Source organism: Sciurus vulgaris, assembly GCF_902686455.1.
Source record: "Sciurus vulgaris genome assembly, chromosome: 7".
Classification (NCBI taxonomy): Eukaryota; Metazoa; Chordata; class Mammalia; order Rodentia; family Sciuridae; genus Sciurus; species Sciurus vulgaris.
The window spans coordinates 48,607,609-48,751,787 of NC_136467.1; the positions used below are offsets into that span (position 1 = coordinate 48,607,609).

At 37.4% G+C, this 144,179-nt stretch overlaps 2 protein-coding genes and 1 pseudogene across 6 annotated transcripts; 1 reads left to right on the top strand and 2 right to left on the bottom strand.

Moving 5' to 3' along the window:
* Positions 1-3,723: 3,723 nt before the first annotated feature.
* On the bottom strand, positions 3,724-8,488 carry CALHM6 (calcium homeostasis modulator family member 6). The gene is made up of 2 exons (XM_079148640.1): positions 7,787-8,488; positions 3,724-7,031 (listed from the first exon to the last, which is right to left on the bottom strand). Exons 1-2 carry the CDS (start codon positions 8,312-8,314, stop codon positions 6,609-6,611), a joined length of 951 nt encoding a protein of 316 aa, XP_079004766.1. The 5' UTR covers positions 8,315-8,488; the 3' UTR covers positions 3,724-6,608.
* Positions 8,489-29,354: 20,866 nt separating this feature from the next.
* Positions 29,355-105,626, bottom strand: DSE (dermatan sulfate epimerase). 4 transcript variants are annotated; one of them, XM_079146275.1, is made up of 6 exons: positions 105,499-105,621; positions 75,151-75,619; positions 46,147-46,400; positions 43,334-43,573; positions 34,078-34,285; positions 29,355-31,969 (listed from the first exon to the last, which is right to left on the bottom strand). In XM_079146275.1, the coding sequence occupies exons 1-6, from the start codon at positions 105,512-105,514 to the stop codon at positions 30,208-30,210; spliced, it is 2,949 nt and encodes a 982-aa protein (XP_079002401.1). In that variant the 5' UTR covers positions 105,515-105,621; the 3' UTR covers positions 29,355-30,207. The 4 variants fall into 4 exon arrangements, with proteins under 4 accessions (XP_079002401.1, XP_079002402.1, XP_079002403.1 ...); XM_079146276.1 differs by lacking the exon at positions 105,499-105,621 and adding an exon at positions 101,350-101,941; XM_079146278.1 differs by having other exon boundaries at positions 31,849-31,969; positions 34,044-34,285; positions 105,499-105,626.
* On the top strand, positions 56,816-67,992 carry LOC306666904 (coilin-like; annotated as a pseudogene). Its single transcript has 4 exons — positions 56,816-56,927; positions 57,236-57,487; positions 60,022-61,016; positions 62,124-67,992. The product of its transcript is annotated as a coilin-like (transcript).
* Positions 105,627-144,179: the final 38,553 nt, after the last annotated feature.

The window sequence follows — 144,179 nt, forward strand, 5'->3', positions numbered from 1 at the left end:
CTTACTTATTTCCTGCATATTGAGCATTTTCTAGGCAATATTTCATTCAATCTCACAACAATCATGAAAATAAGTAATAAGACTATTCCATATTTTATATATGCTGACATTAATACTTGGAGAAGTGTTTAAAGTCTCATCTGTAGAACATGAGCCAAGAGTGCTGAGTTTTCTGCCCCAGTGACTGAGCTTTTAATCATGGGATTATAAAGACTACCCCATATAGTAGGTATTCTCAATGTATATTTGGATGTCTCTTGAATGACTAAAAATGGATGTATAAAGGAGTGGGTTCTGAATATGGAGGCATAGTTTAATGGAGCCCAAACTACACAAGGAGAATCCCTGAAAAGTGGTTGCAGAGTTTTAAAAGCGAAATGTGAACACCGAATACACAAGTTCACTTTTCACCATTGTCAATATCTTTGTCAAACCAGTTTTCTTATGTTCTCCTAGCAAAACAAACTCTGAAAAATGTACTAAAGATATCATAAGAAAACTGATGCACAAAATACAAATACCCACACTTCCCATCTGACTTTAATCCCACAGTAACATATTCCACTAGATTGGAGACGTCGTTTCCTACTCCAGAACTATGGTCACCCTACTTTAAAGGGCCAAATCACTTGTTTATCAGCATGGTCTTGTCTTCTGTTGATTATCCCAGAGTTTCAATCATCAGATAGCAGACATTGTAGGGAATTTGTGAGGTGGTAATTCATTCCTTTCAGACTAAAAACCAAAGTCCTTACAGTAGCCCAAAAAGGCCTTATATGATCTCCCTCCTCCTTACCTCTCTGGCCTTATGGTCTGCCTTCATATCCTGACTCACTTTTCAATAAGGGCAATAGCTATCCTACCACCAGCATTTCTAATGTTTTTGAGTGCTCTCCTTTTACTTTTGTTTTCTTTTTTGTCACAGTATTTTTCTTCTCTTTATATCTCCAATTATTTACCTATTTACTATCTCTCTCCCCCATCTAGAATGTAAGCTCCACAGGACAGAGCCTTTGCCATTGGTTCACCGATGTATCCCAAGTACCAAGGTTATGCACGGAGCATAGTAGGCACTCAATAAATACTCGTTGGTTTAGTTAATAAAATAATGATGAAATATGATGAATCAATAGGAAAAAGATATACAACTCAAATGTAAAAGTAAACCAAAGTCTTGAATAGGCATTTCATAAAAAGGAATGTCAAAATGATTAGTAAATATATGAAAAGATACCCAAAGCTTTTAATAATTAGGGAAATACCAATTAAAATTATGAGAGCTTTATTATATATTCATCAGAGTGACAAAAAATGAATAGTTGGGAATACCAAATGTTGTAGAGGTTAAAATAAAAACAGTGGAAACTCTCATAGTAGTATAAATTAATAAACCATTAGGGCAAACATTGGACATTACCTGGCAAACTGAGACATGTGCATACTCTTATGCTACCATCTGTTCCTTGGAACAAATCCTGAAAAAACACACATGTACACCAGAATACAGATCCATGAATGTTCACTCTGGCATTGCTGATAAGAGCCAGAAACGGAATAGCTTAATGATTGAATTGTGATATCTCCACACAATGAAATAGTACAAGGCAAATAAAAAAATGCTGTTCTAGACATAATATGGATGAACATCACAAAACAATTCTTAGAGGATGATTCCATTCTCATAAAGTTCAAAAACTAAACATGAATAGTCTGCCTAATGAGCAATAAATTCATCCCAATGTTAGTTTGGTAATACACAGAGTTTCTAAAATAGTAAATAAAAGTAAAGAAACGATCACCTCCCACTTCTGGGTGAAAAGAGCTAGAATTGTGCAGACACGTGGGGCAGGGATTTGGGGGATGCTGGAAATGTATTATTTCTTTCCCTTTGGTGGCGATTGCATTGTAATTGTTTTTGAAATTTCACATAAATGTTTCATACACCATTCTAGTTTTGATATCTCAATATTTTCGAAATTGAAATAATTTGTCTGATATTAGAGACTTTTTCTGTCTTTGGAACTTCTTCATGTTCTTTTTTTTTTTTTTTTTTTTTTTTTTTTTTTGGTGGTGCTGGGGATCAAACTCAGGGACTTATGCTTGCAGAGCAAGCACTCTCCCGACTGAACTATCTCCCCAGCCCTCATGTTCTGGTTCTTGTGGCAAAAGATTTTGACAGCATGTATTCTTTTTTTGATTCAGATCTCTTTCATTGAATAAAAATATAATATTATCAATTACATAGTCTTCACACTGCAATTCAAAAGAGATATTCCATAGGTAGGCAATGAAGAGGAAGAGATAAAATTAGGTCAAATAGAGCCTTACTTTTCAGGGCAGGCTAGGGTTTGGCACACAATAGGCAATAAAAGTAGCATGTGGGAGTTTGCTAGTGACAAAATAGGCAATGGTTGCTGTACTGACTCATGGAGTACTTCTCCATCTTTTGTCTTAGGGAGAGTTATTTACCATAGGCCACAAGGTAGATAACATTCTGGTAGATAAGGTATTGTCAAAATTAGGAGTTCCAAGATGTTTTCACTCAGAGACATTTGGGTGAATGGTTAATTCTGTTTGGGGATGCTTCCCTTGGGAATTTCATCTTTAATCAGCTCGTAGAGTATTGCTATTTCTGGCCATGACTTTGAATGAAGCAAAGAGATCATGCTTAACTTTACACCCTGTGGACTGTATGATCATGCCAGCACCCAGCAAAATGTGGAATCATCTCTTACATGTTTATTTTTCAGCAATATTAACAGCAGATGCTGTATCTGAATCTCTCCTAAGATTAAGGTTTCAGGTCAGCATACAGCTGGGAATGATTCTGAAGAATTCTTTGGTAGGCCAGCAAATAAATATACTCCAAGTGGAGAAATGCTTCTTGAGCCCATGGTGTGGCCTATTTGAGGCCAGGCCCAGAGGATTGGTGTGTCATGCCAAACAGCAGTGACCAAGTTCCCACCATGAAATAATCCCACTGTATCTTGGTCCCTCTATGTTTATTGAAAGCAGTCTTAGCTATCAACAGTTGCCAAGTTTCAAAATGAAATGTAAAGTATTAGGGTTTGCTGGGAATATCCGTATCTCTTCTGCTTACACTTGTGCAAAGAAGGGAGAAATCTGACCTAGGAATAAAAACAATAATGTAGCCACATTGCACCACAGGATTAGTTCCCTAGTTCTGGTTTTGCATTTGTTGACCACACAACCTGACACTAGTAATGTAACCTCTCTTAACTTTTGATTCCTCATACCTAAATGCAGGCGATGTGTTTAATGGATAACCAATAAACTCATGAAAATGAAATGAGGTGAAAGATGCAAAACTTGTTAACTACAAGTTCCTCTAGTAAGGGCTCTTTTAAATCTTTTCTAATTATGCAAGTTGGTATTTATTATTCATTAACCAAAAAAAAAAAAAAAAAAAAAAAAGATCCAAAGATCACAAGTGTTTGAGGTTTAAAAAAAAAGTCCCTGCACCAATCTTAAACTCCAGGAGTGACCATATTTGACAATTTGGGACAATTTGGTGCTTATCTTTATACATTTTATGATTCTGTGTGTTGACAAAAAAGGATAATACCCTACTAATCTGAAGAATACTGTGCAGTAATTTTTAATGAGGCAAATTGCTGTATACTGACATAGAATAATAATATTCTATGTGAAAAGTTACAGAACAACATTTTTAGTATAATCTTTTTTCTTTTTTTTTCACAGACAGAATATGTAACTACCACAGGAAAGCGAATATTGAAAATTACAAACAAACGAGTTAATTTTACTTTTAATCTTACACATTTTTCTACTATTATAATTTTATGTTAACATATTTTTATCTTAAATATATTTTCACAATACTTTCTAAAAACGTTAAGACAAAGCGGAACATATACCCACAAAATGGACACAATATGGTACTACCAAGATGTAAGTATAAATGCTAGACCAGATCAAAGAAGTTATGAAAGGAAAGAATACACACACACACACACACACACACACACACACACACATACACAAATTAGAACCAGGCACAGATGCACACAACTGTAATTCCAACTGCTTGGGAGGTTAAGGCAGGAGGAGCACAAGTTCAAAGTCATCCTAGCAATTTTCTGAAACCCTCAGCAATTATGCAAGACCCTGTCTCAAAATAAAGAATAAAAAGGACTAGGGATATAGTTCAACAGTAAAATGGCTCTGGATTTCATCCCCAATAAATGGAAAAAAATAGAAAACACTGGAAAATGAAATAAAAGAAGCAAAAATGAAAGTAGGCATGATGTGACTTTTCAAAATATTTTTTTAGGAAGTGGAAAAAAAATGATCACGTAGTTTCACTGCCAGCTTTCTTGTTAAACATGACTCTCAACAACAGGATATTCAGCCCTTCTGACTAGTTCCTTTTAATGGCCCTGTACAAACAAGGGCAAAATAGAACCCAGTACAGGGGTCTGCCAAGAGAGCAAGGGCTAAATATGACCAGTAGTCAATTGCCTTACAGTTTAAAGTCTCCATATTCCATTTCCTAAAATGTAGAAATCAGTCATAAACTTGAGGAATGGACAGGAATGACAAGCTAATGGAAGACAAGTTTCCCTGACAAGTCCTGGCATTACCAAGTAACAGAATTTACAATAATAACCACAGATGTCATTGCTCTCACTAAATCCATACATCCTATTCCATCAACCAATCCTGTCATGTACACGTACAAAATTCATTTTTACCATTTTGATTACTGCTCATCCAATTCATATTCGCTCCTGCCTATTTCTACTGCAGTGACCTCCTCTTAGTCTCTTCACCTCCACCCTAGTTCTTCCTCTTTTCTCTGCCATACTTTCTCCTCAAAAAAAGACCAATCTCCCTAAAATGCTGAGAATGAAAACCCATACTTTAGTATGGTTTCAAGGTTCTGTACCATTTGTCCTTCCTTATTTTTCCAGTTGCCTTTATGCCTCCAATTGTACTAAGATCTGTCACAACTCAGAGCCTTTGCACATCCTTTCTCTTCTGCCTGAAATGCTCTGCTCCCTACTCTACAGATTTAAGTTTCTTACAACTTTCTCCAAGTTCCTCCTTCCCTACTCTGAATCAAATCATAATTTCCTTTTTTTCAGTAATTATTTGTATGGCAAGGGTTCTATTTGCCTTTCCTACTCTGCTGAAGCTGCTTTAATGATTGTATGGAGGTTCATAATACTACCCTCTCTACTACTACATATTTTATTTTATTTATTTATTTATTGGGGGGGGGGTGCCCAGGATGGAACTCAGGAGTACTCAGCCACTGAACCATATCCCCAACCCTATTTTGTATTTTATTTAGAGACAGGTTCTCACTGAGTTGCTTAGTGCCTTGCTTTTGCAGAGGCTAACTTTGAACTCACGATCCTCCTACCTCAGCCTTTGGAGTCACTGGGATTATAGGTATGTGCCACCCTGCCCTGCTGTTGTACATGCTTGAAATTTACCATAACAAATAGCTTGGAATGTTTCTTCTGATCTTACAAACTAAAAGCAATGGTTATTGCCTGCAGTTATCCAAAAATATTTTTCAAAATTTATGTTTCTAAAAATTTTTCCCTTTCATCATTAATTTTTTATAGTAACCATATTTGAGCCATAAAATGCTATAATGGTTGAAATACCATAGCAGATTTGGTTAGGAGTCCAGTATGCTATCCACTATGGTATGCTGCAACCTGCATGGCTAAACCCTAGAGACCGGCAAGGGAGGATGAGGGATTAAGAAAGACACACAAACATTTACAAAGAGAAAGCTGGGACCAGGTAGGACACCGACCTCTGATGGAGGAACAGTGACTCAGACCTAGCACAGCATGTTTATTATATATGTTTTATCATCAAATGATTTTCTGTGGGAAAGTTTCTGCAAAGCAGGCAGGCTTGAATGTCATAGCACTTGCAAGCAATTATAATTATCTTGTTATGCTCAGAATTCGCTATCCCTGGCAGATGGTGTCTGAGCTCAAGGTCAAGACTGATATAATTCTGTGCCTTTGCACAGAACTTCCTCAGGCAGGGCATCGCCATAGAAATTGGGCAATCTTGTCCTGTACCTTTAAACAGAAAGCTCCCAGAGCAAAATGCAGCCACAGCTCCAAGCCAGTCAAAGACCATGATCCAAGCCACCACTCTCCATATGTACAAGCAGATTAGAATACCATAATTTTTAGGTTCCTAATGAGCTGCTGTTACAAGAAAGTGAACTTGAAATTAACATCAGATAACCTAACAAAGGTCTGAAGTTAAATTGTTTCATATGTCTCACTACTGATGTCTTTTATTTGAAAGTAGTGGTGTAAAAGATCTGAGTCTTTTATTTGAAAAGCACCCTAGATAGTATATAAGACTTCTAATGTAGTCCCCGTTTGTCATTTTGGGTGAATCATTTTCCCTCAGTTGTTTGTTTAGTAATTAATATAATAAGGAGATTAATATTTCAATTTCAGATCTAAAACCCCACAATTTAGAAAGGGGGAAAGCAATCATAACTAACACCAATTTTTATTTTTTTAAATGAAGCAATAATTTAATATCTCAAAAGAAATTTTTTTCTCTTTTCATTTATAAGGTCATAACTCAGAATTGCTGGTTATACCAGAAGAATCTACAAAGCCCAGAACAGGAATCACTACATCTCCTTCAGAAGATCTGATACTGTTACTCTTCTCTTTTCTGTTTACATATTTGTGCAGGGTGCTGTAGTACGGGTTCTTTGGATTAAAAGTATACAGTGTTGAAATTTGCTGCCAGTCTTTAATGCTTGGGGTGTTGCATTCTTTTGGACTGGAGGACTCAAAGAAACATTTAATATTCTCTTTTGCCAATTCAGTGGCATGTTCCTTGGCTTGACTTTTAAAGATCTCCTGCTCCTTTTCCAAATAAATTTTCCAAAATTTCAGCTGCAGAAAACTAACTGGAGACAGGCACCGTGAAATAGATGTAAAAATCAGAACGAAGATAATAACAGTTGCTATGAGGATCCAGCCCAGTACCTTAAGAAAACACAACAACATAGCAATTTTTAGTCACTCTTTAAAAACAAAACCAAACTCATATATCCTCAGATAAAGTTTAAACTTCTCACCAGCTAGGATTGTGAACAAGCAAGAGTTTTAAGTCTTAACCCCTTAAGAGTAAGGAGTGGCGGAAACTTCCCCAACTCTTCAGTACAATTGCTTGCTTGGAAAGTCACAGTCCAAGTCATGTCAAGGACCCAGGAGGAGCCCATATGTCGATCACTCTCCCTAGAACTCAAAACGTGAATTTCCAACAAATCTAGCAAAAGGAAGACTCTACAGAACCTCTGAACTTTATAAGCCCGAGGCAGCTGGCTGGTGGCTTTAGGTCAGGCAGACCCATTTTATTTGTACAGACCTATTTTATTGTGATAATTCTGCTGCCTTCTCCTGCACAGAGAACTTAAGGTAGATTCTTAGTTTTCGCTCTTCGCTCTACGGAGGAGGTAATAATACCCCTGCAGGGCTATAAGAATAATTAAGAGGCAAAGGTCCAGCGCAGCGGGGACGTGCCTACTCTCACTCTCCACCTTTCACTCACAGTGCCTCATACTATATGAGTGCCTTTTCTCCTTTTTATTCGTTTTATTTAAATATTCGCCTATGGTTTCATTAGAAACAGGCGCCACTCCAGCTTCTCTTTGTCACCGATTTGGAGAAAAGTCATCGATTTCTCCTCCAGGACGTCGCCCCCCTGTTTTTCCCAACCGCGTCCAGCGCCAGCGCCTGACCTGCGACTGAGCCTTGAGTTCCTTCAGGAGGTCCTGGAGATCGGACTTCTGGTCCTTGCTGCAGGGGACCCGGGGCAGCTGGTCCGCGCAGCCGGGGTAGCGGTCGCTGCACAGGTACTGCGCCAGGACCTTGCTCCCACTGGCCGCGCACTCATAGAACGAGCCCCCCAGCAACGCCACGGCCACCCAGGTGAGGGGTGCGAGCGCCGCGGCCACGCTGATCTGCGCGAACACCAAGGTGCCCCGCAGCCCCGAGCTACACTTCGCACGGGCGCGGTGAGCGCAGCAGCCGGTCAGTAGGCGCCACGTGCGTGCGCTCAGTACATAGCCCAGGAGGAAGAGCGCGAGCGCCGGCACCAAGAGGAAGACCAGGCCGTAGGGCAGGTTCCAGGTGGGGCTACACGGGCACTGGAACACCGCAGTGGAGAAGATGCGCTCCCCGCTCGCCGTCAACAGTGTCACCAGGCCGTAACCCACAGCGCTGGGGGGCTTGATGTGCAGGTCCAGCACTGTCTTAAACTTTTCCATGGCTTCTCCTAACCCAAGGGAGCCGTGGACAGGCCCAGAAGTTTCTGTCTCATCGCTGCCGTGTTTGTCAGATGAATTGGGTGGATTGAGTCTGGGGCTTTCCAACTTCTGCTGAGAAGCAGCTTTCAAAAAGGGAAGAGGGCTGTTCAGGCCTTTTGAGGTTTCACTTTCTTATTTCAACCAAACCAACTCTGGCTGATAAAGAGACGCAGTTATATACCCCTGTTGACTTTGATCTCCCCAGTACCCAGCCCTTTCCAAAGGGAGAGACACTGCTTAGCTTTTCCCCCAATCTATCCATTAGGTTTGTTGTGTAACCCTGTTCAGCTGGTCGTTCTCTTTGTTTCCTTCAGTCTGACAGCAAACAAGGGCACGTTCATTGCCCTTTCTGATTCAGAGCAGTCACTTGAGAGAAAGGGAAAAAAACACCAGAATTTCCTCTATTGCAGTCACCCCAGTTCCCAAGTCAACTCCCAATTACAAAAATGCTGATCATTTACAGGTAACATTTAAAGACAAACTTTTTCTTTCATAAACTAAATCACACCACAGCCCAGAACAAAGTCAAGTTCTAGTAATTCCATGGTGCTCTGACCCTCCTCCTAAACAGAACCATAGCCTTAGTTCATACGGACTCTTCTCTCCTAATCTCCCCCATGGCATTAGACTGAATATATTGCATTGATCTACTCAAAGACCACCAAGTTGATAGTACTGAAGGGGGTACTTGGTTGTTCAAAGATCATTAGTTGAACCCCCCAAAATTCAAACTGCAGCTACATCTAACCTGTTGTTTCCTCTGCCCTCAATTTTCTCAAGGCAGCTTTGCTTTGATACAAACTGTAACCACTTCTGTGACACTGAGCCTTACTTTGGCTTCAGAATAAGGTGAGTTACTTAAAAGAACATGGACCTGAAGTCAAGTGCATTGGATCTGTGTGTAACTTTATGTGTTCAACAAGTTAGCTTCTCTAAAACCTTCAGCATCCTCATCTGTCATAGAAGGATAATAGTGCCACTTCTTAAGATTGTTGAAATGAGTAAATTGAGTAACATATCTAAATTCCCTTACATAAAGAGTCTGTCATTAAATTAATGCTCAATGGGAGGGATTACCTCTTAAACTGCACCTTTGGGAGTAGAAAACAAATAACTGTACAATAACAAAAATCCTAATGCATGCTCAGTTTCAGATGGAGGATTGCATGTAGTTACTTGCTGACTATCTACTGTTTTAAAGAATAGGTGTATCTCTTAGTTAAGTCTCCCTAACTACAAGGAGTGTATTCAGATGTAAAATTCAATTGGACAGTTTTCAATGAATCGGTTGCTGTTGGCATCTATCCATTAGGTTTGTTGATTCTATCAGAAAAAAAAGTAAATAGTTTATGGAACTAAGTGATTTGTTAAAGAAGGGGCAAGAAACATACTATTCTTTACTTACTCTTACTTGCCTTCTTAACTACTTCCTCCCACCACCCCCATCAAGGTCTAGCATAGTACCTAGCACTCCTGGTGTGACAAATAGCTATTTTTTTTTTTTTTTTCTGTGTATTTAGAAGTCAACTTCAGATCAGGATCTTCATTTTCCTGCAGGAATGTTGGGGCCCTGTTCTCTGAGATGAGACCAGGTACTGACACACATTGTGTAAACTGGCAGCAAGGTTGCATGTTTGAGGAAAATCACTTCTGCTATGACTTATCTCTGTGATCCTCCATTTTCAAAAGCCCTTCCTTCCTTTCCTTGTGCCTTAGGTAACTCTCCTCTTACTGATAGACACTTCTTTGCCCCTTCTCACTCCCCTAAGATGTTTTCTCTTTCCTCCACACTTCCCATGTACTCCAACAGGAACAAATCTCAATGTATCCACAACCTTTATGCAGAGAACTGTAGTTTATACTCTTGCAAGCCTCAAGTCACTCAACACCATCTCTTCCTCCACCTCACCCCTACCATCTGTCATTTCTTCATTTAAGATTTTAATTAAGGTGACAAACTTCTGCTATTTTTAGTCAAGGATTTTGTTTCATATGTGTTTAGCTACAGAAACTTTTATCTGTTAGCCCCTTCCCTCAACTAAATTAATTCATTTGTTAACCAAACAGGTACCCTGTTCTCCTTGAGCTTATAGCACAAAGGCAGGGAGAGTTCTAAAGATTATTCAGGGAATGTCATAGTGTCAAGGAAAACCTCTGTGAGGAGATGACATCTAATATGAATGACAAAGAGCTTGAAATACAATGAACTTTGTCTGGAAGGTCAGCATGGTGTGGGCATCGAGGGTGAGAGGCCAGGGGACATGTCAAGAGGACAGAGCTGCAAACAGGTCAGGTTTAGGGGCTTCATAGACCAGTTATGTAATTTTTAATTCTGCTCCAGAAATTCATCACAGAATGAATTGCATCCTGACATACTGTCCTGTCAGCTTGTGTCTAAACAACACCTTCTGGATTTCCTATTTCTGTGCCTCCCCAATAACATATCTCTCAGATACTGATGATCATTCTATACTCATAATATAGGTTTTTTCAACTGTTAAGAGTTCAGGTTCTGCATGTCAGCCTGAATTTTTTCTTAGCACCTGCCATCGACTCTAGCTCCCTGCCACCCACTCACAATATCTCCAGATCAGTGGATAATTCCAGTTCTGGTTCTATTAAAGATCGCCCAGTCCTTCAGGTTTAGTTGTGTGCTAAGAGGACATTGTTCAGAAGTTCAACTCTCAGTGAAAACAGGCTAACATACTAATGGTGTTCGGAGGATTCAAGAATTACCCTTTGAGAGTAGACTAAATGTTTAAAATAATAATGTTTAAAGAACTTTTGAAAATATGATTCTGACACTATTTTTCTTTAGCTTTTAAGTGAGTGGGAGAGTCTCATGTTAAGCACACCGGAAAACCAATGTTTATGGGTTTTGTTTCATTTCCTTTATGGTACTTTGTTTTTCAACATTATTATTAGCAGTGTCAGGAATGGTGACAGAAACCACAAACAATTTCTCAGAAAAGAAATTAAGAGAAACCCTTGAAAGGGAATAGACAGCACTCTGTGATTTGGAAAGTTCTTACATTTATCTTTTAGGGAGCTGGTTCCCAATCCTTATTCTCTGTAGCTCTGAGAACTCACAACCATATCCCCCTGCTTGTGTGACTACAATGTCGATTCTAACCATAAAGAGAGTATCTTTCTGCATGTTTTTCTTTGTTTGTTTGTTTGTTTTTTAAGTGTGTGTGTGTTGTTTTCTTGTGGTGCTTGGAATTGAACTCAGGGCCTCATGCTTGCTAGGCAAGTGCTCTGTTGCTGAGCTACATCCCTACCTTTTTCCTTCATGCTTAAAGTGTGGATGTTGTTCATGTTAAGCAATGTATTTGAAAGTCTGGAATATACTATTATCTTAAGGTTTTTCTTAACTAGCCTTATTGAGACATAATCCATGAATCATTCAATTCATCCATTTAAAGTATATAATCCAATAATTTTAGTATGTTTACAAAATTGAGCATACTAAACCATCACCACATGCAACTATCACCATAATAAATTTTAGAACATTTTTATCACATAAAAAAGAAACTCCATGACAATTAATAGTCATTCCCATTTCTCTCCTCTCCCCCACCTATTATCCTCCCCTAACCCCCTGGGGCCCTGACAAATACTAATCTATTTTTGTCTCAATATATTTGTCTATGCTGGACAATTCTTTTTTTTAAATGTTCCTCTTAACTATAATTATATATCTTTTGACCAACATCTCTCTGTTTCCCCACTCCCCCTCACCATTCCTGCCTCTGATAACCACTATTCTGCTTTCTACTTCTAGGACATCAGTATCAACACAATGAGGTCTCTCTTGACTCAACATTTTTTCACATAAATTAGTCTCTTCCTGGGATATTCTGTTAGTTCCTCTTTATGAATTAAGTTTTGGTTTAAATATCTCAATGAATTTTTCTCTGTTGGATGGGTTAGGCTATGCTATGCTATAACCAGCCCCAATCTTGGTAGCTTAATACAATTCATTTAATTTCACACTTCCAAAACATATTCCAGTGCACCTGTTCTTTATGCTACTTTGAATATATAGTACCTCCATCTCAACCCAATGCTTTCTTATTCTCTAGTCAGTGGTCTCTGGAAGAATAGAACATACATTCTAATAGTATGTATGAGTTTGTTATATTGATTTATATGATCAGAGGCTGAATAGCCCCGCAATGGGATCTGCGAACTAGAACGCCAGGGAAACCTGAAGCTCCTCCCTCGATGGAGCTGGAAGCCTCAGAACAAGAAAGACCAATCCTGTAGCCCTAGTCAGTGGCCACAGGCCTAAAAGCACCCTGAGAATTCTATTGCAAGTACTTGTGCAAAGTCTGAAGACTCTGGAGTCAGATGTCCCCAGATCATAGTAGCAGCAAAAATACACCAGTTGAAGAAGGGTTGAGCAAGTTAGCATTTCCCCTTCTTCCACTTTTTGGTTTCATTTGGGCCCCCAGCCTATTGGATGGTGCCTCCATGTTCAAGGCAGGTCTTCCCCACTCAATTTGTTGGCTCACATGCCTAACTTCTCTAGAAACACCCTCTCAGACACATCCAGAAGTATGTTTTACCAATTTTCTAGACATTTCTCAATCCAGTCAAACTGAAAACCAAAATTAACTGTCACATTCTCCATGACTGTCACATCAGGAAGAGTACTGGTGGGTCTCCTGGCAGTCATTAATATTTCAGCACAGTTTGTTCATGGGGACAAGGACAAGTAATCTGCCCATTGGCCAGAAAAAGTGGAGCGATCACTACTGTCTGTTGTAGCATCTATCTTTTGTTTCAGTCTTCATCCCTCACACAGACCCACTAAATTCCTTCTGCAAAGACCAAAATCCAAACTGGTCATAGTGGGAAGTTCACTATGTGTGGTATTCTGTACATTAGGTCTTTATGTGGTCCTCTTGGTTGACAGACCTATGAACTATTAATGATAAGATTACTCCATCCCCTGAAGAAAATGCATAGTGGAGGATCAAGGCCAGAGCAACCATGAGAAATATTCCATTCTGAAAGGGAAAAGTGGAAGGCAGTGGCAGGCACTAACCTGATACTCTTCTGAAATGACCCCCCAGCAAAAGCCATAAAGATCCCTACTCTTGGGGTACAAAATGTTTCTTGCTTATAAATCTTCCACTTTCTGAAGTATATCCTTCTGTTATGTTCCTTGGCTACATGTATCTGCCCTTTTTGGTTTGAGCTTTTTTTTTTTTTGGTCCATGTCCTTTTTCTGTAATGTTCAAAGACTGTGAGTGGTATTAGGGGCTGATGATTCCTTTGGTGTTAAATCTCAACTGAAATTTAGTAAGGAAATTTAGTAATTCCTTTGATTCTGGTGAACTACACTTGCCAACATTCCATAGTCCTTTTGGAAATGTGCTTCTCAGATCTACTACATTCTTTTGTGGTTTTGACCCATTCTCTCCCCTCCCCCAAAACCATCTCTATATCTTTTGCCTGTACAGGTACCCTGAGTCTACATGAATCAATGATTTTCTGTGGAAAAACTACATCCTAATTGGATCTTTGCCTGAATATGTATCCAATTGAATACCTTAACGTTATCTGTCCTAACAGTCTTATGTAGAGGCATTACCAGTAAATGCAGAAGCCACACTGTTAATTTGATCTCTCCACGGTTTTATTTTAATGGACTTTGTCTTTCAAGGCTTTATCAATTTCTAAGTGTTTGGAGCCTTAAGTCCTGTCTGAATTTCCAATTTTGCAAGGCCCAAATTTCTTAAATTTCTCTTTTTCATTTATGTTTATAAGTCAGCTAATTCTTTTTGAGCTTATAAATCCTTATCAGAACATAGCCCATAGATAGCATACACTAGAAACACACACTAGAGACATTGTGTTCCTTTTTCCCCTAGAGTCACATTTTCTTTACCTACATCATGTTTTTCAATTTCATACAGAAGGTAGTTTTACTAAACATCACACAAGAATAAGTTTCATCTATCTAGCTTTCATTATCAATTTCCATGCTGTCAACCACTGGTTGCCAAATTCCTCACCCTTATTATGGAAGCACACTGCTTCAAATACCATTTTCTGGTCAGAACTAGCCCCAAGACTCCAGCAACCTGTGAGAAAGTACTGTTCTTTCTTATGCCTTAACTGCAAAGGGTACTGGATGGGGTGAGCACGGGAGTCTCCAGTACATGTTCCAGGACCAGTCTTTCTTCACCGCTCCTCACCTTGAACTTCTCTGCCATGTATTTGTTTCCTTATACATGCGACTGTTTTATAATCTTTTATTTCCTGCCTACTACTTCCTACTTTTTGTTTATCTTCCCGTTTAAATTTAAAGTTCCATGAGGGCAAGAATCATTCCTGACTTTTGTCTACTTAGGTCCTATCATAGCACCTAGGATATTATAAATGTTTAATGAATATTTGTAGAAATGAGTGAGTGAAACAATTGCATGATTGAATAAGTGAATGAGTGAAAAAAAGACTTGAATTTTTATCTTCTCTTTCTACAGTTAGCATTATGCCTGTTTCATTCAGCTCAGAACTTGAGCCCTTTTGCAGCTATCTTGCCTGTCTGAGCATGTCAGAGCTCAGAACAATAGGCATCTTGAATTGCCAACCTTGTGTTAAGCAGCCATCGGCCTATCCAGAGTGGGTCAGGGCAACACCAGGATGAAGACAGCTGTGGGGAAGGTTCTAGGTGCAGCTGAAGAGCCTTGTAGACACCCACTCCCTCCCACTTTCATCAGAGTCAACTAGACATGAGGTATGGTGGAGCTGCAGGCATGGGTAGAGCAGGGAATCTCCCACGACTTCCTCCTGCCCAAGTCAGCTGCTTCTGTCTGGTTGACTTAGCACAGTTGTCTTCCCCACCACCTCCCCTATTTCTCCATCTTCCCAAACCCACACATAATTGAATTACTTAACGGAGGGATATTTATTTTTATTTTAGCTGTAGGAAGCAACCAAAGAGCAATAACTATTTTCCCATATTTTATTTTTGGATTCCTTAAGAGGTTTCACTTCCTTTCTTGAAAGCATGGAACCAAGACTGAGTAAGTTTTGTTCACAGATAGACCCAGAGCTTTACTCTTGTGACTTTACTTTGGCACTCTACCTGACTTCTGCCAGAGTCCCAGGCACCTGCAGTACTTACCTTATTAAGTTAATCCAAATTTGACACTTGTGGCTCTCCTTGTAACTCTGTGACTACTCATCCATTCTCCTTTCCAGGTTGTCCCACTTCCTTCCAATCATTAATATTACTACTCACAACAATTTAGTCCTTTCCAAATACACTCCCTGAATGATCTCCTCTTGGCTGCACCACTAACTAGACATGTGAACTTGGGCAAGTGAATTATCTCTCTGTGCCTCAATTCTCTCATCTGTAAAATGAAAATAATATCTGCCTCACTGGCTTGTTGGTAAGACTAAACAAGTTGATAGATGTAACATTCTCATAATAGTGCCAGGCACACAGTAAATGTTCAAAAGGTGTTGGCAATTTATGGTTATTCCTTTCCCATGGCTTTGACAACCAACTGGATGTTAACATTCTCAAATCTTCATCTCTAGTCATCCCCTTCCTAAGTTGTACATGGATGCTTTTAGGTGCAGCTAAAGATTGACTGGTGGATATATTCAATTAGAGGTCCATCAACCACTTCAAACTCAAAAGCAAACTCATTTTACCCTAATACTAATTTTTTTCTCCGTAATCTTAAGGTAGGTTAAAGATATTAGTCTGTTAAGTTAGGAAACTCAGGGTCACTGGTGGCAGGCACTCCATTTCTCTGAAATGTAACTCTGCTCCAGGACTGCCCCTCAGTTTGGATCTCTCCTCTCCACAAGTGGACCAAGTCCTAATTACCTCACCCCACTGAAGTTTATGCCATACAGTCCTATCAGAATTAACTTTTTTAGAAACTCAGATAAGTCAGTGCTGTTGGAAATGCAAAGTAGTCACTTTGGAAGACAGTTTGGTAATTCTTACAAAACTAAAACACTCTTACCTTATGACTCAGTAATCTCACTCTTTAGTACCTACTCAAAATAGTCAAAAACTTATATTCACATGAAAATTGCATATGGATGTTTACAGTAGCTTTATTCATTCCTGCTGGAACTTGGAAGCAGATGAGATATTCCTCAGCAAGTAAAAGATAAATAGGTGTGTACTACATCTAGACAATGGAATATTATTCAACTCTAAAAAGAAATGTTCTCTCCAGCCATGGAAATACATGAGAATACATGTATTCATACATGGAAATACAAATTATATGCATATTACTAAGTCAAAGAAACCAATCTGAAATGACTACATACTATATGATTCCAACTATATGACATTCTGGAAAGCTCTGGGGATGGTAAATGGTGATTGCTAAAGAGGGAAGGAAGAATGAATAGGTACAGCACAGAAAAAACTTTAAGGCAGTGAAACTGGTCTGGATGATAGGGAGTGCAGGTGTAGTTCAGTGGTAGAGTGTGAAGGAAGATTCTAGATATATTACAATGGCAGATGCCTATCATTATACATTTATAAAAACCCATGTCAATGTGGGTCCATCGATTGTAACAAATGTACTAATCTGGTGGGGATGTTGCTATAAAGGAGGCTGTGCATGTAGGGCACAGGGAACACAGGGGCAAATTCTGTACCTTCCTCTGAATTTTGCCATGAACTTTAAAGTGCGCTAAAATGATAAAAGTCTCTTTATAAAAGGGAGTCTGAGTATACTCTAGGGTCCGTGTCAACGAGATACAGAGTACAAAAGTTTGTAGCAGTATTATTCATAATATCTGGAAAAAATGGTAAAAAAAAAAAAAGACTGGTAAAACATAAGAACTGGTAAAGAAATGCAAGAACAGATATCTAACAACAGCCTACAAGTTAGGCTGCAAAATAGTCAAGAAAGAGAATGTTATACAGGAAGGTAAATAAATTAAAATTACTATAGCAACAATCAGCTGCAAGGATGAATCTTTAAAATATAATGTCAAGAAATAAAAATCAAACACAGAGTAGAGTGCTTGCCTTGTAAGCACAAGGCCCTGGGTTCGATCCCCAGCACCACCCCCCCCACAAAAAAAAAAAAAATCAAACAGAGAATGTTTGTTGTGATTTCACTTATAAATAGTTCAGAAATAGTCCAAATTAAACTATATTTTGAGGATGTATGAAGAAGTGATAAAGAAAAACAAAGTGATTAAGAATCAGGACAGTTATCAGCTTTGGGGTTTGAATGAAATTATTACTGTAGGGAAGGTGGAGAGGAGTAAGGGGAATGTAATATTTCCATGCCAGTGTGAGGGTTACAGAGGTGTTTGCTTTATATTTAGGCTTTATACAGTGTATCTTAGTACACTGTTTTCTGACTTTGGATTATTTCTCAGTTTATGAGGCAGGAAAAAGAAAGTAATCCAATTACATTATTTTCTAGTTGAAAACCCCTGTGCTCCCTGTTGTCAGGAGAACAAGTGCCATATCCCTACCTTGGCAGGGAAGAAGCTCTTTCTTCAAACACCTCTGCCCCACTCCATCCTGTGTCCCCCTGCTTCTAGCACCATGGCTCCCCTTACATTTCTTCTTCTTTCTCAACATCATACCTTCTCGCTTGCTTCCTTTGCTACCTTGAATGACATTACTGTGTTCTGTCCTTTACCTGGAAACCTATCTTATTTTAATTATCACCCCTATGTCATCTCTTTATTGAATTAGCCTCAAAAACCCAATCAGAACTAGCAATTATGTTTCTTTGCCTTCATGCCATTTTAAAATAAATGATGGTGCAGTAGTTGTTAATGTGCCCATTGCAATGATTCTTCCCAGGGTTCTATCTCTAGGAGACTGGGCGCTCCCAGAGATCAGGACCTCTTCTCATTTACCACCTTGCCTTCCGTGGGGTCATCTTTTCTCCGCCTGAAGTTCTCTCCTTACACCTGAAGTAGCCCTCACTACATTGTATAATACTTAGGGTTATTACTTATTGTATTTACTTAGGGTTATCTTAACCTTTGTTATACAATCTTTGTGCGAATTAAAATAAGAGTCTGGGGTGGTGCCACATGCCTGTAATTCCAGTTACTTTGGAGGCTGTTACAGAAGGCTCACAAGTTCAAGGTCAGTTTGGGCAATTTAGTGAGACCCCTATCTTAAAATAAAATAAAAAGAACTGGGAATGTAGCTCAGTGGTATAGCACTTGCCTAGTATATTTAAGGCCCTGGGTTCAATTCCCAGCACTGTTTAAAAAAAAAAAAAAAAAAAAAAAAAAAAAAAAAAACAGTATAAAGAGCTCCCTACGATACTAAGAACATTTTAGTTTTTAGTTTTTTTTTTTTAAGTGGAGATGCAGAAATGTGCTAGAGGGCGCTGATTCACTGTTTTATAATAGGTTATACTTCGGGGGCCTTAATATTTGACTTGGTCATCTTATCGGGAACTAGAGAAAGAATCAGATGCTTAGTAAGCAAAATATTATTCTTTCCAATTCAATGAAATAAATCACTGAGATTTAAGTATTTAAGTCTATAATTTATTTGAAATTATTTGGGGCTAAAACAATCCAACAGTCAGATTGATGACCAATGACATTCTATTACTGGTTTTAGTCCCTGTTTTCTATATTCCCTGACCTAGGGTTGAGCCAACAAACACTGGAAAAATCAGGTAGGCAATGTGAATTTTGGTTATACACATGCATAACCAAATTACATTTGGTTATGTGTAACCTGCAACCTGCCTAGGGTTACTGTAAAATGAATAGGCTAGACTAGATCATCTTCAGGGTCCCCTCAACTCTAACATTCTATAATACACAATTCTAGTTCATTAAAGGAAAGAAACAATTATCCAGTCATTTAAAAATGAATAAATTTTCCTGTGTACATATATGAACATACCACAGTGAATCTTACCATCACAGACATCCACAAGAATAGGGTTCTAAGTTAGAGTAAGATTCATTCCATGTGTATAATTATTTATATCAAAATGGATTCTACTGTCATGTATAACTAAAAAAAAGAACTTAAAAAATAATTTTAAAAAAAGAATGCATTTTGTGGTTTCTGGAAACTTGGATAAGATAGGAGGACATTACAGTAAATGAAGTAGGCCAGTACAGAGACCAATTTGCACATTGTCATTTGTAGGTAGAAGCTCAGGAAGTTGATTTCATACAGGTAAACAACAATCTGGCAGCAAAGGGAGAAAGAGATAGGATGTATAACAGGTACCAAAATATAGCTAGAGAGGAAGAATAAGTTCTCATATTCTATAGCACAATAGGTGACTATAGTTAATGAGGTTTTTCTATATATTTCAAAAAAGTTTAGAAAAGAGGATTTTGAATGTTCCCACCACAAAGAAATGATAAATGTTTGATGTGATAGAAATGCAAATTATTCTGATTTGATTATTATACGTTGTATACATGTACTGAAATATCAGAGAGGACTGCATAAAAATGTCCAAGTATTGTGTGTTGGTTAGAATATTTTATAAAAAACAAGAAACAGACATTACCTCTAAAAACAAGTTTTGAAATCTTGACCAAAAAGTGACAAAATTCAATCAAAGGTAATAAAGAACATTTTAATCTGACAAAAACAGGAAAAAATAAAAGCAAACAAAGCTGCCTTTCCATTTTCCTTTCTCAAAGTGCTGTTTTTAAAAACAATAAAACAATTGGCTGTCTGCATGATCTATTGACTGGGAACTATTTCTTAGCCTCTTTTTTATCTTCATACCTTCTGTTAATCTCTAGCCAAATCTTGCCTTCTTGATTTACTTTAAGTAAAGTATTAGTCAGCTGATGGAAAGCATTATAGTTTTACAATGACTTCATTCACTTTGACCCTGAAAAGCCAGACATTTACAACTAGGGCAAGGTGGGGAGTAATAAATACTAAATTAAGAGATGGAGACAGAGACTACTATATAATTTGGGTTTTTTTGTTTGTTTATGAAGGTCAAAGGAGCTTGCAGTTTGGGTACAAGATGAAACTAGAAACAAAAAGCAGAAGTCTGATTTTTGCCCTGATGTTATCATATGCTCTCTGAAGTCTGTGTAGCAGAATCCTAAACTATGGCAAATAGTTATGGTAATTCATAACTACGAAGATGTCCTTTAGCCTATCTTTAATAAGGATAACTTACTTTGACAATAAATATTTGCTTGTTATTTTGTTTCATACGATTAAGGGTAAAAATTGCAATGATAAAAGAGTTTTTGATATAACTGTGCTTCTAACTCAATATTTTAAATGATTATAATTTGGCATTTTGAACACTCCAAATAACTAAAATTTAAGCATGAAGTATAAGAACTTTTTTTTTTAGTTTTGATTTTTATACAATAGCCCATAATAATTGATGGCTGTGTCTCTGGTCATTTTCTTAATCTCTCTGAGCTTAGCTTCCTAGTATATGCCTTACAGTGTGTAGCTGTGGACTTTCTTTGAATTCTACTAGGCCTCAGTAAGATGGTTATTACAATCACTGCCATCCAGTGTCCCCTTTTGTAGGAATGATGTAACATGAACTGGGCAATGCTTTCATAAGTTTAAGAACATTGTGCAAAATAAGCCTAGTGCATGGGTTCTTTATATGCCATTAAGGAAAAAAAAAAAAAGCTTAATTTAAAGAATTATCAAATACTCTTTCTTTCATTCCCTACTTCTTCCTCTGGCATCCAAAAAAACATATATATGTGTGTATATACATATACACACGCACATATATATTTATATGCATTTGTGTGTTCATTTGTTTTTAAGAAATGACTTCTTGGTAGTGAGTTCACAAAGTTCCTGTCATCATCTATAAGGCTCTTATAATATTCATAGCACAACAAGAAACCCCATTTAGAAAGCAGAAAAAACATGCAGTAACTTATATGAGACACTCTCCTTGCCTGAGTTTTTTTCGGGAAATCAGATGTCCCGATGTGCCAATCCATGTGCAGGTGTGGCTGAAAGGCCAGCTGAATAACCAAGCCTCCCCAACATGCAGCCCGCCCACATTCCCCACACCCACACTGCATTGTCCTATGTTCTCTAGGAAGTCTGAGGTGCCAGGGTGCTTTCTGGGTTGCACAATATTGTGAACTCAAAAGGCACTCTCTCAGGCAGTTGCTGAAGCTTAGAAACAGCCTGTTGATTACTAGTGGTTTACAACATCCCACGCAGACAGTATGTTATTTTAAGTTGTGCTTTGGCATCTGGGCTCTTTCCCACTTGGGACCAGCCTATGTACAACAGCCTCATGGCAGCTGCTTTTATGTATCTTGTTAACATCTGTCTTTCAAGATACCCTTTCCTGGAGATGGAACTTAGGGCTTCCACATAGCTGGGAGGTGATAATGTTGAAAAGGCTCCAGGTTCTATTTGGAGAATCTCTCAGGACCAAGGTTCAAACTATGTGGGAGGTTAATGAGGCTAGATCATTACGAGAGCTAGAGCTCTTAGCTTGCTCAGTCTGCCATAACAAAAATATGACAGACTGGGTGACTCACAAAACAGAAACTTACTTCTCACAGTACTGGGGGCCAGGAAGTCTAGAATCAAGTTGCTGGCAGATTAGGGCCAGTTTCCTGGTTTACAGGTGGCTTGCATTCAATGTAACCTCACATGTCAGAAGAGACAAGGGATCTCTCTGGGGTCTCTTTTATAAGGCTGCTAATCCCACTCATGAGGGCCCCACCCTCATGACCTAATTACCTTCCAGAGGCCCCTTCTCCTAATACCATCACACGAGGGATTAGGTTTCAACATGTGAATTGCGGGGGACACAAACATTCAGTCTGAAGGACCTCCAAAAAGGAGACCCCGACTCTATCCCTCGGACCGACGGCAACCCCAATCAACCACAGGAGGCGTCACTTGATGCAAACCGCAAGAAGTGTTTATTCCAGCGCGCTGGGACCCGACTCGTGACTCACGCAGGAGTGCAAGGGTCGAGTCCCTAGCAGAAAATCTTACAAGTTTATAAAGGCAGAAAACCACACATCGGGAGGGGTCGCACATGAAAGGGAGAAAAAGGAAAAAAAAAAAAAAAGAAAAATGGGGGAACAAAGCTGCCGGGAAATTCCAAAGGGGGTCTGAGTTGTCTGATAACATACAACATGTTTTACAATGTTTTACAACAGGGCGTAGATTCTGGTCAATAGTTTCTGGTAATCCTACTGTTTGAGCACTATCTAGCTATCTGGCTCAATTTACTCTTTTACTCTCTGTTTGGGGCTATTTCCTGGAACAGCTTTAGGGGCTTTTGCTCCCATCACTGGGAGGGTGACCTCAGGGAGTTAAGATAACCGGGAGGGTGACCTTAGGGAGTTAAGACAATAGGCGGGAGACCTTAGGGAGTTGAGATAAAACAGCTTAAAAAAATGTTCATTCTTCAGAACAGCTTACAGCTTAAAAAATGTTCACTCTTTAAAACTGCTTAAAAAAAATGTTCATTCTTTCAAGTCTATAGCAAGTTCCATGTTAAAGTCTTCTAGGACTAGTCTTCTGTATTCCATTCATTCATTCAGTCAATTCAGTATGCATTTTTTGAATACCAAGTACTATATACAGCAGGCCCTGTGTAAGAACCCTGTATATAAATGAGCCCCTTCCCTAAAGGAGTGTAGTCTAGTGGGGAAGATGAACAGAGCAGCTATTTTTATGACCTCTGTGTCTGTTAAGTGTGAGCCACCCAAGAGCAGCAGTGTTCAGTAATAACAATGTTTCAAATTGTTTTTGCAATTGATATTTCAACGGTGATAAAAATTCTGTAACTTCATCTTTCAAAATAATCTTTCCTTTTTTTGGTATCAAACACAGATTACAATATATATTTAGTGCCCCATGATTTCTCCTCAGGACTCTAATAAATGACGTGGATTCATTCTTCTGTCATTAAAACAAATTCCTTAGAGAATGGGGTGAAGGAGTTAAAAAATCAAGATTATCTGCATGGAAAGGCAATACATGGAATCTCTTTTATTATATTTCAGGCCTCTGTGAACAAAAAGTGGTGAGCAACAGACTGAAAGTTAAAAAGTAGGGACAACTCATAATCCCTTCACACAAAAATGTATTTCTAGTATGTTGCTATTTCCATTTGTTGAGAAGAAAAGGAAGATATCTAAACCATTGAAAACTCTTTTGTTCAGGAAATAATTCCTAAATATATACTAAAAACATCTCTCATTGTTTAATTTGGAATGTGCTGGGTAGACTGGAATGTTTTTAGAAGCTCTAGCCTTAAGAAATTCTACCTTAAACCAAAGCCTCAGGAGCCCATTCCAAATCATTAGTGTTTCCACAGGGACTCACCACTGAAATCACATGAACATTCCATGACAAAGACTTCCCACAAACTGGTTTCTAAAGATACACAGAGGCAGCACTGTGACTTTTCTGATTTAGAAGGTATTCATAGGCTTATTAAGGAATCTCCAGGGTGATTAGGGCAGGGCCATGCAGGCAACCACACTCTTCTACAATAAGTAGAACTGAGACATATGCATCATCAGACACCCTTGATTCATCCTTTCTGATCAGTACTTCTACAAAACACACATCCCTTTGATCACACATTCTGCCTGTGAGCTGGGCCCTAAGTATTTCCTCTCCAGACCTGGTTGAAGAACTATGTATCTCCTGCTTAGACTATGGAATACTGTAGCCTCCTATCCTCTTCCCCACTGGGTTCATCCACTGCCCTGAAGCTAAACTAACTTGTCTTTCTATAATGCAAATTACTTGAAGAGAAAATCCTTCATGGCTCTCCACTGCTTACAGGGATTTCCAATTAGAGGGAAATTCTCCCTTATAGTGTACATATGGAATATGGGGTGCTATGGTTCTAATGTCCCTTCCAAAACTCATGTTGATTCATTGCCACTATAATGGTATTAAAAGGTGGTCACTTTAAGAGGTTCTAAGATCCTGAGACTCATTGTTTTGTAAGTGGGTTAGTTATCTAAGGGAGAATTTGACAGGCTCTCTCTCTCGCCTCTCTTTCTCACCATGTGATGCCTTCTGTCATGTTATGATGCAGGAAGAAGGTCCTCATCAGATGTGGCCCCTTGATCTTGGGCTTTCCAGGCTTTAGAATTGTAAGCCAAAAAAAATTATATTCTTTATAAATGTTCTCAGCCTGTGGTATTCTGTTATAGCAGCAGAAAACAAACTAACACATATCAGAACCACCTCAAGGATCAAAACATCATCATATCCCCTCACCCACGCCCCTTCCATCCACCATAGACATTTCTCTTGTCATAAAAACTGCCCTGTGCTCTCTCAGTAATGGGTGTATGTTGCATCCCTCAGTAAGGCTGAGGCATAAAAACGGCTGAGAGCATTCATTATATAATCAAGTCCAAATTCCTTCCTATGAAGACCTGCACAGTATCTTCTGTGCTTTCCTTTCTAGTCTCATCTCCAACCACTCCCCATTACATGCTCTGTGGCCAACAATACTAATCTGGATTAATTCCTAAACCAGACTTGCTTTCTCATATTTCCATTTTTTTCATACTATTCCACTTATCTAGCATGAATTTTTCCTCTTCAACAGCTAGTGAATTTCCATTTAACCTTTAAAAAGGCACAAATTTAACTTCATTAAACAAGTTCCCACCCCTTCCCTGTTTCTTCTGTCGCCATCATCTTACTTCACAGCAATCCCATCCTTCCAGTTGACTTCCTCCTCATAACACAAGTCTTTGCTACAATCTATGAGCACATGTTATCAGATTTTGTTCCCATAATTTTCCCTTTACCCACTCTGCTCCAGTTACACTGGTCTCTAGTCCTGAAACACACCAAACATATTGACCTCAGGACATTAGAAACTGCTCTTCCTCTGAAATGTTCTTCTCCATGTCCTTGTGGTTCACACTTTCATGTCCTTCAAGAGTCTTCCCATATGTAATCACACCTGAAATCACTTTTTATAGAACAATACCAGCTTGCCATCACCTTATACCCCTCTTGCTCTGTTCTCCATCGGTTATTGCCACTCGAAATCTTGTATTTTTGTCATTTTGGTTCTAAACCCACCTAAACTAGAACAAAAATCTCATGAGGGCCAGCCTTTATTTTTTCATTGTTGTTCTCTACCTATTTTTGTTTCTTAAAACAGAATTTGGCATGTGTTGTCATTTTTTGTTATCTGTCAACTCAAGTGACGTGGGGTTTTTGGTTAAACAAATTTGATTCGATGTATGACTTTACTGGTTCCTTCCTAAATCCCACTAAACCGGTAGTAAGTGGATTTTTAAAATGACAGAGTAGAGGAATAGCTGTGTTAAAAAGCCTAACCTGATCATCCTGGTTAAAACAGGTTACTGTTCCCAGTCTTTTTACGGTGCCTTCTCCCACCCATTGCACCTCTTTCTCTAATGAATTATACTATTAACTCATAAATTATTCCAGTTTGTCAGACCCATCCCTAAATTATAAGCACCGAGAAGGCAGAGATCTTTGCTTTATTTTCTGATGCAGTATTCTAAATGCCAGGCAGTACTTAGCACTTAGTGGGTGCTCAAAAAGTATTTCAGGAATGAATGAGCAGAGAACAGAACAATCCTGTGCAAGCTGAGAGCAGATGGATGACTGGTAACTCAAAGGGAAAATAAAGTCCAAGCCAACGAGAGAATGGGGTGGGAGTTGTCAGAAAGAAGCCACTGAGTAGAACCAAAAGGAGGCTCAGACATTGGCAGCAGGTACCTCTGAAAGTGGGGATGCACATGAGTGGAAAACAGAATCATGACAGGCAAAGCATAACAGTCAAGGCAGAAGATGAGGCTTTGACTCTCTGAAGAGACTGGGAAGAGGGATTCAGGACTTAAAGATGAGCACAGCTGAGGGTGCAAGGGCTGTACTTAAGCAGAGGATGAGGTCGCCCCACCCAACTGTGAGACCTGTAGTCCCCTTATTCCACTTGACTCTGGGGCCCATGAAGTGGCCGCCTCTCTTAGCTTCCCCACAAAACTAACCAGGGAGCAGACTGGAGTTTCCCTGGTAAAAATTATTAGGTCCAAGAGAAAACACTGTAACAGACTTCTCAAAAGCAACACCAGGAACCAGAAGAAGATCATGGAGCCACTCCTCGCTGTTCTGAGGAAAGGCTATTTCCAACCTAGGCTATTTTCTGTTGGCTAAGTGATCAATCAAGTAACAGAGAAAATACTTTTTTTTCAGACCAAAGGAGAAAAAAAATATTTACCTCGCATGCAAACTTTCTCAGGAATTCAGGGAGGCTGTGCTGCACCAAAATGAGGTGCCAGGGAAGTGTGAGAAGCCAGAAACAGAAGAATTTACACAGTAAAGAAGCACAGTGAATGGAGAAACAGAGTTTCAACCTGTCTACTGAAACAGATGACCAAAACCTAAATATTTAGACCATGTAGTGGAATGCATGATTTTTCTCCTTCATTTCTTGAAAATGTGTCAGTTCTTAAATGGCATTACAAGTATAAAGTAAATATCCAGTTAAAACACTGCTGAAAGCATATGTCATCTTTGCCAGTTTATTAAGCTACAAAACCCAATCTCTTCTCAACATGAACCTGAGGAGGAGAGAGTTAAGTCAAGGGGCTTTGCCAATAGAAATTATATAAGCACAGGCAGGGAGAAGGGAGGAGATCTGGTCCCCTTTGCTTGAGCCTCCATTTCCTCACCTGTAGATTTAGGGGGTTCAATCAATCACCTTAAGTTCCTCTTTTGGCACTAAACTTTGAGAAAGATTCACATGGCTCCCTCACTCCTTTTTTTCCTGAGTTATCTAGACATCTGACAAAGATGACCACACAGCCCAGTTTACCCAGTACAGTCCTGGTTTTCCTGGAGTAACTCTTAAACTGTTCCTCCTCTAACTCTCAAGAGTGTCCCAGTTTGGAGGATAAATACATGGCCCTTCTATCTATAACTATATCCACTTTAACCTTATTTTATATTTCTAAGGAAACACATGAATTTATTTTTAAACTTATGAATTCTATAGCTTGCTTTTTCTTAAAATTTAGAGAAATTTCAGATTACTTTGTGAGTAGCTTGTGAACTATCAAAAAAAAATTTTAAGTCCAATAAGTTACAAGGTAAATTCTTCTCTTTAAACTTATTTAAAACTTATTTTTCAGTGTGCAAAGTATTGTTAAAACATTTTTAATAACCTTAGGATATATGGTACTTAAAAACTATGACTAAAATATTTGTTCCAGAATTAATTTAGTAGTCTAGGTGATACATTTTAATTATTGAAACAGTTTAAGGTCTTCCATCTGACTTTATTCACAGTTGTAACAATGATCTCTTAAGAATGTTCTCTCAGTAAATAATAGGGTCTCATCCATCATCAGGGCTATTTATAATCTAATTGGTTATAAACAAGGGAATATATCATTCCCACTACATAGACCAGCTCTGTATGCTAATGATGCTCACATTTTGTTTAAGGCAAGAACCAAAAGTCCTGCCAATCCCCTAAACAACAGCTCATATATTAGCCAATGAACTTGAAATACTCCTTTCATAGTGAGCAAGATGGAAACAGATTCCATAACTGATTACTCAGTTTCAAGGGAGATTTAACATTGCTTGGGTTTCTTGAAGATACAAAGAGTTCCTTAGTTTTACTCAAACATGCACCATCTCTGATATAAAACATGTCTCATTATGAAGAGCTGTGATTTGTTTCAGCATTATTTTTCACTTACCCATTTAAAATTACTGGCTGAAGAAATTTCTTTTTAAGTGAGAAAAATATTACATTCATTACAAGGAGGGAGAGAAAAACCCATGTAATTTTAATTCATTTTGTTTTAAAGATACATGATTACCACATTTTAAAAAATCACTTTAAAAATGAGGTAATGTGTTAGACTGGGTCATGCTATAGTGACTAATGTACTGTCTAGTCTTCACCTAATGAAAACAAAAGAAAAACTGGACTTAGCACACTCTTGCACTGTTCGTCTCTGTTACACAGTATGCCTGAGTTTTGGACCTGAGATCAAGTTTGCTTGTAGCCTCAGAGTAATTTTTCTTTCTTTCTTTCTTTTTTCAAAATTTCCTTTTGATCATTTCAGACAATTCGTCTTTCTGAATGGGAAAGAGTAGAAGAGAGGAATGTTGAATGAGGTTAAGTAAACAGAGAATCTGTCACATAAAGCAAGTTTAAATCCCAGTAAGAGCATCCATGCAGGACAAACGGAAGCATTATTCTTTTGAAAACATTATTCTTTTAAACAGTGTGTAATGACATCCTCCCCAGAGACTTTCTGTGAGAAAGAAAAAATACTTCCTCAGAAATGATTTTCTAGGTTCCACATATAATGAGAGAAGCATAGTTAAAAGTCAAACTTATTTTACTCTTTGTAAAAAGTTCCAAAATAAGAACTCTGAAGGTGCTCACAGGATTTATTCTGAGTTCTTTTTTTTAACATTTTTATTACATATGGGTATTTCCATGAACCAAAAAGAAAAGTAGGAGAAAAGGTTACTTTTATTACTTTAGATCTATAAATCAGTGAATGTGTTCTTACTCTAAAATTTAAGCCAAATACATTTTCTATTTTCAAGGGAGAAATATATTAGGTTCAAATATGCTGAATATAAGATAATTTATTCTTTAAGTTCCTCCAAAGAATATCATTTTCATATGCTCAAACATCAATCATGGATTACATTTCCAGTATTCTACACTCCTGTTACCTTCTGAGGACTTGATTGCAAACTTAAAAACTGATGCAAACTTATAAAACCATAATGTTTAAAAACAAAGTTTGGTGTTACTTAAATATCAGATGTTGGTTGTTGTTTTAAATGTTAATATGTTTAAACAACAGAAAGGTCAAGAAACAGAGAAATTACTTCTTTTGAATCAAACACTACTTTATAAGTTTAACGAATGTATGTCCAAACAAAGATCCCTCCTCCAAGATTTTAGAAAATGTGAATTCATTTTGAATGTAACCCATTACACAGAAGAAACACACTAGAGAGAAATCATAATTATGATCTGTTTATTTAGCAAAATAAACTTGAAGAAAATTTTCTATTAAAAAACATTAAGAATCATCCCAGATGAGACCCCCTATACTCTTTGGTATTAAAATTCAGGATATAAAATACTTTATTTTGAAAAGTTTAGTCATTGGGTCTAAAAGAGTCTTCCATATAAAGGAAATTCAATATTAAGATGACTGTAATTGTCTTACTTGTTGAAAAGTCAATGAATTATAAAAGCAACCAATTATATACTTGCAGAGACTGACATCATCAAGGAGATATTCATTTGTAGATATGTTTCCTACTGGAAACAAGTTTTAAGTTTTTAATGATCTTCTGCCATCATTTTCACTGTTATATAAATAGTTATCCAGTTCCTATAATAACACATCCTGTCACTCACTCTGTATAGGTCTGTATTTCTTGGAATTAATGTGTTTCGGTCTTTTCCACAATATGCTATCTGGAAATTGCTAATAGCATTAAATTTAAATTAATAATTATAAATCCAATCTATCTAAATCTTTTCTTCATTTACCTTAAGAAAAAATATTTTAAAATCAGGCTTTTTATTTATTCCAAGAGTAGTACCCACTGCTAAATCAGCAAATCCAACTCTTCCAAAAACACTAGGGGACAAACAAGCTACTCTTATTCCTTTGATAAATTCTTTTCCTGCTCCAATTCTGATTTTTTCATGTCTCTGCTTTCTTATGTGAAATTGTCTTCCCTTAATATATTAAAATGAATCCAAGGGAAAAAAATTCAATAGCAAACTGGGTTTTTTGTTTGTTTTTTTGCATAGACTCTTGTGATCATAAAATGATCAAACAATTTTATGGCTTCAGTGCTAACACTGTGACTGGGAACAAGAAGAATACAACCATAATAAAATACAGCTATCTATTAGAAGGACCGCATAAAGACATCTTTGGCCATGTAGACTCTGGGACCTCTGGAAATAAGTCAGTTGCATTGCTAACATGACAAAGAAAATTGCAATGTTCAGAATCAAGAACAGTCTGGTATATGAGGCAGACAGTGATGGGGCTCTGCTATGAGTAGTCGTCACCATCCGTGCCTGTCCAAATCGGCCTTTCATCAAGCCCCCATTTTTATGTTTTTCATATGTTACATCTGCAAAATCTAAAAGGTCTTTCATTTCTTCGTCTTCATCTATGGGTAGTTCTTTCTGTGCCAAAATCTGAGCTTTTTGTCGAATTTTTTTCTCATTGACTTCAATCTGTGCAAAAATATCAGGGACGGCATCCACAAATTTATAGCGTTTGCCTGCCCTTCGGTTTTTCTTTGACTTGCTTTGCTGCTGCTGCTGTTGCTGCGATATAGCGAAAATCCTGTCAATGGCCTCCTCAGTCTGTCTCTTATCTGAAAATCTCAGCAGGCGCTCGGCAGTCTTCCTAAAGCTAGCTGTGTTCCGGACTCGGGACAGGATCTGCTTCTCTAGCAGCTGGAACACTGGCTTAAAATGCTGCAGGTTGTGTTCCACGATAGCAGTGTAGTCCTTCACCTCGGGAACAGTGGTGCTCTTGATGGCTGAATTTCGGTCAAACAGAATTTTCTGGCGATCTGCAATGACCTGTGCAAAAGCAGACTGTCCTGTGGTCTCACCTGTCCACAGGTAAGCTGCATAGGCATGTTCGCTTGTGGCTACGAACACATCCAGTCGCTGAGAGTCTCCGTGGATGCTGAAGCTCTGAACATCTACAGATGGCCCTATGAAGAGGTAAGCTGCCCTAGTGATGGGACTTCGGAGATGCATGGTGACATTCACATAGTTTGTTCCGTTGTAGGGATAGCCCCGAGGGTATGTCACTGAGGCAAAAGTTGCTTTCTCACTGTAGCCAGTATCATCCATCCAGTACATTTTATAGAGACCATCTCGTTGCCTGATGAAAGCCCCATGGACCCCATCTACCACCGTCTCCTCAAAAGGAACATCTACATTGTGGAAGAAACTTGCTGCTGTCTCCAGGGGACTCTCCTCTCCCAGGTGTATTTGGTCCACAAGGAGGAGAAGCTGTGGGTGTAGGAGGATCAGATTCCTCTGAATGTTCTTTAAGTTGAGGCGGGGGTTATAAGCTCCCACACCTTCCCCTCGGATGAAAACCACTCCGTCTTTCTCAACTGCTGCAACCACTCTCCCCTGACAGCTAGCGGCCAGGTCATGCTTGTATTTAGACCATTTTGATGAGCAGTCTTCTGTGACCTGACCCTCCCAGGGAGAAAAGCAGCTCTTTGACACAGCTGGAGAAAACATCAGAACATTATTGAAGAAGGTATATTTTGGCCCATAGAGAGCCTCAGTAATGAAAGGCACACCATTGGGAGCAAAAGTAAATGAGTTTTGATCAGGATGTTCATGCCCTGCATTAAAATTTCTCCATCCTTTGATCCACTCTTTGTATTTGTTTCTGTGGACAATGTCATATATTGCACGTCCCCCAAGTTTTCCTGACTTGAAGGAAAGAAAAGACCTATTGACTTCTGCAGGCAGTGCACTTCCATAAGTCACAACACCCCAGTCTTCAAAATAATGCAGGGTAGGGGTGCCAAAATCTGGAGGAGGAACCGATTTCAAGCTGGCATCATACCTAAAGGGATTAATTTATAAAAATTAAATGGTTTTCTGACGGAAGTGAAAATAACTCACCAGAACTGTGATGCCACATGGTAATGTGGCTGGAACACATGAATGTTACCCAGAGCGGTGTGAACTGTATTAGGGACACTTCTGAAAACACTCACAGATAATCAGCATGCACATGAGAAAACCTCTGGTGACTGGAGAGGAGTACAACTTCTGATCCTTGAGTTTGAGACCTAAAATGATTTCTGTTGCTAATTTCTACATAGACATTCTTCACTTGACAATTACAGAGCTGCCATCCAAACTACTGGGGCCCACAGATTTAAGCATTTCACTCAAATTTCTAGCCAAGAGGCACCTTTTCTAGGAACCTCATATTAGGATCTACACTCTTAACAAGCCTTGAATTGTAATAGGAACTGTCCTATAGGAACTGATATTATTGACCATTCGGTTTTAAATCAGTTCATTCACGATTTTTTCTTCTAAAATAATTAAAATATGGAGGAACTTCACACATTTAATGAAATGCATGGCCAGTATTACACCAAAGAGCATAAATGGGTGAAGTTTCAGAAAACTATTTCATATTAGAGGGTTTAATATTGTGGCAACTACTGCCTAGAACAGCTCAAAAGGTTTATTTTAACTTTGTTTTAATTTACAGATAGTGCCATGCTTCTTAGAGAAGAAATGACTTCTAATTTTCGTTTATGATAAATGTTTATTTTAAAGCAATACACTAATTAACTTTCACAATGATTAAGAACAAAGGTTGTTTTAAATCAGGAAAATCTCCAAAAATAATAATGAAGATAATTGTTTATTTTTGATGATGTGATAACTGCCTTGACAAAGTCATGTGATTTGTTGCTCAAGGAAAGAGAGGTAGACTCACATTATTAGCTCCTCTACGCCCCGGCCCAGAGAAGTCACCCATGGTAGAGTTGATCTTATTGCCATTTGTTTTGCCATTTCATCTGTGGTCTAGAGTCTCAGTTTTGGGACATCAGAAATCAGATCTCTACTGAAGCTGAGTATAACATTGGCTTGATTAATGTGATTTCATAAATACAAGCTGAACTAACCATCCTTCTCTCAGTTTTTGATTAGTCTGCATATTACTATAAAGGCAGATTTTTAACTAAGCTTAGACTTAGCATTAATCTAACTCCTATAGTTGGCTTTGTAGAACTCTCTTGGTTGCTTACTCATGGTAAGTGAAAGCACTATTAAGTAATTATTACACACCCCTCAAAGGAGCCGGGGATGGCTGCGCATATTTAGCTCATCTGTGAAAATAATTTTAAGATGCTGGTTAAACTACATTATTTACCAGTTTTCTAATTTTTTCTTTTATTTTTTTCCCTTCTTAACTGTATAAACTTTGAAAAAAAGAACAGAAAGAAGCAGACTATGGTCAGCTTATTTTGGAGCTGAATGCAAATTTCAATAGCCTGAAAGACATCAGGGATTAATGATTAACTGCTTCCCTGTAATTTTGATTTTAACTTATTGGATGCCAACAATATATTTGGCAATATTTTAAAAAGGAGGCTCAAGCTTCTCCTTCTGGGCTTAAAAGATTACGGCAAAAAAAATTACACGGTCCTTTTATTATCAAAGTGAAGCTGTCAAAAATCATCAAGAACTTTTAAATACTTTTGAAAGTTTAGGAACAGCTTTGCTATTAGAAGATTATAATGCTCCATTTACTAAAACAAAACAAAATATTTTACTACCTTTTTATTTTCATGTCATCATAAGAATAATCTGGACTAAATTTTGTGTCTTTCTTCTTAAATGATTTAAAAAATGATGTCAAATCAAATCAATCTTATCTGTGAGACAGAAAAAGCCTAAGACATCTCTTACACAAGGGAACCAAGAGTTATACTTGGTAATTAGGTCTTAAATGTAAAGAAATGTTTCTAGCAAAGGTTCAAACATTGTGATAGTTGAACTGAAGCTGCATATATTTAGGTGACATGGAGAAGGAGTTTTAAAAGGGATTTTAGATTACTATTTCCTTTTAAATGCAAAAAATTAGTGCACAGCATGAATACCACCCCCATTACCTTTTCTCTTTAAAGCCAACCCAATGTGTCATACCAGAGAAATTCCGTATGCAGAGTGCACCAGCGTTGCCCTTTGGATGGTGTCCCTGGACCTTCCACCACACGGTTCCTTCTGATTTGGTCAGCCAGCCAATTTCCACTGCCATTACGCATGACAAATTTATCCAGGAACACTAATTGGCTTTCTGGGCCATAAAACCAGTTGTAATTTGAATCTGCAATGGCTACAGTTCTTTGAAACCCTGAGGAAGGAAGTTTGAAAGAATTGAGATCAGCTTAAAACGATATATTCACATAAAGATCTAAACACTGATTTTCCAAACCTAACTGCAAATTAGAATCAATGGCATATCTTGGATAAAAATAAAACCTTGATGTCCATGCTCTAGCCACATCAATCAAAATCATGATTCCCTTGAAAGTCTTCTATAAATCTTGTATGCAAGCTTATATTTGTTATGGAGCTATCTGTCATTGATTACAGATGTGTGTATGTATGCATATATTACACTCTTTGCTCATTTTTCAACATCCATACTATGCACAACTATATTTGCACCTATTCAGGGATATTCTCTTGTGCACAGTGAGTTCTTGAACATGGCACAAGCACTAGCTCTCCCTCAGCTCAACTTGCATTCTAGGCCAAGACAATAACACAAAGTACTTAAATTTGGCTTCTAATAAAATGGAAGCTATACTGTAATATAGTGCAGGACAAAAATTTAACTCCCAGAAAGATCTTGCCAGTACATACTACTTGCAGTTAAAGAAGCAGAAAATGCAAAGATCATCAAGCCAAGTATCATTATGGGAATAAGGAAGGAAGAAAACCAAGAAGAACAGATACACTCCAGTTGCTCTTGAAAAAGAAGAATGGGTGAAAACTCTGGGCCAGAAGGCAATAAATAACCATCACCAGAAACCAGACTATCAACCATAGCAAAAAGGAGATTGCAGTTGAGAACAGATTGATAAAACACAGTCTCTTCTAAGAATTCCACCATGATTGTCTTTATATAATTCAGAGCTAATGATTTTTCCTTCTAATCATTTAGTAAATGCTTTTCCAAGTGAATCTTAGTATAAAATGTGATAGTAAAAGATCACACTTCAGGGGGTTTCAAGATGGCGGCCTAGAGGGTGGCTGCATTTCATGTTGCTCCAGGACTCAGGAGTCGAAAGAGGAGATATTGAGAGACTTGGGACCAACTCAAAGCAGCCGGGTGAGTCTCTCCCATTGGGGAGGCGTCCCGGATGGGACGGTGGTCCCGGAACGCAGGGAACTTTGTGAAGTAGAGCTGCCGGCGAGACGCCCCTCCCCCCGCTGGAGCAGTGAACTTGTACAACTGGGAGCGTCGCAAAGGAGGCCGCTCAGCACAGCGCTGGGACTCAGAGCAACCACTGGGGCTCCATCAGCTGCCCAGGGGAGGAGCGGGAGGAGAGCTGTTTGGACTCAGAGCGACCACTTCTGAACACTCCTGCCGTGAGGAGGAGGAGGAGGAGCGTGGCCGCTTGGATTCGCAGTGACTACACTGGAGCTACAGGCGGCTGCCAGAGGAGAAGCAGCGTGGCGAGCTGTTTGGACTCAGACCACTTCTGAACACCGGGGCCTGCCCGGAGGAGTAGGAGGAGGAGGAGGAGGAGCGCGGCAGGTCATTTGGACTCGCAGTGACTACATTAGGGCTCCAGGCAGCTGCTCAGAGGAGAAGGCAAGTGGTGAGTTGTTTGGACTTAAAGTGACAGCTCCTGAACACAGGGGGGCTGCCTGGAGGAGGAGTGTGGTGGGTCGCTTGGTCTCGAGTGGCCGCACCAGAGGTCCAGGCGGCTGCCCAGAGGAGGCGTGCAGAGGGTCACGTGGATTCAGAGCCACTCAGAGCGACCGCTCCTGAACACCCGGGGGGTTACCTGGAGGAGGAGGAGGAACAGGGAGGGTCACTTCAACTCGGAGTGATTGCCCCGGGCTACAGGTGGTTGGTGGGAGGAGGAGGCACGCAGTGAGTTCCTCGGACTCCTAGTGACCACACCGGAATACTGGGCGGTTGTCTGGAGGAAGAGGCATGTGGCGGGTCTCGGGGACTCAGAGCGATTGTACGGGGCCCCAGGTGGCTGCTCAGAGGAGGGGCCGCATAGCCAGGCGATTAGGTGCAGAGCAGGGTCCCAGGATCTAGGAGGCTTCTTGGTGGAAGAGCCGCACAGAGACATGCTTAGGGCAGAGCAAAGGTTCCAGGACTGCGGGCAGATTCTCTTAGGAGGGGCAGCCTAAGGAGATTCATCTGCGAAGGGTGAGGCTCCCAGGCCCAGGAGGTAGGGCCGGGCCCCTGGGAACTTTACAGAGGAAGGCAGCCCAGCCCAGGCGGTAGCTATAAATTGAGGGGAACCTCTAGGAGGGAACTGACCAGTGAGACCTCCCCACCGGGTGAGTCTTCCCTGGCGGGTGAGGTTTCCCCACAAGGACGGTAAAACCAGAGACACAGGACCAATCAGGCCTTGCCTCAGCCCGCAGCCTAGTTTCCCTTTAGACGACCATTGGTCAACAAGTGGAGGCACCTCTGCCCACTAGCAGGGAATATACCCCACCTGAAGGCCACCACTCCTAGAGAGGCAGCTTCCTTGTGGAGCACCGCATTATCAACTTCCTCCAAGACTTCAGCCTACTGAAGGCTAAGGGGGGATATATATAGAAATCTTCAGGGACATTGTTAAGTCAATAGAGCAAATCTGCAATATCTCAGTGGTCCACTGATACCTGAACAATATGAGAAAACAAGGAAAGAAAATGCTGCAAACAAATCTAGATGTTACATCAATAAAACCCAATGACATCATGGCAGAAGAAATGACAGAAAAGGAGTTCAGAATGTACATAATTAAAATGATCAGAGAAGCAAACGATGAGATGAAAGAGCAAATGCATGCACTGAATGATGAGATGAAAGAGCAAATGCAGGCATTGAATGATTGCACCAATCGACAGTTAAAAGAGCAAATACAGGAAGCAAAAGATCATTTCAATAAAGAGTTAGAGATATTGAAAAGAAAAACAAACAGAAATCCTTGAAATGAAGGAAACAATAAACCAAATTAAGAACTCCATAGAAAGCATATCCAGTAGGATAGAACACCTGGAAGACAGAACCTCAGACATTGAAGACAAAATATTTAACCTTGAAAACAAAGTTGAACAAACAGAGAAGATGGTAAGAAATCATGAACAGAATCTACAAGAACTATGGGATATCATGAAAAGGGCAAATTTAAGAATTATTGGGATTGAGGAAAGCCTAGAGAAACAAGCCAAAGGAATGAACAATTTATTCAATGAAATAATATCAGAAAATTTCCCAAATCTGAAGAATAAAATGGAAAATCAAGTTCAAGAGGCTTATAGGACTCCAAATACACAAAATTACAACAGACCCACACCAAGGCACATTATAATGAAAATACCTAACATACAAAATAAAGACAGAATTTTAAAGGCTGTGAGAGAAAAGAACCAAATTACATTCAGGGTGAAACCAATACGGATATCAGCAGATTTTTCAATCCAGACCCTAAAAGCTAGAAAGGCCTGGGAACAACATTTTTCAAGCCCTGAAAGAAAATGGATGCCAACCAAGAATCTTATACCCAGCAAAACTTACTTTCAAATTTGACGATGAAATAAAATCCTTCCATGATAAACAAAAGCTAAAACAATTTACAAAAAGAAAGCCAGCATTACAGAACATTCTCAGAAAAATATTCCATGAGGAAGAGATGAAAAACAAAGAAGCAAATCAGCAAAGGGAGGAATTATCCTAAAGGAATTGTCAAATAAAGGAGGAACCAAGTTGTGTCAAATAAATAAATAAATAAAATTTAAAAATGAACCAAATGACCGGGAAACCAAATCATATCTCAATAATAACCCTGAATGTTAACGGCCTGAATTCATCAATCAAAAGACATAGACTGGCAGATTGGATTAAAAAGAAGGATCCAACAATATGTTGCCTACAAGAGACTCACCTCATAGAAAAAGATACCCATAGACTAAAGGTGAAAGGATGGGGAAAAACATACCATGCACATGGACTCAGCAAAAAAGCTGGAGTATCCATCCTCATTTCAGATAATGTGGACTTCAAGCCAAAGTTAGTCAGAAGGGATAAAGAAGGTCATTTCATACTGCTTAAGGGAAGCATAAATCAGCAAGATATAACAATCATAAACATCTATGCCCCAAACAGTGGCTCATCCATGTATGTCAAACAAATCCTTCTCAATTTCAGAAACCAAATAGACCACAACACAATAATACTAGGTGATTTTAACGTGCCTCTCTCACCACTCAACAGATCTTCCAGACAAAAATTGAACAAAGAAACCATAGATCTCAATAACACAATCAATAATTTAGACTTAACGGACATTTATAGAATATACCATCCAACCAAGAGCGAATACACTTTCTTCTCAGCAGCACATGGATCCTTCTCTAAAATAGACCGTATATTATGCCACAAAGCTAATGTTAGCAAATACAAGAAGATAGACACACTGCCTTGTATTCTATCAGATCATAATGGATTGAAGTTAGAAATAAATGAAAGAGTAAAACACAGAAACTATTCCAACATCTGGAGATTAAACAATATGCTATTATATGATGAATGGATAACAGAAGATATTAGGAAGGAAATTAAAAAATTCTTAGAGGTAAATGAGAACAAAGAAACATCATATCAAAATCTCTGGGACACTATGAAAGCAGTACTTAGAGGGAAATTTATTTCATGGAGCGCATTTAATAAAAGAAGTAAAACTCAACAAATAAATGACCTAACACTACAGCTCAAAGCCCTAGAAAAAGAAGAACAGAACAGCACCAAAAGTAGTAGAAGACAGGAAATAGTTAAACTCAGAGCTGAAATCAATGAAATTGAAACAAAAGAAACAATACAAAAAATTGACAAAATAAATAGTTGGTTCTTCGAAAAAATAAACAAAATTGATAAACCTTTAGCCACACTAACAAAGAGAAGACGAGAGAAAACCCAAATCACTAAATTCGTAATGAACAAGGAAATATCACAACAGACAGCATTGAAATACAAAACATAATTAGAAGCTATTTTGAAAATCTATACTCCAACAAAATAGAAAATTTCGAAGACATCAACAGGTTTCTAGAGACATATGAATTGCCTAAACTGAATGAGGAGAACATACACAATTTAAATAGACCAATTTCAAGTACTGAAATAGAAGAAGTCATCAAAAGCCTACCAACAAAGAAAAGTCCAGGACCAGATGGGTTCTCAGCCAAGTTCTACAAAACCTTTAAAGAAGAGCTCATTCCAATACTTCTCAAAGTATTCCATAAAATAGAAGAGGAGGGAACCCTCCCAAACTCATTCTATGAAGCCAATATCACACTGATACCTAAACCAGACAGAGACTCATCAAGGAAAGAAAATTACAGACCAATATCCTTAATGAACATCGACGCAAAAATTCTCAACAAAATTGTAGCAAATCGCATACAAAAACATATTAAAAAGATAGTGCACCATGATCAAGTGGGTTTCATCCCAGGGATGCAAGGTTGGTTCAACATCCGGAAATCAATAAATGTCATTCACCATATCAATAGACTTAAAGTCAAGAATCACATGATTATTTCAATAGATGCAGAAAAATCATTTGATAAAATACAGCACCCCTTCATGTTCAAAACACTAGAAAAAATAGGGATAGTGGGAACATTCCTTAACATTGTAAAGGCCATTTATGCTAAGCCCATGGCTAAAATCATTCTAAATGGAGAAAAACTGAAAGCATTCTCCCTAAAAACTGGAACAAGGCAGTTCCAGTTCTATTCCACTTCTATTCAACATCGTTCTTGAGACTCTAGCCAGAGCAATTAGACAAACCAAAGAAATTAAAGGGATACGAATTGGAAAAGAAGAACTCAAACTATCCCTGTTCGCTGATGACATGATTATATATTTAGAGGAACCTGGAAATTCCACCAGAAAACTCTTAGAACTCATAAGTGAATTCAGTAAAGTAGCAGGTTACAAGATCAATGCTCATAAATCCAACGCATTTTTATACATAAGTGATGAATCTTCAGAAAGAGAAATTAGGAAAACTATCCCATTCACAATAGCCTCGAAAAAAATAAAATACTTGGGAATCAATCTCACAAAAGAGGTGAAAGACCTCTACAATGAGAACTACAGAACACTAAAGAAAGAAATTAAAGAAAAGCTTAGAAGATGGAAAGATCTCCCATGTTCTTGGATAGGAAGAATTAATATTGTCAAAATGGCCATACTACCTAAAGTGCTATACAAATTCAACGCAATTCCAATTAAAATCCCAATGACGTACCTTACAGAAATAGAGCAAGCAATTATGAAATTCATCTGGAAGAATAAGAAACCAAGAATAGCTAAAGCAATCCTTAGCAGGAAGAGTGAAACAGGGGGTATTGCAATACCAGATCTTCCACTCTACTACAAAGCAATAGTAACAAAAACGGCATGGTATTGGTACCAAAATAGAAAGGTAGATCAATGGTACAGAATAGAGGACACGGACACAAACCCAAATAAATACAATTTTCTCATACTAGACAAAGGGGCCAAAAATATGCAATGGAGAAAAGATAGCCTCTTCAACAAATGGTGCTGGGAGAATTGGAAATCCATATGCAACAGAATGAATCTAAACCCTTATCTCTCACCATGCACGAAACTAAACTCAACATGGATTAAGGACCTCGGAATCAGACCAGAGACCCTGCAGATTATAGAAGAAAAAGTAGGTCCAGATCTTCAACATGTCGGCTTAGGACCAGACTTCCTTAACAGGACTCCCATAGCACAAGAAATAAAAGCAAGAATCAATAACTGGGATAGATTCAAACTAAAAAGCTTTCTCTCAGCAAAGGAAACTATCAGCAATGCGAAGAAAGAGCCTACAGAGTGGGAGAATATCTTTGCCAATTATACTTCAGATACAGCGCTAATCTCCAGAATCTATAAAGAACTCAAAAAACTCTACTTTAGGAATACAAATAATCCAGTCGACAAATGGGCTAAGGAAATGAATAGACACTTCACAGAAGAAGATCTACAAGCAATCAACAAACATATGCAAAAATGTTCCACATCTCTAGTAATAAGAAAAATGCAAATCAAAACCACCCTAAGATTCCATCTCACCCCAATTAGAATGGCTATTATCAAGAATACAAGCAACAACAAGTGTTGGTGAGGATGTGGGGAGAAAGGTACACTCATACATTGCTGGTGGGGTTGCAAATTAGTGCAGCCACTCTGGAAAGCAGTGTGGAGATTCCTTAGAAAACTTGGAATGGAACCACCATTCGACCCAGCTATCCCACTCCTTGGCCTATACCCAAAGGACTTAAAATCAGCATACTATAGAGATACAGCCACATCAATGGTCATAGCTGCTCAATTCACAATAGCCAGACTGTGGAACCAACCTAGATGTCCTTCAATTGATGAATGGATAAAGAAACTGTGGTATATATATATACAATGGAATATTACTCAGCCATAAAGAATGATAAATTATGGCATTTGCAGGCAAATGGATGAAATTGGAGAATATCATGCTAAGTGAGATAAGCCAATCTCAAAAAGCCAAAGGAAGAATGATATCGCTAATAAGTGGATGATGACACATGATGGCGGGAGGGAAGGGTTAGTGTTAGGGTTAGAGTTAGGGTTAGGGAGGGGGGCAAGTATGGAGGAAGGAAGGACTGTATAGAGGGAAAAGAGGGGTGGGAGGGGTGGGGGAAAGGAAAAAAATAACAGAATGAATCAAACAACATTACTCTATGTAAATTTATGATTACACAAATGGTATGCCTTTATGCCATGTACAAACAGAGAAACAATATGTATCCCATTTGTTTACAATAAAAAAAAACATTATTAAAAAAAAAATTTGACCTTAAAAAAAAAAAAAAAAAAGATCACACTTCAAAGTCTATGAGCTCCTCGAAGGAGAGGATGTATTTTAATCCTCTTTAAATTCCCTGCCTAGTCCAATGCCTGGCATATAGATGTGTAATAAAAGTTTGTTGGATTAATAAACACAAATATGTAAATGCTTCATTTCCAGGTGTTCCTATTATCTTTTCCAGTTTAGGAAGTAGCCACAAGCACAGCTCAGAGTTTAAGGTAGACTCAAACCCTTAGACTCAGCCTAAAATGGTTGGCTGTTAGAACTCTGCTCAAATTTCAAAGCATTGGAACCCCATAAAGGTCCCTTACTTTACATGGTCTTTGTTTACCAAACAGCCCTGTCCTGTATGTCTAAGAGTAAGCAATAACCATATGGCTCTGAAGGTAGGTCTAAACTTAATCTTGAAATGGTTATTTTGCTCACAGCATTTTCTGGTAACCATCCAATAAAGGAACAACTAGAAGAATTAGATTCTGGATGGTTTAAATACTGGATTCTGTGTTATAGGTCTAGAATTACCAAATAAAAATTGCATTTTGGTGGGGGCGGGAATTCATCTTGATGAAAATTTATCTCTTAAACTTTTTCTAATATCTTAGTTCTGTTCTATAGATAAAGTGAGTTACAAAGTTCTCCTAGAAATAAATTATTAAAACACATGTGCATACACACACGTATTTTAGAGCTAGTTGTCTTGTAAGACTAATCTACACAGCAATATGAAATTAGAAAGTTTATAGTAACTGTTATTTTTGTTTTCTATATACTATACTGTTTATTTTTAAAAAAATACTATATCTTCAATGCAAATATGTGGTTATAATACATTTGAATCAAGTCTATGTGGTTCTGAAGAAAAGATTAAAAATTTAAAACTACAATGGGATTGATCAGGGATCACAGAAAAAAGAAAGAAAACTGACATTTAATCATTAATGTTAGTATTTTATTTGGATTCATGAAAATGAGTCTTGTGAGTACCCAAGTTTATGTGTGTGTGTGTGTGTGGTTGTGGTTGTGTGTGTATAAAAATGTAAGAACTGTGGGGACTAGAAATTATATTTGATCCATTATGCTCCAACCTTTATAATACCTAAATCATAAAACCTCATGTCAGCTCAAAGTGTTTTATCCATATGCAGCTCTTAAATTGAAATTTTCTTTGGCTTTTAAACAAATAATCTCTTTAATCTCAGCATAGCAAACCTCACTTCTTTTCTTTATCTAGCTAATTTTCATAGTAAAAAAAAATTATAACTAGGTAATATTTTCCAACTTCTGAATCCTCACTCTACCTGGCAAGATGGTTCTGTACATAAATGCAAAGTGTTGCTTGAGCCATGGATGGCCAAAGTGGTTGATATCAAAGTGCCTCTGAACAAGAAACATATACTGGAAAAGTGATCTAGTGGTATAGCTGCCGTAAGCAACGCCTTCATAGAGGGAGCCATCTGTCACCTCCCGGAGTAAGACCAGAGATTTCTCCATGATGGTCAGAACTTGTTTGGTCCATAAATAGGCTTCCTGAAGGTACCCTGAAGGATGAAAACACATGCAAACAATGACAAAAGACTGTAACAAAGCATAAACCAAAAATATGACCAAATACAACCCTGAGTTATCTGACCAGTTTGTATTATTATAAATTACATTTTATAAAACTCGCACTTATCAACATTATAAACAACACCCTGTTAAACCAGGTTTGAAGTGAGTGCATGATGTAAGTTAAAAGTTATTGAATATAAGTCATTTATTAATTAAATGAAAATAAACCTCTGAGTATCAAGTAATTTCCCAATCATGAGTAAACTAAAACTATATCATATAGATCACAAATGGCCTGTAATTTTGTAAGATAAGATTTGTACATTGAGACTCCTATTCAATTTTCCTAAAAAACTCCTGAAAATATTTTTTAAAGTTTATCACTTTGTAAAACTTGCAGTATTATTTAAAAGAATTTGTAATAAGATACAAAGTACTATAAATGCTAGACCATCTTCAATTTGTACTGTCATTAGAAGACAACCTCTCATTATTTACATGTTTTCAAATTTCACAGATTTTGAAAAGGCAGCACTGTAGAGCTGAGAAATCATTAAAAATGTAAATCTCATGATTTAAAAAAAAAAAACAAAACCCAACTGAGTCTGCCAAAAGTGAGCTACATGACTTTGTTCAACTACTTTTTTAACATGTCACATTTCTTAATCTCCCCAGTGAAAATTCAAAATCTAAAACGTCTTTTTTTTGGTACTGGGGATTGAACTCAGGGGCACTTGAGCCATATCCCCAGCCCTAGTTTATATTTTATTTAAAGACAGGGTCTCACTGAGTTGCTTAGTGCCTTGTTTTTGCTCAGGCTGACTTTGAACTTGAGATCCTCCTCGCTTCAGTCTCCCAAGCCAGGCCTGCACCACCGTGTCTGGCCTAAAACATCTTATAAAATCTTTTGAACACAGAAATGCTAGTTTTCTAGTATTCTTACATTTAGATAACAATTAAACTACTCATATTTCTATTGCATTTATAATTTACACAACACTGGAAAGAATCTTCCTTAATTCTTTTATGGACCCAGTTAAGCTTTGTTACCCCCAAACTACAGGAAAGTTGATTTGTTCATTTGTGGCACATGACACAAATGAACAGAACTTCGATCCAAACCTAGGACTTTAGATGTAAAGTTTGGCTTGTTTTATTTGCTTATTTTTGAAACACACAATGCCTAGGGATAAATTTAAGCTGTCCCCTAATGTGGGTGGATCTTTTTTGCTTTACTCTCAAAAAGATGTATGTCATCCTCACTGCTGACCACTCTACCATGACCTATGAGGTGTGTCAGGCGTGAGGGCTTCCAGAGGCCCAGAGCTGATGGTATCTAACCCCAGGCCCCAGGCCAAGATCTGATCCCCAACTCACAGACACACAGCATGTTTGCAGGCTTGGCTGCTGTGCAACAGTGACTACTAAATGTTCCCCTGACTCCTTCTGCCACCCAGCTCCACACTGGACATGGTAGTCTTCTCAATAGTTTTCTACTTCCATTCTTTGTCATTTGAATTTAAAATTACGATCATTGTCATCTTTTTTTTTTTTTTTTTTCCTGTATCCTCCATCTCCATCTCCGTCTCCGAGCAGATACTAACATGACTGATACCTAAAGTCAGGACACTATTCCCTGGATACTACGTTACTGATTTTCCTTGTTTATTCTTTTCAATAATTCCCTTCAGGCAATGTTCACTAAAAACTTCGTAAACTACAAACTTCTGTCAGTACAAGATCCTGATATTGTTGTTAAATGAAGATTTTTTTCCTAAGACAATTTAAAAGCAATGGTTGGTTGTTGTGACAATGTGACAAGGGAGGAGAAAGCCGGATTTGGGTAAAACAGTTGATGTGCAATCTATAAAATGCTGAGTAATTCTTACGGGGAATATAAACAAGAGTAAAATCTTTTAAACTTCCAAGCTTCAATTACATATTTAGTATTCTAACAATTCAGTAGGATCTTAGGGCTCTTTTTCTTAAGTACAATTTTAGTCATCTGTAGATTTTCAAAGGAGCTGTAATTAAGTTAGCTACAAGAACAAAGAAAATGTGACATTGGGAAGTATGTAGTATATTAGTTAATGCAAAGTAGCTAAATAATCCACAAAAGTTGTTTCTAATTTTGACAATCTAGTCTGGATGCTTTAAGTCTTTACAGAAAAAAACAAGAATAGTGATGTTATGAGTCATATCTGTGTGCTAGGAATATTTATTTTAAATAAAACCTTCATTTATTTCAATCTGGTTATCTTCACTGTCAAAATTAAATGGAAAAATGAATGTCACTGACTGTACTATAAGGATATAGCCTGGAATGATTGTAAGTCATAATTAAATAATATACAAGCTAATATAACTAGTAGAAATTAAGAAAGGCATGTCCTTTAATTAACTAAAGGGTGTCTTAGTATTACTTCATTTCACAGGTTTAGTTAGGATCCAAGTATGAACATGTACCTAAGAGCAGTTATAAAAATGCTTTGCTCACTGCATGGCAACGATGACTGATGTCAGTCAGGCATCACCTTGGCCATGATGTGATCACACACACCTTGATTCATTAGGACTAGGCTTCCTGTGAGCAAAGCCATGCAGTTGGTGGGCTGATGATTGTGCAGGTACTGAAATCCCCATCCTCTCCTGTATGAAGTTTCATACATATATCCTGAGGCATTGGCGATCACTTCAAGAAACTTCTCCTGTTGTGTCTTGCTCAGATAGTTGTACAAGAAGTCATAAGCAGTGGCAAAACCAACCAAGGAGTGAGCAAGTGGGACTTCATCCCAAGGAGCATCTTTCACCAACCTGTAAAAATAAATGAAACATATGAATTAGTGTACCAGGGCTCACAGCTTTCAACACTCTCCGTAAGTGTCTATTTTTCAGAACTACAGGGCACAAATGCAGAGGTCATTCAAGAGGTTTAATGACACAGAATTGACTTCCCTCCACATAAGACACAGGCATAACGTGTCTCATGAAAGTTAAAATTAACACTTTTTGCTCACAGACTTGTGGCAACATCAAGTTTAAGAATTTTTACTTTTGTGTTTTCCTTCTTAATGAGAGGTGGCAGAAAACATTCTAAGAGATCTAAAGTACAGAACATGTAATGGCAAGGCAAAATTCCCTGCAGGACCTGCTCAGAGTTCAGCCCTTCCTTTCCATTACCTAAGGGGCTCTCAGTTTTAACTCATAGACTCACCTTTCGGTGAAGTCTAAAAATTGACCTGTGAAGTATTACAGTGTCATTTACTAGGAAGCCAAATTTCTGTCTGACTTGCTACAATATTTTGCACATATTTTAATATTTTAATATGTTTTAATAGTGTGTGGCCTGCATCAAACAAGAAGTGGAAAAAAAAAAAAAAACTTTCACAATCAGAACAGGAAGGAATTATCCAGAAAACCCTTCTCATCTGTTCAGGATGTATTTGAGTAATCTCTAAGAGAGGGAAACAAATCAAGAGTGTACTGTGCCTGGGGAGGTGGAAGAAGTTATCAGTTAGGAATTAAGCTAAAGCTTCACATTCTATGCCATGAAAAACTTTGGCAATTGAGTGAAGTCTTATCTGCTTTCTCAAAGTGGTTTAAAATTCATAAGACAAGGAAATGTCATATTTTGAAATATAATTATCAATACATATATTTTAAAAATAATGATGCTTATTTATCAAAGAATTAAATATGAACATTTAATAGTGGGGATAAATTTACAAGTGGTGATGAGCATGAAGTTTAGATGCTTATAACAACTATAATATAATATGAAAATATCTGATAAGTATCTGTAATAAAGTTACAGGTTCTCCCAGTACTATTAGAGTTGGAGTTAGTGAAAATTAAAGTCCAATATTTTGCCCCAGTGAACTCCACAGACCTTAGTTTAATTACATTTTAAAATATTCTGAGAGACTAACTCTTCCAGACTAGGTTCTTCTTTCATTAGTTTATACTAAAGAAAGGATCTTGGTAAGGCCTTTCCTGGTCACCCTGTAAGAATTTCAAAACCTCCCCAAAGAATATTTCATTCACTTTTCCACTTCCTTGCTTTTCTGTCCCTTTAGTAGATGTATGTGTATGTCTGTGCATGTGTGAGGCACTGAGTTCAATTCTCAGCACCACATATAAATAAATAAAATTAAGGTCCACTGACAACTGAAAAAAAATTTTTAAAAATTGGAACTCTGGTTGTAGAGTCGTATGTAGCATGACAGACTCTCAATAAATATTTCTGGAAAGAAAGAAAAGCCAAAGTCACAAATCTATAGAACCAGGCCACACTGTTGGCAATGATTATGTGATCATTATGAAATCAGGAATTTGGAGGGATGCCTTTGCATTAATAATTTCAGCTTTCAGTTAGCTGCCTTTGGTGATAGAGCTTGGTGCTAAAAAAACTAAGATTGACCAAATGGTCTTAACTATTTGGTCAAAGAAAAAACTGCCTTGTCCTAGTAAGTCAGCTTTCCAGGGTGTGTACTGCTTGTAAACAGAGTGAGTGCAAATTTAATTCCCTCCTTCTAGGAAAAAAACAACTCAGCATGCTGATTACCAGTGAGCTGGGAATATGTTTCTCAGTGACTCAGGGACTGTGAGCCTGACAGGGGCCAAGTGATCTGGTGCCCAGCCCTGTGTTGTTATACCATTCATGATGGAGCTATACTTCACCATGATAAAAGTGAGGTCAGTGAACTACTACCACCTACCATACCCTCCTGCATTAGCCAATGGGTTTATCTACTTATTTTTCTTTCCTTTTTTTGCAGTGCTGGGGATTGAACACAGGGCTTCACACAATCAGCAAGTGTTCCAACACCAGCCATATCCCTAGCCCTATGGGTTTATTCTTATAGATAACAGAATTCGTGGTATACTTCTCAAACTTCAAGAAATATTATCAAGCAAATTTCTATGAAAATTTCTATAACCCCAAGATAAAATTTTCTCATTTCAAGTATTTCCCAATTCAATAAAACACTAGCACACAAGTATAAAATTAGTTTATGGTCCTTTGTGCTGAAGGACCTATACCACATCATAAAAGCTGACCTGTAATAGCAGTATTTCTAGAAGTCTATCTTGATTCTGTACAGTCATACCCAGCCTCAGATTCAAAGTGTGATAATGGAAGAGACCATATTTTATAGTCTTTTCCATATTTTATAGAAATTTGCTCCTAGCCTATGGGTGGCACCAGAAAAACCTTATTCAGTGTGATTCTGACCAGTGGTTAATAAAATCACTGGAAAAGCTAGTTAGGTGAAGAACCATTAAAAACAAAAAATCAGACATCAATTTGAATTTTTTTCAACTTAAAATATATTTATATGTGTTCACCAACCTCTTGAAGGTGAGTCAAAGCCTGTTCTTTATAATATGGGTCTATGAATGGAGATTCACTGTTATTTACTGCAAAGAACACACACATATCATCATAATCTCCAGATTTGATTTCTTTATTATATTGGAAGAAATAAAAAATACTTGTGAAGGAATGCAGAATCCTTCCAGATTTTTAAGTTTTCCCTAATTTTTTTTGCAAATATCATCCACATAAAATCACAACAGCAATATTTTTTACAGTAAGTTGTTCCAAAGGATTTAAGTTAGTTTTAGAAACATTAGCTTTTTCCTTCTTCAACTTACACTTCATCTATTTACACAATATTACTAAAATTGTGTAATTACCGGTGTCATTGAAACTGGGATTAACCATCTACAAAACAGCAGCTAATTCAGCTCTCAACTCAGTGCACTGAAATGCTTTCCTGATGAAATCAGTGAGGTCAACAAAGGCGGTTTATTTTTATATTGTATAACTTAATGGCTCACCCTCTCTAAGACTTAAGAACACGGTCAACAAACATTCAAAATAACAAAGACGTGATGTTACACAACCATGCACGGATAAAAGAGCCATTCTACATGCAAAATATACCAATGGATTTTGATGTATGAAAAGTTTGTTAACATGGTTTGCAATTCCATATTGTGATTAACTTTCATAGAAGCACCACTGGTCTAGTTTTAGCATATAATCAAAGAAGAATATCCATAATTATATGAAAAGATTATTAAAATACCCTTCCTTTTCCAATCACATATCTGTGTGAAGCTGTGGTTTTCTTCATATACTTCAACCAAAACAGCACACTGCAAAAAACTGAATACAGAAGCAGGCCTATGAGATTTGCAAAGCTTTAAAAGACTTTCTATCTTACAAAGTATTTTTCACTTTTTAAAGTTTTTTTCCTAAAAATGTTATGATATGAGTATACTATTTTTTTTTTTAAATGACTTTATTTCCACAATCCCACAATGCTGGGGACTTGAACCTGGGCCTCCAGCATGGGAATCAGGCACTCTACATGATGTGCTATATCGCCAGCGAGTATACTATTTTAATGTAATAAATATGAATAAATACTTTTTAAACTTCTATTTTAACTTGGAATATGGCAAAGTTTACTAGATATAACCCAAATAAACAAAGTTCTTTGATGTCCTCATTAATTTTTAAGACTACAAAAGGGTCCTGAGTCCAAAGGCCGAATACTGTTGTTCCAAATATTTTCAAAAGTAAATTTACATGAAATAGAATGATTTGAACACAGAAAAGAACTAGTAATTTCCTGGATTTGAGGGTAGGCTGTTAGTGGGGAAATAAAACTTATCACAAAGTGTTGTTTCCATGAACTGAATTGTGACCACAAATGGAAAAAGTATAAACATCTTTTCAAACTTTAGCAGTCTCATTCATCCAAATTTTATTACGATAATTTTATACAAATAGACAGCTTCCACTATCATAAATGCCTTCTGAACTATTGATTATGCATACAGTACTACAGTAGGGAATCTAAGTGTGTATTACTTAAAATTTGACAGTTTGATTAAATAACCAATAAAAAGTATAACAAAATATTGATCTTTTATATCTGTATTTAAAAATGCTCAAATGATTCCATCTTAAAAGTTTATAGTTTTAATAAAAATCATTTATAGAAAGGAATTACCTGTCAAAATATTAATTTTTAGTATTATAAAGTCCATAGAATATTATTACTGGAAGTTTCGTAGTGTCAAACTGCTATAACAAAGTGCACGAGGAGCTACAGTGGTGGCTCAGTGGTAGAGTGCTTGCCGAGCACACATGGGGCCTTGGGTTTGATCCTCAGGACCCCATAAAAATAAAACAAAGGTATTGCGTCCACCTACAACTAAAAATAGATGTATATATAAAGAAAAACTTAAAAAAAAAAAAAAAAGCCACAGACCAGGTGGCTTAAACAACAAAAAAGTATCTTCTCACAATTCTGTGAGGTAGAAGTCTGAGACCAGGGTGCCAGCATTACTTAGGTTTGGGTAAGAGCGCTTTTCCTGACCTGTAAATGGTCATCCTCTGTCTTGCTAAGTGCATGAATACAGGGAGAGGCAAGTTCTTGGTGTCTCTTTTCCAAGGGCCCCATTCTGGTAACCTCATCTAAACCTAACTATCTCCTAAAGGTTCCATCTTCAAATATGTCCACATTGGGGGTTAGCTAGGTCTTCAAAATCAATTTGGGGAAATATAGTTCAATCCATAGCAACTATATACTTAATTTATACAATCACTTTTAAAATAAACACTCAGAACAAAAAAAGTTACCATTTAGAATCTAAGAGGTGCCAAGAGATAACTGATACTTATTTAAACTAATCAATAGTACATAAGAAATAAATACTAGAAATTAATGGTTAACTCAACTCTCTTTATAATATACTATGGCTATTAGTTCTATTTTCTAGCACTTTGCAGAGCCTAACAATTTTATACCAGGCTTTTCCATATGTAGCTATGTTCTGAAAATATAATCTATATTTGATTCATGTTATAAACAAATCCATGTATTTTTTAAAGTGTGTTTAAATGAGGCACTGCTGTTTGTTAAATCTTTCCAGGAGAACTAGAACCAAAATGATTCTTTTTTTTTTTTTTTTTTTTCATTTTCAGAATAATATAAAGCACAGTTTTTAAACAGGAAATGTTTACTTATTAAATCATAAAATAGAAGATTTGTATATAAAAATTTGATTCTAGACACTAGATAGTTTCAGAACTACAAATTTTAGAGAAGATGAAATAAACTCAGAAAGAATTACAAATTTAAATTCAGAACATAACAGTGAACTCTTCAGACACTCCTAACTACAAACTTAACAAGATAGAGTAGCCTCAGCGCCATATCAGCCAGCTTCATAGCAGCTGTGTCTACTGGACACTTGGCCACACCACCAAAATATACCAAAGTAAGGTCAACTCTGTTTTTTTTTTTTTTTTTTTTAAATTTTATTTTATTGTAAACAAATGGGAAACATGTTGCTTCTCTGTTTGTACATGGCGTAAAGGCATACCATTTGTGTAATCATAAATTTACATAGAGTAATGTTGTTTGATTCATTCTGTTATTTTTTCCCTTCCCCCCACCCCTCCCACCCCTCTTTTCCCTCTATACAGTACTTTCTTCCTCCATACATGCCCCCCTCCCTAACCCTAACTCTAACCCTAACACTAACCCTTCCCTCCCCCCATTATGTGTCATCATCCACTTATTAGCGATATCATTCTTCCTTTGGCTTTTTGAGATTGGCTTATCTCACTTAGCATGATATTCTCCAATTTCATCCATTTGCCTGCAAATGCCATAATTTTATCATTCTTTATGGCTGAGTAATATTATATTGTATATATATACCACAGCTATAAAATCTAAAATTCTCCTGAAGGCAGCAGTCTAAGAGAAAGTCATTCAACTTTCAACTGCATGCGTTTATGTTTGAAATAACCTCCAAGATGTTAGGAGAACTGTGTATTATCTCTCCTTTTAAAAACATGACTGTGGTGGAAGTGATTCATCTCCAGTCCCCTCCAATTTTACGTGTAAAAAATAACTATGAAAGTTAAATGTCAGTTAAGTCTTGTAAGCCATTCCCATAAAATTTAGCCTAATCAGGAAATGGGTTTCTAACCTGTGGCCTCTTCCTGGGAAGCACACTGGGGCCTTGATGGTAATTTGCTAGGAGCAGAGTGAGCTGTAACAGAGGCTTGACCTAAAGGTCTTAGAATAGGTGCCCAGTAATGCAAGTAGCATGCTCAGCTAAACTCCAGTCTGGCTTGATGTCCGTATTCAAAGTGTTTGATCAGGTAGCTAGGGCTGGCTTTGGCATTACAAAGCAAACTACAGTATTTATAGCTACTTCACATCAATTAAGTACACAGCATGTAAGTCATTTACATACTTTATTTCATTTCATCTTCACAACTCACATTAGGTGTTACATCCGCGTTTTACAGATGGTGAGAACAGAATCTGGATAGAAAAGCAACACATTCAAGGTCATATAGTTAAGTTTTATGCTGGAGTCAAGGACAGAATCCAGAACTATCTGAATCTATGACTGTTTATTTCTTCCTCATGAGGGAAAGCACTGTGCTTTCAAAGTCACCAAGGTTATAATAAGAATCCAGAAGAAGAAAGTGCCAGGGTTAAGGGACTTACCAAGAGGCAAGAAGCTGGGCATTTCTGCAGAAATCTAATGGTGTTCTAAGTCCTGAGATGTTCATGACACCAAGACATGAGATCTGAGAAAAGTCCAGACAGTAGAAGACACTACCATTTTGTGCTCATCTGGCTGCTCAGGATCCACCCCAGGAACCTGAGAAACCAATCACAGAATTCCTGAAACAAGTCTTTCCTTCCCCACAGACCTCTGGTGGTCCTGGGGCTCCAAAGACATTCCAGGAAGAACAGGAGAGGGCGGGTCTCACCTGCATGCTCAGAACCTTCTGCCACATAAGCTGAGAACAAAGACTCTCCTTGACTCAATTCTAACCAGGCTCCTCTGAGCCTTCTCTCCTGGGCCCTGGCCTTGGTCCACAAAGATCTGAACAAACGCTGTAATAGTTTCTAACATCTCAAGGACACAACCCTAAGATGAACCTCTGGTTTCTGAAAATGCCTGCCTGAGAAAATCAAGCCTCCAAAAAATGTACTCTTTGTTCCTGCCCAAGTGCCCTATTTAAAGACAGGGTCCCTTGTCTTCCAGTCTGTGGGAAGACAGAGCTCCACTTTCAATAATCACCATCTAGCAGACAGTGGCCCAATCGCAGGCACACTGGCCAACCTTTGGAATTTTCACTTCCTTAGCCCTATTAAAACTCTGCTTGCCCCCAACCCCCTGCATTCCTTCATTCTCCCTTTAAATTGTCTATCACTTCTATACAAGTCAAAGTTCAGTATAAGATATCTTCAAGGAAAATAATTTATGAGCCCAAAATATAAAAGATCCTTTTCTTCCACAATCTCTATTTCTTTATTTAGCATATCACTAGATTTAAAATAGCAGAACACTACCACTTAATTTCATTTTAATGCTATTAATTCAATATCCTAATTTTAAAATATAGAAACTAGCGTATTCTTTTACTTAAATGAAACATGTTCTACATTATTTGTAGATAGAAAGAATTAATCTAAGTGTCAAAATGTGCCACGTTAATGAGAATAAAATAAGAGTAGTGCTATTAAATGGGAACAGCACTGCCATGTCATTATTCCAATGTTTAATCCAAAGGCATGAAATCCTATTGCCCAAATATCCAAGTATTCTATCTTTGAAAATCTATTTAAGTGGACTCAAACAATATTTAAAATCATAATCCCTTTTAACTGGCCCAGTGTGCTTTGGGCTGGTGTTTACCCAGCAAAGGTACAAGGAAGAAACATGATCAGGAAGATTATTCAACTTCATTAATAAGACTTCTTCTGTCTTGGCAAAATGGCACAGCTCAAAGAATTAGGGTTAAAAGCAGGCTTACATATCAAATTCCTACCTTAAATTTTTGAAAGAATCTCTTGTAATAAAGAAATTCTAACACCTGGAAATGTGCTAAAAGAGAATAACCCAGATTTGCCCATACTGTTCCCAGAAGCATAATGAAATAATTTTCGCATGTTTCAGAAAATAGCTTGGTATTTTATATGTAGACATGTTTTACATTTACATGTGTAAAATGTAAAACAAAATATGTTTCAAAAAGTTCAGCCAGGCAGCTGACTGATACCATCACTTCAGTTAGTACAAGTATCCAGTGATCAACTAAAAAAATCATACTTGGAAGTAGTTAATAAGATTGTAAGAAAAAATTAAACATGCAAAAACGGCCAGGATGATTAAGGGTGGCTAGCTCTTCCAGGAAAGAAAACATAACTTATAAAAGTTGGCTCTGACTGTAATTGATCAACTGTAATAATTATATACATTTGTAAGTATATATGTACTAATAACTTTTAAAATTCAGTATAAAGTTCATGGTATGCAACATCAAAAACATGTCTTCCATTTCAAAACTAGCATGATACAGGAAGGGCAAAGTTATGACTAAAGATCTAAACATTCTGATATCAAGTGTTTTCAAAGGCAAAAGGTTTAATCAAATTGTTATCAACCTTCTAGTGTGGTCAAAATGCCCCCACCCCTGACTCACATGGCAGACAATCAACTATTTAGAACCTGTAATAGGCAGAATAATGGTCTCCTCAAAAATGTCTACATCCCCAGAATCTATACATACACTACCTTCCATGACAAAAATAATTTTATAGCTATAACTAAAGACCTTGCGATGGAAGATTATCTTAGATTTTCCAGGTGGGCCCAATCTAATCACATGAACCTGGATCACAGCAAGTCAAAGGTCTGTGGCAATCCCCTCAAGAAGACCGATAAGAAAGGTCTTATGAAGAATATCTTCTCAAAGAAGATTCGTACAACTGGGTGCGAGTCTAGTTGGTAACAGTGCTAAGTGCATAGTAGAAAACTAAGCAAATAAAAAAGTATTAATCCTAGAGAATATAAAGAGGACAAAAATTGAAGTCATCATGGTATACAATATGGTTCACCTGTCAATATCTTTTGCCTTGTTTAACTAAGCAAACAATGTTAATCTGATTAAAATTACAATCTGTAAAATACAAAAGAACTATATTGCAATGGAAAGGACAATGTATTTGTATAAGAGTGAGGAAAAGAGAGAGGAGGCGATTATAAGCCAAGGAATACCAAGGCTGCCTACCACCATCAGAGGCCAGGAGATGGCAAGAGACAGCTCCTCCCTTTCAGTCTCCAGAAAGAACCAACCCTGCTGACATCCATAGTTCAGACTCCCTGCTTCTGGAACTGCGAGAGAATAAATTTTCACAGTTTTAAGCCACCTGGTCTGTGGTACTTAATTATAGAAGCTCTAACAACAAATATATTGACCTTTAAGAATCTGATGTCACTGCTTTTAAGTATCTGCACCCCAACTCCTGCTGCCTAAACATTCAGACACTCCCTGTTTAAAGAGCAATCCCCAACATTCTGATAACATAACATACAAAGGGGGAAAGAATTACCTGGTATAGTTTTAAAATACAAAGAATCCCCTAACAATGTCAAAAACAGTAGTCAAATCACTAAATCTACTTGCTCTCCTGGTTAAGAAAACATCAAAACCAAAATGAGGCACCCCTTAAAATGCAAGGATACAAGGAGTGATATTTTACTTCCTCTTATAATCTCCTTAGTGTATTCCTGTTTTGTAGTATTTATCAAAAAGTTTCTTTTACTCTGGAAATTGAGGCAAGAGGATACCAAGTTCAGGGCCAGCCTCAGCAACTTAGTGAGATCCCCATCTCAAAATAAAAAATAAAAAAAGGGCTGTGGATATAGCTCAGTGGTAAAGCTTCCCTGGGTTCAATCTCCAGTACTTAATAAAATGAAATAAATTTATTTTACAATATTCTTTATAAAGGTTTTGCCCAAGTTGTATATATAACTTCATAAACTTCAGGGGCCTTTTTAAAACAGAGAACAGACTGTGACTTATTTTATCCTGGGCATAAGTAGGAGATAATATGCCCCAGAGTTTATTCCATCCAGCCCTGGAAACCTAAAATGTGATCATTAATTACTGACTTTCCCTCCTTAATGAAAAAAGGATGCTTCCCAAAGTATTTTGGGAATAAGCATTATAAACTCTAGAATTATAGAATAAAGAGGCCATACAGAGTGTGGTGTAGTCCCTCCTGAGAGATGTTCAAACAGGGCTATTATGAAGGGATTCTCTAGAAAGGAAGCAAGCATCTCTCAGAATGTTAGGCAGGCTTTCAAACTACAGATGATGAGAAGAACTAATGGCTTGTGACCAGTATATTTTTAATGATTTTCATGAAATGGAACAGAATGGACTAGAAAACAGCAAGAGTGAAAAGCATGATTTAAATGCAAGAGCTGATGGACATGGTGGTACATGCCTATAATCCCAGCGGCTTGGGAGGTGGAAGCAGAAGGATTGCTAGTTCAAAGCCATCCTCATCAACTTAGCAAAACGCTAAGCAACTTAGCGAGATCCTGTTTCAAAATAAAAGATAAAAAGGGCTGGGGATGTGGCTCAGTGGTTAAACCCCTGGGTTCGATCCCTGGCACCTAAATAAAAAAATAAAAATAAATGCAAGGGTTGTTTTGTGAAACTGTAACTTATTTATATATGCAAAGCTAAAGTTATGGGTGTGTTGGGTTATGAAGTTAACTTGGTTTCTCACTGTGGGTCACAGTCAAAAAAGGTCTGAGTGCCATTGTCTTCAAGGATAAACATAATAACCTCCCAGCAGATGAGACTTGCAGACAGAGAGAACCTGGACCCAGAGCCTGCTTCAGTGAAGGGAGCAGGGTTGAAACCCTGACTGGCTGGGCACTTTCCAGCAGAGGGTCTGAAACCAGCAATGAGGGAATACCCCACTATGAGACCATCAGGAAGGGCCCCACGAAACCAGAGAAGTTCAGAGATTCAAAGCAGAGGGCAAAAGGTGATGTACAATGGCAGCAGATGTGATGACACTAAATGGGCTCAGGCAGCCAATTTAAGACAAAAAACAATAATAATCACTATGTGATAAAAAGCATTCCTTGCCCTCTAAAACTTTTTGTTTGTTGGTGTGGCTTAGAAGCAGTTTACATTCAAGAGAGATAATGAAATAATAATTAAACCTGTGGCAGAATTTTGTATCAATAATATTTATTTGATGTCCTGGGACACAGTTTCAAAGATGACATCTTAAAAATAATTTGTCAAAAAATGGGGGGGGGGTTAATTTGTCAATTAACTTTGTTGTGAATCATTATAAAAAAAAGAACATTGTGGGTTGTATTATCTTGTGTTGTTACAAAACAATAAATTTAAGTACAATCATGAGCCAAATTTGTGAGCTATCTTCAAAATGCATTTAACATTTTCCCAAGTGGCTCCCTTCCTCCATCACTTGGCTGATTCCTATTTATTCTTCAGGTCCCTGCTGGAAAAGTTTCCCCAATGCTCCAACTTGGGCAAAGTACCCCTAGGTCTTCTCATTGCACCCTGCACTTGCCCAATCACAGCATTTATCATCTGCATCAATACAATTAGTCTATATCTCCCATAGGCCAATTATGTTTGCATGCTTGTTGTTCTCTATCTTGACTTATCTAACTTTCAACCTAGAGTTAACTATCATATTAAAAACAAAAACAACCCTGAGACTGAATGAAATCACATTCCCTCCATCTTCTCTGACCATTGACAGGCCATCAGAAAAGCAGAGAGCAAAAACTTCAAGCTGGATTCAGTCATACTCGAAAACTTCCCCACATCAACAGGCCCTACTAAGGTGAAAGAGTCTATAAGCTTTATATGGTTTGAAAAAATCGTGGCAATAGTTCAGGATAGGAAATCATTGAAGTTAATACAAAATTTTGGCCACATGTGCAGGCTTTATTAATTCTTATCTCTTCCTTTCTCCACATCTTTTTTCTTATAATAGCAAATTCACAGTAAATGAATGTTTAGTTCAGATATGAACTAAAAATTGTTCACTAAGTTGGTCCAAACTCAAATCACTATGAACACTTCATCAAGAAATCTGTTTTTCTTTTTCAGCTACAGAAGCAGCATTACAATTCTCTCTCTCATACTCTCTCCTCTGACACCTGCGCAATAATTTATTTTGGGTCCAGAAAGGGATCTGAGGACACCCATGTGGCTGCAATGTCGTGCTAGTGCCTGGACTTTTCCTCTCATTCTTGCAACTGTAATTCACTGACTTATTGTGGTTGAACTACTTTAACTAAATCTGATCTTCTTTGAGCTTCCCTTCTACATTTTTCTAACATCAACAGAAACTGTGCATATTGTACTTGAAGACATATTTTGTATTAAATAATTTTTTTCTGGTGGCAGTTGTGTGTTTATGTTACTTAAATCACAATATACCCATTGTTAAACAGGAAGTAGCTGCAAATAAGCTTGAGAGATAAGAATTAGACCTTTTCTCCAGGTCCACAGGCATTTAGAACTTGGTATATCCAAAACAAAACCCTTCATTAGCATTCCCCAACAGCTTCAAATGCTACAAGTTCACTGAGAGGTCTTATCATCCCCTCAGCATCCAATAAAGAAAATTCTTTGTCCCCTTTGGTTTTCAGATAAGTCAAGTTGTATAAATACTAATTTGTATCACTGGAACCTATCACTTCCTTCCTATTCCAGGATCTCATCTGGATAAACACAAAAGACCTAATGGTCTTCCTGGTTTGACCTCTGCAATCTTCTGCCACATGCCATCAGATTCTTTTTAAAACACAAATCTACCACAGGAGAAATCACTAGTCCAATTTATGTTTCCTAAGGAAAGAACAGCTGCCACTATGTGTCTGAATGATCAAAACTGAGTTAGATCAAGCCTTACCATCCAGCTGTCAGTTTGTATGAAAACCCAAGGGTGGAGTTAGTTGGTCACTGAATGGCATCTTGAGTATGCAATCAGTAACATCCAGACTGTGGGAAGTTATGCAGGTCAAAGGGCTTGGGTTCTTCCATAAAGTGGGAAGAAAACAAAGGGATGTAAGGGAACCTGCAGATAATAAGTCTTAAAAGGCATTTCTAAAATGAGCAAAGAAGGAGCTGGGGTACTGCTCAGTGTAAAGCACTCACCCATGCACAAGGTCCTGGGTTCAATACCCAGCACTGGGCAGGGGGAAGCAAAGACACACAGGCATGCATGGTAGAACATATCTATGTCCTACCACTTGGGAAACTGAAGTAGAAGGATCACTTGAGCATAGAAGTTTGGGCCCAGCCAGGGCAACAAAGTGAGAATTGGTCTCAAAATTTTTTTTAAAAAAAGAGCTAACACTATATATACACTAGCACGCACACATGGATGCACTATAAAGAAACACAAGGACATGATGACTGCAGAAGTCAGGACGGTGACTGAGTATGGGTGTTGGAGGGGGGTTGTGATTGGAACCCCCTCCAATCATGCAGGGACTTCTGGGGGTAGCCTGCAAAGCTCTATTCCTTGAGCTGTATTACGGCTGCCAGTGTTTGCTTTAATATACTTTATTAAGCTATGCATTTGTTCCTTTGGTGTTCTTTTATTTGACAGTGATTTAAGGTTAACTCATAACACGGCTCTTATCATTCACTGCCCTGTTAAACTTTTCAATGGTCTCACATTGCTTATTAGTAAAAGTCGAGATTACCAGCCTCCAGTTACCCCGCACTGCACGGTTTTCTGGCTTCTGGTCGACCTGAACAGATGCCGAGTCGTCACAGATTTATTTCATCAGTCTCATCCGCCAGCAATTCGGCTTCAGTTCTGGGGCCCTTCTAGGTCTCTACCTGGAGCGGGGGCTCTTGCCCCCGGCCGGCCTGGTGAGGGACAACGACTACCTCCGAGTTAAGTTAGAAGAGAGAGAAATTTCTGAGACTTCTCTAGCAGTCAGTAATGGTGATGATACTCATCTACCTAGAAAAGCAAAGAAGCGGGCTTTTAAATTGGAGGAAGATGAAGAAACAGAACTAAGTTACAGATATTCAAAGAAACAGTGGAAGAGGCAAGACAACAATAGCATTAATGAGAGGGTCTTGGATCTGGAACCAAAAGCTATCACTGAACAGACTGGAAGGAAAAAAGGCACGAGAAAAAAATAAAGCAACAGGTGGCACAGTGGATGAGGAGGAGGAAGAGACCAGAAGGAAATCTTCAAAAAAAAAAAAGGAGAAATGTGAACATAAAAAACAGACCAAGAATTCCAAGTGTCTTAAAGCACAGATGTCAAAAGAGGGGCCCACCCAGAAGTCTAGTTCTCAGAAGGTTCTGCTAAAAACAACCTTGTCAAAGTCAGAAGGAAAGGCGGGGGAGGCACATGTTCAAAAAGACAGCCCCAATTCTTCCACAGAGTCGGAGTCTGGTTCTGGTCATGATTCGAACAGTGATGGTATCAGCAACGTCACATTGGAGGTTAGAAATTCTGCAGAGAAACTGTCAACTGAGTTATCAAAAAACCCTCTACAAAAAATATAGCCGCAAATAGAGACCCTTCATCTTTTAGAAGAAAAAGTAGGTCCAAATCTTCAACATGTCGGCTTAGGATCAGACTTCCTTAACAGGACTCCCATAGCACAAGAAATAAAAGCAAGAATCAATAACTGAGATAGATTCAAACTAAATAGCTTTCTCTCAGCAAAGGAAACTATCAGCAATGTGAAGAGAGATCCTACAGAGTGGGAGAAAATCTTTGCCACTCATACTTCAGATAGAGCACTAATTTCCAGAATATATAAAGAACTCAAAAAACTCTACACCAAGAATACAAATAACCCAATCAACAAATGGGCTAAGGAAAGAACAGACACTTCACAAAAGAAGATCTACAAGCAATCAACAGATATATGAAAAAATGTTCAACATCTCTAGTAATAAGAGAAATGCAAATCAAAACTACCCTAAGATTCCATCTCACACCAATTAGAATGGCTATTATCAAGAATACAAGCAACAATAGGTGTTGGCAAGGATGTGGGGAAAAAGGTACACTCATACATTGCTGGTGGGGTTGCAAATTAGTGCAGCCACTCTGGAAAGCAGTGTGGAGATTCCTCAGAAAGCTTGGAATGGAACCACCACTTGACCCAGCTATCCTACTCCCTGGCCTAATACCCAAAGGCATACTACAGAGATACAGCCACATCAATGTTCATAGCTGCTCAATTCACAATAGCCAGATTGTGGAACCAACCTAGATGCCCCTCAATTGACGAATGGATTAAGAAACTGTGGTATGTATATATATATATATATATATATATATATATATATATATATGCGCAATGGAATATTACTCAGCCATAAAGAATAATAAAATTTATGGCATTTGCAAGCAAATGGATGAAACTGGAGAATATCATGCTAAGTGAGATAAGCCAAGCTCAAAAAACCAAAGGACAAATGATCTCACTAATAAGTGGATGATGACACATAATGGGGGATGGGAAGGGGGCAAGAATGAAGGAAGGAGGGACTGCATAGAGGGAAAAGAGGGGTGGGAGTGGTGGGGGGGAAGGAAAAAAATATATAGCCACAAACAAACTGGCTGCAAAAGCTGCCATTACCACTGGTAAAGGCAAGTCTACCAGAGCCTCATCTTTTAGTTCTGACTCCACTTCAGATTCAGATGACCACAGCATGGTGTCCAACCGCACCCCAGAATATGCTACAGGGTTCTTAAAGACAGTAGGCCTCCTTTCAGGAAGAGGCTGTCCAGGTCCGGGACTGGCAGTACAGACTCCAAGTGCCATAGGGTGGAAATTTGTGGGCTCGAATACTAACAAACATTCTCCTGGTCCTCCTCCAGTGTGTCTCTCTCCACCAGTTTAGGAAGAGGATGGGGGAGAGGAGAGGACCTTCTTTCTTGGAAGGGAATGAGAGGTCGGGGCATTCGAGGGAGAGGTTGAGGACAAGGGCATGCTGTTTCCTGTGTTTTAAATACTAACATTGAATATCAGAAGCAGCAGCAATTGAGATAGTAACAAATTCATCTTCTATTATCCAGAATCCAGTAGAGATACACAAGAAGGACTATAGTCTATTACCACTGTTAGCAGCTGCCCCTCAAGTCGGAGAGAAGATTGCATTTAAGGTTTTGGAACTAACATCTGATTACTCTCCTGATGTCTCTGACTACAAGGAAGGAAAAACATTAAGCCACAATCCAGAGACCCAGCAAGTAAACACAGAAATTCTCTCATCTTTACCTGCCTTAAAAGAAGCTGGGAAATTTGATTTGGTTTATCACAATGAAAATGGAACCAAGGTGGTTGAGTACACTGTGACACAGGAGAGGAGGACCACTGTTTTTTGGAGAGAGTTGATTGATCCAAGACTGATTCTTGAATCTCCAAGTACACCTCAAGTACAGAACATGTCTGAGTATGACCTTTCCACCTCATAGTTTAAAAATGTCTTTTTTGTGAAAGTGACTATAACCTGAACTTTTTTTTATTATTATTTTTTTAAAGAGCATTTGAAAGTCTGGATTTTTTTTAATCTTCACATGATTGCACTGGGGAAAAATAAAATCTACCTCATCATTTAAAATAATACGGGTGTTGGTTTGTAGACCCATTTTTTTCCTTCAAGTTAATTTCAGTTCACAAAAGTTAAAACTAGACATTCCCTGCAGACATTGTTATATACCAATAGTCTAGTTTCTTCTCTTTTTTCTATTTTTTTGACCATTAAGTAGCGATCGTCAGTAGGAGTTTATAATACCAAGTACAAGAATATGCTGCATATCTTGTTTCAATAAATTTCACTAAGTAACATTTAAAAATATTAAAGCATGTTGCTTGACCTAATTTTTTAACATTTGAATTGTTCCATTAAATGTGGAGCATCTTATAAATTTCAAGTATACTTGAAATTGCCAAGAGTTAAAAGAGATAGTGGGGCTTTTTGCAGGCAATGGGTTAAAGAATCCTTTCACATTTTCCTAATTTAAAAATGAAGGATTCACAGGACCCTGTGTAAGAGCAGTGTGCCTGCAAGAAAACTGTATTACCCATCCGTGGGTAGGGGATTTGCTGTGGGCCTCAAGACCACAGAGTGTGTTACCTACTACAAGATGCCAAGTACCTGGCTCAGTGCTTTGGAGTGAGGATCTTGAACAGAAACTTCCTGTTCTGTTATTATTCAGTACAAAGCAAAAAAGGCTAACAAATGTATACTGTGAAAAAAAACTTTCTTCTAACAAAAGATCAGATCCCTCCTTCAGCTTTGCAAATTTTTAAATAAAATCATACTGAACATAGAAAAAAAAGAGAAAGTCCAAGTTCCTTCACGTAATAGACAAGGTCTTGTAGCATCTGGTTCTCTACCCAAAACCTCAGAGCTGTTTGTCTCCTGCTTACATTAAATGTTCAGTTCCTGAAAGCTACTCTGCTTTCTTACATTGCCAGGCCTTTGTACATTGGTTACTTCTTCTTGCAACAGTCAAACATGGCTCCCTTCCCTCACAACTTGGCTGATTCTTGTTTGTTCTTTAGGCCCCTGCTGGAATACCTTCAGTGCTCCAACGCTGGGAGAAGTACTTCTGGGTGTTCCCATTATACTCTGTACTTTCCTGAACACAGCAATTATCATCTGCATTAATGTTGTCTATTAGTCTATATGTTCCAGACACTAACAGCTGGATGTGTAATTTACCCTCAAAATTTTGTATGTCTAATACTTAACAAAGTGTCTAAAACAGAATAAGTTAATGTTAAGCTTATATAAAATGAATATGTACATAATTTATTTATAAATGAAAAGGGCATTTGTTGGCAACATTTATAAGGAAGCAAAATACAAGCAATGTAATAAACATAATAATACCTAACACTCTATGCCTCACAGTGTTTTGTTAACTTATTTAATCTTCTAACATTATAAGTGAAGTATCATGTTTGTCTCCAATTTACAGATGAGGAAACTGAACCATAGAAAAACCAAAGTAACACAATCAAGGTCACACAGCTAGTAAATGGGATTAGAACACAGGCCATCTGACTCCATAGTCCTTACTCTTATTCCAATAATGCGTTACCTCTACCATTCACTTCAAAGATGGAAGCAAATGCTTTTAAAGTGAATAAGACCAAAGCTCTGTTGTGGTTACCTGATTGGGAACACACGTGGACATTACATATATATAAGATCATGGACGCTCAAATGCCAGGGACCAGGGAGGAAAGGATACCAGGTGTGAGGGAGCACTTCAAAGAGCAGGTAACCTGAGACTCTTTAACTGAGCTATGCACAGAGATGTCAATCCTGACATTCCTTCTGAGGGCTTTCAATCAGGTAGCAGGTACACTGTCCCTGTAATTATGGGCTGACAGACAAAAGGCAAGTCTCCAGAGTAAAAGTGAGATCAAATAACTATGGGCAGCCGTATTGTGCAGGCACCAAATCAGTCAAAGTTGTGTGCAGCTTCAAGACTTCTGTTCTTGGTAAGGTTAGACTATCAGTCAAAATAAATCTCTCATTCATTCATTCCTTTGTATAATTTACTAGTGCCTTTGCAGCAGGTATACCATACCAGGTTCTTGGAACTCAAAGGTTAAAACATGTTGGTGCTCCCTCATTAAGTTTGTGTGCCAAAAGGGGAGACTAACAAATCAAAAATTGCAGTATAAGCAAAACAGCCTATGAGAGTTTTCCACAGGTTCCTTGGAGCATCCAAATCATACTGTCAGAGTAGGGGCAGAGTCCAGGAGGCTTCTGGAAAGAAATTTCTTTGTTGGTCACATCTAGAAGACATCAGACGACCAGTTGAGCAACCCAGATACTACTGCAAACCAATGGGTCGAATAAATAAATAAGAATGGGAATTTCCAGGGTTGAGGGGCTAGAGAAAACAAAACAGAGAAAGAATAAATGTGAAACATGAAGTTCAAATAGGTACAAGACAGAAAGGTGGAAGGAACGAGATGGTGAGTTTGGGATACCTATAGGAAGCAAAGTCAGCTCAAGGTTGGTCTGTAAACCTATTGTTTGTGGAATCAGGGCAGAGTTGAAAATGCTGTGCCAGTAATCCAAATAGACCACTGGAGAGACTGCATGTCAATCTGCTGGTGAGACCTTTTAAAACAATAAAATTACAGAATTAATGAGAAAAGAAAAATCTGCAAACTCTGCATGGGGCATATATTGTGGTGAAGGTGACAATAGGCTGATCTTTTTTATTTCTCAACAATACCTTTTCCTGATGTGCTCGCCTACATTCAACAGTGATAGAAGCAGAAGCAGCACCAGCAAAATACATTCAAAGTACCGAGAGTGAAAAACAGAAAGAGGAAGAGAGGAGAAAAATGACTGTGGGTAATGAGCGTAGCAGCAGCAGTACAGGCGCCATGGAACCGAAGGTACCCAGGGTAAAAGCAGAAGACAGCAAACATACAAGAACTAGGAGAGATGGTCTAAAGGTTCTGAAGGGGAATAATAATCACTAAAATATCTGCATCGAGGACATCCATGAGCCCTGATAACCACAACTGGGAAAGAAGGCTTTGACGGTCATCTGCCCCCACGATTGGTGACATAAATAAAGTGAGAAGACAAAGTAGACAGGAGAAAGACATATGGGTAAGTGAGTTATCTTTTCCCTCCCACATACCCTTTCTCTGTTCTAAAGTCTTTCTCATCTGGGCATCAACATGCAACCAGTCACCCAGGACAATGCCTAAGACCACCCTCTCTTTTACAATTTAAATTTCAGTATACCTGAGAATCACATGGGCAATGTTACAATGCAGAATCTTAGGACCACTCCAAGAGGTCATGATTCAGTGAGTCTGGTGGGAGACCCTGGAATCTGTCTTTGCAAGGACCCTCCCTGAGATAAAAGAATCACACTTTGAGAGGCAATATACTAGATCCAATCAAGTGCTGTTAAGACTTTCTTTTCCTAAATGTTGCTAAAATTCATTCCTTCTCCTCATCCTCCCTGTCTTAATTGTGTCTTCATTTCCCTCCTAGACTAATATTATAAGCTTCTAACCAGTTCCTCTTTTCCTGATTCATTCCTTCCAGGCCATCCTACACACAGAAAGCTTTCTAAACTACAGGTTCCTATGGGATAAGCAATGATCTGACCCCTGACTATGTCTCCTCCTGCTGTCCAAAGCCAGCAGTGCTGACTCTAGAAACGCAAAGAAAAGAAGGGAAGACGGATGAGAGAGCCCGCAAGCATGGCTAAAATGTGTTACCTTTATGGATATGGCAGAAGACATGAAAAGTAAAAGGTCATTCTGAAGATACCCAAGGTAAAATGAACTACCCGGCTGTATAAGCGAGACTCTGAGCACACGCATGCCATTATCACTCTTAGCTGTTTTAAATATCTACATAGCATTAGCAAGAATGCAATGTCAGCAAGACTCTACATCATAAGTGGTATTAGAATTGAACACATATTTTATCCAACAAATAAAGCCAACTTCAAAAGTATATTAAGAAATATCTCTGAAATAGATTACAGATATAAATGCAGGACTTGCCAGCTAACATTTTCCCTCAAGATATGGGACAAGGAACACACAAAATCCAAACATCTGTTTGTCAAGTTTTTATATTAGAAAAATTTCAAGTCAGACTGTAAAGACTGCGTGGAACTTTATTCATAGTACCTGTGTTTGTAACATGAGGTTAGGGGTACCACCTTAGACCCCATTAAAAGAGGGATGAGGATTCTTCCCTGACTTGACACAGTTTGAAGTAGGACAGAAAAAAATTACAAAACAGGTAGAAAGGAGACATAAAGGACAAGGAAATAAAATTTCACTTCAGAAGTTCTGCATGCCTTTCCAGGCCTGACATTCCCTAATCCAGTTTCTTTTCCAAGTCTGTTATTTCCTGGAAAATCTGAAAATGTATTTGTACATTGTTAATTAACACCCCTTCCCCAGTAAATAGATTTCAAGTAAAGAGAGATATGATATTTTGAGAAACCTGTAATTTAGGGGACATTCCAGCACTAGCTACTGATCAGATAACGAAGATCACACAACAGCTTAAGGATCCAGAGACTGACCAGACCACCATAAACTGTCTTGCAATCACCAGACTGGATATCATTCCTACATACCTTCCCAAACTTACCCCTCACCAAGTTTCCTTTAAAAGAAGAGTCAGGAACCCCCAAAATGCATCTCAGTCTTGAGATGCCTACACTCTCTTGAATGTGTTCCCCTTGCTTTACCCCAAACCTGTCTCTCCAGATGGCCGTGTTCCCCCTTCAATGTGTTGTTTACTTTCCCAAATAAGTAAACCTCTGTCTATGCCTCTGACATGTGCTGAAATTCTTTTGCTGTCACATAAGCCAAGGACCTCACTGGTCCTGAGTCCAGTTCCCCCTTCTTTCTGGGAACTCCTTGGTTCCTTCTTCAGTCACCTCTTCTGTGACAAACTTTACATGCAACTCTGAAAGCCTGTGTTACATTTAAAAAGTCCATCTTGCCTCATCTCTGAGCAAGCTGGCACTGAATCTTAGAATCAACCTACAAATAAAATAAACTTTGAATTTCTTTTTAATTGTGTATGATTTTAGCTGTCAAAAAATATCTTAAAGTTATTGCTAGTACGAAATTTTAATAGAACTACTTTAACCTCTTTGGCATTTGAATAAATGGGAAGAGTTTATAGAGTTCAAGTTAGTTGTTGCAGCAATAATTTAGGTTAGTTGCGCATCCCAGATGGAGTGTGACTATTCAACACAAAGCTGCTCAATAGCATTCTCAGACAGATGATGCTCAGCTCTCCTGCACACCTGACTTCACCTCTCCTCACCTCTTCTCCACAAGCTTAATTCAGTCCCAGGTCTGCTCACCCAAGACAAAATAATAATACTGCAACCTCCTGCTTATGAAATAGTATTCAAGAAAGGAAATTCCAATAGCCAGGTTCCTAACATATCCATTTCTGTAAGTTATAAAGAATCTGATCAATGTAAAAGGCTTCTGGCCATTGGTTATTTTACCTTCTTGTTTCCAAGGATCTGAACTGGATAAAAGGAGAGAACCTTCTTGAGATCACAAGATGAAAGGGAAAGAGAAAAAGAAAGGCAGAAACTGCGAGGGGGAAGGAAAGAGAAAGGAAAAACATGAATGAGAAAAAGCTAGGGGAATTGGGGGCTGGGTTTCTGACAGCCCCACACTTGTTTCCAGGAGTCCACTTTAATGGATTCCAGGTGCATTCTGGACTAAGCCTCCGTCACTGAAAGGTCATGAGAGGAAAACCTGATCTTTTTACTCACGGTGCCGCGGCTCCACATGTTGGGGCCCAGCTACTTCCTCCCTACTTTTGATTTTCAGTCTTAACTTGCAATTTAGAAAAGTAAAAAGCCTGAGAAACAGCTGCAGGGAAATGCATGTGGAGCCTAGCAGGCGATGTTGAGGAAGGCGGGCCTACTCTTCATTTCTGTATGTACAGCTAGGAAACCAGCTGGTCCACTTCAATGTGACAGAGGCTTTTTCCCCCTTCTCTTTATTATATTATTTTATTTTATTTTGCAAATACACCCTCAGATGTCACCATCCAGAAGTTTGCAATCCACAGGCAAAGATTTAATACTCAGTCTGTTGCAGGAAAAAAAAAAAAAAAAATACAATTACTTCTCTGTCCAAAAGTTCAACTTCTTTGTTCCCCTCACCAGTTCTCCTGATTTCCTGTAGCCAACTGGCTCTAATGCAAGAGTGAAGTAATTTCTTTCCTCTGTGATTTATTTTCTGTCAGATGATAAGTAAGCAAAAATACTATAAGGAAAGGGAGAGAGAATGATTCACAACAAATACTTCAAAAAATACCACCCTCAAATGACACAGTAGGCAAAATGGAAAACTGTGCACCATAGAAACAGTTTCATCTTCACAACTATTTCTGGGTAATAATGACAAACTTTTTAGTAAAACTGTGTGCCAAGCACATAATACCAAGAGCTTTTACATGCATTATGTAGCACAGAGGAAACATCCATATTTTACAGATGAAAAGACAGGTTTACAAAGGTTAAGGAATCTCCCAAAGGACACAGCTAATTAAAATGGCAAAGCCAACATGCAAACACTATATGGATCTGCCTCCAAAGACCACTATGCCAGGACTGCTACCCATGCTTTACAACTTAAGAGGAAAACCCTGGAAATCCTACCACTGGGAAATGCACACTGGATATCTATCCCATCCTAAGGTTTAAATATGGCCACTCTGTTACAATCCTATCTTAAATCTCTTTCATTGTCCTATTTGATTAAGTGAAATAGGGTAAACTTAATTATATCTTTCTTAAGTTATTCAGGTTCTGGTGTTTTCCAATAATTCAATGAGCCTTTGGTTTTGTTATTTGTGTGAGAATTTGGTGAGGAGTTTTGATGTCAAGTTCATATGAAGAACTTGGCTAAGATATGTAGTGTGCTGCCTGATGGACACAGAATCATTTAATTTCTTTACATATAAAAAAATCAACTGAAGAATTAAGCTAGACTGAAAAAGAAAAAGTAGCTTGGACTAAACAGTCCATCTCCTCCATCCCCATCCTGCTTCCCCAGGATTCCTCCCCCCCCCTCCCTCCCTCCCTCCCTCCCTCCTTCCTTCCTTCCTTCCTTAGCCTCCCTGTATTTTAATAATATTTGCTTAGGACGTCCTCTATTGAGAGATATGCACATGAGAAAAACAGGCAAGGCAGTCCCCATTCTGTGTATTGTGGTGTGAAAAACAGACTCATGCACTATAAGGATGTTTATTAAAATGGTGGGGGTTCTTCATGAAAACCCTAGGAGAAATTTCTTTGGGGATCCTTGGGCAAAGAGCAGTAGTTCTACAGAGTAAATGACCTGCTTTTTAATTTCATGTACATTGCAAACTTGAAAATTGAGGAAGCCTACTTTCTTTGTACACACACACACACACACACACACACACACAAACACACACACACTCAGGGCCCACTTTTGACATGGTCTGTAAGATGCATTTTAGCAACCAAGTCCTGCCTCTTCTGGTGGATGTCCCCAATCCCACCCTCTTTTATTTTTCAGATACCTTTAATTTGAATCTCTTATTTTACATTTCCTTAAGGGAATAAGGATAGCATGCACAAACAGGCACAAATAAGCAAATAAAAATGCAGGCATATTATGAAAATTTTATTGAAGTACAATAATATGTACTGAATCCAAAAACTCATTCTAGAAATTGATTTTTAAAAAATCTCTTAAATCTTGACTAAACCCTGTTTTTATTATTTTCCTATTTTAAAGTTTAACCTCTTGAGGGTAAAGAAAAAAAATAAAAGAGGATTTTACTTATTTGCAATATTTCAGTAAGTTTTTTAAGCTACGTAAGACTGGAATTCAGGAAGCAATCATTTAAAAATGAAGATAGCCCCATGTGCCAATTGGCACACACAGAACTTGGCTACACAGACTAGGAGATAGTATAGAAAAAGTGAATTCACTTTAAGTGTACTTGTTATCAGTCCTAGGTTTATCATCTTAGCTCATTATGCCTTCTAAAAGTGTCGTATGGTAACTTCTAATCAAGTTTTTACATAAAACAGACCTGACTGCAATCTAAATCGTAGCTCTCATTTAGAAGACAAGATTGACAAAGAAAAAAAGGTTTAATTAAAAGGACTTTAAAAAGAGACAGACAGTATGTTTTTTTTATTTGATTTTTAGAACTAAGTGAAGTACAAGCTTAAAATATTCTGTTACTTTTACTGAAAGGAAGAATGTGTGGGTATGAGCAGAAATGAGAAGAAAAAAAAAAAGGAAAGATCTTCTGGGAAATAATGTGGGCAGCCCTGGAAAGGCAGACACAGTACATAGATAAACTTCATCTTCCCGGGGTGCCCAGTGGTCTGGGTACTCAGAAACACACACAATTAAAATGCATGCTGTCCATTTTCAATCACCACCGTTATTCTTATCAATCTTTCAGATTCCCTTCCTACTTTGTAGTAAATTAGATGGAATCAGTACAATCATATAGTATTTTCCACTTAACTTTTCTTTCACAGTGGCCCAAATTCTTAAATTTATTTACGGAGGTAAACTTTTAAGTTCCTTATTTACTACTCAATGAAATGAGCCACATTAGTAAATTTGTACCTTATTTATTTCATATGCTCTCCCAGACAGAAGAGGTACCACTGCTACTTTCCCCAGAGCCTTCTTCACTGGTGCTACCACTATAGGCTTGTGTTAAGAAGGGGCCCAGGGGAGCATCACTGAATGTTTTAATGGCTTAAAGACAAATGGAAAATTGTATTAGTTAAACAGATCCCAGTTTGAGATTTTGAATACAGGTGGTAAAATCTCCAAATAAATGCTGTTTCCTTAGCGTTTACATATACTAAGTTGCAAGCCAAAGAGGGTCGAAGTACTAGGTAAAATAACCTTAGTAGTAACTACCATAACTGTCACTGTTCTTTACTGAAGGCTTTCAATGTGAAGAACTTTGCTGAGTACTTTACACTGTTTTTCTCACTTAATTCTCCTAACAACCCTAGGAGTTAGATACAGCAGCTATATAAGATACTAATGCTCAGTGAGGTGTGGCAGTATATGCCTATAATCTCAGCAGCTCAGGAGGCTGAAGCAGGAGGATTGCAAGTTTAAAGCCAGCCTCAACCAATTTATTGAGGTCCTGAGCAACTCAGTGAGACACTGTCTCAAAATAATAAATAAAAAGGGTGTGAGATGTGACTCAGCGGTTAAATGTCCCTGGGTTCAATCTCCCATACCAAAGGGGAAGGAAAAAAAAAAAAAAAAAAAGATACTAATGCTCTAAGAAAACTAATCTGATGTAACACGAATCAAGAGTAGAGAGCTTGAATTTACACATAGGCCAGGAGGGTTAATCCAGGTGGGTACTTTTTCACTGCACTAGAGTGCAATAGGATACCACTGTTGAAGTCAGTCATCAATGAAAACTAAAGAAACCCCTCACTAAATAATCCTTATACTCCATTCCGAACAGAAGAAATACCTCTAGTATTGCAGAAGAAATACCTCTAGTACCCAATGCTTGCAACATTTTGCTGGATGCAAATTATAAAATTACTAAGCCATTTCTTCATCTTTAAATCCCTAGCACTCAACACAGTAAGCCCTAGCCTTACAACAAAAAGTAAATGCTCAGTATATGTCTGTTGACTGAATAAATTGATGAGCACAATTCAGTCAAATTGATTTTTAAAAAATCCATTTTAAAAAGTTGTTAAAACTTCTTTCAGTTTTTTAAAAGCTGAAATTTATATAAAATCATTTAAAAGCACAGCCTAAAATGTTCAAATGGCTCAACTATCTATTCCTCATCATTTCTGGAACTAGAAACTAGTTGTAAAGGCACACCCTCAGTTTCTATCCCTCAGCTTCCTGAGGTCAACAGAGTCAATTTCAGTCCCGTTAAATCACAGACTGGCTTTTGGCTATAGACAATGGTACAGAATTGTACCTATTGTTATCAACACTTGCCATTAATAAAGTATTCATCATCTAATAAATTTCTACATATCTCCAATGGCCAGTGAATCTGAACATGTAGAAACTATGTGAAAATTAAAATTTTTATTGAAGTTACCTATTTTCCTTCTTTCAATCAGAGAAGGTGTCTAATCCTCTGTAATGACAGTATTAATTTATTTGTATTTATACACCTGAATGGTTTATATTATAATGATAAAATCATGCTAGTATTATATAATTCTCGACTTTGAAAAAGAAAATACCCTTGTAAACATATAGGTTTTTTTTTTCTAAACAAGGTAAACGTGGTTGCCATTTTTAGTGAACTGCATGAATGTCAAGTGAGTTATTGCAACACTGGATAATATAATCTTATAGTTCAAATACCAGATAAATTTTCCATCTATCTTTTATTTACTGATGTCATGAATAAAATATGATCAGTTAATGTCACTCAAAACTAGAAACTACTACATACGTGTGTAGGCTCTGTATTTGTAACAAACCAAATAAAGGTTCTCCTCATCCTAAAATATTATAAGCTTTGAAATGAATGCATATACTTAACAATAATGCTAAAAAATCAGTTCTGGTATGGATTTAATGTCAACTCTTCCATAATCTTTTTCATTAAGAAATTTCAGATATTTGTCAGACTCACAAATCACTATTCTTCACCTTTGCAATATGCAAAATATAATTCATGGAAGATGCAATTCATCATAGAATTACTTGCATTCACTGATTTTTTCTAAGCATTTAAAAATGAGCCCTCCCCAGTCCTATCATAAGTAGCAGCTTATGTAATTTTAAAAGGATATTTCATATATTATATAAATCTTTTTAGTGTGACTGAACCATGAATGTACATTAAAGCACAATATCAGTAAAAATAACTACAGAATGCCTAGTTTAGTAAATTCAACTCATATCTTTCTGGGAGCAGCTGGAAGTATCAAATTATAAACAAATAAAATGAATTCAAGTTAATTAAAAAGTAGAGGAAACTTGTTCTTGAATCTCAAGCCTCTAAAAGTAAACTACTAAATAATTAGAATTCTTCACACAATTACACTATAATACTGATTTTCCTATAGGTTTGGATGGTCTGGTGGTTACTGGATAGAATCTTTTTTTTTTTTTTTTTTTTTTTTTTTTGCGGTACTGGGGATTGAACCCAGGGCCTTGTGCTTGCGAGGCAAACACTCTACCAACTGAGCTATATAGAATCTTATATATAAATTGCTAGTAATTCATCATACTGACTTGTAGCTCCTTATTGTCATAAAATGCAAATAAGACCTTATTGGCTGAAATCTCTTGCTAGTCAAAAGTTTAAATCACAGAGGGAGATCAACCAAAACCTAATATCAAAAACGAAAACAAAATGAAAAAAACTAATAATCTACATATATGTATATGTAAATGTGTGTACATATGTATGTATAATGTAATTATATGTTTTATATATACATACACACATGCTATATGAATTTGTGTAACCATATATTACATATAGGTAAACCGTATGTGTGTGTGTACAAGGCCCCCTAGTTGTTTCCATAAATTTCATTCCAGCAGGCACTGTAAACCTTGGAATTCCAGGGAGGGAGGCACTCCAAGGGACTGGAGTGTATGTACATATTTGTATACACACACATACACACTAAACGTATACACAAAATAGCACAGGTGTGCAATAGGCTATATTATCTCAGTATGTGTAAGTACACCCTATGATGTTTGTACAATGACAAAACCACTTAATGATGCATTTCTCAGAATATATCCCTGTTGTTAAATGATGCATGACCATACATGCAGGTTACACAAAGGAGAAAGAATTCTCAACAATCAACACGACATTGTTTGCTCAAGTTAGCAGATTACTTTTTTCTTTGATTAGATTGCATCTAAACATTTTTCTTCTTACTCGAAACATGGTGGTTACTGCATTTTTTTGAAACAGGCCATTCATAAGCCACAGGCAACACAAGTAACAAGCATTCCTCCTACACACACACACACACACACACACACACACACACACACACGAAAATCTGCCCTCTGAGGTTTCATTGATGGATTCATTTCTTTCAATTGCAAAGTTAATAGAGAAGAAAGAAAAAGACAAAAATCTACCAACTAGGCTGCGCTGCCATCCTCTCCATGTAGTCTTTGGCCATGTCGCGGGCTTCCATGTTCTCAGGATATAGCACGCAGAACATTGCCAAGGCACCCAAGTTGTTTCCATAAATTTCATTCCAGCGGGCGCTGTAGTCCTTGGGATCCCAGGGAGGGAGGTACTCCAAGGGGCTGGACAGCATGGTGTGCACAGCCTCGCTGAGCCGGGCTGCGATGTGCTCATGTGAGCTGGCGGCCCTCAGCTGGAGCTCTGCCACCTCTGCCCTGGAGAAGTACAGCATTGGGTGGCTGTCGTAGTTGGCATTGGTGAAGGGGATCATAACTTCCGGGTTCTCGTCGGTGATGTAGGCTGACACGAAGCAGAGCAAATATATGAAAAACACACTGGGGGCCCCCCGTGTGTGAGTCCTCATTGTGGCATCAGATCTCCAAACCTCCAAGGCAGCCAAACCATCTTCGAAAGATCCTACATGAGATGAAAAAGAAGAGCATCTGTCAGTCAAAGGAACATGGCACAGGTGGAGGATAGGTGGAAACTTCACTTACTAGGAAAAGGATTAAAATTAAAAAATAAATTTTTACTTTTTAAATACAACAAAAATTTGAATTAGGAAGACATTTACTAGAGAAATAATATGTTCGTTCAAAGAGGGAAGGAAAAACACCTTGACATTTTTCTCTCATATTACCATGCAGAGTTTAGATTTTATGGTATTTTTTAGACATTAATACATAAACCACAATAATCAAAAGCTGGGGATGAACTGTCAGCTAGGAATCTGAGCAGACATTATGAAAAAATAGAAAATTTTGTATTTCTTAATATAGGATCTTTCACTCTGACTTCTCCTGTCTTCCAAGCATTTTGCAATCTGAACAGGGATTAAGATCAAGACAGCTGCGCACAGGTAAGCAGACAAAGCATTATGAATAGGGCTAACGATTCTCTTTGTGTGGACAGAAGGTGGAGACAGAGAGGATAAAGAGAGTGTGAACATCAGCCAAGCCCATGTACTCCCTGGGCTGACATCAGCAAACCCATAGTGAAGACCAGGCCCTGGGCTGCCTGGACTAGAAACTGACATGCCTTCATTCAGAAAATACAATCTCAGAATTAAAAAGTTGAAATAACACATGTGTCTTTTCCCCTTATCTGAAACTATAGTCTACTTTTCATTTTGCTTATGAGATGTTGGGTGTCATTCACTAAATCAAAAATTTAAACCAAATTCACATATTTTCTTAACTACTTGAGTTTCCTAAAAGCCCCTCTTTTCAGTGGCAGATTTGTGCACTGGTTAAAAGAACGTCTTTCAAATGTAGGCATACACACAAAAAAATAAAAAATAAAAAAACTCGGCCTAGTCTATGTCCACATCTGGGATAAAGCAGGCATAAAATCCCCCAGAGGAAAGTCAGGGAATTCTTAAAATTCTTAAGAGGGGAAAGGTTATAGAAAGCAGACCAGAGAAAGACAGTTTTATGTAAATAATGAACAGTGGTTTTCAATTATTAAAGGGAGAAGCCGATGGAGAAAAATCCACCTCCCAAGCTGAACACAGACTATTTTTCCAAGGAAAAACTGCCTCATCACGTTGAAGAGAAAAAAACTGAGAACGTAAGACACACTAAAGGTCAATCCACATTCTCGACCTGCTCTGTCTCCAAGAGAAAGGCAATATGGCATCCCTCATGGGTGCTACCTTATTCTAAGAGTCTATATTCTTAAATGTGCTTTGGAGTATAAATATATGTATACGAAACTCAATAGCAGTGGTTTGAGGAAGCACTCTAGATTTTAGAGCAGAACTTCTGGTGAATAAAAAAAGTTAATACAGTCATGCTAAATAAAACATATAAAACAGAAATAACTCTTGGATTCTGCCAATATTATGTCTAGCACCCAAAACTTCAAGGCAGCTGGGTGGATCCTTCTAGGTCACAGACCTGGCCAAAAGAAACAGTCTTCCAAGGTTATGCCTGAGGAGGAGCAAGGTCTCTGGCAACACAAGAGAAGTGGCTGAGTCTGCAGTAGTATTCAGTCTCCTCAGGGGATTATTCCTTGCTCCTTTCAGGAAAAAAATCCCACCAGTGATTTTAAAAAAGAAAAAGATAAGTTGTATATTTATAAAATGCCCAGAAGTAGAAGACTGGAAGCTGGTATCGATGTAATTAGCAGAGTGGGGATTTAGGCACCAAGAGGTTGGAAGGTTCTCCTTCAATTAGCCCCCACAAACATGCAATCGAAGTTCTTTCAACTGTTGGTTTGTGACTGTGATGCAGGGAGAGGAGGAAGAGTGGTTCAGGTAATGCGGAATAGGTAAGAAGGTACGTGGAGACCAGAATTCTGCCATCTCAGATTCTGTACAAACATTCCCTAAAATGGCAAAGGTTGATTTGCTTTATTCTGTTTCTCCCAACCTGCACACACCACCCTGCTACCCAGATATGGAGTCACCGAGATTGAGTTCCTTACACTTGTAAGGGCGACTTGTCTAACCTGATGAAACTCACCCTATAATCCCAGTCACACTGCTTCCAGTTACATAGGGCAGACATGAATATATTTAAACAAGAAGAGTTGACCCTGAAGCATAGACCCTCATTAAGAGGTTGTTTTGGAAATGATGCCATCTCAATGTGCCAACTATTTTTTAAGGTTCCCTGATTGTTGTTTCAAATTCATGTGGGAAAATGTCAGAGCAGCAAGGTTACAAGTTATTGTATATTCAAAACCTTATTGGCTGCTGGGAAAATGATGTGGGCCAATGCAGAACCCACAGAAATTCTGTGTAACACTCAACTACAGAGATTACCAAAGGAAAAAGGACTCAGAGTGACACAAACTCTATGTTGCCTACCTTATGTCCCCTCAATGTGCCCAGGCCCGATTGCTCTCCCAGCTACAAAGGTCTTTGTTGATCTACCCAAGGAGTTGGTTTCTCCTGAATTTGGCACATACTATGTCACACTGGACTCTTTCAGCTGTTCACATGTCAGGTCTCCCAGAAGGCAGGAGCCATGGCTTCCCCTGTGCATCACTGGGCTCAGCACTGAATCTGGCATATAAAAGGCAACTCATAGACACTGGCACAGAACTAAACTCTTGGGTTTAAGAGCTAGTGAGAATATCTCATCACTAACATGAACAAGAAGAAATCTTGTTCCCCCCACTATTTGAAGCCAAGGCAAGTTTAAAATTTTCCAGACAAAATTTCTGCCAAGAAATTAATGGGAGAAAACACAAAGTCTAAAACTTTAAGTAACCTAAACACCACTCAGTCAATTTTTTGGTCTTTATGAAAGACCAAAAGAAATTAAATGTAAGTTTAATTCAAATTTGCTTTAGGCTGATAACCTATAGGGAAACCTAGTTTTAATCCATCATTTTAAATATGTCTAGAAAACTCTACCCCAAATTCCTTATTTCCAGTCTTTGAACTTCCCCTTTGACCATTTACCACCATAGACTGTCTACCCAATCTATAAAGAGAAGAGCTAAAATTAAATGAAATATGCATGTCTCAAGATAATTTTAAGTGAACACAAATAGAGGTTTTATGCTAATTTATGTATGTATTTCCGTATTCAGTAAGAAAAACTGTAAAATACTATACTTGAGATTAACAGAAATATAAAGTTTCTGTTTAAAATATATTCAAGTTTAAAAGTAAGAAAAGTAAGTATATGAACATGGCAAAAATTGTTGAGTATAGTGTCTGAATGATTACTTTGGGAGACGCTAAAAACGTTCAGAGACACAATGGACATAGAAGCCAATGGAGTTTACCAGAAAGGCCAACCCCAAACCTCCCACTCCACCTACCACTCCCCTCTCCCACACATGGAGACTGGAAGAAATGAGACTGAACTCTGAGATGCCATGGGCGATCTCTCAAGCTACTCACCCCATCGTTCACTGTGTTATTTCAGAAATAGCAGAGCACTGCCAGCTCCCTTAAGTCTCTGGCCTAATTCATGAAGGTGGCATTTCCATACTGTAAAACCACCAGCTACACTCAGCAGCTGACTCTATTAACACATAGTTAATTCAGAACTCAAGTCTTAGGATTTTTCTGAATGACCCTACTGAGCCTCACTTCCCTGAAATTCACTCTTTCCTCCTCCCCTTCACTCTAGTACACTTTCATAATCCAGTTTTCCTTCCCATTTTTTTTCACTCTATACAGTTCAGTAAAATAGGACTAAGTTTTCCCTTAATCAAAGGATAGTCATTTAAGAATCACTCTGTTACTATAAGACAATAAACTGAGATAGCAATTTGATCATCTTTCTACCTGTATGCCTACATGTATCTGCAGAAGTCCAAGTTGGGCATTATACTGGGCATTATACTTAGATCAAGTGCAATGAATTATAATTGTCTTAAGAAGATCTTCATAATACCATAAAAAGCTCTAAATTATTTTGCTTTAATTCTGACTGCAATGATCCACTACAGATATTCTGATTGCTGACATACAGAGAAACTTTTGTTTCTATGGTTCTAAAAGGTTGTCACTTTTTTTGTTTGTTTTTACTTTTTTAAATTCCCATTTTATTTAAGAATAAAAGAGTTAAGGATCATTCCGAATTCCCATATGGCCCACACCGTTGTCACAGTTAATGAACCAATACTGATATGAATTAAAATCCACTTTATTTATACTTCCACGGTTTTTAACGAATGTCTTGTTTTGTCATATAGTTGATCTTTTACTTTACAATAACCTAAAAATGTGGCAAAACAGTATTGTTTGTTCCAATAGAATAAACTTCTGAGACTGAACTAGACCCTGAATCCCCTAAATATTAAGCCAAGTTTCTTTCCTTTACCCAAACAAATTTTTAAGAACTTTCAACAACATTAGTAAGTTCCATTTTTGCCATCTTTAAACAAAGAAAGTACAGAAAGAGTAGGCCGAGAAGGAAAGAACTGAACACTAAACTAGTACATTGAGTTTCAAAAAAAGATATGAGTTTCCAAATCATCTGAGACTGCTTATAGAATGAAACGCATGGTAGTACAAAAGTTCTTTCAATTCCTCAGGCTTTAGAAAATATAGAAAGTATCAGGATGGAAGAGAAAATTCATGCCATAGAGTAAAACATGTCCCAAATTAAGATGGATTAAAAACTGTTGTATGTGCCAAATCTAAGGAGCACAGCATAATGATTAACGGTATAGAGTGAGGAGTTGAGCAGAACTAAATATAAATCCCAGCATGGCTGTCTGCTAGCTTTGATCAACTGACTTCCACTCTCAAAGCCTCCATTGTCTCATCCATAAAATGGTACCTTCTTCATGGGGTGACTAAATGCCTCTGATGCACTCAGCCTAGAATTCAACATGGAATAGGGGTGCAATAAATATTTATTTTTAGTAGAAGTTTCAGACATGTAAGTTCATATTAGCCTATCCAAAAAGCTTTTTATTTGAAAGAAACTAAATCTTCAGACTTTACAGGCAAATATTGAGAACCAGAAATGTTAACTGACCAGGGTGAGGTCATGCTGCTTGTTAGAGACTTAGCTGAAATTAGAACACAGTGATCCCAATTCATCAACTCATCATTCATAGTAAACTCATCACTTACTGGAAAGGAAAGCATATGATTCTTGAAAATTTTCAAGTGCTTGGTGTGGGGAGATTGCTCCAAAGAAATGAATAACAGATTAAATAAACTATGACCTGAGTATGAATGCTTCTCAAGACCAGTGTTTCCTCATGCACAAAAGGAACTGCTTCTTACTGAATTCTTTCAGAATAAAGGCTCAGTGATACCATAGTGGCTGGGAAATACAATCTCCAGTTGGAAAGTTTGCCCAGTAACATATTTTACAATGGAAAAGACACATGAATACTCAGGGGACATCTGCTGCCATTGTCAAAGGTGATGGGTTAACCTCAGTCCAGAATCATCTGGTTTTGGCGGTCGATTTCATCAATAGCTCAGCTGATTATTCTGGGAGGTGAGATGCTACCTAATGTTAATAAACTCTCTCCCATACACTCGCGCACACACATACCCTGACATTCTAACATTCTAGAATGCTGACATTGTGGCTCAAATTTCAGCATATTTGTTTACGATAAATCAACTATCAAGCAGACTGGGAAATATTTCTGGCTTCTTAGGAAACTGACAAAGGAAGTAAAATTATCATATGTTTGCCTGGTGAAGGAAGAATAAATCAGAACAAAGACAACAGGAAGGATCCTGGACCTGGGTCAACTCAACTGGTCTTTACCACTTTTACCCCTCAGAAAAATCTATTTCCACATGCTTGGGGAACACCTTGCTCATTTACAGGTCCTACTTTACACTGTTTCTATATATTTTAGTTAATGGAATGTACATATTTTTTAAGTGCTCCTTACTTTTCTGTATCAATTTCATTAGATGCATGATTAAAATAATTTGGAGGTAAAAATTTCTCCCTCAGTATCAAAATAAAACCTTCTGTGTCTTTGATAAATTTTTGTAGTGAAATAAATCTAATGTTACCATTAAATATGTCAAATCCTAAGAAAACATATGGTTTGAATACCATGCAATCATTCCCTAAAACTATATTCCCTGATGGGTAAAGTCTGTGGACTCAAACAAAATAGAAAAACCTAAAAACCAAGAGCTCTTAATCAAAGTGAAACTTCCTTTTACTGAGGGCTTATTGTTTCCTTACCTAAGGGTGAAATGAAAAATACCTCCCAAAAGTCATTTCTAAACAAAAATTCACAATATGAAATGAAGGCATATGGAACTCTCTAGAATTCACACACACACTACTGAAGAAGTAATTATAACCCTTGAGCCCACATGGCAAAACCACACTGTGGATAATAATGGTGCTCACCACCTTCACATACAACATCAGAGAAACATTTGGTTAGGTTTTAAGTTAAGTGCAGCTCTGTGCAAAGAACATTTCTGTAATTGCCCCCTGGAAGGTTTTCATGAAGATACATTTTCTCATAATATAACATGAAGCCCACTTACTTTCCTGTACCAACAATGATAACTGTACAACTTCCTTATATGAGAAGAATAACACTTCTAAATTATGTTTTAAATGGCCACAAAGATTTTCTGCTGTCAAACTGGAAAACTCCATCCCTGGCTGCCAGAGACCACTTGAGTGAGTACTTCAGTGGCTATCAAACTGAATGCATAATTTAGTAGTAGAGGTCTGTCTGGTACACAGGACTACAAAGCTAAGAACCATTAAGATCCAGCTTTTCAATTTTTTTTTTTTTTTTTTTTTTTTTTTTTGTGATGCTGGGGATTGAATCCAGGGCCTGTGCATGCGAGGCAAGCACTCTACCAACTGAGCTATTTCCCCAGCTAAGATCCAGCTTTTTAAAGAGGGGTTGGCATTTAAAATGCAGAAATCAAGTAAAATTTTAATCATTTTCATGATGGCAAAGAGAGAGGAGGACAGAGGTGGGAGGTATAAAGTCTCTGATGAGACAAGCAGGGTACTTAATTTGGCTTACAAAGAGGCTAAAAGGGAAAGTGAAATGATTCGACTTTTTGCTAAGCTATAAGTAGATTCTATTTTTTGTAGCACTCTAAACATCATCTGCTACTTCTTTACTATAATTTTAATTCATTTTCTTTTTTCAGGATTAGCATCAGGGGTTGAACTCAGAGGCACTCAACCACTAAGCCACATTCCCAGCCTTATTTTGTATTTTATTTAGAGTTTACAGGGTCTCACTGAGTTGCTTAGCGCCTCACTTTTGCTGAGGCTGGCTTTGAACTCGTGATCCTCCTGTCTCAGCCACCAGAGCTGCTGGGATTACAAGCATGCACCACCATGCCCAGTTTAATTCATTTTCTTAATGATGGTCTTGGAATATAGTACACTAATGTATTTTCAGAAATTCTTATATTATCCTCAGAATAAACTAATGTTGAATATAATTAAGTATATTTTTATATCCTGAATCTTTAAAAGATAGTAATTGATGCATGTCATACTTTTCAATGCACTGTTACACTGGACTGGAATATCAACTCCATATCCATGTTGGGGATCAGAATTTCTTGCCAGTATCAATTGAATCTACTATATATCGAGCAGCTATTCAGGAATTATGCTAGGAACTGAGGATAAAAAGTGAACAAGAGAAACTATACCCTTGTCCTAAATAACTATAGGATAAAAATAGAAGAAACTGTGCTTCTGAGATTTTGTAAAGCTGCAGTACTGATACCACTCTCCAACAATAAAGATGAATAAGCACTTCCCTCCATCCAAAGCATGTACTTAATCTATTGTTCCTGGCCCCAGAAGAAAATACACAATCTTTTTTTTTTTTTTCCCAAAATTTCTCCAATGGTAAGTAACCAAAGATTTTCTTGGAAGAATACCAAGGGCCAGCTATGGCTTTCTCAGCAATAGATTTAACTATGAGAACACACTTTTGTGGCTTTATTGGCTAAAAAGCCTGGGGGGGGGGGGGGGGGCAGGAGGAAAGAAAGAATAAAGATAATGGAAGTCACCAGCTAAATCTCAACCATACACAGTTTCAAACAGCAGTTAAACTAAACCATGAGATACTCATTGAAACTGAGGTAAAACTTTCTTCCTGACACAGATTCATGAAGAAGAGAGCTGGCATGGGAGTCAGTGTCTTGCTTCATCACTGTATGACTCTGGACAAACTGTCTACACCTCTTTCTTCATTTAAAATTTAATAAAAATTACATATTTCTCTTATAGACTGGTTGTAAGATTAAATGACACCTATAAAGCATTTGTCACTTTATGATGTTCAAAAAAATGCTAGTTATGATTCACCTCAGAACATGATTAGTGGCTGAGGGCACAAGCGGAACCAGACTTCCTGGGTTTGAACTCTAGCACCACCACATCCTTAGCTGCATTCCTGTTTTCCTCCCTCTGTAAAATGGATAAAACCCTTCTTCATGGGGTTTCTGTGAGGTTTAAATTAGCAGATAAACTTAAGGCATTAAAAGGGTGCCAGGATTTAGAAAGCGTTCGACAAACACTAACAGTCATCATCATCTTGTCAATGAGAACAGCAAGGTCAGGCCAACTGGAAAGGAAGTGCACCCTGACCCAACCCACAGGGAAGTTCTCAAAACTCACCCGGAGACCTTCATTCCCCAAATAGGCACAATGCATTTTTGATGGACTATCCTTGCAGTCTCTTCAAGAGTCTAAAAATACCAAATATTTTGACAAATATAAAATATTTGATGACAAGAAGTTTCTCCTTCCTGCTCAAATGCACATTTATAATTTTCAGGCTACAGATTCCAAGTAACTGAATACGTCTGAGGAAGAAAGGAAGCCTTTGAATCAAGTATTATTTCTTCACTAACCAGAGTTTGTAGATGAAGCTTACCAGCACACAATATACTGATATATATGTGCTTACACAGAGAAACATCCTAAATGTAGAAACATAAGTCCTTTTGAAATGTAACAGGTGAAAAAGTTTCTTTGGGATTTAAACATAACTTTTTAAAATTTGATGCTCAATGGAAAAACATCCGCTTCCTGAAAATGACAAGAGACATTAATTTTCAGTTGGCAATGTAACTCCTTCAGTTTGTGTACAACACTCTCATTCTGTATCACCAACTTTTCCCCTATGAGTTTGAGATAAGTGACTTTATTTCTTGATAGTTGTGTGATGGTTCCTTTTGTGTGGACTTGACTGGGTCATGGGATGCAGGAATATTTAGTCAAAAGTTGTTTCTGGGAGTGTAGGTGAAGAAGCTTCTAGAAGGGATTAGCCTTTCAATCAGTAAACTGAATTAAGCAGACTGCCCTCCCCAACGTGGGTGGGACTTTTCCAGTCCTTTGAGGATTGAATAGAACAAAAAGGCAGAAACTCCCCCAACCCCACCTGAGGGCTTGAGATGGAACATTAGTCTCCTATCCTGCTACTGGGATTTACACTATCAGTGTTCCTGGTCTCAGGCCTTAGGACTCAGGCTGGAACTATACTGCTAGCTTTCCTGAGTCTCCAGCTTGCATATGGCAGCCAATGTTGGGATCTCTCAATCTCATAATTGCATGAGTCAATACGCATGATAACATTCTCTCTAGATAGATTAGATAGGTAGATACAGACACAGATACAGATAGATAGGGAGAGAGATCTCCTATTGGTTCTTTCTCTGGAGAATATTACTGATGCATTAATTAAAGCCACTCATGCCAAAAACTCTTTCAAAGACCCTTTAGAGAAACCCAGAGGCCCTTTCTTGGTGCTCACTCTCCAAAAGCTCTCCCTGCCTATGATACCATGAAGCAATTTCCTCTTCTTCAACATGTTGAAGACTTTCAGTTTCAGGGATACCATACTCTCCTAACAATTCTCTGGAAAATCCTTCTTATGCTTCATTCTGAGGAAATAGTCATTGCTTGTACTGTGCAAAGCAAACTTATTTCCTTATCAGATTTAATTCTGACATTTTCTTGTAGGGGAGTTTCTCCTTCAACAGATGAGGAAAGTGAGATTTAGAATGGTTACATAATTTAGTCAGTGTCACTCAGTGAGTGGTCAGGTTTGTTTATGACTCCAGATCTGACTTCAGAGTCAAGATTGTCACCACACCTCACTTGCTGTCATCCCATGAGTCTCCTCTAGCACCTCCATCCTAGGACTTCCCACAGCGTGCAGCTGCAGCGCCTCACATGGAGCGATCCTGACTAAGTACCTCCCATGTTCACTCCTACTTGCTTCCTGATAATTTACTGCTCACAGTGCTCATCTTACACCTAAAACTAAGTTCATCTTCCATTCAAAACTAATTTCTTCACTATATTTTCTCAAAATGATTATTTGGAAATCACCTTCAATTCCTATCTTGTTTCTTCCACATCTAATTTTCTTACCAAAATATGTTTTTACTTTTCCCTTGAAGCAACATTACTCTGCATTTTAAAGACAGATTCCTAAGACTATGTTCTAGAATTCAACATCAACTTCTGGGCTATCTTTTCTCCATTTGGCCTCTTTCTTGAATCTGGTCAATACCACATATACTTTCAAGTCAGTTTTCTGTTTCTTCTAGTTAAATATTTGCAAAGTCCTGTGGATGAGTCATAATCTCATCTATTGTAGATTTTTCAGGGGAAGTACCACAAAACATGTCTAACCTCTTATATAATCTACTCTTGTTTGATCATTTATGAATCTAGCTAGACTCTTTTTGAAATGATGCGTATCTTGGATATGGCCTTTTATCATCTCTTCCAGGATTAGGACTTATCAATTTATCCTGTAACAATCCTGTAACAATAACATGTCCAAAAAAGCAGTAATTCCAGGTTCAGTGCCCTACCCTGCTATGCAGGAAAGGGTTAACTCAGTAGGCCCAAGAGGCTTAAAAGCTTGCTTTCCCAGAGAAGCCTGTCTTTAGGACTGGCACTGGGCCAGCTCCTGGCAGATGAGCACTGAGCCCTGGAATATTCTGCCTTACAAAGAATATTTTCTTTATGCCTAAGGCTTTGGGTCAAGTGGTATTAGTTTGATTAGATATGTATGCTAGAAACATTTCTGGTGAACTACTGTCTTTGCTCTAACGGGGTTAGATTCTGAGTAGCTGAAGTCAATCACACAGGTGCTACAAGCCCACACAACTGAACTCCAGCAAGAGATCTGGACTCCAAGGTTGTGAGCTTCCCGGACTGACAGGCTGGCAACAATTTCATCACATGCTGCTGTGACTCCACCAGGACAGGACACCTAGAAGCTTGTGTCTGGTTTCTCCTGGACTTTGCCCCATGTGTCTTTTCCCTTTACTTATCTTAACTTGCATCCTTTGGCTATGTTACACCATAACTATGATTATAACCAATTTTGTGAATTATTCCAGTGAATTACTGAGCTGAATGATAGTCTTGGGGATCCCTCATCCTACATGCCCTTTCTCTTCATTTTAATGGAACATTTAAGGTTCTGCTAAAATTATAAGAGTGTTGCACTAAAGCTTTGACCTATTAGAAAAGAAAATATTATGATAGTTTTCACCAAATATTTTCCTTACTCAACTTTTGCTATTTTTCTCTTTGACTTTTATACTCAGAAAAATTGTTCTATCCAAATGATTCTGCCCAAAAACAATGTTGCAGTTGAAGCAAGGGACACAGCAAAGGAGACAGCAGAATATACTAGTCTTTATATATATGTTAGTTATACATGAACACAATACCTTTATTTTATTATTATTTTTTTAATGTGGTGCTAAGGATTGAACCCAGTGCTTCACACATGCTAGGCAAGCACTCTACCACTGAGCCACAACCACAGCCCCAGAATATATTAGTCTTTTACCTTTTTTTAAAGCTTTAGAAATTGTCTGAAAATGAAATATGTAGATGTTAAGCAAAAGACTTAAGGGAAATTCACAGGAAAGTAATTTACTGGCATTACACCATCATCTCAGTTCATTTGATTAAAAGGTAAATTCAGTTTACTGGGTAAGTGTACGTGGAGTAATGTTCTTATCATATATGAAGCTATTTTTTAGTCCTTGCTTATATTCAAGCATTCCTCCATTCTTTTTCAGTCTTCAAATCTTCAAATGCTCATCAATGATAAGATTTAACTCCTTTTTTTTCTTGCTGCTTTTCACATAAACACTTTTATAGGTGTAGGATTTTTGCATTTGTTTTGTTTTGGTTTTTTGTTTTGTTTTAATTTGTTTTGTTTATATTTTTGTTTTGTTTTGTTTCACATATCATAGTTCTTTAGCCTCAAAATCCCTGGGTACTTTGGAAATGTCCTCCTATGAATCATAATTAAATTCAGAATACCACAGATTCGGTTTTTAAAACAATGATACATGCACGTAACCAACCCAAAGACGCAAGTACTGCTTTCTCAGACTTCCCATCTCGGTTACTGGCAACCAATCCTGCCAGGAATTCAGGCGCAAATTCTAGTCCCTTTATTCTCCCTTCCTACCTTTCTTTCCCTATCCCAACCATCAGCAAATTTTGTTGGCTCTTCCCCAAAATCCATCTATTTCCACCACCACTGTAATGGCTTAAGCCACACCACGTCTTGCTTGCAACAGCCTCGAAACCAGTTCCCCTGCCCTTACTGTAAAGTTGTTCTCAACATAGAGTGATCTTATTCAATCATAATTCAGATTATACGGTGAGTGCTCTGTTTAAAACCCTCCAAAAGATCCTTACATCTTTAGGAGTAAACACCAAAGTGTGGACAATAGCTCTCTAGGCTCTACGTGGCCTGGCCATGCCTCGCTGCCTTCTGCCTTCACATCCCCCGACCCTCTCTCTCTCCCTTTCTCTCTTTACTTTCTCTCTCACCCACCCGTTCCCAGAGCTTATATTCTAGAAGGAAAATACACGAACCAAGGAAATAAATAAATTATATAGTAAATTAGTAGGTCACAAGTGCTGGGAAGACAAAACCCAGAAGAGAGCTGGGGAAGGGTGGTAGTTGGTCAGAGCAAGGATATAATTTAAATAAAATGATCGCTGTTGGCCTGAGAAAGTGACGGCTGGGCAAACATTTAATGTGAATGAGGGTGCAAGCCACGCAGATACGTGAGGTAAGCATTCTAGGTGGAAGGGACAAATGCACAGACACTAAGGAGGCCACACCTCGTGTCACAGAAAGAGCAAGGAGACCAGCTTGGCTAAACTGGAAGCGTGCCTTGCACTTATAAGACACTACTTATTGACTGAACACTCAGAAAATACTTATTGAATGAATATATTTAACTAATGTGTAGACCTTTAAATACTCTTGAGATAATTGTACATATGTTTATACAGCAATATGAATACAATTACATAGAAACAAAGCAATAAAAATCTTTATGCACCCAGATGAGCCCTTTGGAGGTAAAGTATACTGTAACACCTAAACCTTCAGAGTTACTCAGGGTGATTATTACAGTTTACTGAGGGCTGTGGTTCAGTGCCCTCCCAACCCCGCTGAGCACAGGCTCCTACTAAAAGTCCACTCCAGGCTGACAGGTGATTTCCTCAACCAAGTCTTGCTATGTCATCAGCAACTTGCCTAGTGCACTTATGATGGCAGGTCACTTTCTGAATGTCCCTTGTCGTTTCCTGACATTCTACTGATAGTTCTCACGATTCTTATCAGGGACTTTTTATTAAATGTCACCTCAAAACATTCACCCCATCTTACATGATTAGACATCCCATCCTCAAGACCACCAGGCTTCTCTTTCTGCTGGATGACTATTTTGGTGCTGAGAATGTTATTTAAATTAAAATTTCAAATTTAAAGTAATTCCCTTCATGTTCCCACTTTTAAACATATTTCTAAGGATAATTATTATTGTTAGTGGTTTGGTATAGAGGTTTTATTGATGTTACTATTTGTGAGTTTAAAAAAGACTTTCTGCACTTAAAACTTTTTGAACTGGACAATTCAAATGATGAGGATGCTCTCTGTTATTTCTTCTTTACCTACACTTTTTTTTTTTTTGCTATGACATTTACAGTTCTATCTATAGGAATACAAATTTTAAGGGAAAGAAATGCTTTAGTAGATTGCTACACTATGTGGAATAAGAGAATAATTTCTGAATTGACGAGTTGGATCCATAGGACAAAAATTCATGCTCCTGCATAAATATCCCAGTTCAGTTCCACATCTATAAAATGGCAATAAAAATATCCATATGTCAAAGTGTAAGGAGATTAGGGATCATAAATGCAAGGTTTCTAGCACTATGACTAGCATCTAAAACACAATAAGGAGTTTTGATCTTTTTAAAAAAGATGAAAGAAATACTCTGACTCAGAGTCTAAATTGTAACCAGATATATAATGTTTTTGTCTGTGTGCACATACAAGGTCATGAATGTTTAATTTGGTATATGCAGCCTCACACTGATGAATGAACTGTCTGTATTTCATTCTGTACTCAGCATCGTACGCTGACGTTAACCCCATTCTTTGCATCTCCTGATCTTCTCTCTTGTCTATTTCTCTACCCCAATTTTCATATTTATCCTACCCATTGGATTCCATCTCTATCCATGGCTAGATTACCCCAACTGCTTCTTTTGACCAAAGCTGGTGAATTCCTTTTTGCCCATGCTGAAGAAAACTCCCTTTTGTCCTAATTTTTCAAATTTTCCTCTCATGTCTGTCCCAAATGGATGCGTCTGATGATTCCTGAGTTAAGTGAGGTGGGTGGAGGGGAGCAGATATCACCCAGGACCCTTTTTAATCAGATTTTATGAGGTAACTGATGAAGTGACACCTTATCCCCTGCTGGGCTCCCATGGAAGACAAATTCACGTTCTCCCAATCCACAGCGGAGGCCAGGCCATTGTCTTCAATCCCTGGGGCATCTTAGTTCTCTGAGTGACTCTCCAGGAGTGACTCTCCTGGCACTTTTATCACTTGAATCAGCATATGACCTTTGTCTAAATATTCTTTTTAATCTTCCCAAGTTATTTCTATTGCCTTGGGGATATTTCCAACTTCCTCAGTGACTAAAGGAACCACTATCATATTTGTCCATTTACCTCAATCCATAAGCTAGAGAGGCATCATTTTCTGTCTAACCGCACAGCTGCATACATACCTGCTTATTCATCTTTGATTGAGTCCATAATAAAACCCTTAGCATTTTGCCTCTTTCCAAAAGCATTCAGTTTTTCCTTTATCACCTATACATTGAGACAGTGACATCTCATCCAAATTTAGAGAGAAGACTGTACTGAAAGTATCAAGTACAGGCACAGCATCTCTAATTTTATCTATATCTCTTTATCTCCAACCCCAATTTTAATAAAAGTCACAAAGAGTGACATGCTGGAAGGAAAAAAAAAAAGGTAGAAGATTCTTTCAGGAAATCATGGAGAGCACACTAATCTTCCAAGGCCTCGATGGCATGTCCATCACAGTGGCTATCCAGGGAATGGTGCAGGGCCAGGAAAACAAGAAATAGAAGAATCAGGACAATAATACATAAATAGGCATTTATGTATTATCAAATAAACCCACAGACTCCTCTTTTCTATAATCTTTTTCACATACCATGGCCATAGTATTGTAGATTTGAAAGATCTGACATGGAATCTACTATACGTTAAGTTTTGTCTCTTCAAAATTCATATGTTGAAGTTCTAATCCTCAATATCTCCAAATGTGACCTTATTTGAAAACAGGGTGATTACAGATGTTACTGGTTAACATGAGGTCTTACTGGTTTAAGGCAGGCCCTCATCCAGCATGACTGGTGTTAGTAATAAAAAGGAAAAATTTGTAGACAGAGCCAAGTACACAGAGAATGGTATGTGAAGATGAAGGCAGAAAGGGGGTGAAGCATCTATCAGCTAAGGATGCTAATGACTGCCAAAAACCACCAGATGTATGGAAAAGAGCTAGTGGTAGGATGCTTGCTTGCCACATGCAAGACACCCTGGGTTTAGTGTCCAGTCTTTCTCTCTCTCTCTCTCTCTCTCTCTCTCTCTCTCTCTCTCACACACACACACACACACACACCAAAAAAAAAAAAAAAAAAAAAAAAAGACCCTGGCCGAAAGGAATGAAACAGATTTTTTCCCCTTATATCCTCAGAAGGAACCAGTCTGCCAATGCCTTAATTTTAGACTTCTAGCCGCAAGCACTGAGAGACAATAAATTTCTGTTGTTTAAGCCACCCAGTTAGTGGTACCTCGTTTTGGTAGTTCTAGTAAATTTAACACAGAGTCCTAGCTCTACAATTTTCTCCTTTCTAAAGTAGATACTGTAATTCTTATTATAACTACACCAATAAATAATACATACAGTATATACCAAATGCCAGAATACATACTAAGTATTTCACATAGATTAGCTCATTTAATCCTCTCCTTGGTCCTATGATATAGATATAGATAGATATCATCCCCTTTTCAGAGCAGAGGAAACTAAAGCATAGACTAAATAAGTAGGTTACCTAAGGTCATATACGAAGTGAGGAGAAAATATATAAATCCAGGCATTATGAACAATACTTCCTATGAAACAATAAAATTCCTCCAAAATTAGTCACCATCATATCATTTCCCTACTCAAGAGCTTGTTTCCCTCAGCAGAATGAACAATTCTCTTACTCATGAGTTTCCCCAATCTAGCTCTGACCTGTCTTTTCAATCTTATCATTCATTTCTTCTATACACCAACTCTCTTTTCTGCTTAAGCAGAACTCCCATTTTTCTCCAAAGTTTACCTCTTGCATGGGATTCTATCTCTCTATCTGCTTCACACCCCACTGGCTACTTTTCTTATTCAAAGAACACACCTTTCTTTAATGAAGTCTTCTCATAAATAAGTCATCTCCACTGGGAGTCCATCTATGTATTGCTCAATATTCTTTTTTGAGAATTCAGTGACGAAGATGCTTACAAGATGAAAATCAAGATATTTACACAAACTGCTAAAATAAAAGGAAGTCAGACTGCAAGAGAATGACCAAGTGCTATAGAAATTTGTAAAAGAGATAATACTTCTGGCTGGGTTGAAAGAGAAAGGGTGTACTGAGGAGGTAGTATCCTCAAAAGGGGCCTTAAAAGGGGATCAGTAAAATTATGTAAAATTTTAACTGTCTCTACTACACATTTATTAATAATTATATGCATACTGAGTTACTGTAAGGTATATGGTCATCTTCCTTTTTTGCATTTATTAGTTCAGTCCTCTCTGGATCCAAAAGGGATTTGAGGTAGAAGTCACCTCCTCAGGGATAAACTGCTGGGAGTCAGAGTCTTAGGCATCTTTGTCTAAGTCATCTAGTGTCAAGCAGTCAAGCACTATTCATTACACGCAATACAAGCCTTCAAAACACATGTGGGAAACAAGAGACTATATTAAGAAGGGAAGAATAAAAAGGAAAGAGAATGTCATAAAAAGAATGAGTGAATTCTCATAATTTTTCCAAGAAGTCCTCCTGGATCTGACAGCCAATTCATTTCTCCTCCTCCTCTTCCTGTGCCTTCTCTCCTGGGCCTGTCTGCTTACAATGCTCCCTCCCTCTTGGAGGAAGCTTTTTTTTTTTTTTTTTTACATAAAATCCTTTGAGTTCCAATTCACCCCCCTTCCATAATTGAGCCTTCTCTGCCCTGTAAGCCTCTCAGATCTCTTCCTTCCTGCAATCTCACTGCATGCTTTTGTCTCCATTCAGTGCTTAATCGTTCTCATAAAGTTTCATACTTGGTTATTCTTTTCCAACAAGATTTTATAGCTCAAGTTGAAAACCATGTCATATTTATTTTGTATACCCCCTCAGTTCCTGCCACCCAGACTTGCCCTCAAACAAAAAAGTACCTAGCAAATACCTGCTGAATGACTAAATCCTTTCAGTATTCCTATCGTTGAAGTATAATGTTCTTTCATCTGACTCTCCAAGTTCAAAAGTACATTGGAAAAAGTTATACATCAAAGCATTCATTCACTTGGGAGAAACGTATTTATCTTTTTTAAAACCTGCAATCTCTGAGCCAAAAAGTCAGTGGCTTCAATAACAAGAAAAAAGGTATAAGTATACACAAAAAAAATCTGTAATATAACCACTCTAACACTGTTAGCTCAACTCAACTTCCTTAGGTATGGGGTTTATCATTTTTGGAGAATTTAACAGTATAAATACTGCCATGCATACCTTGCCCACTTCCAGAAATATTGGAAGTGGCTCAATAATACCAAATTTGCAAGATGAAATTTAGCAAGTTGAGATGAAATTGTGCTATTAAAGTTTCCATAGCAGACAATTATCATGTTAATTTTCATAAAGAATGATTCTTAAAAAAAAAAAAAAGAATTCTATGCAAGTCACATTAAGTCAAAAAAATTTAATGAAGAAAATTTAGGACACTAACATAGTACAGACAGATAATAGGATGACCTCAATACTAGCTTTTTTAGGGGAAAAAAGACAGATTTTAAAATTTTACACTAGTGCTTATGAAGGATAAACTGCAATGTTGTATAAAAGCAAGAGATCAATTCTTATTTGGTTCCTATTCCTCCTGAATTTCTCACTGGAATCAAGAGTCTCTAACTGTGGGAGGCTTCAGGTAAAGACAGAGGAGGAAGAGAACAAGAAATAACCTCAAAAGTAAAGTAGCCAGCAAAAGACACTAAGAGAACTTTGCAGGTTTTCAGTGCTTCCAAGCATTAGCTTCTTTTGAGAAGGGCAAATGTATAAAGCATGTCAAGTTGCTTTAGGGGCTGGGGATGCACCTCACTGTCTAGCATGTGTAAGGCCCTGGGTTCAATCTCCAGGACTGCAAAAACAGAAAAAAATAAAATAACAAATTTATTTTTAAAATAGCTTTAAAACTACTGGCTATCTAAGTAAGATGAAAACACTTAATACCAACTGCCTAAGAACTGACTTGGCTAAGCTCCATTTTTGGCATCCTCTAAGCCCCCTGACCCAATATGAACTGAGAATGCATTGTCAACACTCTCTGCTGCACCAAAATGAACCTGCTTTCAATAAAATTACATCTCAAATACAATACTGCTTGACTTCAATACTGAGAGGAAAACAAACAAACAGACTCACTCCCTAAACCATACGATCAATTCTCTTGGAGAGTCTGTCTTTTAAACACAATGAAACAAAGTTTACATTCAATTTCTTAAGATATCATTATTAGTTTTAGCCATAACACTGCTACAACAAGCTTGGTGAGACAAGTTTTCTATGAGTCTTTCTCACATGGACAACCACCATATTTTGACCACATGATTAATGAAGACCTTTGTTCCTATGACCAAAGACTCTTTCCCTATGCAACCTGTCTAGGTCTACCACAGAAAGGGAGCAGAGAAAGGTAAAAGGTAAATGAAAGTCCAAACAGAATACCATAGTCTGGTGCCAAGACTGTTTTCTTAAGATTTTCTGGAATAAGAGAGAAACGTGGATAGGGATCTAAAGTACAGTATAGGTAGTAATTAATCTGACTGTGTTAGTCATTGCACAATGTACATGAATATCAAACCAATCTGTCAATTAAATATTTCCTTATTTTTTGTAAAAAATGTAGGGGGGAAAGTTGTCTTTAAGGGAGAAAACAAATTCAGCATTTGAGTTTTGAAATGTTTACAAAATGAAGGCTGAAGGAATCTTAAATGATTGATAAGTTAGTAAATATTTTGTTCTAATAAAAATGGTGAGTAGAAATTGCAAAAGCAACTTTAACTTAAAACAGCAAAACTCATCATGCCTTCTATTTTCACATAATTAGATCATTTTTTATTTTTAAGATTTTCAAGTTCAGATGAGCTGAAGCAGTCTCAGAAAGCAAAATCTAACATCCTTTCAAGATAACCTCATTTAAACTTTTCCAGAGAACTCAAAAGCCTCCTTTCAGAAACCCATCCTAAAGGATAAAAACATTCAGAAAAACTTCCTTGTATTTAGTATAAATCCCTCTTGATGCTTGCTATAAGTCAATTTCCCCCTTCTTTTTCTTCAGGGAAGATGGAAAACAGCTGTTCAACATTCTCTTTCAGTCTACTTTTTCCTTCCTGCCAGGCCCAATCCCCCCTTGAGAGAAGTGTAAACACTGCAGGTGATTCAAAAATCCAGCTGGTCCCTGTCTGCCTGTCCATGGGGCTGGAGAGCCTGGCCCCATTCATACCTCCCAGAATTAAGTCATTAAACTGCAAAGGCCACAAGAAAAAGTTTACCCCAGAATTTGTGGAATTCTGGAAATCCATTGCTCATAGTCTATCCTCAGATATATCCAAATAGCACAGCTTCAGGAATGAAAGCTTACAGTTGGCACTGTCTAGAAAGGTAAGCTGTGCTTTCGAGCAGCCAGGCATCTTGGTCTTTACCACCACTCTGCTGTGTGTTGAGTATTGAGTGCACCTTGGCCTGAAATATTTTTAAACTACTTAGTGGTCTTGATGCAATTCTTGAATTTCTTGAAGCTCTTGAATTTCTTGTCTTTGATGCAATTTTCTGGCTGAAACTTTAGAGATGCAGTAATCCTTTTGATACTCCAAACTAAGAGTACTCTGTAAACAATAGTCAATTTCTAGTCAGTTATTCCTCACAGGAGTAATCAATATTGGATTAATGACATAATCTGCAGATTATTTCATTTTGCACCAAAATTTGTATAAAAAACACTGTTACCTCCTACTTCAGGAATTGCTAACAAATATCCTCATTTTTCCTTGCAATAGCCATTTGACAGCAACAGTAAAGCCAGTATACTGCCTGCATATTTCATCAATAAAAATATTATAGACCCACAAGCTTACTGAGCCCATTTCCTTTATAAATTTCCTTTTAAGAGTTATGAAATGCTGATTCAACTTTGTTGTGGTGTAACTTCTGCATGCATTAAATGCCCATTCCTTAGGAGCTAAGTTTGTTGTACATGAAAAAAAAAAAAAATGCAAACACTGGATTTAATCAACAAACACAACTTTCCACCTCTATGGTATATAAATAAATATAGACAGATAGGTATGGATAGGTATAGATATGCAATGAGTATTTTAAATGGAAAGATTTAAAGACAACTTTTTAATTTGAATGTGGACCTATTAAACTTCTACTAAAAGAGTAGGAATGCTAATTTAAACACACACTAAGGATTTTAATATGATTGCCTACTTACTGTCTTCCACACTAATTGGGGAGAAGAGAGGTACTATTAATTCTACAAATACCCCAAAAAAGTTTTTAATTTTTCTGTTTTTTTTAACATGCAGACACATTCATTTAGTGATAAACTCTGACTCTATCTAGCACAAAGCAGATAGATACAAATAACCCACAATTAATATGTCACATATGTGTCATTAAAATCTAATTGAATATGTCTTTTGTTAAGTTTTTATAAACTTAGTTATAAAATAGTTTTATAGATATTCCCAAATATAAAATGCCAAAGAAAATCATGCTTATTATCAATATTGTCTACAGCTTCTACATATTACTGTTCTTTCAGAATTTCTAACATTTGATGACAACTCTCACCAAGATGACATTTACAGAACATTCCAAGGAAGTTAAAACAAATAGAATGAAACTCAGTGATTATTATAAAAACACATTAAAATTCATAGTGTATTCTGAATTAAGAACTAGACAAACTATTCCTTTCAAGAAATAAACAGTCTAACAGTCTTTTCTTTCCAAATTAAAATCACTCCCTTCCTTGTCCGTGATCTCTAACAGGCTTTCTGAACACTGCTCCTCCAGCAGGTATATACTCTTCTGAGCATGTGAAAGAGGATCTGGAATCCACACCCTCAACAGGCTGCAGCTTGCCTCCATATGGCAACACTATTGGTAAAGCAAGGACAGTAAAAGACAGAAGCCAACTAATGAGAATGGAGAGATGAGCTCAGGGCTCTGCAGGAATTTAGAAGAGGCCTCAACATGGAATCCTTACAAGACACAAGAGATACAGAAGAGTGAAAGAACAGGGGGTTGTAGAAAGTCAGTTACAGAAGCCTGGGAAGCACATAACCATTCTAGGAGACTGACAGTTCATGGGCCACAAGGGAATAATAAAGTAGCTGTATAAGAAAATGAAATCTAAAAGTCTTTAATAATATGAATTTGGAGTCACAACAGAGAAAAGTAGCATTAAATGTGCAATTTATGTTAATTTCATGTTTAAGGTATGCTATAATTACTTGTAAAATGATAGGCAAGACTCTTACCTTCAGTATTTCCATTTCCACACTACCAAAATGAAGGTAAGACACCTGCTCTACATCACCCTCCATTTCCACTAGGCTAAAATATAACAATATTAGCATTCTTTGGTGAGGGGAGGGGGAAATATTAATCAGTTTGAAAATGCAATTAAGTATTTGTGTACATAAGTATTTTGTATGATCTATCAGGAACTTTTCCTTTCCTTTGACTGTCTAAATGCACATGGGCTTATGGGTGTGAGTTTATTAATACTAAGAGTCCTTCTTTATGCCATTCACAATACTTTCTATTTCTCTTCTACTTTAATTATTTTTTGAAATGCTTCACCATGAGCTACCCAAACCACTCCTCTGTAGATAACGAGAAATTGTGAAACACTAAAGTTAGAAGATCAGAATTTGGGATTACATTTATTTATTATTATATACATAGAAAATTTTGTGTTAAAGAATAATTATTTCAATCAAAAATATTATCCACTTAATATAAAGTCTTATATTTAAAGGGGAATTTCCAGTTAGAATTCAGCAGTAAAGTTGAAAAGACTTTTTGAAACTTCATTTCTCATTACTGCTATCACCAAATAGAAACATGCACCAGTAGCTCAGGAATCTGGGATTCTAATCTCTACTTCCCATTTTCTCACTAATTCACAGTATGAATGTCACAGGAAAATAGCTTCCCTTTTCTGAACTCTAAGCTTAGCACTTGTCTCGTTCCCTCTTTGGGCACCAATTCCAGATCTGTAGAATTTTGTAGTACCATCCAAACATTTGCTGGTCTCCAGAGTTTTATTCTATAAATCACTATAGGGGAAGTAATGTGATTCCAAAATGAGGAAACTTTAAGGCGTTTAATATAGTAATAAGAACTGTTGGGGGAAAAAAAAAAAAAAACTGTCCTTTACTTGGACATCCTTTCAGTAGGGTTGCTGCTCCTGGAAGCTCCTCAGGTACCTTACCTGCTCCTTCAAAATAACAAAGATCAGCCCCTCTCAGTAAAGGGAATCATGTGTCCACTATGATGAAGTTCCCTGTACTATAGCTTCTGGTTCTCCTCCAAGGCCTGCCATAAACACATCCCACAACAATAATAGTATTTTCGTATTTAATTTAGGGGGCTGTGGATGTGATAAAAAAATAAGAATATTCACTGTACTTTATAAACATCCTAGTGTCTAAGTAATATTTAATATATGCCTCAACTGCAAAAATACCTTCTTTGCTAATTTATTTAGTCCTTCTGAAAACAAAGATTACCCATTTATTAAAACCTCAGTTTAAATGTTTTACCTTCCTTTTTTCCTCTCCAGTCTTTTATTGAAATCATAACACTGATTGAGAATTGTGTAATTTTTTTCATGCAACACAGTGATGGGAGGAAAGGAGCAATAAACAATAAAGTAGCCTATCACAAATAACAACGAGAAATGTATAAAGCAATATTTTGTTAATTGCAGAATGCATTTTCATCTATAATCATAAAATACTTTCTCAGTTATTAAAACAAGATTTTTTTAAATGAGGCACTGGGAAACATCGGTGAATTTAAGAATTTCATCTCAGGATGACTACCAGGCTCGCCCAGAGCAGTACTGCCAGCTATTGGACTAGACATACCATCTCATTAAAATCCAAGGTTCTAGCTTACTTGTTGCACTACTTTTCACAAATACTGAAGTACATGCACACACAAACATTAGTCACTAAGATGGTTCTGACCTCACCTGACCAATGTAGCTGATTTTTCTTACCAAGTGTTTTCCCTCCACTAGGCCGCAACCTCAGAAAAGGAACTTAAAATAGTGTCTACCCAGCAGGACCAGGAAAGGGACCTACCCCACCATGCAAAGGCCCACATTGTATTTTGCTGCATATTTCTCTCTTATCTAAGTTCTTGTTTTTTTGGTTGTTTTTGTTTGTTTGTTTTTTCAAGAGTACCCTTTTACTGGGTGACTGTACTATAATTTTCAAATCTGAATGTTAGAATGTGATTTATAGTCCACTGATACTATTTAACTAAAACTTGATGAAACTGATACTGACATCATATACCTGTTAATGAAAAATAATTCTTCCCACACTCAAATTCTGAGAGGCTGCTTATATGTTTTTTCTACATTTGCAGTTCCAAGAAAGCTAGAGCTGTTTCTCACCAGGTGCCTCTGTAGGTCCCTTTATTTACCAGCACTCTCTTTCATTTTCCCTAAACTCACAGAAAGGGTCACAAGGTAATGGAAACATCAATTCAGTCTTCTGTTTTTCTAAAACAGATCTCACCTACATACTTCACAAAAGGGCTTATGTCTGTATAGCAACCTTAAAGGAAAAAAGAAACCTCATACTCAAATAATCCTATATTTATTTCTTCCATGCATATTTCATTTTTGTGACCACATTTAGCAGTATGATCTGAATATTCTATAAAATATTTAACCTCAATATTTCATTTCATGGAGATTGTCCATTTATTGAGAAATAAAAAGGGAATTCTTGAAAGGTTAACTTCTATAATGCAAAAAATAATGAAAATATTTATAAGTGAGAGTCCATTTTCAAATTTAATGTAATATAAACTAAGTCATGAGGAGTGAAAAAGTTTTAAAAGAACTTTACTTCTTAAAGATCCCTAAAAACTTAACGTGTCATATTTCCTGACCTAAAGAATTCCAGGTAAATGAGGTTCACCTCATACTTCTGGAGCAATGGACTGGGTTTTAATCTTAATGCCAGCCGGCCTAACAGGAGGCTGCTGCCTTAAATGAGGAATGAAAACGAAAAAGTTCTCAGGTCACAAACAGCTCAGATTCCAGGGCGATAGATCCTGAGCCCATGTGGCATCGCTTACAACGCTTCCCAGTCAGTGAGTCAACCCCCTGCCTGGGCCGCCTCGGCGGTGAGGTTTACCAACAGTCTCTCCGATTGTCGCTGGAGCCAAGGAGCGCTGGAATCCAGCATCTGGGAGAGGCTCGCGACGTGCTCCTTCCACTTCCACAGCCACAAAGTCGAAATGCCAGCGCCAGGAAGGGCTTACGCGACCACCACCACCCCGGGCTGGCGCGGTACGGAGGGAAAGGAGTACAGGAGTCTGTGCCATCCAACCCGGCAGAGGGAAGCCGAAGCCCCCTGGGCCGTCCTGGAAATCGCAGCTGGGCAGCAAGCCCCGATGCACCACCAAAAGCGATCCCGGGTTCCTACGGGGCGCCAGACTCGGTGCCGGCCATTCAAGGAGTGGAAGGGGCTAACAGCTGCCTTCAAGGCAGCTCCGCGGCTGGGGAAGCCCACGCCTCGGGTTTCACGCCTCGGCCGCCCTTAGGGAGTCCAGCCCAGCCGGGCCCCGGCGCGCAGCCCGCGGCGCACGGCGCCCAGCAGGGACGTGGCTCTGAGCTTCCTGGAGGCTCCCAGCCAGTCTCGCGGGCGACCCGCCAGAGACTCTGGAAGAAGGTTGTGTGGCGCGGGACCCAGAGCGGTGCCCGCCACGCGCCCCGGCCGCCCCGCGCGCGCCCCTCCGCCTACCGCTCCTTGCCGAGGCTCTGTCCTCTCCGGCGTCACCCCCTCAGCCTCGAGCTCCTTCCCGCCCGGGTCACTCCAGGGCGTCCGGGCCCCCGGCCCGCTAGGAGCCGAACCCTCAGCGCGACCGCCGCGCCATGGGTGCCGGTGGGCGCCGCGCCCCGGGACGCGCCGCTGCAGCCTCGGGCGGCGCTACGCGAGCCGGGCCAGAGCCGGCGGGTGGGGTGTGGGCGAAAGGGGCGGAGGGCGGTACGCGGCGGGCGCTGAGGCTCCTCTGGAGGGAGGAGGAAACCGCAACGTCAGCAGAGCCGGGGGAGGCGAGGATGGGGAAGGGGAAACTGGGACCCCTCCCCTGGCCGAACCCCGACCTCCGGCCCTCTCCGCGCTCTCCTCTTCTCCCGGGACTCGCTGCCCAGAGCTGCGCTCGGCCTTCCCCTCCACCGGCCGGACTCATGCACCCCTGCCCTGCCAGGCCTCTTTGACTCTAACTTGCTCTAGCAAGTTTCTTAGAACGCATAGGCTTCAGGTTCAACTCTGGGATCTCACCGAAAGGAAAGATAACTTTTGGAGGCCCGAGAGGAAGAGCTGATGTTCCCTGAAGCCCTCAGAGCATAGCCCGGAGAACGCAAAGAATTCCACTAGAGCTGATGCCTGCTACTTCTGTCGCTTCCAAAATAGCGACTCCCTCCTTTCTCCCGCACCCGATTTTACTCCCAGACAGAAGAGAGGGAAATCAATCAGAAGCAGTTCTCGCCTTGACTGTACCAACAAAATACACTAAATCCGGAAGCACTGAGCCCTGCAAACTGAACAGATTTTAATCATAAGAGATAAAGGGTTGGGAGCAGAGCATTTGATGTTTGCAACTCACAAGAGGAAATTTCATTTATCTTAACATCTTATCTCGTGTGTGTGTGTGTGTAGAGGGGCAGGTGGAGCATTTGCCACCTTACTAGTTACAGCCTTTTGGAGAAAAGTTTCCTCAAGTTTTGTTAAAAGCAGACAAACAACCCAGTCCAACCAGAGCCAGGGAGTTGTTAGATCTGACCAGGGACATCACCTGGGGCCAATTTCCCCTAAGAATGAGCAGTAATTAACCTACCAAAGCTCAACTGTACAGAAGTGATAGATGTGTAGGCTACTTACCCATTCATTACAATGGAAGGTGCTTTACTGGGAGAAGTACTTTTCTCAGTGTTTGCTTTCAAGAGCTTTGTTTTGAGTTCTGAAGGGCCACCTGCTTCCATTCCCCCTGGCCTTAGAGGTTCCCAAAACCTAAAGGAGCTTCTGTCCAGCTGCATTTTTAGAAAAATAGTGGATGTCTACTTTTATGCTTCTCTTTTTTCAGAAATTGCATTTAAAAGTTTCCTCACAAGCAGGTCTGGAGGAAATGGTATTGTTAAAGTTGTTAAATGTTCACTCAGGTAAACCACTGATTTGCATACATTTTCTTAAGTGTTAGAGATGGCCTGTGGAGGAGAGAAGGGACTCTGGAATTCAGAACTTATCTTAATATGATTTAAATCCTTACTTTGCAATTTACAGTGAACTGTGGAAAACTAAGTTAAATTCAGTCTTAGTTTCCGTTGTGTAGAGAGATAATACCTCCACTCAACAGTTACAGAGGGAATGCATTTAAAATGGCTAATATTTATTGAGAGTTAGTTACCTTATGTCACGCACAGCGCTGACATTTACATCTACTAATTATTAGGATAAATTGTGTAAATGCCTAGTAGTTGTAATCCATTTGTTAATTTCCACTTATCTTTTCAAATTTGGAAGAGACCTTAGAGAAAACATTTGTTTTAATTTATTTAACTTCCCAACAAATGATTTTTTTGTTTGTTTGTTTATTTGTTTTGAGGCAGGGTCTTGCTATTTTCCCCAGGCTGGACTCAAACTTGAGACCCTCCAGTCTCAGCCTCCTGAGTAGCTGAGATTACAGGCATGTACTACCACACTCACTCCAACAAGTAGCCTTCTAGTCAGTTATTCTCCAACCTAATACCTTAGAATCATCAACTATTATAAATTCTGTTTATTACACCAATAAATCAGGATCTCTAGGGAGGGGGTCTAGGCACCAGCGGGATCAACATTTTAAAATCTCTTCCCACTTGATTATAACGCACAACCAGTATTGAGAATTCTTGAAAGGAGGCAGAACCTATGTCATTTACCATTGCTTGACTTGGAAATCTACCTCCGTGTGACATCCACTTTTGCAAAGAGCACCCATTACAGTATGTCTCCATAAATCTGTAATTCTGCCTTCTGAGTCTACAGGATGCATCTAGCCTTGGTTGTAAAGGATAATGCTTCAGTTTGCCTGGGTATATACCCATCTCCATCAACATTTCTTCATCCTTTAGACTTTGCCAGGATCCTCTCAAAACCTGATCCCAAGAACTGAATTAAGGCTTTCATCCAAATGATAGAGTAGAATGATGTTAAATGCTTCGTTCTAATTACTGTATTTTCCTTCTAATTATATTACCCCCATTGATTCTTATATTCCAATCTGCTAAAGCCCTAAATTGGTAAACTGTTATTCAGAATTGCTGCTACAACACGTGTCTCCAACCAATAGCCATTGTAGTTTGTGTCCAACACTTACGTGTGCTTCTAGTGCATTTTATTGTGTTAAATTTGGCCTCTTCTTTAGCTTGTTGATATGTTCGTACTACGGGCATAACTGAGAAATTCTACCTCCCAGTTTTACATGCTCTGGAAATCCAGTCTGTATTCAGTTAAATTCTCGTGATCAGGTACCTCTACTGCCAACTGACACAGGTTGCCCATGCTGTGGCATATTCTTATCAACTGAGGACCCATGCTCCCTAGGCATATTTTCTTCCCTGCCCCTGGGCAGCAAGATAGTATGCATAGGTATATGGCATCTTTATAGGAATTAGGAAAGGGGACCCTCACCCTCACCCCAGTTGAAAGATGAGGAAAAAGTGAGCCCTTTCTCCCAGATGCAACTGCAAAAAAATAGCAGATGCACTTTGTTAGATGTCTTTGCTCTACTGGTATAGCGACATTGTCAAAAAAGGAAATGACTACTTAATGAATGCTTGTTAACTTCTACTAAATTGCTCCTTCCATTCTAGCTGCAAGTCCTTATTGTTAACTCTCCTTGCTGAGATGTAAACTTCCTGGGTAAGGAAAGTTAAGCTTTAGAGACCTAAGATGTTTTCTTACAACTTATTCATCTCTCTTAGTCTCCAGTTAATTCTTAGGAAATTTATTTTACCCTTTCAGTTCAATGTTGTTGTTTATGATAGAAAAGTAAAAGGGAATTCTTTCTGTTTTGAGGTCATCTACATAAAGCAGAAGCATCCCTTTCATGTTCTTCATGGACCAAATTTTTCAAAATGTATTTTTTGAACAAGTGCAGAGGCACAGGCCTATAATCCCAGCAATTTAGGAGGCTGAGGCAAGAAGATGGCTAGTTCAAAGCCACCTCAGCAACTTAGCGAGACCTGAAGCAACTTAGAGGAAACGCTGTCTCAAAAAAAAATTAGAAAGAACTGGGGATGTGGCTGAGTGGTTAAGCACCCCTGAGTTCAATTCCTGGTACCAAAAAAAAAAAGTATTTTTTGTTGTCATTGGTTTATTCTCGGTTCTAGCTAAAGGACACCAATATTACAGGGTTGTTACATTTAGATGGTTTCTGTTCTTTTACTGAGTTTAATTCACTCAATTAAACTAAAATCTGCCATATAGTTTTTAACTAGTCATGACCCATGATTGTATGAATCCTTAAATTCTTAAAATACTTTTTCCCCTCTGGTCAAATTTATTCTCTTTGTGAAACTGCCTTACCCTCCACCTATAGATTTTCTCATCCTTGGAACACTAAAGAGGGATGATTATTTTGGCATATTCAAGCCATTTTGCCCTCTGCTTGTACTTACTTACTCATTGACAATCTCCTTGAGCTTCCCCTTCCATTTCTGAACATTCAGTTCTGACCAGACATCCACTGAGACTTCTCCAGACTTCCCCACGAAGGCTTTCCTCCCTGGTTTTTCCACCCCTGGCCTGCTCTTTTCCACTACTCAACCTGTTCTGCTGCTGTGGCCCCATCCCAGATGACTCAAGTTCCTTAACCATAATTTTCATCATTAAAACAAAATGAACACTTACCTACCTTGCTAATCATAACTGAACTCCACCTCCAACCTGGGCCACAATTTTACATACAGTTCTCCTTCAGGTACATATTTCCTGGCCTCACAGTCTTCTAACAAATGATTGAGTACAGCAAGAACATCCACATGTGTCTTATTTTATCCTCACAGACACTGATGTGGGCCTTATGCCATCTGACAGATGAGGGAACAGGCTCAGAAAGTTGAAGGGGATTTCCCAAAACATAAATAGCTCAGACTATAAATGATTTAGTTTGCTGATATTAAGTCCAGCCTCTTTCTACTAAGCCACCTTACATATACTTGCAATAGTATATACCCCTATTGAAGTTTTAAATTTACTAAATATTTTTCTAGGAAAACTGAATACATAAGGCCAGAGTAAATCTATTCATCAATAACTTAAGCACACAGTGACTTCAAAAGCAACATAATTGCAAGGAACTAAACTTGCTTTTCAGGATGCCGGTCCTCCTGTCCCTGGAGAGTTTTCTTTTAGAGTGTTGTTTGTTTTCCTTTTATCTCCTTTCCTAACGTATATGCTTCTTCTTGCTAGAGACTTCTTCCTTTCAAAATCTCTTCGTCCTATTTCTTAGCACAGTGTACATTTATTAAATTAGAACGCAGTTTTAGATTATGGCTGTGTCCCAGTCTAGATGCAATCACGGAGAATTTATTGTGTTCATCAACCAAGAGTTTGGATTTTGAGGTTGAACAAAAGTGGGCTCAAATGTAGACTGTCATGTCACTTACTGTATGGCTTCAGGCAGACAAGTCATTTAACATTTTTTAGTTCCACTTTCCTCGTCAGTAAAAGTCTAATATTTCTCATCTCAGTTTCTGTAAGGAGTAAATAAAACATTGCATATGAAGCACCTGCCTGGGAAGGAGTGAGAACTCAATAAACAGTTGTTTATTATCACAGCTTATAATCAGTCATATGTGTACTGGAAAGTGTATAGTTTTGTTTGTTTGTGGGGGCGGGTGTTTGATAGATAGATGGACTCTGGCTTGATAAATATGATAAATATGATAATATTTTGCCTCATCAGAACCAATTAAGGTGAATTACACACCACCCCTCACAACCCTGTTAAAAGTAGTTGATATTACACCAGTTTTGCACTAGCTGGTAAGTCGAGCCTTATGGGATTTTGTATTGTAAGATTCAAGAGGAGATAGGGAATGGCCCTGGCACTATTCTGTAACAGATATCCAAACCCCTGGCTGTACAATAGTATCACCTGCAAATACCTAAAACATCAATGCCTGGTCTCACCCTCAAAAATTCTGACTTAAATCCTTCCAATGTGCAGCTTAGGCATCCTGCTTTTAAATGTACCAGATGGTTCTTTCTAATGTGTGATTAGTTAGAACCAATGTTACACATAGCAGTGGTCCCCAAGCCTTGCTGTACATAAGAACCTTAAAGAACATTTAGAACTTCTGGTGCTCAAATAATAATTCCCAAGGTTTTTGAATCACTGTAATTCTAACATACAGAAAGTTTGGGAACAAACATTCTATAGGACTGTTACTAAACAAGCACTCACATTAAATGAAGTATTGATTAAAATATTTTTATTTGCATCATTTGTTCTGGTGTAATAATTATATAAAATGTTATGAAAATTGGCTTTATTCACTAATGTATTTCTTTCTAAATGATTTTTATTTGCTATGCAATTTGGAAAATAGTACTTGATTTTGATATTGGCTTATATGATGAAGTTGATTTCACATTGCAGTTAATGTTTCATTTCACACTTTAAATGCCTGAGTATTAGACATAAGGAATTCTGATAAAATATTTATATTGAGGCCATCCAGACTTCTGCTGATAAGATTAATTGTGGTAAGCGAAGAAATTTAAGCTGTTTTTGTATTTATACTATGTTTTAGATGAGGAATAATCAACAATTTGCTAATGTTAAATTTGAGTATAGTAGTCCAGTGATATGTTTCCAAATCCTTTTCTCACTTAACTCCAAATAATACACAGATTCTTCTATGTTTTCTTTAAATTTTATAATTTTTTAAATAGTACCATTTTTGAGCATTTTCATTTATCATGATCATTTGGATAATGCTACCATTTTTTAATGCTAAAATAACAAAATTTAAAGACCTAACTACAGACAAGAAGGTAATACTAGATACCAATTGCCATTCACGGTGGGCAGATTAATAGTATGTTGTAAAGATTAGTCATGAAATATATACAAATATTGCTTTCTGATCTTAAGCATGTAGCCACTGTTAAAAGTAGAACTAGAAAACAGGTTACAATAATCTTGGATTACAGTGTATTAGAAAAGTCCTTTAAACTGAATCTGAGTTAGGCAAATTTTCACGTGGTTTGGGGGAAGATGATTGGGTTAATACTGGAAACTGAAAATTCTGAGTTCTGGGATTGGTCAATTTGCATATTTGGTATAACCACAGAAGAAATTATTTCTCTTTTTGTCCTTCTAACTTTGCAAAATTAAGCAACAACATATACCATGATAACGTGGCAAATCACTTAACCCCTGTGAGTCTTGGTATCCTTAGTTATAAATGGAATAAACTGGCCTAGTTGTTCTTGATACTAATTATACTTTAGAATCACTTAGGAAACTTCTAAAAATAGCCTTGCACTATCCCCCAGACAAATTAAAATAGAACTGCTGGGGGATGTGGCTTATTCAAGTGAAACTTGCATTAGCTTGGGACATCATAATGAAATGCCATAGACTAGGTGACTTATGCAACAGAAATTCATTTCTCATAATTCTGATGCTGGGAAGTCCAAAATCAGGGTGATAGTCAATTCAGTTTCTGATGAAATTCAGTTTCTTTCCTCCTGATTTGGTGACAGTAGCTTCTAGTTGTGATTTCATGTGGCCTATGCAATAAGATTCTCTTTAGTCAGCTTTTTTTTGTCTCTGTAACCAAAATATCTAACAAGAAAAATGTAAAGGAGGAAAAGTTTATTTTGGCTTATGGTTTCTGTCCATGGTCAGCCAATTCCATGACTCTGGGTCTGAGGAGAGGCAGAACATAATGGTAGAAGGGCATGGAAGAGGGAAGCAGCTTAGGACATAGCAACTAAGAAGCAGAGAGAAAGCTCTGTTCACCAGGAACAAAATATATATCCCAAAGGCACTCCCCAGTCACCTATCTCCTCCAGCCACACCCTACCTGTCTACAGTTACCTGCATAGTTAATACAGATTAATTCACTGATTACATTAAGGTTCTTATAACCCAATCATTTCACCTCAACATTCTTGCACTGTCACACACAAGAGCTTTTGGGGGACAGCTTATTATCTACACCATAACAAGCCCTTTCTGAAAATACAATTACATTTGGGATGAAAAATCACCTGGGAATTAAGATAATTAAGGTTCCTAATCAGCTGGCCTGATGGGGGAAGCATCCTGGATTATCTAAGAGTGTGCAAGTTAATCATAAGATCCTTACAGGTGAAAGAAGGGCAGGAAGCAAGACTCAGAATGATGCAGTTGACAAAGATGCAACAGATCATTGCTGGCTTTAAAGATGCAGGGGCGTCGTGATCCCAAGCAAGAGGGAGTCCTCTAAAAACTGGTAAGAGACAAGTAAATGGGTTCTCCCCTAGAGCCATCAGAAAGGAACCCAGTCCTTCTGACATGTGGATTTAGTTCAATGAGACCAATTTTGAATTTCTGTTTTCCAAAACTACAAGATACTAAATGTGTATTATTTCAAGCAGAAAAAGAAAGAAAGAAAGAAAGAAAGAAAGAAAGAAAGAAAGAAAGAAAGAAAGAAAGAAAGAAAGAAAGAAAAAGAAAGAAAGAAAGAAAAATTACCTGAATTTTAGGGAAAACAATTGAGTTCATAGCACTTGGGATCTTGAAATTTTTCAGATCCAAGTCCAGATCTTTTGAATTACATTCTCTCAGGTTGAGGGTCAGGAGTGTGTTTTAACAAACTCTGTAGGTAAATCTTATGTACATCTGAGTTTGAGGACCATTAGCCTAGGACATTAACTCTTATATTAGGCTGTGTATTTGAATCACCTAGGGAATTTTAAAATGTTGATACCTAGGTCCTGTCCCAGAGATTCTGATTTAATAATTGTAGAGGCACAGCTTATGGAAGTTTTAAAGCTCTGAAGGTGAATCCAACTTGAGAGTAACCAGTGTAGAAGGTCTCTAAGGGTCTCTGCATTCTTAAACAGTATGAATTTTAATATGATGGCATCTATAATATGTTTTATTAATATAATACAATACATAATCTAGATAAAATGCATCAGGAGAATGATAGAACAACCCTATTTTGTAGCTCTATTTTATACAACTAACATTTATTAATACCTTTTCATTAATCACTTGGTGACATAATACATTTAACAAGAATTTTTTGAGACTTATTAGTTTTGATAGTACATATACTGGATATATGCTTCTTTATTCTATGATAAAAATCAAAGATTTATTGGATGGTCAGCATCTTTACATGGGATAAGAATAAATTAGATTTGGAAGTAGTCAAATTCTTATGAGGTATTTTAAAAGAATCTTACAAATTTAGAGTCTAGGAGTAATTTTTAAAAAACGGATATAATGTGATTAATTTGTAGGTCTCTGAAAAGTTTTTATTTAACGTTAAAACAGAGGAAGTATGGGTATTTCTTAATATTAAAGCTTTTGTCCAGAGTTTTGTAATTTAAAAATTCTTTTGATACTAAAATATAAATGTATAATAAAAATTATAAGGGTCCATTTCCTCCAGAATTTATAATAACAGGTAGACAAATGGCATTTTAAAATATCTCAAATCACCAGAGTTCTGACTGGTGAATTTAATTGTAATGCCATCAAATATTAGCATGTAAAAGTGGAAAACTCAATGCCCTGGTATTTCCCTTTTTTTTCCCCCCAAAGTACATGAGTCATTTAAAAACTCCATTTAAATATTTCAGACCCATCACAGAGGAATTACTAACTGATGAATTAAAATAAACAATAGTCTTAGAGCCAGGTATGGTGGTGCACGCCTATAATCCCAGTGACTCAGGAGGTTGAGGCAGGAGGATTGCAAGTTTGAGGCCAGTCTCAGTATTTTAGCAAGACCCTAAGCAACTTAATGAGATCCCATCTCAAAATAAAAAATAAAAAGCCTGGGGAAGTGGTTCAATGGTTTAAGCGCTCCTGAGTCCAAAAAAAAAAGATAAAAAATAAAAATAAACAATATTTTAAAATCCTATGGCCTAATAGAAGAGTTATTAAGAATGGTACTTGAGTACTTGTCTTAATTACAATTCTGTTTTGATGAGGCCAAAGTGGAAATATTTTCCAAACATACGTGCATACTAAGAATTCACAAAGTGGCTGGGAGAGTTAATATTAAATTGGTTCATCCACTCAAAACTTCCAGCTTTATTGAAAGAGGTATAATGGTGTTATCTTTGTTTAAAAGTCCTTCAAATCCTAACCTTATAATTCTTTTCTTATGTTTCAATAAGTAAGTATTACCAAAGAAATTACAAATGGAATACTAGAGTAGATACCAAAATGTGACTTTCTTTCCATATACAGATAGAAGGCAATATTTCTTTTCTTTAAGCAAGGTTAGGAATAAAACAAAATTTAGCAGGGAATCGTTTGAAAACATTTTTGCCATATTTTCAATGTGTTCTGTGTTGATGTAACAAAACACCTGAGGCTAAGAACCTCATCATGAAGGAAAGAGGTTTATTTAGCTCATAGTTCTGGAGGTTCAAAATCATGATGCCACCATTCATTGGGCTCTGGTGAGGTCCTCATGCTGGATGGTATCAGCATGAGCAGGAGCATATGTGGAAGAGAGAACTCACATGGCAAGACATGAAATGAGAGACCAGGGAGGAGCCAGGCTTATTCTTTTACAATAACTCAATCTCTCAGGAACTCAGTTCTGGAAGACCCAATCTGCCTGAGCCCAGCGTTCATTCATTCACGAAGGTGAACCCACAATGACTTAAGTATTTTCCACTGAGCCCCATTTCTTAAAGTTTCCACCTTAACACTGCTATACTGGGGACCAAGCTCCAGCATGTGAACCTCTGGGGGACACACTCAAACCATGTGAAAACCATAGTACAAATGAATTGGGCTTTCACTGAAAGACTGTAGCCTGACAATTTAAGAGATCTTCCTCACATGTCTACAGAAATCATTTTATGAGTAGACTGTACTATACCAATACTTAGAACCACAGATAAGCTGAGATTAACATATGCTTGAAAAGAAAATGTTAAATAGTCCAAATTTGTAATCATATTGCAAAACTCTCATCTGTTTCCACTTAACCACATGCCTGTCCTGTATGCTGTATTGAAATGAAAGGTCTGTAGTACAGTTTCTGAGTGTGAAAGGGTAGTACTCACTTCAGTATGTCCCTGATCAGACGGCTGTTGTCCTCTAAAAATAGAACCTAGCCAAGAAACTTCTGGACTTCACAAATATTGAAACAGTGTTCGCTGTACATAGGAAACACACAATGCATAACTATAGTAGCTGAACTAAAATTGCAAATAGGAAAAAGGGAATATTTAAATTTTTTCATGATGTTTGACAACAATTACTAAAATACCTAAGATTTAATATTAACCCCTTTTGTAATGTCTCTAAACACAGTTTAAACAAACAAACAGGATGGGAGTTGTGAAGGAGGAATTGTGAAAGACTGGCATCATCTTCTAGGCAAACCTACAAATGCTCATCTAGTAAGTGTTGCCTATGTAGTCTACCATGCCATAAGAATTGCTATGCTAATAACTTATTATTAGCATATTATTTCTATGCTAATAATTTATTTCTGACAATTTTATTAAGACAGATTTCCTTCCAATCATTTTTATAAAACTGAAAAATAATGGCTACGTAGATGATCAAGATATAGAAATAGACATATATACTAAGTTTCAGAAACCAGTGTTTATCTGTCTCTTTTGGTCTATTTCACTAAAAAAGAAAGATTTTGATCAACTGAATATATTTCAAGACCCACTAATAGATTGCAACTTAAAAACATTGCACTAGGGTTATATTGTGTATGTATAGAGAAATTTTGTCCCTGTCTACTTTCAAAGTTTAAAAGCATATAGGCCTCTGAGAAATAGGAGACTGAAATAGTGACTTCGGAGCTCTTTATAATCTACATAAATCTAACCGATAAACACTTAAGAAGATACCTTGGTGCTTTAGCCAAACAAGAGGCAAAAGCAGAGACAATTTTGCTTAAAATCAAACTCTTTGTGGCATTTAGAGGAATGCCCATACTGGCTGAAGGAAATGGTAGCAAACAGGTAGGTTTAAAGACTAAAGAAAACCTACAGGAGCTTTGAGAGTTCCCCAACAACCACACAGATCTTCTCACAGAAAGATGCAGTTGTTACAGCAATAAGATGCCAGGGATTCATTGATTCCCTAAGGAGGAATACATGGTTGATCAGTAGTCCTCAGTTCCTGACACTGAGAAGGAATGCAAGTTCCAAGGGCTGCATTTTCCAGTCCATGCCCACCATATTCCATCACCACTTCAGCTCAGATTTTTAATAGTGAAAGAATAGTTTTTCCTTTAACAAAGCTCCATTTATAAGTATTATATTGATGTTGTACCTGTGGCCTAGACTACAGTCTTCTGTTACCGATGCTGCTGATACTGTGATCTCTAAACATGTTCTTCTTGTTTTTATTTCTTTCTTTTCACAGAAGATTCTCATTGCCCTGGATTTCTATGATCAGAAACAATCAGCAGCAGTAAAAGGTGGCTATAAATGATATGGGAAAGAGCTCTGATGAGAAATGTTTGCTGCATTGGATACAGGGCTTTGAAGACAAGCAAAGAGAACCCTTGCTTGCCTTGCGCCACCAGTGAGATTTCAACTAGACAAAATTGGATGAAAATTGCAAAGTATTTGCATGACTGCTTCCAATAAACATTTTTTTAAAAAGAGATTTATTCACACATTCTTATTTGCCTGGGAGCATTATGATTTATCAATGACTTGGGTTAAATATAAATTCTATACTTGACAGCTCAGTTTAAGCTTGAGGAATCCAGAAAGAAATACATCAAAAGGGAACAATGATATCAGCCAGGAATTTTTCTCGATCTCCACTGGCTTTGACACAAACACACAAACACATGCACACACATGCATACACACAAAGGGGTTTTAATACATTTTGGGACATGTAAATGCCTGGGTGTCAAGAAGCTTAGAATCACAGGGGAAATTAGATCCCTGAAATGCACCATTCACAACAGGATATACTCCCACAGGAGTTGGGGAGGAGTGTCTTCTAAATATTTTGAATAAAACCAATAACACAATTTTCTTAAAATTCTCAAGTCTTTTATTACAAGATAAGAGAAAAAGAGCATTAATTTTTTAAAATGTCTTATATAAGCCAGATTCTGTTGATGCCATGTTAAAAAAAAAAAAAAAAAAAAAAAAAAAAAAAACTTGTTTTTACACTGCAGGAGCCAGGGAGGGAGTGACTCACACCCATTAGCACTTGATCCTTCTGAAGAATGAACTAGGACTGGAGAAAGAAGGAGAGCAAACACTGGTCTCTGGATGCCAGAGAAAACCAGGATGCTAGTAAATGCTCGGGGGAGGGACCATTATTAGTGAATTTCATAAGTTCACACTGCTCAGTCAAATTTTTTTGAACCATGCTTTGGAAAGATATCAAGGCCTCACAAAAAAAAAACACAGTTCCTTGTGGAATAAAAACTAGTAAATAACGGGAGATGGTGACAAGGGGAGGCATCCACTTAAGAGCCTGAATATGGCTTTTCAGTGATGAACTTGGAAGCACTAGCTATGCAGACAGAATCTGGGGCACAGAGACTGTGGGAGGGGGTACAGATGGTGACACTTTCTATGCCAGAATTATAGGAATGCTGAACACTGGGTATGGCTACTGAAGCCAAACTTGGGCCGCAAGGGAGAAATAAGCATTGGATTGGGATCCAGAGCTGTGGAATTCAGGGACATACTGGCTGTACCACCAACTCAGGTGAATAAGTTCCTTCAGACACTGGGGTCCTGTTTCCTCATTTGGGAAATGAGAGGGTGTATCATCTGTGAGATTCTTTTGACTTTAGAATTTTATAACACAAAGTTTATGAGTTATGGAACATATGTCTTCTAGATGAGGAGTTTTAAATACTTTTTGCCACATTAAAACGCATAAATCAAAACAGGAGAAAATGTTAAGTTTTATAATGTTTTCTTGATGTCCAAAGTACTATTTTAACATGAATCACTGAAATCTTGACCAAGTAAACATATGAGCCACTTGTGGCTAGTGAATGTTATCTACCATACTGGATAGTGCAGATTTAGACAGCTGTGTGAATTTCACAGGAGGGGAATGAAAGCTACAATTGTCTTTGATCCTCTGAGATATGGTTCCCAAGCCTAGATATCCACCAAAATTACTGGAGGAACTTAAAAATATTTCTGATCTCAGTCCATTCCTTGGACATAGGTCATGTCTTAGAAAATCCCTAGATAAATTGATGTGCAACCAGTCTTCAAGGCAGTGTTTGAAAACCTCTTCACTGGAGACTGGGTTTTTAACTCAGTGATATAGTACTTGCCTAGCATATGTGAGGTACTGGGTTCAATCCTCAGCAGCACATAAAAATCAATAATAAAATAAAAAGTATTGTGTCCATCAAAAAAAATTTTTTAAACGTGGGTAGAATAAGGGAAGCAATGATCATGTGATTAGCATCCTCTCTAGGTATTCTCCAGATAGTTAACTATTATGTGGGCAGGAAGATTTCAATGCTAATACTATAGAGTACTTCCAGTTACTAAAAGCAATTTAACTTTTTAAGTTAAAATTTATTAATGCCCGTCTTTTGAGGTTATATAAGTGAAAGATAAGGAATATAAACTGTTAGATATAATGCTAGGCAGAATAAATGCTCAGTGATGGTTATTATTTTAAGACAAAATCTGTTTAAATACCTTATTGAGAACCATTTATAAGATTTTCTGGAAATTAAGAACATGCTCATGAAGAAAGGTATTTATTCCTAATAGCAATCCATGACATAAACAGATTTATCTGGAAGCCTACAAAGGCAATATCCCTAAATTTTCCACCCAATATTACCTAACACATGCATGCACAATCCTCCACCATTACCTCCTTTAGTAGTCTCTTCATGTCTCCAGAGAAAAAATAGAACATCAAGTTCCTTCTCAACCACAGTGGGAGGTCAGCATCAGTTCATTTGGAAAAATATTCATCAGTGTTTATACGCACACAGACTCATCCACATGTATACTTCCATGTGCAGACACACACACACACACACACACACACACACACACACACACTGTATTTTTAAACTATAACTTAGCAAATACCTTGATTTAATATTTAGATAACATGAATGAAGTAATAGGGAAACACAACCGCTTATGATGACCACAAGACTCATGCTCTTCTCTTGCTTTTAACAATTTCTAATGGACTTTGTCTGACAAACACATTTCATACTGAATAGAATTCATATTACCATAAAAAAATGGAGGGAGATGGGGAGAGGCAGGAGACAGAGAGGGAGAGAGAGAGAAAGGAAGAGTTGGGCACGTGTGTGGGTTGAGCTTGCAAGCTGGGTCAATTTGGGGAAGACAATTTTTTGAGCACCTAGGGCTTGCCAGACTGACCCTAAGGCTGTGTTGTGCAAAATGGGTAATGATTTTTTCTGCCAGGCATATTATTAGAATGAGTTTAGTTCCAGTTCTGACTAATGTTTTCTTCTTGGCTCTCTTACTTCTTTAGCACAAACATCTGAGGTTGTGGTGATTTTAAGTGTGCTCTTCAAAGCGTCACAAAGTTTCTACTTTTTTTTTTTTTTCAATTCCTTGATGTTTACTACAAATTCAAGAGTTCACTGACGTTTATCCCATCTAGCACTAACTCTGTGGGTTTTAAGTCCTCCTGTCTTTCATAAACACCATTCCAAGCACAGCTACCTCCATGCAGAGCCTAGAATATAAGATCATAGCCCATGCAAATTCTGCGTACCACATTGAGAGATTTGTATTTTATTTTGAGGCAGCCCTGTGTTGGTGGGACACTTGTGATCAAGGTGGAAGAAATGGTTCTAAGCAATACTTTCATTTCAACTGATCCTTAAACATAGTTACAGAATATGTTAAGATCTGAAATGATTGTGGTACCAAAGAGGCTACCTGTGTGCACATAGATAATCGTTGATGAACTGAAGAAACATTAGGTAAAGCACCTCTCTGGATTAATACTGAATGAGTAATACTCTGGATTAATACTAAATGAATTAACCCAGGAATGAGAAAACACCTAAAAGCAACAAACCATTATAGCCACATATCTATATGACTCCTTCATTTCACATATTTACACATGGAATTTCGGTCTGGAGATTTTAACCGACTTTTACAAGGTGATGGGCAGACTAAAATAAGCTTTGTTTACAGACCATGGTAACCCAATGTAACCAAAGAGAACCATTGTGAGACAGGAAAACCACTAGAAATGTGTTTGACACAATGTAAGAGACAGCCCTTCAGGTTCAACCAAGAATTGGGATGTATATTCCCATGATCTCTATCACTCTTCACAGCTCACCAGGAAGCTTTCAGATTACAAAATAAAATTCCTAAATTCCATGAGTTTATAAGTGGAGTACTCTGGAGAAGACTATTTTAATCACCAAAGACATTTGAGTTAAATTGATAAAATTGATTTTCTTCTAAAATTATATACTTGAGGACTCTGGACCCATGAAAAATAGTCCAAGATTGTTTAAAAGGTGATGACTTTTATTCTGTTTTTTTTTTTTTTTTTTTTTTTACCTTTCATAGAACATTACTAAAAATGTCAGCATTTATGTATCTCTTTTGCAGTAAGGCAAAAATTATGAAACTATTAATGAATAACATTAATATAACATAATAGAAAATAGTTGTGCTATATTTAGTCAATAAAATATAGCATTATAACCAGTTATAAAAACAGGTCTTAGGAATTTAAATATTATTAAGCTTACCTACACATTAGCACATTTCTTAAATAAAAAGTAAAAGTTTTGAGATGTGAAGATAAGGTATCAGGTTGTTTTCACCATACTCAAAACAGATACCAGAAAGAGTTACTTTGTTTTGTCTCACAGGGACCACCAAGTTACTCCATTATTTCAAGAGATCTGGGATGGACTAGCCAAACTGAGTCAAGAGACTGTACTGCTAAAACAAAGTTCTGAGGCTCAGGATTCATCAAGGAGCAAACATTTGTATCTGTCAGGAGGAAGTTATTAATGGTGTTGTCTGTTTGGAAGAAAAAAGAAGGGAGATAAAGAACCAAACTCTAAATCACAACAAATATTGTATTAAATACTTTGTAAAAGCAAACTATAGTATTGATAATATTAGTTAATTTGGATAGCTTTTAACAAATGAACATTCTTTTCTAAGACTAAAATACGTAAAATACGTTGTACGTAAAATAATACAAAGCAGAACATAGACTGAAATGGAATGTTTTACCAACAGAGGAACTTAAAGAATTTTTTTTTTTCCAAATGGAAGATATGGTAGACCAATCTTATATAGTTAAATAGCCTACGTTTGCCATATCTAAAGTCATGGAAAATCCCTAAAAGTTTTTTCATTTCCTTACTTGGAGGAAAATTATGTAGTAAATAGTGTACTTTGTTAGTGAAAATATATGTGTGTGGCATAACTCATCTTTGAGAATAAGCAATGAGAACTCACCTGAGATTTAGAGAGCCATATTCCTTTACTGTTTAAGGAGCAGTCAATGAATATCATAATCACCATTTGAATACAACCCAGTGTTTGGCTCAAAAAATAGACAATTGTGTCAGTCAGTCTTTATATTATTAAGGGGTTAAGAATGGTCTCATTTAATACTTTTCCCTGAGGAAATTTTGATACAATTTCATAGCCCTGTAAATTCTAAATGTGATTATCAGATTGGTGTACCCACAATTCACTCAAGCAAGCTTTTGTAATATGAAAAGGAGAGATATATGGCCTTTCCTCTGAAGATTGAATTCTGATGTAACCCCACTTCTCTAAAAGGAGTTATTGCCACAGAAGTTAGATAGTAAAAGATTTTCATTCTATGGGGAAGTATGTAGGTCCCAGAAGATTGTATATGCATACTACAATGGTCAACCACATCCTCTTGCATAGTTTATATGAAGGTAAGCAGAATGGCCTAATCACTGTTCAGTTGTCTTACTAACCTATTCTCTTATGACACAAATCACTTTTAAATAGAGAAAAAAATAAGATACAAAATTTGAAGCTGAAATTTAGATTTGGGCTAATTATTCCCTTGAAATTACAAGCTCAGGTTCCTAAATACTATAAAAGGGACAAGTATACTTTAATAATCTTTAAAAAATCATGCATATAAACACAAAACAATTAGTATGGAACCCATTCTTTTTAAGAAAATAGGCATGGAACTTTCGGTAAAGCAAGTAGAATGACAAATTTTTTCTATAAAGCTAACATAAAACTGGATAAAATTGACAAAAATGTATCTTTTTAACACTCTGGAAATCAACCAAAACCATAAAATAATCTTTGAAGTATTTAAATGGGAAAAATTGTTAAACTGCGGGTTAGAAGGATGAGGATATGTGGCATTCTCAACTGAAGCTGTTCACTTCACATATTCCACTCTCTCTCCCTAGTGAGGACAGAAGTTTTGCCCCAGGCAGATCAGGACATGAGAACTGGCAGCTTCTCTGTCATGCTTAATGGGGACTCATTAAGGTTGCAAAGGTGGGAGACAGTCACTCCCTGCAGCATTTCTAATGGATGTGATGGTCTCTGAGGTAGATGGACAGGGAAGGTCAATGGCTTTATTGATCTGAGGTTGTATAGTCATGGTTGGACCATGAGCATATTTATCCGACTGTGTGTATATAAATACTGTAGTCACCCATTCCTGGTCAACCCTGAAACTGTGTGCATGCACACAGAAGATAAAAGGTTCAGTGAAAAGTAGAACTGAGTCTGAAACAGACTTGAAAACAGCCTAACTTTAAGTGAGCTCCCCTATCCACATAAAGGAGTTATCCTCTGGCAGAGGACAGAGCCTTACTGGCTCTCAGTGTTTGAGCTTGACTCTGTCCAAACACTAAGTGATACAAACACAGAGAAATTCTTAGGAGTCCACGTTCAGGTGTGTGTGTGTGTGTGTGTGTGTGTGTGTGTGTGTGTGTGTGTGTGTGTGTGTGTGTGTTAACCAAGCAGAAATAGTCTGTATAAATGGCTAAATGGGGATAAAAATATCACAAATTTTGCCCAAATGAACAAATAAAAAAGAGGACCAATAATAATCTTCAGAAAGTTAAAAAAAACTCAGAACCCAGACTCACTTCAACATATTATCTAATATATTTAGTTTTAAACAAAACAATTATGAGATGTGCAAAGAAGCGAGGATATGTGATCTATATTTAAGAAAAAAAGCGTTCAATAGAAACAGTCTGTAACTATCCCCAAATAGTGGATTATGCAGACAAAAAATACAAATACTTTCCTTTTAAAAACAGTTATTTAGTTCAAAGAATGGAAGAAAACCATGTTTAAAGAATTAAAGGGATATATAACAGCAATAAATCCACAAATAGAAATCTTCAGTAATGAGATAGAAATTAGAAAAAAATAAACCAAACACATATTTTGGATTTGAAAACAAATGGAAAACGCACTAAAAGTTCTCAATAGCAGATTCAAGATGGCAGAAGAAAGAATTCATGAACTTAAAGATCAGTCAGCAGAAACTGCCTCAGTTGACAGCCTCAGTTGAAGAACAAAGAGACCTGTGATATGTCAAGTCTATCAGTACACACATAGTGGGAGTTCAGGAAACAAGACAGAGAAGGTAACAAAAAAAATCATGAAAACGCAATGACTGAAAACTTACCAAATTTGATTTAAAATATTAATTTTGCACATCCAAGAATTTCAAAGAAACACAGATAGATAAATCTTTTGCCTGAAATTCTCCTCCTTGGCATTGTGTGGTTGAGCACTCTCACAGGACTCCTCACACTCCTTAACTCTCTTGCCTATGTTCCTTCCTCAGAGGAAGGGAAAACTATCTTGGTGAGTTTCAGAATGCCATGGAACTTAAATCTTTCTCTATTCTACAATCTTACATATGGATTTCCACCCATTTATATAGACCATCAGTAAACAAATTTTCAAAACTTATTACATGACTTCTCTATTTCCATTAGCTGATTAAATATCTCTTCTGGATATTTCACAAGCATCCTGAATGTAGAATGGAGATTTTACTTTGGTTTCTTATTTCTGTAACAGCATGAGCACCAAGAGTGGACAACAGGCAACATAAACTTCAATTACCTTTGACAGTTCCTTCTCCCTCAACTTTACTTCATCACCAGCTCCTGCCAATTCTATTGACAATTGTCTTTTTCCTATTCACTCCAACTGAATACTTCCCTAGTTCAAGATTTCATTAGTTGCTCACTTGCATTGATCCTATAACAGTGATTGGTTTCCATGACACTCTCCTCTCTTTAATGCATCCAAAACATAGTAGCCAGATTAATATTCAGTTTCAATCATTTCACTGTTAAAACAATGAAAAGATTTGATGATTTCTTATGGCTCATAAAAAAAATCTGAATTTCTTAGCAGAACATTCCTTTTCAAACTGTATTTGCCACTTCCCTTTACCATCCCAAATTCCAGTTGTAAAAAAAATTTTTTTAGATATTTTCTTCAATTTAATTGGAATAAACCATGAGGTATAAAAAAGAACTAAATAAGGGGAAAAAAGGTTTATTACTTGTGGGTGGGTACAAGTTCCCTGACAACTTGTAAATATTCTTAAGAATTAACATTAGGTAAGTTTTTGGAAGTGTGGAGTGGCCACATCAGCTACGGGAGATGAAAAGTTCAGGACGCGTGGCCATGGAATATGGTGAACAGATGGACAAGACTAGGGTGGAGGAGATCCCACCCAGGACTTTTTTAGCCAGTTATAGCTGATTTGGCCACTGAATGGGAGCAACTTACCAGTAAATGGATTCAGATAAAGAGTGCTTCTAGCACAGGGTTCATGAGACAAATAAAGATTAAAACACACAGTTCTGGAATACTTGGTTTTGTTATTTAGAGTCATGGAGAAACTTCTAGTTGGATCTGGGCAACCAAGTCTGGGCAAGCCCTCAGGGTGCCCAGACCCTGGAAAATGGGAAGATGGAGGATCTCATTAATTGGCTTGAAGCAGTTTTGTTTTTAGAGATATACAATTGCCTGTTCACTGTTTTGTTGGAAAATAGAGCCTTTCTATCACCGTATAACTTTGTGAATGAAATAAGGTTTTGCAAATTAAGTAGCAAAAACTCTGCAGCTGGGTTGGGCGTGGGTCAAATTGTTTAGCTAAGGTCCCTCTCTTTCTATATTTATGCCAAAGTTAATTTGGGGTTCAGTATAAGAATTATAATGCATTCTGAATTCATTGGATCCAAATTTAAAACATTTCATGAAGAAAGCTAGCACAGTAACTAAGGATAAGTAGAGGCAAAGTAGGAAAGCTGATCAGAACCCCAAACAGAAGTGTGGAGAATTACAAAGCTCCTGCTGAACAAAGAACTCAAGAAGGTAATTATCTGTGGTGATTGTCGTTTACCTTACTAGACAGAATCAAGGTGACTGTAAATTCCTGCTGCAGTCATTGAAGGTGTAATCTTCATTAATGTACTAAGTTTCATAATGCCTCCCCCCAAAACTGCCAAGGACATTACTGAATACAGGAAAAAGAAAAAGCCTAAATAAATCAGAATAGATTGACTTTATATTCAATGCCTCAAAAAAAGCCTAAGTAAAATAGAATAGATTGACTTTCATTCAATGTCCTCAAGCCATTTCAGAAAAAACAAATTCACAGGATATTTTGTTCACTAATAGTCATAAGAAGTAGTTAAAGCCATTTTATGGAGCTATATCTGAAATCTAATCTTCATAAAAACAACTTTTCTGAATCTTCAGCTTTTATTTGACCTCAACATTCACTATAATCATCAGTATTACTTTTCAGTTTATCCCTGTTAATTCTGGAGCTGGAGCATTTCTAATATTAAATAATGAATAATGATACTAGAATAAAATGGGTCTAAAACAAATCCTGTGCAAGCACAAGCAGCATGTCTTACTTGTTTTCCTCATGTATAGGAGGTGCTGGAGTATGCTGGTGAGGAGCCAGGGGTCTGGAGTCAGATTCTCAGATTGATGGGCACTGAACAGATGTTAATTACTCTCTGTGCCTCAGTTTTCTTCTCTGTTAAACAGAGGTAATGATCGTACTTACAACTCATAGGGTTGTTGCATTAAAAAATATGTAAAAATTGGCATTATCAGTAAATCACTATGATTAGCTAATCTCGTTATACTTATGATGTTTTTATTTGATTTACATTTTTAATCTTGTTATATAGATAACAAGAAAATTATTTAATATGATTATTAAAAACTGAATTTGGTAAGATTAATAGTTTGTACAACAAAGACAATGAAGTTAGTCTAAAATATATAGCCAGATGTGTTGACCACGATAAATTATACCAACTGAATTTTATGTTTATTCTTTAAAACATTCAAGCAAAATATATCAAACCACATACTGCTCACAAAGTGGCATTATAAACTTGATTAAAAATCATGCTTCTTTATCTTTAGCACAGATTTTAGAAACTACAACTGCTACATTCAGATGAGTAAGACTTTTACTAAAATTAAATCTCACACTATTTAGTATTCTCTAAGTCTGCATTATATTCTCTCCTTCAACTATTTAGATACTCTCTAGGTCATCACGAACCTTTTCAGCAGGAATATAGTTTCTGTTAATATATATATAAGTATAATTTTAATTTCCTCCTCTAAAACAAAGATGTATTTATAGTACAATATACTATAATAAATATACTCAAAATAAAATTCTTTCCGAATCCTGAAGTAGTTGATATCTGACTACAAATATATACTAGGGACACTAATATGCTAAACATGATCCTGGAAGAGATATTTATGACTGATTAAGTATTGTTAAACAAGTTTATGAGAGGCCACAATTTTGAACTAACCTCCTGTGCTAGTTCCCAGCAGACCAGACACAAATGGAGTCGCCCCTGCTGTGTCACATGACCAAACTGAAACTTTAAATAGGCAGGTAGATCACTAACAGATCAGTTTTTCCTAAGAACGGGAAATTCACAGCAACCAGTCAGAAAGAGCCCAGTCTTCCAAAATCAGCATAATAAGGAGGTCACCAATGCTCACTTACAAGAAAAGTGACCAAGAGTAGGCTGACATTTACCAATCTGCTTTTTCAGCTGTTCTATTTCCTTGTTTCCACCTTACAAGAGTCAACCATTCTGCCAAATTCTAGAATCACAATATCACAATTAAAGGTCAATTAGACCTTTCAATTAAATTTGTCACAATTTTGTCTTTTGACAATACAAACAAATAGAAGAGAAGAAAACCATACCTTTATCAAAGAGAATCTTACTTTCTGGATACAGTTTGTGAAATCTGGACAGTGTGTGAATTAGGCCAACAGGAAATGGAATAATCCATGAATCACTTCAAATGGAAAAATGAAGTGGAATCCTTTGTCTCTCAGAATGTGATTTGACTTTAATTCTGCTAAAAAGTAGCAGAGAAATTTCAAGTTTTCTTTAAGCTGATTAAAGCAGAGACTTGCCCATTTGGAGTCAAGATGTTGAGGACAAAAACTCATTTATTCATCAACAGAAAATTTTTAGTATGCTGAAGGTATACAGATAAGAGATTGTTCTCAAGAATATCAGAATCTACTACTGGGAGACAAATGTGTTAACAGATTAGTGCAACAATGTTCACTAAGCAAAATACAATACATGAAAATATAGCAGCTAAGATAAAGATCCATGCAGCAAAAAAGTAAAACTTCTTTTGCAGATAGCAGTGTTTTGCAAACAGCATTGTCTTACCTCTGGGTAAGAAATCTATAAATTTATGAACATAAAACAGGATGCATTCGTAAATAATACTTCCATAAATATGATGAAAAAGCCTGGTATTGTTGTTGGCTTTTATGTAGTAGCTTCATGAACTTTATAAGGTTTTAACTTTCCTGAATCTTGTTTTTCTTATTTAACTAGATAAAGTACGTACCATGAAGAATAGTCGAGGTACAGCAAAGGTCAGAGTTTGCCTGGCATGAATTAATTGATAAGACTATATGTTAATTTGTTCCTTTTTTTTTTAACTGACAATTGAATCTGAAGAAGCTAATGTAATTACATTTCACTCTAACTGTAAATGGGAATTTCTGTTACCACACATCCTTACCTACACTTGAGATTGCCAGCATTTTTAATTTTAATTTTTATGAGAAAAAAGAAAAAGTTGGCAGTATTTAACTGTGGTTTTAATTTGCAATTCCATGGTTACTAAAATATTTAAAGATATCCTCTTACACTTATTGGGGTATTCTTTTTTTCATTCAAATCTCTTGCCCATTTCTCCCTGGGTTGTTTTACATATTGATTCATATATGTAATTTAAATATATACTGCAAACAAGACTTGCATATGTTGTGTATTCTTCTATCCTGTAGCTTGACCTTTTGCTAAATAAAAGTGTATTTTTGATAAACAGAGGTTCTTAATTAGTCTTTTCTTTTATTTGGTATTTTTTGTGATTTATATATAGATACTTGATTTATTTCAAAGGCACATCTTTTTCTGGACTCTGATTTGTTCTATGGATCTGTTGGTCTATTCTTATTCCGATATTGCTGTATTTTAATTAGTATGGACATATAAGATGTATTAGTATGTTAGAGCAAGTTCCCTCACCTCTTTCTTCCTATTTAAGAGTACAATGAACTGTGATTCCAGTTGTTCAGGAGGATCACACATTTAAGGTCAGGCTGGGCAATTTTGTGACACTGTCTTAGAATAAAAATTTAAAATGAGCCAGTAATAGATCCCTTGCCTAGTATGCACAAAGCCCTGGACTTAATCCCCAGGACACAAACAAAACAAAACAAACAACAGGGACAAAACAAAGTACACTGACTATATCTGGTCCCTGGATTTTATATATTTTTTAGAATCTTTTTCAAATTTCTCCCTCTCTCTTATCCCCCCTAAAAACCAACTAGGATTTTGAATTGAATTTTATTGAATCTAAAATTCTGTTTCGGGAAAATTAACACTTAAAAAAAGTTGAGTCTCCCATCTATAAATGCAGTATATGTATTCATTAATTTGTATTTTTAAATGTTTTCCCAGAAATGTTTTATATTTCATTAACAACTTTAAACATATGTATTCCTTGGTATTACATATTTTCGATCCTACTTTATTTGTTATATTTTCTATTGTTACTCAGAAATGAAAAAAAAAAAAAAAAAGAATTTTTATACTCCTGGGGATTGAACCCAGGGTACTCTATCACTGACCTCTGGTCCCTTCCCTTCCCTTCCCTCTCTCTCCCCTCCTCTTCCTCCTCCTCTTCCTCTTCCTTCTCCTTTTATCTCCTCTTCTTCTCCTCCTTCTTCTTTTTCTTCTTCTTCTTTTTTGTTTGTTTTTTCGTGACAGGGTCTCACTAAATTGCCCAGGCTGGCCTTGAACTTATGATCCTCCTAACTCAGCCTCCCTAGTTCCTGGAATCACAGGTGCCACAATGTCTGGCAGAAATGGAATTTTTTAAATATACAAATAAATGTTAGAATTAAGTGAGTTTAACAAGGTTACTTGGTACAATCATTAAACTCAATTTTAATATCTGCCTGTGGAATCTTTGATATTTTCTACATACACAGTAATATCAAATGTCAGTTTTATTTGTTAATATAGTTCTTTTTCTTTTCTTACTACACCAACTAGGACCTCCAGAAAAAGTTTCCCTAGAAGAGATGATAACAATCTTACTTACCTTATTCCTGATCTCAGAAAGAAATCTTTCAATAATTCTACAGTGTCTTCTACTGGTGTTGTGTAGATATCTTCTATTAGATTATAGAAGTTATCTTCTATTCTTAGTTTGCCAAGATGTATTTAATCACAAAGAGATGCTGACTTGAACCAACTGCTTTTCTGCATTTAGTAATATGATCTGCATTATTCTGTCAATGTGATGAATTCTACTGATCAGTTTTTAATGTCAAAATAACATTGCATAATTATAACAAATTCAACTCATTTGAAACATATTGTCATTTGTACATACTCTTTACCTAATATTAAGAATTTTGATATATGTGCTTATGATTGAGGTTTCCCTACAATTTTTTTTCTCACAATTTTCTGTTCATGTTCTTATATCAAACATAGGCTGGCTGCATAGGTAAGTTGGAGAATGTTCCCTATTTTTTTTGCATTCTGAAAAGGTGTAAGATTGGGATATTTGCTAGAGTGGAAAGTTTTATATTAGAAATTCAACTTTTCCAATTATGAGATATTTCTACTTCTTCATGTTGAAATTTCAGCAGGTTTCTTTCTTGGTTATTTAAAGTCTGCATTATTAAAATGAGTTGTTACTTTGGAATGATTTTCAAACACAAATGTGATACTAGAAAGAATGAGAATGAATTCTATTTGTTTGAGTTAAAATTAATAGCTGGATGCAAGGGCTTACTCAGTGTACCTGGCACCTGAAAGAGACCATTTTTCATCCTTTCTCTACATTACAGAAGTATTTATAGTTATAATTCTGAAATAAACAATAAATTTTACAAAACAGCATGTGAAGTTTTCTTCAATTTTTCATATATAATCATGCTAGTAAAAATTTTAAATGACATACTTTTATTGAAAATGCAAAAATGATGTTTAACACATTTTAAATACATTAATGTGATTTTTTTAAAAAAAGATGAAAATACTTGTATATTGGTTTGCTACAAGGTGCTCCTTAATCATATAATGGTTTAATTATATAATGGTTAACTTTTGCAAATTTGTCATTGGCTTTGTCAAATTGAACTTTGACTCCTCATGATCAATACAATCAGTACAGCCAGATTCATCAACATATCTTTATTCAGATTTGATTGAAAAAAACTTTTTAGTTAATTCTTAAAGTTTCTTTTACATGAAAAAACAGATATAGAAATAGCAGAGATTCATAAAAGTCCCACTTCACAATAAATTCCAGAACTTGCAATATTGTCCATGACTTTGTTTCTTTGGGATCTGTTCTAGCAGTTCTCAAATATTTCTGCAATTGAAAATATTCTACTCAAGTAACTTTACCAGATAATTTATCATAAATTTCTATCATACTTGATAAAATTCTCCAAAACCTGCAATGACCATGAATTATTTGAGTTTGTTTCAGTCTCAGTTCCTATCTTCAATCCCTGTGGTACTATATAATCTTGTGTTTAAATATAGACTCAAAATAAACAATTATAGCACAGTGGTTATGAAAATGCAACAGAACTTAACTGCTTATTCTTAAACAAGTGAAGCTGAACCCATGTGCATCTGGGAGGTAAAATTATTTCTCTGCAGCATACAATGTTTATTGAAGAATAATAATTTTAAAAGTAGTAATCAAGTTCAGTAACTGCAGCAGTCATTTAGCACTTACACCAACAAAAGTTTTGCTTTTGCTTTTTTTTTTCCTAAGAGGAATAGTATTACTGATGTTGCTTGGAACTGTCAGTACATAGTCATAATAGAAACCAGACTGGATTTTTATTATTATTTTATTTTATTCCTTTTCAATTTTCTACATACAAATCACCCCCTAGTTGCCTATTCGGGGGTGGACTACTCCCATCATCTTCCCTTGGTACACCACTGGCTAGGTGAGAAGAATAATGAAGCCAGCTGAAAAAGAACACTCACTTCCTGCCAACCAGCAGGCCAAATTGGCTTCTGAAATTAAGAGAGTCCAAGTAATTATAAGATTAATGAAGTGACTTGTTGATTTATTTCTAGAAATATTCATAAAACATACAAATTACATTCCCTCCTGTTCCTTTTAAGCTTGCTCAAATTCTTGTCATGTGCTTCATTTTTATCATCTCCAGATACTCTCAGTGAAGCACTGGAACCTACTCTGATATAATTGAATGGATGAGTAACTGCTACTCAAAGTTAAAATTTGGGATTAGGCTTATAAATCTCTGCAGAACCATTTGGAGTATTTCCTGGAAGGCAAAAGTATCTGCTTACTCTGTGTACATCCTCCTTGGTCTAAAAAGGAAATATCTGAGAAATTTAATTAAAGTCTAAGTGACCCATGTTGTGAATTTAATAGACTGTGGCAGATGTTACATTTTTGGTTCATAGTTTTTAAAAGGAAAAAATAAATTTGTGGTTAATTATTTCAAAGTTCTTCCATTCTAAGGACTTATTGTATAAATTGTGGTAAGTAAAATAACTGAAAAAACAACATTAAATTCTTTTGGAATCAGATTTTCCACTAACTAAAATGACTGCACCTTGTATGTTTTCTAAGCTTCACTGACAAATTTGGTTGAAGGAACTAAGCCCCGTCTTTCTTAATAATCACAAAGTAACTAGAAGAAGTTTGGTGCTTCCTGTTTGGTTCTGCTGATGGACTAATGTTCCCTCCTGCTGCACCAATTGAGGATGTTTGTATTCTTGACCCCACTGCAGGGAAGCAGGAAAGAATCTGAACTCTGATGACTTGCTGTGCTTCTGGCTTTGATGTTCTGCTCTAGCCTCTATAGCAGAAGTTCAATGTGCAGAGGTACAGACCTGAACTTAAACCAAAAGCAGTGAAAATGCCAATTGAGGGGCTGACATTTAGCTGTTGTGTCTCTTATTTCTCTAACAACAGTATTTCTCTAGGAGCACACATAATTGTTTCAACTACCCTCAAAATTAGGCAGTAAAGCATGCAACAACATATTTTCTAAAAAGTATGAGGTACATACAACAGTAATGGGTTCATCAATAACAAACAGAAAATTTTGGAATCAAGTATTCTGAGAACACTTCAAAAATTTGAATTTCAAAAATTTGTAATCTAGTGATTTCTCTCCCCTAAAAACCAGGTCTGATTCTTTCAGCATATCATTTGCCCAAAATCCTGACAGGGAAATCCATCCTCCTCCAGTTCTACCTTTTCTGGAACACTAACATCACAGGAGCCAGAAAGATAATTTAGGTTAAAGTTATGATCTTTCAGATAATATTTGGGTGCTTTGAAGTTTAATATAGCCCTGCATCTTAACTTGATCTTCCTTTTCCTCACTTGTTACCTTGTGAAGGAAGAGTGAGAAATCCATGAAACATTGTTAACATTTTAGCCTTCTGCTAGAAAATAATCCTGTAAAGTACTTGGCTTGCTTCCTTCTTTATCTTTAGGGCCAATAGCTTGTTCTTGGTCATTTGCTGCGTAACTAAGTAACTGAGAAAAACAGGATCCATTCTGGAAAAGGATGGAGCTACACCAACTGGAGTTACCTGTCCCTAACTTTCCCCTTCTTTATTATATGCATTGTTAACCCCTTTAGATTCCACTGATGCTTCTTTAGGGAAACCAATCCACATTCCCTGGAGTTAGAAGGCCTTCAAAGAAGACCAGCATATTTGAAAAATCACACAGATGCCCTCCAACAACAGCTTTATGAAACACTATGAGAATCTAACTGCCTGACTAATCATTTTGAAAAGTCTACTTAAGGTTTTATTTTAATTTGGGCTCCCTTCCCTTTATAAATTGTTCCACTGGAATGAAGTCAGGAAAACATATTTAATTTTCTCATCTCTCTAGTAATTTTTTTTTGTCTTCATTTTGCCCTTACATACTACTAGATTTTTATATATATACTTTTCTTTCCATTAAGTGTTCACTAAATTTATGCTCTGCAGCTCAGCAGTAAGTTTTGGGGAGTGCCCAGTATCTGTACCTTTGACAAATGAAGAGAGAACCTCACAGTTTTCTTGGCCAAGCAAAAGAGTCATGGAGCCTGACTACAGTGAGCCAGGACTTGGCTGCCTCAGCACCCATTCAGAAGACACCCAGTGTCTCAGCACTGGGTGAAGGCAAGAGGCAGTGAGTGAGAGAGGCAGGTGGGCCAATGGCTTTACATTGGCATCACTTAAATCTTATCAGCAAGACATTCTAAAGAGGTGAACTGGCATGAAGATCACAGAAATTGCCAAAAGATTTTAGAACTCTTAGCACGAGCAGCTTCTAAGATATTTCAAACATAGAGTTGCGTCTGTGCGTATGTGTGTTCCCAGAAATTGCTGACAGGATCCTTACCTCAGACTTTCCTCTCTTTGGAGGCTCTGACTCCTCGGGCTTCCCGCCTTCCTCCCCTCAGATCTCCTCTAGGATGAGGGCTATCTCCCAGTTACCATAGTGATGGGCCAGGAAAATAATCTAAATGCTTGCTGAAGTCAGACAGCAATTTATAAACCAGTTCCATATTTGAGAAGGCAAAATTATGAAAAACAGAGGAGTGGTCCTCACAAGGAAGGCAGATGACAAGTTCACAACATGCTTGCATGTGACAGAGAAAAGTTGTCAAAACATCAGAATGTTTCAAGAGATCATTTACCTACTTCGGTTCCAACACAGGATAATTAGGTTTAAAAAAAAATAATGAAAAGTACAAGAAAGTTAGAGATGAAAGCAAGATAGAAAATAAAAATAAATCATTTTATACAAATTCTCTAAAAGGGAAAGAGACCATGTGATGACAGTAAAGCCTTCCCCTACAACTAAAAACCTGATGGGACCTTAGAGATTGATTATTGCAATAGTACCTATCCCGAAGTACACAACCCAACCTGTGGTAGACATTTTTCTAATCACACCTGGCCTCATCCCAGACCTGCTGAATCAATGTTTGAAAGTGAGACATTGGAACTTGCAAAGTCCAGGCAACCAGCCTGATTTTTCTTTTGCAGGAATCACCTCTTACCAGTGACTTGTGGGCTTGGAGACTTTGGTGTCCAAAGGACTATTCTGATGCCACCAAACATGATCCTGGGCTAGCAGACAACTGGTCCTTTCAAATAACCAGTTGCCCTTAAGAGAGTAGCTTATCACTCTGGGTAGACCAGTTCTTACAAAAGAACACAGAACCGGAACAAGAGATGTGTGGTCTCCTACTATCATGCAAAGGAGTCATGAATACTCCTTATTAGTGCCCCATGGTACAAATATAAATTGAGAGAAAAATGAAAGCTAAAATGCACACAATCACCTGAACCTGCACTACTCACAGTTTTGACCAGGTAGACATGATTCCTGTGCTCCCTGGAAGAGTGAGACCTAACCTCTATGGGGAAGAGATCTCAGTGAATGAAATCAAAAGAAGTACTTAAAATAGCAAGTTTTTCTTTTCTCAGGCTAACTCAGGCTGTTTGAGTTACCAAAAAAGAGGGGATAAAAAGAATCTGGGCCCACTTGGTCTACCACCAGTGTTCAAACAAACCAGGCTTTTTGTGTGTTTTACACATACAACAGCATGCAGTCCTCAGAATCTTCTGTAGATTACAAAACTATAAAACCTGCTTCTACTCTGCTCTTCTAAGACAACTGTGTTTTCCCCACCCTTTGTGAATTTCAATAGCTATAAAGGAGGGTGGACTTGAGAATTCACCTGGGTCCATTTGATTTCACTGTCACTAATCTATACTGCTAACTCCCAGGAGGATACTCCTACTCAGCTATTAAGGCAAACAGGAGTAAGAGGACAGGAAAATATCTTTGTCTTCTTGGATCTTGCCTGCTGCTTGGAGTCAGCCAAAAACTAAATAAAATTATCCCATCTTCCAATAGCAAGATGCTGAGGTAAAGTCGCATCAAATGATTGTGGAATTGTCAGAAAAGGGTGACAGCAGACATAGCTCTGGGACATGTGTTTCCTATGTGTAGGCATGAAGAAAGTCCCTTTGGGGCCTGGATGAGGTGAGGGAGGGGTCTATTAACTGCCGAGTTCAGATTCCTACAGGTAGGCTTTCCTTTTCTTCTTTGGCTTCATCTTTGCCTTGGAGGAGTGTTAATGAGATGTAGTTTTATAATGTGAGGCATGGAAGAAACATAGGACCCAGAAAGAAGGAAAGAACTAAATAAATCAGCCACTAAAAATATACTGGCTACAGAAGCTCCCCTAAGTAAAATTGATATGTTATCTAGAGGTGAAGAGAAGACAAAGGAAGAGGGAATGAGAAAAGAGGATATCAGAGAAGATACACTATTAGGCTAAGGACCTACTTTTCCCTCACAGAAACCATATAAAATTATCTATGACTCCTCACCAACTTAAATTTTCTCTTGGTGTATGATTTAACTCAACTTGAATGTTGTGCTGTTTAATATGTTTTTTTGTTTGTTTGTTTGTTTGTTTAAATTTTAAATACTTAAAGTTCAATACTTTCTTCAAAAATGTTTCTAAACCTTTGTGGTCTGTTCACTACAAATGAAAAGACATAAAATTTCATTATCCTTAGAACTAAAATGGGAGAAATAATAAGGGGATTTTTTCTGGACATACTTTTGAACAAGAAAATTAAGAAGCAAATTCATAGATAATTAAAGCATGCCATAACACCACAGTTGCCTGACTAAATGAATGGTCAGGAAATATTTATTATCTGCATTGCTGTCACTCCATTTTTCATTTTTCTGGAAAGTCAAATGAGAAATTCTCTACCCAATTTAAAAGAATAGGCATCCAAATTACTTATTAGCCTAATGGAAGAAGAAAAGATTGAATGTATTCCTTGAGGAATGTAGTGAATGATATTCAGTTCTTATGTCTTCAGTATAGGATTTCCTATTATGTAAGCGAAAATTGCCTTGCTAGCAATGTGGGTGCGGGGGTGGGGGGTGGGAAGAGCATTTAAAGAAATCTGTTTAATAGCTGGTTTACATCCGACAATTTACAAGGGAACTGGGAGGAAAATTCTTCCACTGACTTTTTAAAGAACGACACTAAGAAAACCAGACTATAAGCAAACATTGAAAATATGGGACCCACTATTCCAATACCAGCAAGGTGCAAAATACTGTGAAGCACACTGTCAGGCTCACTGTTTTGTTTTGTTTCAAGACCCCTGAGCTTCCTACTTAGGTAAATTCTTTCCTGCAAAGAGGAAAGGACTTGCACAACCGGGAAGTAAAACATGCCCCTCTTCTAACCCTCCAAGGTGTACTACATGATAGTCAAATCTCAGAAGTTAGCTTTCTGAACTATCTTCCTGCAGTCTCCCCCTTCTACCCCTACTCTGTCTTCTTCCCTATTAAACATACGTGTATAGTCAATCATGTTTTAGCAGAAGCTATAAGCCACTGAAATCTCAATCACAGATTTCAATTAAAATCTTATCACTGGATAAGAAATGACTTTTTCCTATATTAGAGAGCTATGGGTATTAAAAAAATGATGTGTTTTGGGAAGAATGACAATCATATAGAAATCTTTAAAAATCACTCTAGGATTACAGAGCAGACAGCAAAGGTAAATCTTTCCTAATGAGGGAGAGAGGAACAGTAATCTGAGAATGGTAGAGAAGGAATGGTTTGTCCAAAGTCTCAACGACAGAGGCTTTGCTCCCTCTGGGAGGTCAACTGAGGTCCATAGACTCTTAAGAACATCTATGACTCCATCTCTCCCCTTTAATATCACATTTCATTTATTCTTTCATATGAAAAAAAAAATGTTGCATACTAATTGTCAGGCACTGCACATTCAGCAATGAACAAGAAAGACAGTTCCTGGTCTTATGACTTGGTAGAGGGGAGAAGACAGACACTAAATAAGCCATTATAAACTTAACAAGTATTTGAAAGTGTGATCTTGGGATGACCCCAGGTCAAGCAGTGATGAGGGAGCTCCAGAACTGTTCTATATAAAGAAAAATCTTGCTCCAATGACCTATTTCTTCAACAATGACTCCTAGTGCAAGCCACCCTGCTGATACAGGTAGCCTGTCTCCAACTCCTTACTGACTGGAATTCTGGTATCCGTTACCAGCTGCTGGTTTCAACACTTACTAATTGAGAGCTACCAACAAGTTAGTTTTGCTCTGTTGGTGTCTTTCTCTACTTTTCCAATATATATAATGACAACTATCCCACTGGCTTGTTGTAAAGTATAATAATTTATGATGCTACAGAAAATGAAATCATGTCTGTCAAATGCCTCATGGTGACATAGAGCAAAGGCTTAATGAATTTTTGCTCATTCTTTGATCATAGAAATACAGTGAATAAAAGTTGCATTGATTAAAGTTATTTTTCATACTATCAAAGGTTTTTAAAAAATATCTATTGTTTATAATGCTCATTATTGTTACATACACTACTTACACTGTGTGGATACAAGATCATTTATACACACATACTTTTTCTTTATCATGGCACTTTCCTTACCAGATTCAGAGAAAAAGTGAGCTTTATGGGTTTTTTAAAAATATTTTTTAGTTGTAGATGGACACAATACCTTTATTTTATTTATTTATTTTTATGTGATGCTGAGGATCGAACCCAATGCCTCACACGTGCCAGGCAAGTGCTCTACCACTGAGCTACAACCTCATCCCTGAACTTTATGTTTTTAAATTATGGAGTGTGCATGTTAAAGAGTTGAACACAGGACTGATAATCAGGTTAAAGAGTGAAAGAGAAGTTGCTTTGGAAAGGACACACCTTGGTCAAGACTAACTGATCTGAGGCTCTAGAACTTCATCTCTAAGTATGCAGACATTAGAATGTACCTCCTGGATACCAAATGCTGGGAGCAGAATTGGCTTATGGCTCTGCTGCTATGCTTGGAAATCCATAGGGGCCTGGCTTTCCACAGGTTGCTCCCAGCCGATGAGTCTGTGCAGCAGAGATACTAGGGCAGGCCCATTCCTGTGAGAGGAGGGATTCCTCTGCCGGGAGACTTTGGCTTGAGGATAGCTTGACATTGTTGCCTAACTTTGGAATTAAACTGCAGTCTAAACTGCTTCTTTTGTTCTTCTTCCACCCTCTACCCTTCCCTCGGGTTGAGACATGCATCAAAACCTCCCCCAGTTTCCCCTGGATTCTTTCCTATTTTCTCTCACAGGCATTTACCCTAAAGGAATTTCTTGCACATTTAATCCTGAATTTGGTATCTGACTCTTGGACAAGCCATACTAACAGAATTTCCAGAAGAAGTAAACAAGTGAAGATATTTGCACAGCATATTAAAAAAGAAGATGCTCAACTTCCCAGGCATCTGTTAAATACCCTCCTTTCTGTAATAAGTTTCAGTATCAGAAGTCATCTACAGCACAACCAGTGCCAATCTTTCTGGGCTAACACTTTCAGGTCATTCAGTCCCAAATCCAATTCATTACTATAATAAAAAATGTCTCATGATTTGAAAGGATAATGCTTTGCCAAAATGTACTTTATTTAAATCTTACTCATCTAGTATAATATAGTTCATTAATTGAAAACTATAAAAAAAACAAGTTCTTAACATCCAGTCCCAGGGTAGGTAAGTTCAGACTGTCCATATATTGTTAAACACTAATATCTGGAAGGTAAAAAATTCTTGAAATTATTAATATCATTTTAGTGAAAATCATGGTCCCATTTCTCTTCTATTACAAGAGTACCTTTTCTAAGGTACAGCATGATGTTTCGATATACATAATGACATGATTACTACAATCAAGCCAATTAACATATTTATTATTTCACATAGTTATCTTCATAACATTTTCTTTAGAACATTTCTTATTACTGTTCCCTTTCTCATTAGGATATTAAAGTAGTGATGCCATTCCTTTCTTGGTGCACTGTTATTGAATTCCTTGCAGACAGGACATATAATATACTCCAAGTAGTAGAGCATTTGGATAGATGTCTAACTCACCAAATCACCATTTATGATTTAGCTATCATTACAGATTTTAAATCCTGTAGATTACTAGCAGTTTATTGTCAGCCTATAGTTAGGTATCCAGATATGAGTCACAGGCCATTTCTACTTAATTTTTATGATCAACTGAAAAACTCTTACAGAAAGATCCATGAACCTATGCCAGAGTAGTTTCTGTTCCTGTTAGTTTCTGTCTTTCAGGTTTTCAGACTCAATCTTAATTCTTTTGAACAAATTTCAAAGATTTATAAAATTAAGTGATTAATTGAGATAAAATTTCAGCACTGATTCCCTACTTCAGATACACATTCAGTTCAAGTGGGAATTTTAGGACAAAATGTAGTAACTCTAGACTCACAAAATACCTTCACAACATGAAATGAGGAGGAGGGAGCAGCAGACATTTTTATAGCACTACATACAATTCTGACATAAAACCAATATTATGAACCATAGATTGGAAGCCATCAATTGCCTGATTTTTTTATTAAAATCTTTTTTATTTTTATAGACTGCATTTTGATTCATTGTACACAAATGGGGTACAACTTTTCATTTCTTTGGTTGTACACAATGTAGATTCACACCATTCATGTAATCATACATATACATAGGGTAATACTCTCTGTCTCAGTCTACTATCTTTCTGTCCTCCACCCACTTCCACCTCATTTTCCTCTACACCATCCAAAGTTCCTTAATTCTTCTCTTCCTCCTGACACCCCACCTTGTTATGTATTGTCATGCACTTATAGAGAAAACATTCAGCCTTTGGTTTTTTGGGCTTGGCCTATTTCACTTAGCATGATATTTTCCAACTTCATCCATTTGCCAGCAAATGCCATTATTTTATTCTTCTTTATGGCTGAATAATATTCCATTGTGTATATATACCACAGTTTCTTTATCCATTTGTCAATTGAAGGGCATATAGGTTTGTCCCACAATCTAGCTATTGTGAATCAAACTGCTATGAACATTGATGTGGCTGCATCACTGTAGTATGCTGATTTTAAGTCCTTTGGGTATAAACTGAGGTTCGCAATAGTCTCAAAAAAAAAAAAATAATAATTGGGAATCAATCTAACCAAAGAGGCAAAAGATCTCTACAATGAAAACTACAAAACATCAAAGAAAGAAATTGAAGAAGACCTTAGAAGATGGAGAGATCTCCCATATTCTTGGATAGGCAGAATTAATATTTTCAAAATGGCCATACTTCCAAAGGTGCTATACAGATTTAATGCAATTCCAATTAAAATCCCCATGACATTTCTCATAGTAACAGAAAAAGCAATCATGAAATTCATCTGGAAGAACAAAAGACCCAGAATAGCCAAATCAATTCTGGGCAGGAAGAGTGATGCAGGAGGTATCACAATATCAGACCTTAAACTCTAGTATAGAGCAATAGTAACAAAAATGGCATGGTATTGGCACCAAAATAGACAGGTAGATCAATGGTACAGGATAGAAGACACAGAGACATACCCACAGAAGTACAGTTATCTATACTAGACAAAGGTGCCAAAAACATACAATGGAGAAAAGATAGCCTCTTCAACAAATGGTGCTGGCAAAACTGGAAATTCATATGCAGCGAAATGAAATTAAACCCCTGTCTCTCACCCTGTACAAAACTCAACTCAAAATGGATTAAGGATCTAGGAATTAGACCTGAAAAAGTAGCCCCGAATCTCCATCATGTTGGCTCAGGACCAGACTTCCTTAACAAGACCCCCATAGTACAAGAAATAAAAGTAAGAATCAATAAATGGGATAGATTCAAACTAAAAAGTTTTTTCTCAGCACAGGAAACAATCAATAATGTGAAAAGAGAGCCTACAGACTGGGAGAAAATTGCCTGATTTTGATCAGTACCACATAGTGCTTCAGAGTGTCTGGGATCTGGAGATAGGCAACCTGTAACCAATTCCAAGTGGGAGCCTTAACTAGCATCAGTACCCAACTTGATCTCTGAACCTCATTCATACAACGTCGACATCCCGTCTACATGCGTGGAGTGCCAGGCTCTGTTTTAGAGGTGCACCTGTGAACAAAAGTACCCCAGAAATTCCTGCCCGTATGACATTTACATTTTAGAGCAAGGAGACTGGGAAAACAATAGCAAAAACATAATAAATAAGAAAAACACATATTAGAAAGTGATAAGACAATGGGGGGATCAGAGTAGGAGGGACTAGCAGAGTATGTGTATTTCATTTTCTACCCTTAGAGTTGTGAAGACTTTTTAGATGAAAGTTTTTTTTACAGTTTTTATAAGGTACCTAGTACACAATATTAATGAAATAAGCATTGGGAGCGATTCCCTCCTTGTACTGATGAAGGTTCTGATATGTAGCGAGGTGTAGGAATGCACCTAAGTAACCCCAAGAATTAGGAAGAGAATCAAGACTTTCCCCACCTCTCCTCAGTCAACTTAACTCCTAGAAGAATTTCAGTGTGGTCTTGGAAAACAGATGGTAAAACAATGGGGTCTCAGCCTACCTCTTGGACACATATTCCTCTACCTAAAGTACTTCTTGCTGGTACCATACATCAGGAGCAAATATTGCCAAATGGGACTTTATTGGACATTCCTGAGGGCATGGATCAGATAAAGGGCTAAAGGAAACTCATCTCACCTGTAGCTTTAGCCAACTCCTTAAGCATCTTTGTATAACTGTGAACATATGAGGGCTATTTACTGGTCTCCATTTATATCATAAAAGGTAAACAATGCTAAGAAAAATGCACAAGGAATTTACAAAAATGAATTTTGACCCACAATTTTATGTAATTAATAATTATTAGCCAAGTGTCATGGTGTATACCTGTAGTTATAGCTACTCAGAGGCAGAGGCAAGAGGATCACTCTAGCCCAGTAGTTTGGGATTAACCTGGACAACATAGCAAGGCCCTATCTAAAAAATTTATTAAACTCTCCCATAAATAAAATACCATCTTCTGAATAATGCAAATATAATCATTTTCCCAGGTATACTTAGGCCAGAGTAATACTTTAAAGCATTTTTAGAGTCAGATGGAACTTAGAAAACATAGAGGAGATCAGAAGTCAGGAAAGCAAATTGAAGACATTTTCTCAAGAAAATATATTGTTGGAATAACTTATAAGCTAAAGTCTTATGAGATGTCCAAATAATTCTTCTAACCCTTTATCAGAATGACTAATACTTGTTTGGGTTACAAGATAACTATGAAGGTTAAAGCCCATATTATGTGATCAAGCTCAAACTTGTTCCCATGACCCTGAAGTAAAAAAAAATATATATTGCATTAATTAAGAATTAAATTTGAGGTTGACTGAAAGAAGGAGTAATCATTCAAACATATTGCAAACCAGACCAAATTAGAAACTCCTTGAAAAATACAATTTACTTTGCTTATAGTCTTGCCTTATGATAACACAGCAAAATCTTCTTTTATCTTTATTATGAAAGCACATGGACCGGAAAAGAAGAAGACAAAACAGTAAATCTTTGCTTAGTATAAGAGATTACATTGACAGGAAAGAAGCAGGGGGAAAGGAAACCATCAAGGCAGTGGCTGAGAGCCTTAAAAACAAAGATAAACAAAGTGAAACTGATGTAAACAGCAGAGAAAATTGCCATGTTTCTAGGAGTGTTTAAGTTTATCTATAATTCACTTCTCTCTGAATTTTCTCTCTGATTCTGGGTTTGAGTTACCAAGATTAGGGGGATAATGAGTCCTAAATCTCATATTACAGTTAAGATAGTAGGCATAATAAATGACTGTGTGGCACATATGTTCACAAACTTAAAAGCAAAAGTTAATTTTTTTTTCTTTATAGGAAAGCAATGACTAAGTCATTTGATTAAATATACACAGGAATTAATGCTTCAACGAGAAGAGAAAACGAAAGCCTATTGAGGACTGAGCTTTTCCATGGGAAAACAAAAACAAAAGATCTATGTCTGATTCTCCTGGTGACTTGAGTTACTCCAATTCTGCTTGTGATTAATTTACAAAGGACTTAACATCCAAAGCATTTAAAGATGCTCACATTTATGGGTATTATGTAGCCAATCATCATGACTAATCAGCAAAAACACATACAAAGTTGTAATCAAATTTACCAAATGCTCCAGAAATCCAGTTACAAAGTAATGGGAAGATTTACTTCTGTTTGGCTTCATTTCAAAATTTGACTGGAAAAGTACAGTCTGTGTATTGGGTCCCTAGGGCTGTCGTAATAAACCACCATAAACCATGTGGCTTAAAATAACAGATATTTATTGTCTCACAGTTCTGGAGGCTAGACGTCAGAAATCAAGGTGTTGGCAGGACCATGTACCTCCAAGCCTCCAGGGAGGATTCTTCCCTGCCTCCTCCTGCTCTGGGTAGGCCCAGGCCTTCCTTGGCTTATAGCAGCAGGACTAAACCCTGCCTCCATCTTCACATGGCCTTCTCATGGTGTGTCTGTTTTCACATGACTGTCTCTCTCTCTCTCTCTCTCTTTTTTTTTTTTTTGTATTTGATAAACAATATTTTATTTTTTTAATCTTGCTTGGAGATGACAATACAAAATACAAAATTCTGTTGTCAGAATAAAGTTTTACTATGTGGACTCTTTGACATTGCTTCAAACAGAATTTTATATTTAAAGCTTGCCACATGACTGTCTTACATGGACACAAGTCATACTTGGTTAGGGACCTACCTTATTCCATTGTGACTGCATTGATTTTCTTTTTTATTTGTTTGTTTAGATATTTATGTCAGTAGAATATATTTCGACATATCATCCATACATTCTAATACGTGATTCTAATTAGGATCCCATTCTTGTGGTTGTACATGACATGGAGTTTCACTGTGATATATTCATATATGAACATAGAAAAGTTATGTCTTATTCATTCCACTCTCTTTCCTATTCCTATCCCCCCTCCTTTCCCTTCATTCCCCTTTGTCTAATCCACTGAACTTCTATTCTCTGTCCCCCCTTCTTGTGTGTTAGCCCTCACGTATCACAGAGAACATCTGATCTTTGGTTTTTTGGGATTGACTTATTTCATTTAGCATGATAGTCTCCAGTTCCATCCCTTTACCAGCTGTAATTTCATTCTTCATTATGGATGAGTAATATTCTATTGTGTATATATGCCACATTTTGTATCCAATCATCTGTTGAAGTGCACCTAGGTTGGTTTCAAAGCTTAGCCCTTGTGAATTGAGTTGTTATAAACATTGATGTGACTGTGTCACTGTAGTATGCTGATTTTTCCTTTGCATATATTCTGAGGAATGGTGTAACTAGGTCAAATGGTGGTTCCATTCCCAGTTTCCTGAGGAATCTCCATACTGCTTTCCAGAGTAGTTGCACCAATTTGCTGTTCTACCAGCAATGTATGAGTGAACATTTTTCCTCACATCCTCGCCAACATTTATTGTTGTTTGTATTCTTGATTGTTGACATTCTGACTGGAGTGAGATGGAATCTCAGTGTAGCTTTAATTTGCATTTCTCTAATTGCTAGAGATATTAAACTTTTTTTTTTATATATTTGTTGACCATTCATACCTCTTCTTCTGTGAAGTGCCTGTTTACTTCCTTTGCCCATTTATTGATTGGGTTATTTGTTTTTTTGGTGTTAAGTTTTTTGAGTTGTTTGTATATCCTGGAGATTAATGCTCTATCTGAGGTACAGGTGGCAAAGATCTTCTATTCTGTAGGCTTTCTTTTCACGCTCTTGATTGCTTCCTTTGTCAAGAAGCTTTGTAGTTTGATATCCCACTTTTAGTTTGATAGCATCCCATTTATTGATTCTTGAAGACATTTAAAAATTTCTAGAGACATATGACCTACCCAAATTGAATCAGGAGGACATAGAAAAATTAAACAGAGCAATTTCAAGCAATGAAATTGAAGACACCATCAAAAGCCTACCAACAAAGAAAAGTCCAGGATCAGACAGATTCTAAGCCAAGTTCTATCAGACTTTCACAAAGAACTAACACCAATCCTCCTCTATTTCATGAAATAGAAAAGAAGGGACTTCCAAACTCATCCTATGAAGTTAGTGATTGCATCTTAACTAATTACTTCTCTAACAACCCCACCTCCAGCTAGTCTATAATAACTTTATGATTTCTACATAAAAGAAAAAGATTAATATCTTTAAAACAGAATATTTTAAGGGAATCAATCTCTCCATTACAGGCCCTAAGGACTTATAGATTGATGTTTCAGTTCCCATTTCTAGAGTTAACTTTATTATGGTTGACAACTGATTTCCAATTAACCCCTTGTACGTTTCTCTTCTAAAGATCTCCTTCCCCAATATCTGGATCCCTCCCACCAACCAGTCCTTACTCCTGTAATGATTTTCTAAAATGTTCCTTCCCCCTCTTCACCATCAAATCCCTTTGTCCTTTAAGGACCAGCTTATATCCTCCTTCAGGAAGACTGCTCTGAGCAATATTGGTGCCCATAGTGACTTATGGGCTTATATCTTCCTCCAAATCCCAGGGTGCTTATGCCTGAATTATTTAACTTGTTATTATTAATAACTTGTCCTTCTTGTGGGCCCTTTTTAGCACCGTTGGTGTAATCAAACAGAATTAGAGCTGGAAACACAAATCATTTTCTTTCTTTACTTGTCTCATTCTTTTTTTTTTTTTTTTTTTTTCCCCTTCCTTCCTAGTATATCTCACTGACTGATTTGAGCCTAGAGATAGAGCAGTAAACAAGATGGTCAAAGTCCCTGTTCTCAGGATGCTAACATTTTGGTGGGAGACCCAAACAACAGGAAAAGTATATAGTTTTGGATTTTGAAAAATGCTGTGAAATTTTGCAAGACAAGGAAATAGTAGGACTGTGGGTACTGTTTTAGATATGTTGGTTAAGAATACCCTTTAAGGAGATGGTCTTTGAGCAGAATATGAATGACATGAAGGGAAAGCCATATAAAGGTCGGGGGAAGTGTGCTTCAGACAGAAAGAACACAATGTGTGAAAACCTGAGGCAGAAAAGAGCTTGGCACAGGAATAGTAAGACGGCAGAATGTTGAGAGCCCACCCAGTGATGGAAGGAAATAGGCTGAGGTGAAACTGGAGGCTCAGGCAGGGTGGGATCCAGGGACCGTATAGCCACAAAACCCACAATGCAACGTGGGTTTATCTAAGCATCATGGGAAGCTATTGGAGAGCACTTATGAAAAGGAGAATCAAATACTCTGATTTCATGTGTTGGAAATCTCACTCTGGCTGTATGCAAACAGAACTCTGAGGGGATGTGCAAAATTAGGGATACAAGTCACTGGACAGTCCAGGCAAGATCTGATGGTTGCATTTACTGGAGTGGGTGTGATAAATATGGTGAGAAGTGTGAAAACTCGGAAAGTATTCTGAAGACAGAATCAAAATGAATCGTTGATGGACTAAACACAAAAACTAAGCAAAAAAAATTGAAAGAGAGAAAAATGAAGGACTCAAGTTTTTTCCTGAACAACTGGACAAATGTGGAGCCAGGGACTGAGATATACAAAACTGAGGTAGGAGTGCAGTTGGTGGGTACTGGTGGGAATACCAAGAAGGACATAGTGGGAGTTAGAAACCTGTTAGGATAAAAACTGGGAGAGATGACTGAATAAGAAGACCTCATCAAGCAATTTAAAAAAATTCTTTAGTCTACAGATGATTTATCAGTGTATTTAAGAAAACAATTTTAATATATGAAA

Bases quoted from the DNA above. Each gene is read 5' to 3' on its own strand.
- CALHM6 (XM_079148640.1), bottom strand. From the start codon at position 8,314: ATGGAAAAGTTTAAGACAGTGCTGGACCTGCACATCAAGCCCCCCAGC. The intron at 7,032-7,786 runs GTCAGGCGCTGG...TGTTTTCTTAAG, and splicing joins AACTCAAGGCTCAGTCGCAG to GTACTGGGCTGGATCCTCAT.
- DSE (XM_079146275.1), bottom strand. The intron at 43,574-46,146 runs GTGTGTGTGATC...TTCATCCTTCAG, and splicing joins CCTAGTCCTAATGAATCAAG to GGTACCTTCAGGAAGCCTAT. The intron at 34,286-43,333 runs GTAGAGTGAGGA...TTCCTTCCTCAG, and splicing joins GTACAGAACCATCTTGCCAG to GGTTTCAAAGAACTGTAGCC.